We start from the raw sequence: 144,179 nt of genomic DNA on the forward strand, positions 1-144,179 counted from the left end.
TAAATTTGGCTCTCTCTTGTATTTTGTTTTTTTCTTGGAAGGAACAACAATTGCTGGCTCGAGGCCTTTGGTTCCTTCTTCCTCACATTAAATATATATATATATATATATATATATATATATATATATATATATATATATATATATATATATATATATATATCAGTAAAGTAGTGGATCTTCCCTTGTCGAAGGTATTGCCTATTATTGTTCCATAGAGAGATCGATTTGATTATGAGGCTATATAGTTATGTGACAGAATAAACATTCACAAATTTTGTTCTTTCCCATAGTAAAAAGTCACTATTTCCTCTAGGTTCACAGTTAAGTGCCTTTAACCCCTTAACCTCGGGGCGTCACTTTCGTGACGCTTGGGAGCAAGGGATCATACCTCGGGGCGTCGCTTTTGTGATTCTGTGTTATTTTGAATTCACCCGGGCTTCCAAGTGGGGGCTTGTATCATCTCTCAGTACTGCCAATGTCCAACACTAGTCAGCACTCCTAATCTCATCTGTACTCCCATCCATTATTGACAATTTAGCCATTTCTCTCCGTTCTTGACTCCCCTCCCTACCCCCCCTCCATTACCCTATCCTCTCGCCTGCCCGGCCGTGCTACGCTAAGTAAATCTTCCCTGGAATTTTTCACTGATTTCATCCATTGAAATAAGCCCTATGCCCTATTCTTATACCAAATAATATATACAAGAAAGAAATAAGGTAAGTGAGAGTGCCATACACCTGGAATTGGCTAATTATCACCTGACAACACCTCATGTGCACTCGTTCGGTAATTTTCGCTGTTTTTTTCCTCTTGAAATATGCCGTATAATCTATTTTCATAATAAATATACATATAAGGAGGGAAGGGAGAAGCCTAAGTGATATTTACATTCTCCTGGAACTACCTAATTTATAATGTATTGTCTAGATTTCCTGCCAATCATTTCAGTGAAATACATAGTTGTTTCAAGAGCTAACATTGGTAGTACTGAATATCCCCTAAGTAGGCCTCCACCCGGCCCTCCCTTATCAGTTCTCTCTCATCTTCCGAAGAGGAGGTACGTCTGTTCCTCTTGCTGACTTCAGGGCCTTTTTCACCCCCATGCAAAGGGCCCTGTGACCATTACCCCCTACTGAACCTCGTGTGGAAAGAGGTAAAGGGCTGACAATTGATAAAAGAGTGACTACGATCATTCTATTGAGTAAAAGAGTGCAAGTGGAATTGTAAATAATGTGTAAATAACGTGTAAACAGCAAGTGAAAGTAATGAATGTAAATATACGTGAACAATGGAAAATAGTTTTATAAGTTACTTCAAGTGACAGTGCATAACACAGTGTAAATAAAATAGAAATGTTAATAACGTAAATAAAATAGAGAACGTGAATAGAAATGTAAATGAGTAGTATTATAAAAATACGAGTATATACCCTAGGAGTAATGAAAGTGAAAGTTTCACTCTAGCATGTCTGAATACTATGAGTTATGAGAGTGAAGATGAAAGTGGCATTCACTCTCAGTGCTAGTATACAGGACAAGAAAGTGAATGCTACGTATTTTACTGAAAGAAATTGAATCCCTACATTGACAATAAACTAATACTACTGAAGGAAACTTATGGATAAAGACTGTAGATATATATAAGTGTTATATAGTAATAGAAATATAAAGTGTGAGGGGTTTTATGAATAATAAATGACAGAGTACCAAGAGCGAACTAGCGCAAGTGCGGCGGTCAGACGCGCTCATAATTTTCATTGCTTTCACAGTGGGGTTTTTTTTTTGGAGTATGAATCCCAAACTACTTGAAAATCATAGAGTAGTGTTTATAGTGTTAATATCTGGCTGTTGTAATCATATTACGGGTTGTCGGGAAGTGTAAAGTGGAGACTTCGTTACCCAACTTCAGAGGTCTCCACAAGTCCTACGGTAAAGACGAAAGCTCAACAAACATTCCAGGAGAAAGCTGAAGGTATGTGCCATAAGCATATTTAATTTTAATATTCTAGGACTAATAACTGATTTTTGGCAAATATTTTTTGAGAGTCTGTTGGAGCCTGAATAACCCCGCGGCACACGCAAAACATCTTTAAACATGCCCGCGGTGTAGGGGTTAAGAAATATAAGAAATAACTCACTGGATCTTTGATGTCTTTCTTTATTGTCATTAATCATGTTCAGTCTTTTCGTTTCTTGACACAGGTTGTGATGTTTGGTGCATTCGTTTAACACAATTTGTCACCTGTGTATTAAGACGAGGTACATGGAAGCTACGTGTGCCTAATTTTTGTTGTTAGTGTGCTGCACCCTGTTTCACCAACACCATCATCCCAGCTCGTCGTCCATAGATTTTTCCACTCATGCTACTTTTTACCACCCACGTTGCAAAGCGAGTGGAGTGGTAATGTTTTCAGTTGTGAGGCTGAGTGACTGGCTTTGTTTGTGTGTGGATGAACAAGATATATCATGAACGGCTTGAGCTATGAACATTAAACATTCAGGATATCAAAATATGGCCAAAATCTTGGACGAGATCGACAATGGGCACTCGGGGTCAAGGTCACCAAAAAAGATGCCAAAGGTCAACTAGTTCACCTTTGGTGACCGAAAAGGATCCCCTGATTGCCCATTTTCCATCTCGTCCAAGATGTTGGCCATATCTTGATACCCGGAAAGTTTCATGTTGACAGCTCAAACTGTTCATGAGATATCTAATTTACCCATACACAAAGGCAGCCAGCCAGTATTACCACTCCACGTGCTAACCACCCACGTTGTGAAGGGACCGGAGTGGTAATGTTATCAGTTGTGAGGTTGGCTGGCTGCCTGTATTTTACAGCCTGAAATTACGCCAAATAAGAAATGGAGATGCCAACTTATGTGCCGAGGAAAAACTTTCTGACTGCTTGTGTGCTGAGATCCCATCGTGAGATGTCTTCAAGTTTCCTACTCAAACACAAGTCTTAACATCAATGGTGTAAGAGAAACTGTAACTTTAACATTCTCAACATTTGTCTATATCTTCATATCATTCCCGTCTTTAACCTTCCATGTCCCGACTACTCTGGCACAAATAAATCACCTCAATCCCTGCAACTTTTCGACCTTTTTTTTTTTTTTTTGTCCAAAAGCTCGGTTTTGATGAGAAACCATGGAAAACAACCATTAAAGTGCACACCTGGCACTAGAAATGTCATTTGGGGGGATCCTCCTTATCGCCGTGTTCTCTCTTGTGGTCCACAGAACGCCCTCATTCTCGTCCTCTATGCAAGGGCTAACTGTACTAGATTTGGCCAAAACATTCAGGGAAGGTACAAAGTTGTTCATTACATAGGAATTGGTAGGTCATACAAGAATATAATGGTTTTAACACACTAATATAGAGCATATAAGTGTAGTTTTATTCACAGAACACATCGAAATCTCCACATTCTTGCACACTGGACTCACTATGTGTCTTTTCCATTAACACTATACATTTCTTACCTTACACTACTGTTCTAACATATTTACAAGGCTTTACAATAATATATAGCATCATATACCGCAAGTACACACATTCTTAGTAGGTCTGTAGGGTATATTCTTTGAAACATCAATGTAAGCACAATCCCATGTTGCACTCGATACACTGATATCTTGTGTCCATCCTCTGAGATTTTGGCCTGACTTTTGAGTACTTGCATTCTTGGCACTTGCACAGGTCGGTGTTGGAGGGATGGGTTCGGGGAAGTGGTGTGCATGGAGCCACAGAGGAATTTGTGCGGTGCTGGCAGAGCAGGGGGGGATGGTGGGGCCGGTCCTCTGCATACTTTCTGATCTTCTCCCAGACCATTTCCCTCACAAACCAATCGAAGGTCTCCAACGTATCCATGGTCAGTCCGGGGTGATAGTGAGCACTGAGTATGGTGATACCGAGGAGGTGAAAGAAGAGTTTTTTGTACCACTTCATTGTGGTCCTGGCACAATCCACACTTGAAATCATGGAGTCAGATTGGTCTACCTGACGCATGTTTATGTTGTATGCCATGACTGACTCCGTTTTCCAAACCTGGTGCCTCACCTTGCTAAAGTAGTCCACAGACCCTGTGCGGTGCACCAGGTGGCGGTGTACCGTCAAGAGGGGGAAGACTTCTCAGTTGTGATACTAGGCGGTGACGAGGATGTAGCTTGCCTTGAAAAACACCACCTCGTTCTTATCAAGCTTCCTTTCTAACTTTGGCATGTGCCCACGGTTTCTCTTGAAAGTGCCACAGAGTCCCGTCTCCTGAAGGTGGAGGTACCGAGCTAGTTGTCCAGGTACAAGATGTGACCTCGATGAAGATACTCCTCAATCACGGTTTTCACCACGGCCCCAGAGAGTCCTATACTCCTATCTTCTGTGATGTCTGTCTGTGCACCTGTGTACAAAACTATGTCTTGCATATAACAAGTCTTACAGTCACACATCACGAAGATCTTGAACCTGAAACGGTGTCTTTTGCTGGGTATATATTGTTTGAAGGAAATGTTGCCTTTCTACAACACGAGACTCTCCTCTATGACAAGGTCTATGCATGGATAGAATGAGGAGCAGAACTTTTCCCACAGATGATCAAATGGTATCCGTATCTTCCTCATTTTATCAGTGTTATCTATGTTAGCAGGGTCCTCGGGATCGTAAAAGTGGAGGCGCTCATAATTTGTTGACACCAGTTATGACCCATTATCTCTCCAAAGTAAGATGTGTTGAATGATGGGTCCATAGACCAGTATGCTGGGATTTTTTTTTACGATACGCATCAAAAAGACGAGGCCCAAAAATAGGTACATCTCACCTGTGATTACAGCATGATCACACTGCTGTGCTTGCTCTGGGTCCCTTCACGCTGGTTGGCTTGACACTGACTTCTTACAAAGGTGTTTGTCTACTGAACAATCTGCACCACATACTCTGGGCTGAAAAAAGTCTGGAAAAAATCCAGCCTAGAGGAGCCTGCATTCAGCCAGGATACAGTGCAGTCAGACTGCCACTCCTCTGTGAAGGGGTGAATGATGGGAGTGAAGTCACTTCCATCTTTCCAGACACAGGACACAGCGCTGTCTCCATCGTCGCTGTCATTGGTGGGGAGAAGGTTGGGGAGGAGAGGAGATTGGGGGGGTTGGGGAGGTGGAGAGCAGTGCCTTCCCCATTGGAGCTCCTCTTCCCTCTCCCTTTTCCCTTCCCCTTCCCTTTGCTTTCCTTCCCCACCACACGGGGCTGTGGGGAGGAAGTGCGGGAAGAAAGCAACGAGATAAAGGGGCTTGGCTGAGTGCAGGATGTGCTGGGCTCAGCGTATGAGGTGCTGGGCTGTGGTTCCTACCCACATGGTCGCTCTGGTGCGGTCTGCCTGCCACCACCACTCTTGCATTCACTTGCCTTCCTGCCCTCAACACTCTCACTTTTACTACCCTGCCTGCCCCCAATGCTTTCACTTGCCCCAAACAACGGAATAAGGCCTGACCTTAGTTTCTCCCTCACTGCCCCTTCGGCTCCCCATGGAAAATACTTGCCTTCCCCAACCATGAAGACAGATGAAGACCTTTGGCTCTATCCTCATCCTCATCCTCATTGTCGCTTGATCCTTTGTCTTCAGGCAGGAGAAAGGCTCGTGCACGTGTATGGGGTGTGGGTGGTGCTTCCCCAGCCATGCAATACCTCATATATTTCACCATCCTTGGGGACAGCACCTCCTCATCAGTACTAGGCTACTGTTAACGTGCTCAGGCAATGTCTAGTCTTTGTCTACAACATCGTCATCAATGGGGAAATGACTGCTACCAGTAAAGGTATTCAATAGGTCTTGAATTGCTTTGCTAAGTTGACTGCGGTGTGACATGTCTGTCTTAGGTCAGTGCTGGCAACAGAATGGACAAGCGTGAGGTAACCGCGGGTCACGTGGGGTCAGAGTGTGTCGCCACCTGGCGGCTACTAGAGAAAGGTCTGCCCCACAGGCCTACCAAATATCAACCGCGACACTTCTAAAATGTGGCGCTGATGGAGTTTGCAATTGCAGAGCATTTATATATGTCTCCGGGACTGGGCATGACAACGTTTGGGTGTATATATATGTCTGCGGGATGGCGCAGGTTAAATAGCATACTCGTGCCATTCTAACCACTGCCACCAAACTCATGCTATATTAACCACACCTTTCCATCCAACTCACCCACTTTTCAACCCTAATCATTGATCTGCACTTTTCTAGCTAACCTAGAGCACACATCTTCACATGATGGCCAATATATAACTTGTATTTAATTGTTGTGTTTGTGACCCAAGGTGGTAACACAGGTAGAGCTTTCATCAAGTCATATATAATACTTTCTGCTATAATATTCATTCATTTCTGAGCCTGCTGCAATTACTGATCAGCAATTTGAGAACATGCAAAATAGAATGTATGACACAAGACTTACCTTAGAGAGGGTTTATTGTTTATGATGATAAGCATGGAGCTGGTCTTTGCCAGGGTGCTGCGCAAATGTAGGAGACGGTTGAGAGGGAGGCGGGTGAGGACGAGGAACCTTGTGGACCACACCAAGAGTCTGCCATTAAAAGACCACTCGGCAAAGGCGGCAAGGAAGGCTGGGTCATCACTCACCACCACCACCATTAAGGATCTTGAGCTTTTCCTTATCTGCAGAAGGACAACATATTCATGTGCAAGTGTGTATACAGATATATATTTACTTAAACTCAGAGAGAGAGGGAGAAAGAGAGAACATTATTTTACAAGAATGAGACTATTAATGTATGAATACTGACGTCAAGTCCAGTTATGCAGAAAAAATGTCAGAAACCTATGATCAGGACACATTGCTAAACCATGATGCAGACTAAACAGTTGTGTAAAATGGGAAACATATGAAAGACTAACAAAAGACTATGTAAAAGTAGAAAAATTTTAAGGAGATTTGGAATCTATGGTGTGATGGTGTTGCAGTAATATAACCTGATAGGTAGTGTAGGGATGACTGGGCAGCTCTGGCCTTCACAAAACCAAGTATGAGTATCCATGGAGAAAGTCAACTCTCTTGAGGAGGCAATTGTCTATGAATCAGGAATTGAGAAAAAATATCAGCTATTAACCCGCCCCGTCCCGATCACTTTCTCACCAATGGTACCCCGCAATCCTGACCATTTTTGGGCCCAAATTTTTTTTGCTAAAACTTTCACTTTTGGTCAGAAACAATGGTCAGTCACAAAGAAATTGTTCCCCGGGGTCCATAATTGCCCTAAACAGGTATGCCTTGGTCACACCTGGCACCGTGTTCTCTGTAGGTGGTCTGAGCCTCTAACGTTTTCTGTGGTATTATAAGTCTGGGAAACCAATGAAAGTAAGTAGATATGTATTTATTACAAACATAAAAACATGTGATAAAACAGTAAATTGGATTTTATACAAAAATAGAGCTGAAATAAGCATTGTACCATCGTGCAAAATGAGCAAAATCAGGCAGACTGGTCACAATGAATTGCTAACATTCGAAAATCATGATACATATCATTTTTTTTACTTACATAATACTTCTACAATAACATTATACCATTTTACATTTTATTGAACTGTTTTTACGTATTCACAGGCCTTTCGATAACATTTAGCGTAATGTTAGCGCTTATTTACGTAGTGAGTGAACTCGCTGTGACTGTTGTTTCAACTCGTATTGTGTTTTTTCTACTTACATAATACTTTCCCAATAACATTATACACTTTTCAACTTTATAGAACTGTTTTGAGATAATTTCAGGCCTTACGTAAATATTTAGCGTAATAATAGCGCATAATAACACACACGGTGAAGTCGCTATCACTACTATTTCAACTTACAACCTATTTTTGTACTTATATAATAATTCTCCACTAACATTGCACATGTTTACACTTGATATAATTGATATCACATAATTTCAGACCTTACGATTCAACTGAGCGTCATATTAGAGCGTACTTACACAGTGAGTGTTATCGCGATATCATTTGTTTCATCTTACACTAGTATTCAACTTATAAATTACCTTTCTACTAACATTACAACAAATTCCACTTTATATAATTCCTATCACATACTTACTGACCAGAATGTTCTACTGAGCGTAATATTTTCGCAGATTTACACAGTGGGTGTACTCGTGACATCAATTATTACAACTTACACTATTTTTCAACTTATACCTTTTTTTCATGCTAACATTACACCCGTTTCCACTTTATATTCTTGCTATCACATATTTACTGACCAGAGTGTTATACTGAGCGTCATATTTTCGCAGATTTACACAGTGTGTGTAGTTTTGATATCACTTCTTTCAACTTACACTAATTCCCAACTTATACATTACTTTCCTGAAAACATTACACCCGTTTCAACTTTATATATGACTTAGCACCTACTGACTGGCCTTACCATTATAATGAACGTCATATCGCCATCCCACACAGTTTCAGTAGTGTAGGAAATTATGGTACTCTTTGAAACAAGGCTGAAGGCACAACGCAACATTGCACTCGACACACTCGTACCTTGTGTCTTTTCTCTGAGTGGATGGTCTGACTGTCGAGTGCTTACATACATGGCAGCGGCGCTGGGGTTTACAACGGTTTGGGTCGGAAGGGATTGTGCTAGGATAGTGGTGTCCTGCAAGACGTAGGGGAGTCTGGGCAGCCATGGGGGTGCGGGTGCGGTGTGTGGGTCTGTCCTGGGCATGCTTGGCGATTATTTCGCGTGCCAGCTCCCTCACAAACCCCTCAAAGGTCTCGGATAATCAGGTGGTCATGGCGTGCAGGTAGTGGGCGTTCAGGACCGTGATGTCGAGCAAGTGGAAAAAGAGTTTCTTGCACCACTTCATCGTGGTCCTGGCACAGTCAACACTTGAAATCATCGAGTCTGACTGATCCACTTGCCTCATGTTCAGATTATAGTCCAGTACAGACTCGGGTTTCCATACGTTGCGCCTCCTCTCGCTTCAGCGATCCACGGAGTCTGTGCGGTGCATCAGGGGGCTGTGAACAGTTGATAGGAGGCAAACTTCCCTGTTGTGGTTCCACAGGGTGGCAAGGATGTTATTGGCCTGGAAGAAAACCACCTCGTTCTTGTCAAGTTTCCTCCCTATCTTGACCATATGGCGACGGTTTCTCTTGACTGTACCACAGACTCCGGTGTCGTGTTGGTGGAGGAACCTAGCGAGAAGAGGGCTATTGTGCCAGTTGTCCAGGTACAACACATGACCACGATGAAGGTACTCCTCTATCATTGTCTTCACCACAGCCCCAGAGAGTCCTATACTCCAATCTTCTGTTATATCTGTCTGTGCGCCCGTGTACAAGACTATGTTTTGCACATAACCAGTCTTACAGTCACACATAACAAAGATCTTGAACCCGAAACGGTGTCTCTTGCTGGGTATTTACTGCCTAAAGGAAATATTGCCTCTCCACAACACAAGACTCTCGTCTATGACGAGGTCTCTGTAAGGATAAAATGAGGAGCGGAACATTTCCCGTAAATGATCAAATACCAGCCTAATTCTCCTCATTTTATCTGTGTTATTTGCATTGGCTGGATCTTCTGCATCAAAAAAGTGGAGGCGGCCGAGAATATACTGAAATCTGTTACGGCTCATCACCTTTCCAAAGAAAGGTGTGAGGATCATTGGGTCAGTTGTCCAGTAGGCAGGAATTTGGTTTTTCCTTACCACACCCATCAAGAGAACCAGGGCAAAAAATAAGAACATCTCTGAAATTGTATCGGGATAGTCATATTGTTTGGAATGCCTGCTCGTGGTTCCCAAACGTTCACTTTCACGGCGCTGTGTTCGTGAAAATATATTAGTCTGTTCAACTATGCATCCCACAAACGCCTCCCCAAAGAACAAGTGGAAAAAATCCACCCTAGACGAACCCGCATGCACACCTGGAGCCGTGCAACCAGACTGCCACTCCTCAGTGAAAGGGTGAATGATGGGAGTAAAATTACTCCCATCTTCCCAGTTCCACGAGACACCACCGTCTCCAGCCACGTCCCCATCGTCCCCTTCGTCAGGGTGGGGAGGTGAGGGTGGTGGGGGAGGTTGGGGAGGTGGAGAGCGGCACCTCTCATCACTCGCACTTCTCTTCCCTCTCCCTTTTCCTTTACCCTTTCCCTTCCCTTTCCTTCCTTTCCCCACATCCTGGGGCTGTGGGGAGGAAGTTTGGGAATATTGTGGGGCGAAAGACATGCTGGGGAGTGGCTCCACCTCCTCTCCCCTAGGCCTACGTGCACCATGTGCTCGTGCTGCCTCCCTTACACCACTTGCCCCTTCACCCTGCACTCCCGCCACACCACTTTCCCTTTCACCCCGCGCTGCCGCCACACCACTTTCCCTTTCACCCAGCAATCCCACCACACCACTTTCCACTTCCCCAGACAAAAGACTTTCACCATACCTTATATGTCTTCTCGCCCCACCTTCTGATCCTCGGGGTGATATTTTTTCTTTTCCCAACCACGAGGCGATATCACGTCCTAAGCCGCCGTCATCCTCATCGTCCTCATCCTCGTCCTCATCAGATTCGGGATGGAGAGATAGCCGTGCACGTGGTTGGGGAGCAGGCTGGCCTTCCCTTGCCTTACTGTATGTCACATACCGCTTTTTCTGGGGCGAAGGGACCTCTTCATCACTGCTTGTTATTTCTTCCTCTGGCTGGACATAATTGTGATCCACCACATCATCGTCAAGTGGAGAATCACTATCTCCAGTGAAGGCTTCCAGGGCGGATGCAATTTCGTCGTCTGAGACCTTTCCGCGCCATGTCTGACCTGGGTCACTGCTAGCAGGTGAGTGACCGAGACAAGGGCGAGCGCAGGTCACGCAGGGTTTAGGACGCTGCCCGCCTGGCGGCAGGTAGGGGAGGCTTGGGTATGTGGGCGAATCGAAAATCTTGCGCGAATTTTGAAATTTGTGGAAATTATGAACCTTGCAATTGCAGGACGTTGAAGTACGTCAACGGGATTGGCAGTGACATAACGTGAGGACGTGGAAGTACGTCGACGGGACGCCGAGGGTTAAGGACAGTTTTTAGCCTCAGATGATAAGGTCTTTATAAAAAATATCTGCACTTATTGACACTTTTAACCCTTTCCCGCACGGTAAGTTTCAGTAAGTTTTCTGGTGCAGGAATTTTCACTACGAAGCCGCCCGGCCGGGGAGCACGCGCACTGCAAATTTGAGCAAATTTGAGCGAATGAAACACATTCTTGCCTTATTTTCGCCACCCAAAAATCCATGTATTCCCATGAAACCTATCTCCAGGTATGCATGGATGTTTGTTCTATCTGATAAACATGACCAAAACACAGGAAAACACCAGCAAAAAAAGTTATTAGCCCTGGAAGCATGGTCGAGTAAACTTTTCACTTCCCAACATCGCCGTTTGAAGGCTTTCCATCATACAGGAAAATGATCTAATAAGTTTTTATTGAGAATTACATCAGCTTTCTAACGAAACCAATCCGGTTGAGATACGATGTATACTTTTCGAGAAAATGGCCAAAAACTGAGAGCCATTTTTGGAAAAATTTCACTGACCTCTCAGAGCAAAGTTTTCCCAGGCACCTTATGTTTTTATTAGATAGTAATATGCCCCAATTATCCAGCTTTCCCACTGTGACGGGAAAACCCCATACGCCTCATAGTTCTCGAGCAAATCGAAAAAAAGTACTAGGCACTCCGTGCGTGATTGACTTTCGTGATGCGCGCAAGGCGTACGCAATGTTCCCGTCTACGTAACAACGAATTCTTATCAGAAATATTACATATTTATGTATTGTACATATGTAGAATTTCCTGCTCTTCATCAAGGTTCAAACGTGAAATCGATACGTCCAATAGTTTCCGAGTAATTAGCAGAGAAACAGAGTATTACTACGAGCATTTTTCAATGGTAACAGCCGGGAAGAGACACTCATTTCCACCGCCTTTTCTCGCACAAAACGTAACATAATGCTTACATTTTGGTATTGACCATACGTAGAATTTAGTGGTATAGATCATGGTTGTTACAGAAAATCGATAAGCCTAATAGTTTTCGAGTAATTGGCCGACAAAGTGAGGTTAGTACTCCGAGCGCTTGTCACTGATAACAAACGCGAGGAAAAAGAAAAAAAAAACTCGCCTTTTACCCCCCAAAACGCTACCAAAGGCTTACATTCGGGTATTGATTATACGTAGAATTTAGTGGTATTGATGATGGTTGTAACAGAAAATCGATAAGTGTAATAGTTTTCGAGTAATTGGCCGACAAAGTGAGGTTATTACTCAGAGCGAATGTCACTGATAACAAACGCGAGGAAAAAAAACATTTCCCTCGCCTTTTATCCCCAAAAACGCTACAAAAGGCTTACATTTTGGTATTGATCATTCATAGAATTTAGTGGTATTGATGATGGTTGTAACAGAAAATCGATAAGTCTAATAGTTTTCGAGTAACTGGCCGACAAAATGATGTTATTACTCCGAGCGCTTGTCATGTCACACAACAACCGCTAGGAACAAAAACATTTCTCTCGCCTTTTACCCCCAAAACGCTACCAAAGGCTTACATTCTGGTATTGATCTTACGTAGAATTTAGTGGTATTGATGATGGTTGTAACAGGAAATCGATAAGTCTAATAGTTTTCGAGTAATTGGCCGACAAAGTGAGGTTACTCTTCCGATCGCTACCAACTTTTACACACACTGTTTCTTCCTCGCACACCGGCCTGAAGACTATGCTACTAACTTTTTTTTTCCCCCTATCTGTACAGACTGTTACATCTTCCATGGATGTTTTTCTATTGTTATAATCTACTACACATAAACATAACTCTTCTATAGTTACTGCTGTGGAGATTTACTTTCTTTCATATGTGTAATCTGTAGGAGAAAATGGTTATTTGTCTGAAAGTGTGAGAGGTAATGGTAATAGATTATTACATATATCAAAAAAATTTGCAGAACTCACTTCCTCCAGGGGTGTTGATCCAGTTAGACCAGGAATTTGAAGATGAGGAGTTATGTAGTGTGTGTGTGTGAGTCAGCTTCTCCCTGAGAGTATGAGGCAACGCTATTTTTAGCACACACCACACTCGTTCACGGAAACTCGCAGCTTGTTTGACGTATATTTCATACAATTCCATACGCATTTACACTATCAGAATCACAGTAATTCCAGCCCTAAAACACCAGTAATTCTCCCCTCCCAACTTCAGGTTTGCCCCTTCACAACACTCTGTTTCATGCCACACGTAACGCTTGCTGGCTCCATAATTTCACCAAGCCATCCACAGTATGTTTCACACAATATATATTTATGCCTTGGCTTCATTTATATACGTATTTCCACTCACGCCATACGGCCTACGGGGGGGGGGGCGGAGTGGCGAAACCCCGCTACACTGACCATGCGTCTGGCTCCAAGGCCCAACGATTGCTAACAGCCAGAATTGCTTTTCAATACATATATGTATGTTCCATCGACAATATCACGTCACTATATGTTCACATACAATGTATTATCTCACTGAGTCAATAGGGCCTTTGCCTTGGGCAAGAGGGGGAGAATTATGGACGATTTAAAGGGAACCACGAGCTGTCAAACACCACCGCCTGACTGCTCAACAAACACTGAGGTTGGAGGGAGCGGGCTGAGGTAGATAAGGCAAAGCAGCATTGCCAATGACTTACCTCAAGAAAGCCTTGGCTACCCTATGATGTGCCCAAAAATCACACAAATCGGCCTATAAGTTTTTTTCTGATGAATATTTTTGTGCCTAAACCACGCGATTCGCGTGACTGTGCCTGGCAGAGTGCAGGCCGACGTCACGCGAATCGCGTGACTGTGCCTGGTAGGGTTAACTTGAAGTGATTGAATCAGATGAGTGCCTTTTACAGTATATTATCAAGGACATAAATAGAATTGGAATGCTCAAGCACTGATGTAAGGGGCGACTTTTGTATGCCTAAGGAAATGCTGTTGAACTCTTTCTGAAAAACTAAAATAATGTACATAAATAGTTGTAATTTAAGCACAAACTTGCACAGTGGTGACCTAGCTGGAAGAACAGTTAGACATTATAATCTAGCCTTAATTGTAGTTATACAGTATATATATATATATATATATATATATATATATATACACACACACAGTATAAGATGCCATCACGACGGATGTGGCAAGTTAGTTTTACGCCTGTACTTAAGCCATTCCCAGTTCATTCATTCGTTCGTTTATTAAGGCTCCAACATTCTTGCATGCGTTGGCCTTGGTCACCTAATGGCAACTCTCCATGCCACTCGATCTCTAGTAGTCATGCCCAATAAAAGTTAATTGCAGCAAGTTAACCCACGGCCTGGCTCGTTTGCCCATAAGTACATATCTGAGTTGACTTGGGGATACATTCTTAGAATTTCTCATCATCATCCATTGCTATCCCAGGGAAGCACTGTGGCTGTGACAAAGGCAACTGTTATCTGGATGCTGGAGTCTTGATGCCAGACAGTGCTATTATGCACTAGTGACTTTGGGAGTGGGGAGTCTGGCTGGTCAGTCTAGACTCTAGGCAATGGGGAGTGCAGTGGGTTTTCTAGCAGTGAAAAGGGGCTCGACAGCTTTATCCCCCTCATGAGGCAACATGTTGTCAGTGCCAGTGAAGTCACTGGGTCTGAAGGGACTTTGATTACCAGTAACTCTGTCTAACACCTCTTTCAGGAAGTGTGTTAGTGTACTGAATGATATCTTGAGGTGGTGATACTCAGAGAGCTCAGTTAAACTTATCCATGCGGTTAACTTAGATAGTGGTCTGCTCTGGGCCAAAATGCTATTGAAAGAGAAGAAGCAGGGAAGCCTCTGAGAATCACCGGTGGGTCTGTTAACTGTGCCTCCTGTTTCTTCTTGGGTTAATTTTGTTCCTCCCCCCTTCTTCCACCGTCATGGACTCCCGTTTCACAGACGTCGGTATTGCTTTGAGCAAGTGAACCCAGGTGACAAGGCAACATTAGCACAAAGTTCTTTGTGTCAATGTTTCGAATTTTTTTATCCTTCACTGTCATTTATGAGGTCCCACATCTGATTCGAAATCTGCAGCGAGATTTTATTACCTTACTGATGATGGAAGAGTGACCCACCCTACTCGGCAGTAAAATTTGAACGTTAACTCACAAAGCCCGTCTGGCCAACCACTTGGGAGAGCTGTGCGTGCGTCACGTTAGTGTCCTGACCACTTGCCGCCACTTTGAACACACCCACACCCAATGGCGCTGCCACCTCACTTACACCACTGAACTGTAAATCATTAGAACACAGCAATTTCTCATCCTCTAGCTTATATCATAATGGATTGCAAATTGGTACTGAAACATTAAAATATAGTAGATTATTATCAAATGACCTACAGTAAAATAAGAAAATTCGTACCGAGTAATTCTCTATAATGAAGACAGTGCAATGATCCCGTTCCTTTGCAGCTCCAAGTATCGCATTCAGAACTTCGATTACTAGTCCTTCCTCCTCGGTCGCATCTGGATAAGGTTAACATGAATTACAGAAGTAGTACTGGAAGGCATAAGAATCTAGTAACTGAAAATAAATGCAATTAAAAAAAAGCAGTTATTTATATTACAGTACAGCAAATAATGCACATTCTGTAAACAATGCTACACAAAGAAGCAGGAACGTCAGGTCACCGTCCTGTGCCAACCCAAAGCACAATATTTTTAGTATTGTGCTCTGAGTGGATGGTTAGTAATTACTTTAAGATAATTTGGCACACAGGCCACAATCACGTTATAGTCCAATATGGTGGTAAAACATTAATAATATAAAGAGAACTAAATGACATACAGTAAATATAACAGCATGAAGACTCTTCTTTAACCATAAATAGCCTAGCCATTAGCGATACAGGAGGAAAATACCCGAGATAACTTGCATGGCTAAGGTAAAACAAAAAATAAAAGTATTTTCCTGCTGTCTTAACATTCAGGGAACTTCATACAATGAGCATGACTTAAATGTGTATTTATTTTCTCGTGCATCTTTTTTTTTTCTTTAGTAAATTAAAGCAGAAATAATGTGGTTCATATATCATTCCTCCATTATATTACTCTGGTCAGTTTTATTGAAGGACATTATCTACATTAAGATTGTGATGAACAAGATATACAATAGCATCAGCATACAAACGGTTAATTGACCAGCCATTTAACAGATTAACCTGCCTTTAAATTGACTAATATCAGTAGTATAGGTGTGCGTATTATTATTTAATTTTAGGCCGTTACCTATAATGGGATGCTCAGGAGATATTGGGGACAATATATAAGTTTCAACATTGTTAAATCCTTTTACAAATATGAAAATCAGTTTATTTCTTAGCTCACTTTCTATAAGAAAGATAATTACAGTTCCCTTAGCTATTCCCATAGTTTTATGTTTTTAATGAAAGAATTAATTGAATAATCTGTCCTTGAACAAATTGTGAATCGACCAATTCAGTTATTAATTACGAATTCTAAAACTTGTCTCATTAACGTTCTGTAACGAGGAATAACGGTTTCTTTACCGATATATGAGCATCTTATGTTTTCTGAAACATAAATCTCATAGTATTTGACAAGAATCGTGAGTGTGTGTGTGTGTGTGTGTGTGTGTGTGTGTGTGTGTGTGTGTGTGTGTGTGTTTCCCAGTCTACAATTCACTATTAGTGTAAGGTATAAGTGCTCATATTGGAAGAAATGTGCATTTAATGAAAGTATGGCTTTGCTACCAGTGGCAGTATATACCCTAAGATTTTATTTGAGATGTGGAGGTAAGCTGAATTCGACCTGTGAGGACCGTAACAGGTCAATGACCTCAAGTAATCAAAAATGACATTTCGTGCCGTCTCCTCACAGGAAATGATATCATCAGTGTGCAAATATTGTTTTTTCAATGATAATAAAGGGTCTGCACTTCACACAACGTGTTGGCAATTATTACGTTTGTCCAAATATAGTTTTCAGGTCGTTTTTGATGATGCATTTTTATTTTCAGAATGGAACACCCTAAATGAAGTACGCAGAGCATGTTTATGATGTAAAATGTTGTGGCTGGGTACTTACAATGTTGTGTTTTGTGTACTGCAGGATCCCCTTTCCATGCATGACTCAAGCCCTTTGCATCCAAGACCTGCTACTGTTGTTTATGGCAACTACTCTTCTGTCAAGGTGCTTTTCTTGTAACCATGGCAAAACGTCACATTCAGGTAGACCCTACCAAGCCTTCCACATCCGAACATCTATAGCCAACCCCAGGAACTAACTGGGGGATATGTGTCTTTTGCCAGGAAGAAACAGATGAACCATTGCAGTGTCCATTGAGGTCAACCAAATCACCCCTTAGTAGCGGCTTTGCATCCTCGACAGAGGACCTTCGTATGTTTCAAAGCCTTCAGCACATGCCACTAAACTTCAGCTTGGAGACACTAAATGATGGTGATGGTGTTAAAGCAACCCTCAGAACACCCAGTGCTCAATGGCACAAGAAATGCCTACTCAGATTCAACAAAAAAATGTTTGATCAGCAAAGCCAAGCAGAAGCTGCTACAGTATGGTAAAGTAGCACATCTGTCCACACACATTCAGCTTATAAACATCCGGAGTCCATGGAAACAACATGTTTCTTCTGTGACAAGCCTGCCGGCTCTGTAGGCCTGCATGAAGCAGCAACCTACCAGATAGACAAGAAGGTATGGGAGTGTGCTTATGAACTGGAAGACATTGCTCTGGTGGCCAAGCTTTCAGCAGGGGTCATGACTGCCATTGAGGCCAAATAGCACAAGAAGTGCCTGACCACACAGTATAACAAAGCCAGACAAACTACTTCCCTGGGGGATGCTGGAGATGAGGAACGCCGCTTACATGGCATAGCCTTAGATGAACTGGTAGCATTCATTGAGGTGTCCAGTGATGACGACAGTGCTCCAGTCTTCAAGCTGGCAGACCTGGCTCAGCTGTACAAGGTCAGACTGCAACACCATGGTGTTGTGGTGGAAAACCGCCTGCACACAACCAGACTCAAGAATAGGCTGCTTTCTGAAGTTCCTGAACTCCAAGCACTCTCAAAACCAAGGGACACACTTCTAACTTTCGAGAAAGACATTGGTCCGGGACTCAGGAAGGCCTGTGATCACGATGGTGATGCCATGCATTTAGTGCAAGCAGCACAAGTGGTGCACCAGATGTTTGACACAACATTCTCATTTGATGGGTCATTCCAGGCAAACTGCCAGCAAGATGCTGTTCCACCATCTCTGTTGGCTCTCGTGAACATGATCATGGATGGGGAAATATCAAACACTAGACTACCACACAAGCTGCCCTTACAGTCTCGCAGCTCTTGGTTTTCAACAGTGTGAACATTCACGGAATATGGAGTTATCAAGCTCAGTGTATCACAACTGCAGCTGAGAGACCCCACTGCCACTCTACTTGGCTTTGAAGATCCACACTGTCAACCTAATTAGAGAGTTGGTGGACACCCTCTACAGTCTGGGAATGTGTGTTTCCTATGACAGGATGTTACACCTCTCACCAGACATTGCCAATGGTGTCTGTCACCTTTTCAGGAGTGAAGATTTTTTGTGTCCATAAAAGTTGCGCCAGGAGCTCTTAACAACAGGAGCAGTGGACAATATTGAGCATAACTCAAGCTCTGCAACAGCCAAACATTCTTTCCACGGCACTGGCATTTCTCTTTTCCAGCACCCATCACATGATGATGGTGGCATCGACCGCAGTGTACCAGTAATCGGTCAGAGCATGCAGCTCTTCCACCAAGTCAGTTGAAGCTCTGCCGTCATCCTAAACGAGTGTCCCACCAGCTACTCTGAATACAGAAAATTTCACTGCACTGGTCATACAAGGTCCAGTGAGACCTACCAACCTTGCGATTGCTGCCACTGCTGCAGAAGATGATTATGGATGGCTGAAGGCAAGCTTGGAGGAGTGCACACAAGTGAACTGGGTTTCTTGGTCTGTCTATCAGGCTGACAGTGGCTGCACACAGTGAAGGTAAGCCTGGAGGAGTGCACACAAGTGAACTGGATTTCTTGGTCTGTCTATCAGGCTGATATTCAGCAGACAACTGCAATTCCACCTGCGGCAATCAATGCATTGTTGCCCCTGTTTCATAACAGTGTGCACTCAGTAGCAATGATACGTCACTCCATGGATGTCATCAAGGCTCCAGTTCAGCACCTGAACCCTGGTCAGGTGCCTGCCATTACTGCTGACCAATCACCATTTGCTCTCGGGAAGGAAATCCAATGGACTTGGTCAGCCACTCATGGAGACGATCATTTTGTATTCATATTTGGTGGACTTCAAATCGAGAGTGGTATAGAGAAGGTAAGATGTATTGTATGTTTAACTGGTTTTATTTTGAAAATTGTATGACCTTTTTTGTGAGTAGTAAAGAATTATCTACAAATTGCATACAACTGTTAAACGACTTCGTGTTCGTACGCTCAAACATATATACTATAATACGTTTAAGCAAATATTTTAATTATGATAAAAGACCTTGCATGTATTTGTAAAAATAATATTCTGTTATCTTTATTAATCGATATATGTGTTCTTTGGGCTGAACTTTACAATTTTTTTTTTTTTCGCCTTGCAGACCCATGTGTACAGTTGAGGAAGTAGAAAGTGCAAAAAAATATTTAGGTATATGGAAACATCTGGCAGTTCCCTGTAGTAAGCTCACGTATTTTTATGAATGGACTGCTCAGAACCTAGAGCCTGTGTAAGGTGGACCGTGATTGGCTGAACTTTCGAGTGTTGGTGAAGCAAATATTCTCATCATATTATACGTAAATCAAGGTTAATAAGTAATAATTGGTACGAAATAATGTATAGAGAATACTTCAGTATTTCATGGTCGAACGTGGAGTATAATGGAGTAATAAGCGTCAAAAATCTGTAAAAAGTAACTGGCAACATAGGACAGAAGAGCAGCATGTCAGCTGGTAGTTTCGTTTATTCATAATACTCGAAGCAGTGGAAACGAAGTCTAGTGAATCACATTAAAAAATGTTGACCTCTAACGAAGAGAACCGGCAATGCTTTCTTTAACGAATGTAATATTGGTATTACATTTCATCAGAGTGAAGGGTTATTATGCTCGATAACACATGATATCTGTTAATATGCATAGGCAGTAAATTATTACTAAACTATTTGTTGTCTTACTACCTTCTATATTTCACCAAATATATTGAAATAAGAAGAGAGCAGACTGTACTAAGCCAGTAAGACCTTGTAGCACAATGGAGGAGGAAATAGAGAGGGACAACAAGCACGAGGAAAAAAGAAAGCAACGAGGGACAGTTGACGAGCTGAAAAGGATTGATTCGGGACCAAAGGGGTGCCAAAACCCTTTCGCCCACGTCTCTGCAGACAATACCCCCTCTAGGGGCTATCTATCTATCTATCTATTTATAGCCCGACGCCCTAATCCCGCAGAGGGTGGCCGCACACAAACGCCTCCAGGTCGCTCTGTCACCCACCATTTGACTACCCTCCCCCCAACTCACCCCCCCCTCCCTCATATACCTCTCTACTCCATCCCTCCACCTCATCCTCGGTCTACCCCTCCCTCTCCCTCCCTCCACCTCACCTACATACACCCTCTTAGTCAGTCTTTCATTCTCCATTCTCTTCACATATCCAAACCACCTCAGTGTATTTTTCCTAATCTTCTCAACCACATCCACATTCACCCCACAACGTTCCTTCACTTCTTCATTCGTCAACCTGTCCCTCCACGTCACTCCACATGCTCCTCTCAAGTAACTCATTTCCACTGCTCTCACTCTTGACTTGTTCCCCTCTTGCAAGGTCCATGCCTCGCTTCCATACGTCAGGGTAGGGATCACAATACTATCATGCAGTGACTTCTTAACTTCCATACTCACCTCCCTATTTCTCATCACTGCTTTCAGTGAACCAACAACCTTCCTTCCCTGCTGTACCCTTTCACACACTTCATCCCCCAAAGTTCCATCCTTACTCATCACACTACCCAAGTACTTGAATGCACTCTCATTCTCCATATCCTCACCATCCAACCTCACTGCACACTCCGTGACTTCATTCCTCTCAAACACCATAACTTTACTTTTGTTTACATTAACTTTCAGATTCCTCCTCCTACACACTGTCCCAAATTCATTCACCAAACCTTGCAACTCCCATTCATCTTCACTCAACAATACTGTATCATCAGCAAACAGCGGCACCGGAATCTTCCAAATCTCACCCTCATTCATTAGAGCCATCCCCACATCCACAGCCCTACCTTGCACCTCCTTTACAACCCCATCCATGTATATCTTAAACAGCCATGGAGACATCACACAACCCTGTTTCAGTTCCACATTGAGATCAAAGAACTCACTCAGCTCACCATCCACTCGCACCGTAGCCCTAGCTCCTTCGTACATACTCTTCACAGCACTCAACAATTTCCCCTCCACTCCATATATTCTTAATACCTTCCATATACCTTGCCTATCTGTTCTGTCATAAGCTTTCTTCATGTCCATGAAGGCAGCATACATTTTCCTTCCCTTCTCTAGGATCTTCTCCACTAAACATCTTAGAACAAATATCTGATCTACACACCCTTTTCCCTTCCTAAATCCCCCGTTTTCTTCTCCAACTGGCTCCTCTGTCATATGCCTAACCCTATCAATAAGTATTCTACTATATATTTTACCAGTCACACTAAGAAGGCAAATACCCCTATGGTTACCACATACTTCCCTCTCCCCTTTTCCTTTGTATAAAGGAACAATTATACCTGATTTCCAGTCCTCTTGAACCCTTCCCTCTTCCCAAGCCAATCTACACAACTTCCATATCCACTCCACAACAATCTCACCCCCATACCTAAGCATTTCACCACACACTCCATCAATTCCTGGGGCCTTTCCCAACTTAATCTTCTTTATTGCATCCACTACTTCCGCCCTACTGATCTCTTCCTCCCTCATCTCATCTCTTCTTCTCCCAGCCATTCCCCAACCACTTATACTCGCACTGCTTTCACTCTCTACATTCAGCAAATCCTCAAAGTGCTCCTTCCATCTCCTCAACTTTTCTCTCTTCTCCACCAACAATCTATTATTCCTATCTTTCACTCCCCTACTATTTCCCCTTTCACACTGCCTTACTTTCTTTACCTCCTTCCAAAACAATTTCTTACTCTCCCTCCATTTCACACTCAGATTCCTCCCAAACTCTTCATGCACTTTCTTCTTACTCTCCTCCACCAGTCTCTTAACCTCCCTTCTGCTCACATATACCTCTCTCTTCTCCCCTACCTCTACTCGCTAACCATTCACTATATGTCTTCTTCTTTTGTTCCACAGCTCGTTTCACCTCATCATTCCACCATGCTGTCCCTTGCACACCCTTGCATCTCCTCCTCACTCCACAAACCGCCTCACACGCTGTGCCTATCTCTTCCGTGAATATCTTGCATATGTCTTCCATCCCTTCCATCTGCTCTAGCTCATACCTTCCCAATCTTTCTTCCACAATTCTCTTATACCCTGTCATTTTCTCACTATCTAGCAATTTCTCCACTCTACTCACAGGAGCTGCTTCCTCCTGTCTTCCCCTTCGTCTCCTCAACCACTTTCTTTGCAGCTCTACCTTGGCCATCACTAAGTGATGGTCCGAGACTCCATTCCCCCACCCTCCCCACACTCTTGCATCCAACACTTGTCTTCTCATTCATTCATCCACACACATGTAGTCTATCATTGCCTTTCATTCAACAAGTTCACCATCCATCCTCCTCATTACTCTCCATGTATACCGGTGGATCATCTTATAACGAAAGTAGGTGTTGGCTATTGCCAACCCCTTACAAGCACAGATGTCCACCAAAGCACTACCATTCCCATCTACTTCAGCTGGCACACCCCACTGACCAACCACTCCATCCACTCGTACATTCCCAACTTTGCCATTCATGTCTCCAGTCAACAGCACTCTCTCGCTTCTCTCAAACTTGTCCATGCATGCTTCTACTCTCGCCCAAAACTCATCTTTCACTCTTGCCACTCGATACTCTGTCGGGGCATACACACATACAATCGCCCATGCTTGTATACCTACTTTCATTCTTTCCCATACAATCCTTGCACCCACTGTTCCATACTCTCTTATATTCCCCTTCCACTTCTTGCTTATCATCAGACATACTCCCTTTCTTGCCCTCTCATTCTTATTGACTCCCGCACATATACCTAAACCATATTCCCATTCTCTCACCCTTTCACATTTTCATTTAGTTTCAGTCAATCCACATATATCCACTTTTGCATCCTCAAACACCTGAACAGTCTCTCTCTCTTTCACTTCATCATTCACTCCTCTCACATTCCATGTTCCCACCCTAAGAATGTCCTTTGTCCGTTCCTTAGTCGTCAATGTATGGTCTGTTCGGGTCCGCTTTATTCGCTTGTTTAGTTAGTTCTTTTTACGGGGTGGTGCACTAACCCACCACCAACCCTTTTAGTCACCTTGTACGACAAGCAGGGATACTGGGGGAGTATTCTTGAAACCCCCCTGCCCCCAGGGGGGGGGTTTGCTAGACAGTAGATAGGGACAGTGGGAATCTCGTTAATCCATTCATGCGCGTCACTAATTAGATGACGAGCATTTGGCTACCTTAAGAGAATCTCGGGGCTCATTCTCAATATAAGTGCATTGCATTAGAAACGCAAAAATATAATAAGATAATCAGCAACAATCATTTTTATGAGATGGTTACCTTAAAATTCTTCCTAGCACCTCTACATAATTACTTTCACGTCCATGAGGTGCATAAGACATCGTTCTGTAACATCAAACAGAGACTAGGTAACCATATATTCAGTTTAATTTGTAGCACCTAACCAACACCGATTACTCTTCCAAAGTGTTTGGAGGAGATGGTAGGAAAGCGACAACGATGAAGACAGTGGAATGAAGAGGCTACCAAATGGGTAACTAGCGTCAATTAACACTGGCAGGCATGGGGTTGTTCCCTCATTTTAATACATAATTATGTTGCTTGACGTTAGTCAGTCCCCGGATGTAGGCTAAGTTGTTAAGTCCCGTCCACACTCTCGCCTATCGGGCAGTAACTGGAGGACTGTGCCCTCATCAGTCACAGTCTGTCAGGCATGACTGTGATATTGTCCAAACTGCTGAGTAGCTGGTCAGGCAGTAAAGTCGACCAGTAGTCAGTAGGTGGTCGGAAGCGATTGAGTGCGATATGACCATGTGCAACGCAGTTGAAAAGATAAAGAAATAACTCCGTATAGCATATAAATTGTTGCAATTGTAAACAAAGAAAACAATGAAAAGTGCAGGAAAACAATATGGTTAAAAAGGCAACTTTTTGAGGATGGCAGGGTCCTTGGCTCACGGCCCGCGCCATACCACGGGGAAATGTCTGATGATTTCCCTCCACTATGGGCACTGGCTGTCCGCTGGTTTGCCCATCAAAGTTGCCACAAAGTATTCGATACGAGCTTTGAGATCATATGATTGCTTTGACTATTTGTGTATCGCTTACCGGCATCACTATTGATTGCCAGGATGTTTACCGTGTGCGATATACTGTAGCTGCGAGATGAGCACGGTGCTGATTTCAACACATATCACAACGATTTTATCTCCTTTTAACTTTCCAAGAAAATTCATCACAATCATTAAATAGGATATGTTTTCTCAGGTGGTGGAAATGAATACAGGGGCGGCATGGTAATCAATTATGAGGGCTTGTGTTTGCTTAACATATATATGTCACTAATGTTGACAATGTTTCAACTCTACTATCCTATATCTCATCATCAGTAAGCATAGAATAAAATGATAATAATTTTCAGTACCCGTAAGTTTATTCTACTATATCTCATCATTGTCATCATAGGTAGGTATAGAAGAAAATCATAATAATTTACAGTAAGTTTATTCTACTATATCTCATCATTGTCATCATAGGTAGGTATAGAAGAAAATCATAATATTTTACAGTAAGTTTATTCTACTATAGTTTAAGTACTTGGGTAGTGTGATGAGCAGGGATGGAAGTTTAGAGGGTGAAGTGCTTGAAAGGGTGCAATAGGGAAGGAAGGTTGCTGGTTCCATGAAACTAGTGGTAAGAAATAGGGAAGTGAGCACGGAAGTGAAAAAGCTTCTACATGACAGTATTGTGATACGGAAGTGAAGCTTGGACCTTGGTGGAGGGACAGAAGTCAAGAGTGAGAGCAGTGGAAATGAGTGATTTGAGAGGAACATGTGGAGTCACATGAACAGACAGACAGACAAATGAGGAAGTGAAGGAGCGTTGTGGTGTGGATGTGAATGTGATAGGAAGCGTTAGGAGAAACACACTGAGGTGGTTTGGACATGTGGAGAGGATGGAGAGCGAGAGACTGACGAGGAGAGTGTACGTGAGTGAGGTGGAGGCGGGGGGAAGAGGAAGGGGGAGGCCAAGGGTGAGATGGAGGGATGGAGTGGAGAGGTAAACGAGAGAGGGGGGTGTGAGCTGGGAGCAGGGCAATGAAATGGCGGGGGACAGGGCGACATGGAGGCTAATCGTTTGTGGCCACCCCTTAGGGGATTAAGGCGTCTGGCAATAGATAGCTAATTTCCTGACAAAATATTCGTTCCTCATAGCGTAAAATTTTGTTCTCTCCAAAATAACGCGTGATCTATACCTGACAAATACATAATATTCCTGTTTTATTCGGAAAACTGCCCAAACGAATATAATATAATGAAAACATCATTGGATGAAATTATCAACTCAAAATAAATCTGCCACCTTAATTACACTCAGTATTTTGTCCAGAAACCATTGCTGGTAATCACATCGTGAAGGCGGTCAGGTAGTGACGCCACATGATTGTGAATGATGTGAGGCTTTCTCCTGAGGACCTCCCACTCCCTCATCATGTGACGCAACAGTTGCTGTGGCGTCCTTTCCTCGTTGAGCTCTCAAACATTTACAATATTGGCCCAAACGTACTCAATGGGATTTAGGTCAAGCAAAAGTGGCGCTGATCCTCAAATCATGTTCGCACAACTCTCGCTGTGTGCACGGGACAATTATCGTGCATGAAAATGATGTTCTCGGGATAAGGAAGCGTGTATGCGCGACCAGTAGGCAGCATCACCTCCTCTAGTATCTCCACATACTGCACAGCCCTGAACCTTGTCTGTATCTCAGTGACCTTACCAGCACAATGGAATCCAATCCACCCCCACACGTTACATGTTACAAGACCACTCCTTGCCTATGCATAAATGTGTCCCCGAAATAACCATAAAACATCATGGACGTGAAAGTAATTAAGTGGAGGTGCTAGGCAGAATTTTAAGGTAACCATCTCATAATATATGAATGTTGCTGATTATCTTATTATATTTTTCCGTTTATAATGCAATGCATTTATATTGAGAATGAGCCCCGAGAGGGGGTATTGTCTGCAGAAACGTGGGGGAAAGGGTTTTGGCACCCGTTTGGTCCCGAATCAATCCATTTCAGCTCGTCAACTGTCCCTCGTTTCTTTCTTTTTTTCCTCGTGCTTGTTGTCCCTCTCTATTTCCTCCTCCCTTGTGCTACAAGGTCTTACTGGCTTAGTACAGTCTGCTCTCTTCTTATATCAATATATTTAGTGAAATATAGAAGGTTGTAAGACAACAAATAGTTTAGCATTAATTTACTGCCTATGATGTACATTATTTATATTGTACATTAAAACCAATAACTAAAATAACTATAATAAATGAAACATTTCAGAAAGGCACCAGTTCAAAATGTCTGAATAATGTTGTAATTTAATGGATTTCAGTTGCTTGGAGACTGGCTCCAGGACAGCGGTATGACGAATGATCTGGTGCAGGCCGACATTGCAAGCTCTGGAAACGCAGATTCCTTCTTATGAGCCACCCATATATCCAAGAGCCGTCACGGTCACCAAGTCACAGCTGCAAGCCTCTATATTCTTCTCTTCCGTGCATACAGTCAAGATGTTGCCACACAATCTGATGATTCACCAGTTCAGGAATGGTGCCCACAGCAAGCCAAGGAGAGTGTTCAGTTTGACTACTGGTTCAAAACCCTATCACTTGAGCTCCTCTTGCTTAGGTACATCAGGTCACTTCGTGAAAGAAACTTTGAGCTCTATGTGGAATCCATGACAGATCATGCCCTGGATGTTTTCCTTAGATCACACACACTACTCCAGATGGCTTTCCATGCACATCCAAGTCATGATGACCCTTGTTGACAAAAACCCAGATGTCCTGGCAGAATTCAAGTCTGGCAACTTTGTGGTGCATAAAACCAGCAACAGGTTCTCAGCCATGGCAACTGATCAGTGCCATGAGCAGAACAATATGATCAAAGGCTCAGGCGGGGCTATCGGACTGACAACTGATCCCAGGGCGCTTCGATGCTGGATAGTGGCAGGACTTGCAAGGATCACTACAGAGTTTGAGGAGCAGGCAAGCCTACATGGCCAGACACAGGACACTGGAGACTATCATCATGACCAGAAACTTGAAGTGCAAACAGCCTTCCTGAAGGATGTCGGGTCACTTGTGGCAGTAATGGAGATGGGAAATTCATTCCTTGAAGATAGTCAAGATCTTTCAGTCCTCAACACAAGGGATGTCATGGACACAGCAGTAGCAGAGACTATTAGGAAGATAGAATCCCTTGGTGAGGAACAGTACACTAAACTCGTGGAAGAAAGGCTAGAACTATGCACAAAGGCAGTTACAGAACCAGTTCCCAAGAACAAACTGCCACTGTTCAACCGTCAACCAGTCAAGACACAGTCAAAACAGATAACACACCTTGCTGCTCTGAAGAGTGACACTTATATGTTTTCTAGGCTGCACATATCTTGCCAGACACGAGATAGGGATCTTGACCAATTCTTTTGCCACGAGAAGCAAGCAGCAGCACCAGCTTTATCAACAGGAGGCAAACTTTGGCATGGAGTGAAAGAAGATCTACTACATTGCCTGGAAAAAGACATGCACAAAGACACTGGCGTCCCTGTGGTTGTTGCAGCAGTCCTCGATGGGGCAGCTGTGGTTCAGATGTTGAATCCTGGAACATGAACAACCTTCCAAGAGTATGCAGACACTGTGTACCTTATATCTTTGCTCAGCTGGAGATAACCAACCGTGTCGACATAGTCTGGGATGTCTACCTAGTTAACTGTCTGAAAGGCACAGCCAGAGAGAAGCTAGGGAAGGGCTTCAGGAAAAGAGTGGCTTCTTCTACTTTGGTGCAAAAGAACTGGAAGAACTTCCTTCATGTGGATGACAACAAAACTGAATTGTTCAGTTTCTTGTCACAAGTAACTTTCGCCTTCCCTTAGCAGATGGCATGGAAGTTTATGCAACACATGAAAGAGAAGTCATCTGCTCTCCTGAGGAGTCTGACTTGACTTATTTTCCACCGTGTTCATAGGAGGAGGCTGATACTCGTATTCTTCTTCATGTGGCAGATGCTCTACAGAAGGGGAGCAAGAAGGTAACCATACACACTCTTGATACTGATCTGATTTTTTTTTTTTTATGCGAGGAAGAAGGAACCAAAGGCCATGAACCCGCAGTAACAGTTCCCTCCAAGAGAAAAACAAAATACAATAGAGAGCCAAATTCAAGATCCGATCATTTTGAGATGCCTGGACACACTGCGTTTGAAAGACTGGAGATCATAGGCAGCAGGAAATACAGACAGAGGGAGACAGTTCCAGAGCTGACCTGTTGCATAAATGAAAGACTGGGAGTAACGGTTAACTCTTGCATTAGAGAGTTGGACAGAAAAGGGATGAGAGTTTGCTGCCAGACGGGTGCTACGCGCCCGTCGTAGAGGTGGAGGAATGCAAGCAGACAGTTCAGAGGAGCAGTGACCATTAAAGTAGCGATAGAAAAAAGATAAAGATGCAACAGAGCGGCGAAGAGACAGAGGTTGAAGGGAGTCAGTAAGAGGAGGAGAGTTAATGAGACGAAAAGCCTTTGACTCCACCCTATTGAGAAGAGCTGTATGTGGGGAGCCTCCCCACACATGATGGTAATGGCTGTGTCTTCATACAGCAAGATAAATCCCGATGAACTCTGGCAGTGTGGGTAGCACTTGGTACTGGGTCCAGGTTCAGGTACTTACTTATTCATGAACTGGTTGTCACAATGAACCCAAGACTGTGTTCTGCTCTACCCGTCTTTCACGTTTTCACGGGATTTGACACTGGGTATGCGTTTGCTGGCAGAGGAAAGAAGACTGCCTGGGAAACATGGAAAGCATTCCCAGAGGTAACAGAGGCCTTTGAGGAACATCTTCACATACAAGCTGATATCTGTGAGGAGACTATGGCACTGGTGGAGCGTTCTGTGGTACTCGTGTATGACAGAACAATGACAGCCTGCGGGTGAATGATGCCAGGAAGCAGCTTTTCACACAGAAGTTGCGAGCCTTAGAGAACACTCCACCAACACAGGCAGCACTGAAGTGGCACATCAAGCGTGCTTGCTACCAGGCCAACATCTGGTGCCAGACACTGGTGTTGCTTCCAGATGTGTTGGACCCATCAGACTGGGGGTTGGACGAAGCAAACAACTGGATGACAGGCTCTTAGGAGCACTCTACCTGAAGCACTGAAATCGTGCCATGATCTAATCCAGTGTAGCTGCAAGAAGGGCTGCAGTGGACATGGCAAATGCAGGAAGATTGCCCTCGAGTGCACGGCACTGTGCTTCTGTTCAGGAGATTGCTAGACATGGGCACCAACTGCTACAGTTCACGAACATACATGTTCTCCAAACTGCGTGCTCCATTCTCATGATTCAGACATAATTATAAGCACTAAAAACCTCATGACTTGAAAAATTCTGTATTAGTACAAATCTAAAAAAATCAGCAAAATATAATGTGACATTATGTGATGTGTAGACCCATTATTCTAATTGAAAACACATAATTTCTTTTAATTCGATGGTGCGAAATGTCATTTTTGATGACCTGAGGTCATTGACCTCGCACGGTCCTCACAGGTCGAATCCAGCATCTCAAACATCTCAAATTAAACTTTATGGTGTGTACTAACATTGGTACACTGAAAGCAGTGATGAGAAATAGGGAGGTGAGTATGGAAGTTAAGAAGTCACTGCATGATGGTATTGTGATCCCTACCCTGACGTATGGAAGCGAGGCGTGGACCTTGCAAGAGGGGAACAAGTCAAGAGTGAGAGCAGTGGAAATGAGTTACTTGAAAGGAGCATGTGGAGTGACGTGGAGGGACAGGTTGACGAATGAAGAAGTGAAGGAACGTTGTGGGGTAGATGTGGATGTGGTTGAAAAGATTAGGAGAAATACACTGAGGTGGTTTGGACATGCGGAGAGAATGGAGAATGAAAGACTGACTAAGAGGGTGTATGTAGGTGAGGTGGAGGGAGGGAGAGGGAGGGGTAGACCGAGGATGAGGTGGAGGGATGGAGTTGAGAGGTATATGAGGGAGGGGGGGGTGAGTTGGGGGGAGGGGAGTCAAATGGTGGGTGACAGAGTGACTTGGAGGCGTTTTGTCTGCGGCCACCCTTTGCGGGATTAGGGCGTCGGGCTATAGGTAGATAGATAGATAAACTAACATTGGTAGCAAAGCCATGCTTTCATCATTAAATGTACAATTCTTCTGGTTATCCACATCATTATATCGGTGAGAAAAGCGCAGCTTGGCCCCAGAGAGATGATGTCGATGATGTCAAAGGAAAAGTGTTACAGCAAACAGTTTTAACGCTAACTATGGTATTAGTAAAGTCACGTTTCTTAGAGATAACTGTGGTATTATGTACGTTTACTGTGAGCCTCTGGGTTTCACTGCCTCCTGCTGTGCGTGGGAATGCACATTTATCTTGTTTTTTTAATCATCATCGCATATTCAGAAATACTTTTAAGATTCCAGCATGTAACATTTAACACTCAAGTTAGAAAGTGATTATTATTTCAGAGACCACTCTTTGTTTTTGTTATTATTAATTTACTATTAATATGCCATCATTTCAGAAGACTGCATTTCCAGTTTACTGAAATATTCAAAATTGGATACTGTATTGCTTAACCCTAAGCCTATATCACTTCCTCTATTCAAATAATATACAATAGAATTACATGCTGAGCCCTATTGCTGAAGGTCATCCAGGCGGATGGTAAAACATCAAGCGATTTTCAGTCTCCTCTCTGTTAGCCAGTTTGTTAACCAGTTATGTAATTTACCGGTAGTTTACAAGCTCTTTCCTCAGCCTGTTATTATTTTAATATGTTAGCAAATAACTTGGAAACTTAAGTATCATTCGTTATGAACACAAGATATTCAAGCAGATCAGTGAGACATTATTTCCCGTTCTGAGGCTATGTTAGGTACCCTTAATTAGTCTCAGGGATTCTAGGTGTGACATCCTTGTATCTCTCAATAATTGACTAAGCATTTCTCATATAACTAACGTTAAACTACCCGGCTTGTGCTTTTCAGTTTAAACTTTCCTGTCCTTCCTGAAAACCAATAAAACAAATCCCAGTTTTCAGTCCTGTGGCACCACCACTTGGTGAAGTGATTGCTCAATTTCTGAATGTCATGTTTCACTACATGTCCACAACAAATAGTTACAACTACAACATTGGCGTAAATTTGTTTGGCCTTGAAGTTTGATAAAAGAAAATAATAATCTGCTATATTTCCCCGTCTGTCATGATTTAATTTCCATCTGTGTTCATTCTGTGGTTCTTTCTCAGTGATATAATGACTAGCCAAGACAGTTAATCATATAAAAAATGACGCACAGAGACTATGAATAATATATTCACTAATATCTACCGGATAGTCAGTATCTTTAATTAGAGGTCAAATTTCACTCTCACGGTGTTCACAGTCGTAGCTTATGTTTATTTGTGAGTTAACGTTCTGTTATTAAGCCTTAATAAAAAAACTTCAAAGACCATACGTGTTATAGGTCAGCATTGGCAAAAATGTCATTGTTTTCTGTGGCCAGTATGTATCGATGGAAAAAACTATACCCATTTATTGAGATTTATTCTTAGAGATATTACTTCAGTGTGTAGATGGACAAGGCACCCCCCCACCAAGACATAATGTAACTTGGTGGTGGCATGAGGGTGTAGAAGCTACAGCTAAAGAGAAAAGAGGGCTTTTCTGGGGATGGAAATAAAGAGGAAAATTTGGCTGCCAAGCGTAAGGCTAGAAAATAGGTAAAAAATGCAAAATCTAAGTCTCAGATACTTTTACTGGATTACCTAATTAGTGTGGGAAGGAGGAGTATTATATTTAAGGAGGCAAATCAGATGAAGAAGGAAAACAGGGATATCATAGATATGCAGTGTTTGAAAAATGATGAAGGATAGGTAATGGTGAACAGTGGAGAAAAATAAATATAACCGGTTGTTCAATGAGGAGTTTGACTGGAATAGGGAAGGTAATGGAATCAGCATATCCAGTGTTTGGCCCTTGGCCATCAATTGATTGATGTTGTTACTGTGAGCGGGGCAATTAGAAGGATGCGGGTGGGAAGGTGGCTGGTGTGTCTGAGTTGACTACTGAAATTCTTAAGGCTTCAGGAAGTATAGGAATGAGGATATTACAGACTCAATATATACGATTGTATATTAGTGGTGTTGTCCCAGATGACTGGCTGAAGGGTGTGATTGTAAATGTGTACAAGAGGAAGGGTGATGCCCCAGAAAGAGGAAATTATAGAGCCGTAAAACTTTTGCATCAGATAATGAAGTTAATGGAGAGAGTTCTACAAAGTATGATTATAGAAAGAGTGAATACTCATGGGATGCAGTTTGGATTTTTGCCATGAAAAGGGTCCACTAAAGTCATATTCATTGTTTGACAGCTTCAGCAAAAATATAGCCTATAGGAAAGAAAAAGGATCTGTCCTTCGTTTTTGTTGATGTCCAGGAGGCCTTTGACAGAGTCCATAGGGTGGTGGCGAAGAGGACAATGAGAAAACTTGGGTTTGTTGAGTAGCTGGTTAGAATGATAATAGCTTGTATGCAGGTGCCCGCTCCCAGGTAGGAGTGAAAGGAGATTTTAGTGATGAGTTTCTGTGAATGATGATGTGCATCAGGGGTCAGTCTTTTGGTCTGCTTTGTTTATCATGGTGCTTGAAGTCCTTTCACATGACTTACGAAATGGATTCGTGTGGGAGATGTTGTATGCCGGTGATTTAGTGTTGACTGCAGAGAATGAAAGCGAAACAGAGGAACGCTTTAGGAAGTGGAGAGACGGTATGGGGCACATGGGCTTGAAAATTAATGCAGATAAAACTAGATAGTATTAAGAGAGCCCATACCTCAGCCAATCCCATTGCTATTAAAATGAATCTGGATCCGTGAAGATGGGATCTGGATCCGTTTCACCCCTTCCCCCAAATTTAACAAATTCTACGTTTGTCCATGACCCACCTTCGACAAAATTTCATTGAAATTCATTGAGGACTTTTGGAGATCTTGCCTAGACAAACAGACAAAAAGACAGACAGACAGACAGAAAACATAGGAGAATACATAACTTCCTCCAACTTCGTTGACACAGGTAACAAAGGTGATGGAATTTAGGTTAGGGGGCAGTACTGTCAAATAAGTTGGAGGGTGGCTATGTGCGGTTTGCCACAAGGGCATGGGGAGTAATTCCATCTTGTGCACTGGATTGTGATAAGTGGGTGCATAAGAGGTGTAGTGGTTTTAGTGGCGGAGAACGAGATAATATTGATTTCATGTGTGCGGTCTGTCAGGGAGAGCATGTGGAGATTGTAAGGAGTGAAGGGGTTGATCATGCTGATGAGTCTCTCATGTAGACGGACCTTTATTATTTGGGAGACATATGTGCTGAAGGCAGGGCCGGAACTAGGTCTGTGGCTAGATTGAGGAGTGGTTGGAAGAAATTCAGGAAGCTCTTCCCTCTCTTGACAGTAAGAGGGCTCTCCCTTCTTGCTAAGTTATCTTTGTTTGTGGCATGTGTTATGAGTGTAATGGCCCATGGTAGTGAGGCCTGGGCAGGAAAGGAAGAGGATATTCAAAGGCTCAGACGTATGGAAATAACAATGATTTGGTGAATGTGCAGTTCGTCCTTGAATGCGAGACCTGGCGTGGCTAGGTTTACAATGTAAGAGTTAAGATGGAGGATAGGACTGGAATGTGCTGATGTTGTGATGAAGGGAGATAGACTGAGATGGTTTGGACATTTGAAGATGATAGGTGAAGACAACTGAATGGATAGAGTGAGAAGTGTTAACATTAGGGGTACGGTTGTGAGAATTAGACTGAAAAAAGACCTGGGAAGAAGTCACTGAGTGAGACCTCAGGGATAAAGAACTTAGTAGGGAGGCTGCCAGAGATTGTGCAGCATGGAAATCCGCCATTAGGTGACAATGGCCGATGCATGCAAGCGTGTTGGAACCTTCATCAGCGAAACAAAATAAAATAAACTCATTGAATTAGAGCTGAACATAAAAAACTTTTGAAATTGTGTTCAATAGTTCCAAACCAACTTGGGCCCTCTACCTGATAAGGAATAAAACCAGGCAGAAACTTTGGTATCTTCATCATATGACAATATAAATATGTGGGTAACGTTTTTCAGTTGTGTTCACAGCAATTTCAAAACACAACCTAAACCCGCCCCGTCCTCACCAATTTTCCACCACTGACTCCACCCAATCCCAACCAATTTTGGAAAAAAAAATTTCGCTCAAACCTCTGCTTTTAGTGAGAAACATCAAAAATTCATAGAGAAATCACTCACCTGAGGTTTAAAATACTTGATAGAGGTAGCAGTACTCCTTACCTTACTAGGTTTTCTATCAGGCTGGCTCCAAAGAAAACGAGTTCAGTGGGAGGGTAACTATTCCACACTACTCATAAATGGTATTTATTTATTTATTTGATACGAATTTATATGTCGTGCGAGAGTATATTCGTTTTCACACAGTAATATAGGCAGTATAAGCAACATTTCACTCACCAAACACATCAACATACCTGACCTTTTTTGGCGACATTACCTGATCATCACTTCTGTCTGTTTCTTCCTCTGATGCTACAAAAACTTTGTCCTCCACACTGTCATCAAATGGGGAATCACTTTGGCCCTGAATTTCGTACTAAGGCACGACATGTCTTTACTCTGGTAACAGGTGAAATGTCAAGACAATGGCAAGTTAGGCAGGGGGAGGTCATGCAGGGCAAGACATTGTCCCTTCCTGGCATCTTGTAGAGGAAGGTGTCCCGTATATACATACCAAAAATCACGCACGAAAATTGAAAATTCTCCACAATAAGGGACCTTGCAATTGATTCGCATTTATATACGTCAACGGGACTGACAGTGACAAAACGTGTGGACGTATATATACGTCAGCAGGACGTGGTGGGTTAATGCAACGTTGTCATGCAGTATTCAGTCCTCTGCATGAGAATGTAGCTGAATATGAAACAGTAGTTTTTGATTGTCATATTATATGCATTACCATGAATGACAATTTAACCGAAAGTGAAGTAGATTTTTATGAGATTTGTGATATTGGAATTGATTAGAATAAAACTCATCTCATGTACTGGAATGTGTACTCTTCCTAACCTGGATTCAGCTGATCACCATCCACAGTCTTTAACGCCACCATAACAAAAATAAACCAAAGATCAACTGCTGCTGCCACGATCCTCTGCATTTGCATACTGGTTTCTGGAATAAATGAATATGGGACGTGAGAAGGGTTACTGTTTTCACTACTGGGACTTTTATTATTATTATTATTATTATTATTTTTATTATTATTTATCAATGTTAGGTAGCTCCAGCTACCTCTGTATAGCTCTTTAGAAACCCTTCAGAATTATATGGATCAGACTCTTCCTTCATTAACTTTATTAAGGATTAGTATCACACATTAACTTGAGCAATCTTCAAAGATGACCTCTACCTAAATGAATGGCTGGAGATACTCATGAGAGGAAATTTTCTCTTAATGAACCATCCATTTACTATCTATCTATTACCAGACTCCTTAATCTCGGAAAGGGTGGCCACAAACAAATCGTCTCCAAGTCACCCTATCCTCTGTTATTTCACTGCCTGCTCCCAGCTCTCACTCCCTTCTCTGATATACCTCTTAACTCCATCCCTCCATCTAATCCTAGGCCTCCCCCTCCCTCTCCCTCCTCAATCTCACTCACATACACTCTCAATGTCAGTCTCTTACTCTCCATCTTCCACACATGGCCAAACCACCTCAGTGTGTTTCTCCTAACGGTTCCTATCACATCCACATCCACACCACAATGCTCCTTCATATCCTCATTTGTCAGTCTGTCTCTCCATGTGACTCTACATGCTACTTTCAAATAACTCATTTCCCCTGCTCTTACTCTTGACTTGTGTCCCTCCAACAAGGTCCAAGCTTCACTTCCATTCGTTAGAGCTGGTATCACAATACTGTTATGTGGTAACGTTTTTACTTCTATGCTCAATTCCCCGTTTCTTATCATTGCTTTCATGAAACCAGCAACCTTTCTTCCTTGTTGTACCCTTTCGAGCACTTCACCCTCCAGACTTCCATCCCTACTCATCACACAACCCAAATATTTAAATGCACTCACATTTTCCATTCCCTCCTCATCGAACCTCACTGTAAATTCACTGACTTCACTTCTCTCGAAGACCAAAACTTTACTCTTCTCTACATTCACCTTTAGATTCCGTTTCTTACACACTCTTCCAGACTCATCCACCAAGCCTTGCAGCTTCCCTTCGTCATCTCCTAGCAACACAGTATCATCTGCAAACAACAACATTGGGAGTTTCCAAACACTGCTCTCTCATTAGGGTCACTCCAACATCCACTGCCCTACCTTGTGTCTTTTTTATAACCCCATCCAAATACAGATTGAACAACCATGGAGACATGACACATCCCTGTTTCAATCCAATCTTCAAATAGAAAAATTCACTCAGTTCACTATCCACACACACTGCAGCCTTAGCACCCTCATACATACTCTTCACACCATTCAGCAACTTATCATCTACTCCATATATTCTTAATACATTCCACAATCCTTGTCTATCCACCCTGTCATATGCTTTCTCCAAATCCATGAAGGCCACATACAACTTCTTTCCCTTCTTTAGAAACTTTTCCACTAAAGATCTAAGAATGAATATCTGATTTACACAACCTCTTCCCATCATAAAACATCCCCGTTCTTCTCCAACTAATTCCTCCGTTATTGCCCTAACTCTGTCAGTAAGGATCCTACCACATACTTTTCCTATTGCACCAAGAAGTCAAATGCCCTTATGATTACCACACACTTCTTTCTTCCCCTTTTCCTTTGTACAAGGGAATAATATTTCGTGACTTCCCATCCTCCGGGACTTTGCCTTCCTCCCAGGCCAATCTGCACATCTTCCACATCCATTCTACTACTATCTCTCCCACATGCTTCAGCATTTCACCACACACTCCATTAATTCCTGAGTTTTTCTCCATTTTGACTTTCTTCATTGTTTCCACAACTTCCATCCTACTGATTTCTTCCTCTCCTCTCACATCCCTCCTTCTCCTAGCAATTCCCCAGCCACTTATACTCGCATTACGATCATTCTCTATGTTAAACAATTCCTTAAAGTGTTCTCTCCATATGTTCACTTTTTCTCCTTTCCGCACTAGTAATCTACCATTTTTATCTTTTACTCCCCGACTAACTTCACTGCCACCCTCTCTAACTCTCTTTACCTCTTTCCAAAACATTTTCTTAAATTCCCTCCACTTTTCACTCAACTTCTCTCCAAATTCCCCATCCACTCTGTTCTTACTCTCTCTTACTGATCTTTTCACCTCTCCCTTCCTCTTTACATATAACTCTGTTTTCAGTCTCTTAACTTCTTCCACCCCCTCGTTTCTCATCCATACATTATATGCTTTCCACTTTTGTGTCACAGTCTGTCTCATCTCTTCATTCCACCATGTTGTTCCTTGCACCCTCCATTCGTCTTCTCTTCACCCCACACACCACCTCACATGCTGCACAGACTTCTTCTGTGAATATCTTGTACACATCTTCCATATCCACCATCTGCTCCAATACATATTTACCCAATCACTCCTCCACTTCTGTCTTATATTCTGCCTCTTTATCATCCTCTTGTAATCTTTCCACTCTCTTTGCATATATTACTTCCTCCCATCCTTCCTTTCCTCTATTTCTCCATTTCTGTTGGACACTGATTTTTACCACAACCAAGTGGTGGTTGGAAAGTCAACCCCCCCAACCTTTATAAGCTCTTGCATCCATTACACACTTTCGCATCCTTTCATCCACACACACATAATTAATCATTGCCTTCCTCTCATTCAGTTCACCACCCACCCTTGTCAACGCTCCCTATGTATACCTGTGGATCATTTTGTGGCTGAAGAGGGTATTGGTTATCACCAACACTATCCTGGGACAAATGTCCAGTAAAGCACTGCCATTCTCATCTGTCTCAGCAGGCACATCCCACTCGCCAACTACTCCATCCACTTTCACACTCCCTACTTTACCATGCATATCTCCAATAAAAAACACTCTCTAGTTCCTTTCAAACTTTTCCATGCACATTTCCACATTTATCCAAAACTCTTCTCTCACTCTGCTTGCACGATCTTGCGTTGGTGCATACACACACACAGTCGCCCACATTTGTAGTCCAATTTTCAATCTTACCCACACAATCCTTGAGTCAACCGATCCATATTCTCTCTTATATTCTCCTTCCATCTGTTACTCACCACAATGCACACTCCTTCTTTTGCCCTCTCATTTTCACCTACTCCCGTGCATATACCCCATCCATACTCCCATTCCCTCACACTCTTACCTCTCAATTTAGTTTCAGTTAATCCACATACATCCACTTTCGCACCGTCAAGCACCTGGACAATCTCTCTCTCTTTCACTTCATCATTTGCACCCCTTACATTCCAAGTCGCCAACCATATCATGTCCTTTGTTCGATCCTTAGTCATCTTTGGTTAGTCCTGGTCTGGGGCTTCTTGTGCGTATTTTTAGTTAGTTGTTTTCCGGGGAGAGGCACTAACCCTCCGCCAACCCATTTGTCACGTAGGGAACACGTGTTTACACAGCTAAAAAATAGCTAAAAAATAGCCAAATAAGCGTTGAAGAAATGTGAATATCTACTTTGCGCTCCAAATATGTATTCCTTATTGAAGTAGGAGTACATAAAAAACTGAGAACCTGCAAAATATTTCCATTCATAGAAAACTGAACAAAAGAAAGCCAGAATCAATATCCGTTCACATCCAGAGTCTTGGATATACTGAGCTGAAAAGTCACGAGTCCATAGGGAGTGGTAACGGGGGAATGAAGACAACTGCAGATTTGACTAATTTTTTTTATGAGAGAGACGATCTAAATCACCAACATTACTTCCATTGTATGTGTACCTTTCCCAAATCTAAAGGACACCCCCCCCCCCCACACACACAATATTCTCTTTACACCCTGTCTCAAACATCCACATATCACATGCTTTCAGTAACTCTGAGCCAAAGGATTTTTTTTTTTTCAAACTTTTCTCTGGCTAAAAACACACGATTTTTTATTTACACTTTCATCGACCCAATTATTTGTTTATGACAGTTGCATAGACCTATTGAAGTGAAGGAATTCGGTTGTCTTCACTACCCCTGTAAACAGGTGTTCAAGAGGGGTGCCTTCACGTGGTGGCAACTTCCCTATCCTCTGAAGAAAAATGATAACCTTGGTCTCCTTCCCCTATTAATATTACTGTTAGGGTAAGGTGGGGTAAGACGACACCTCTAAGGGAAAAAGTTCATATTGTCTAAACTAGTAGTGTTATCGATGTGTGACGGTTATGTTTAGAAGCCTTACTGTACTGGCTATCTGTGCTGCGTGTTATATATGCATGCCATTTTTCATCCATGGAGAAAATGTAATTAAAAAAATGTAGAATTTATAAAATGGGCCTTTTACCCCATGGATATGGCAAAACGCTCTTGGAGAAGGCCTTTTATCTTGCCATATAAATTCTATGTTTTAATTCAATGAGAGGTGTCAAAAGAAAGTCACCTAAAGAAAATTAAATTTTACTGACTTTGTTAACAAAAACATGTCTCAGTTTGAGCCGAAAATGAAAACAATGCAACTGAAGAACTTACCTCCCGGTTGAACTTAAGATTATTCTCAAGACAGTCGTATGTACAAAGAAAGCTTTTCGTACCCCTTTTAACGAAAATATATTCTGTTTTAGACGAATTCAGTGCTTACTACAAAATGAACAGAAAAGACAATTGAACTTCAATAAATCATAATATAAAACATCAATGTATTTGGCTACTCTTAAGTAGCTTGTATATAAGCTATAATAGAAATTTGAATGTACCATAGGTGTCTTTTCCCTGTAAACAGCTAAGAATCCTGTAGTTAGTGTGCAAATAATCAAATGTAGACCTACTTAGTCATCGCCAGGTTCACAGTTTTGACATATGTACCAATCATATCCAGGTGTGCATTCTTCATATGCCCATTTTCTGCAGGAGATGCACTGTACCCATGTCTCAGAAGGTCTGCTCTCAGTAAATGGTGCTCCACACACTAAATAAGGACATTCCTCTTCATCAGATGAACCTCGAGGAGCTAGTTTCTGCTTATTCTTTGCTGTTTTCTTTTTTTGGTGCACTAGTTACAACCGTTTGTTTTGGAAGTATTTGCATTTTGTAGAGTGATGATGTTAATACCTCAGCATTTTATAGTTTTCTTTCCTATTTCACTTATGAGCTGGTTTTAGGGAGGCTGCCAGTTGTGTATGTATAACTTTTGCTTCACTCTCTACTGATGTTCCAGGCTGTGGACTCTGGGACTGAAGGACTGAGGTTTCATGTGGTGCTGAGATTGCATTAATGCTGACATTTAATGTACATTATCTCTTGAATTGTGTCCACTCTATGCTCATTTGAACCAGAAATTTTGTGACTGTTGCTTCTGTGTGTGTTTTTTTTTTTTTTTTTTTTTTTTTTACAGCTGTGGGTTTCTCTTCATAGAAGCTCCCAGCCAGCCTTTTCTTGCTATGTTAGTCGTCTTTCAGAATCAGTGAGAAATTATCATTTTCTCAGCAAAATCAAAGGTAAGGCAACATGCATCAATAGTTGTAAGGCCAAACAGGGCTTTTTCCATTTTTGAATATTGTTCCCTAAGAAGGGCTCATATTTGTTTATCAAACTTCGGTCTGAAATAGCCAAGTTTTGCAGCTCTTGGAGTTTGTACTTTTCCATCTCGATGTCGTCGTAGTATCTTGCAAGGAATGCCGAAGGTTCTTGATACTGCTTTCAATGGATCACCGGCTTGAAATGCTTGAAGAGCATCTCTCAGAGCAGTTTTCTAGTAGGAAGCATGTTTAGTTCTCCTGTTGTATACATGTGGCATCTCGCATCAGAAATAACAAAAAAAAAAAAAAGTACGAATGAATAAGTTTATCAAAGAGGGGTAAAACGTCCACCAGTGGGCTATTTACCCCTCGACACAGGGGGGTCTTTTTTCCTTAACGCCATATTTGTATAAACAAACCCCAACTCTCCCACCACATCAGACTGATGGCTAACTTCTTGTGCATTGTGGTCTTCAGTTCTCATGACAGTTATTCCAGACTACAAAGTTGTTTTTATACACATTTGTAATTTACAAGAGATCACGGAAATAGTCGAATACTTATATGATATGTGGCAAAATCTGAAAAACGTGAGTAGGATGTCGAAGCCTGTATCCTGCTTGCCACCATTAGTGTCAGTGTCTGTCGACACATGGCACCGATACTCTGATCATCTGACTGGGTCTCGTCGTTTGCAAATGGACTTAAAACATGCTAGTAGGTTTCTTACCCTTGGGAGCATCTTACTCCACTCTACCCTACTAGTACTATCATTACTGTAACAACTACAACAACAGCAATAACAACAGCAACTACCACTACCACTGCTACTACTACTACTACTACTACTACTATTATTACCGCTACTGCTACTACTACTACTACTACTACTACTACTACAACTACTACTGCTACCACTACTTCTACTACTATTACTACTACTGCTGCTGCCACTACAACTACTACTACTACTACTACTGCTGCTACTATTACTATTACTAAATATATACTACTACTACTACTACTATTACTGCTGCTGCCACTGCTGCAACTACTACTATTACTATTACTACTACTACTAACATACTACTACTACTACTACTATACTACAACAACTACTACTACTACTAACATACTACTACTACTACTACTATTACTACTACTATTACTACTACTACTACTATTACTACTACTACAACTATTGCTACTACAATTACTACTACTGCTGCTGTCACTACTACTACTACTACTACTACTATTATTACTACTACTACTACTACTACTACTACTACTACTACTATTATTACTACTACTACTACTACTACTACTACTATTATTATTACTGCTGCTGCTACTGCTGCTACTACTATTACTACTACTAACATCTACAACTACTACTACTACTAACATCTACAACTACTACTACTACTGACATACTACTACTACTACTACTACAAACTACTGCTACTACTACTACTACTACTACTACACCCTCAACATCATGTCTTTTATTTATTCTTGTCACCTACAAGCGATTATCTTCACCATACAGAGGACGTACTTGGAGTGAAGGGGAGAATGACACTCAGCTGTTCATATTCTGACTGTGATGCCCCCTTCATGATTCAGAAATCTTGTCATTTTAGTTTCCGTTCTTTCCATATGATCTAATTCAGCTTGGGAGACACCCCTCGAACTTGATGATTTAGATTTATGAGTACATATTCTCGTCAGTTAAGGACGCTCCGTAGCACCTCTTCTTCCGTGATTTATTTTTGGATCAGGCTGGTTAATATAACTTTGTACCATACTCGTGCAGAGTATGGCGGTATGAAAACGATTTAAACAACAAAACATACGATAGTAACTTATCTAGCTTACTATACATTGTCAGACGCCTTAATCCCATTAGGGGTGGCCACAAACAAAACGCCTCCATGTCTCCCTGTCCATTTCATTGCCTTGCTCCCAGCTCACATCTCCCTCCCTCATATACCTGTCCACTTCATCCCTCCATCTCATCCTTGGCCTCCTCCTTCCTTTGCCCCCCTCCACCTCACTCACATACACTCTCCGTGTCAGTCTCTCACTCTCCATCCTCTCCACATGGCCAAACCACCTCAGTGCGTTTCTCCTAAAGCTCCCTATCACATCCACATCCACACCACAACGCTTCCTCACTTCCTCATTTGTCAGTCTGTCTCTCCACGCGACTCCACATGCTCCTCTCAAATAGCTCATTTCCACTGCTCTCACTCTCGACTTCTGTCCCTCCAACAAGATCCAAGCTTCACTTCCATATGTTAAAATTAGTATCACACTCTCATGTAGTCGCTTTTTCACTTCCCTGCTCACTTCCCTGTTTCTTATCACTGCTTTCAAGGAATCAACATTTCTTCCTTGCTGTACCCTTTCAAGCACTTCACCCTCTAAATTTCCGTACTTACTCATCACACTACCCAAGTACTTAAAAGCACTCACATTTTTCATTTCCTCCTCATCCAACCTCACTGTACATTCACTGACTTTACCTCTCTTGAAAACTATAACTTTCCTCCTCCCTACGTTCACCATTAGATTCCATTTCTTACCTAGTCTCCCAACTCATCCACCAAGCCTTGCAGCTCCCCGTCGTCTTCACTTGGCAACACAGTAGGCTATCATCTGCAAACAACAGTACAGGAAGTTTCCAGACACTTCCCCCTCTTACTAGGGCCGCTCCAACATCTACTGCCCTATCTTGTATCTCTTTTATAACCCCATCCATATATAGATTGAACAACCATGGAGACATGACTCATCACCCTTTTTTCAACCCAAGCTTCAGATAGAAAAATTCACTCAGTTCACTACCCACATGCACTGCAGCAGTAGCACCCTCATATATACTTCTACGGCATTCAGCAACTTCCCATCTACTCCATATATTCTTAATACTTTCCACAACCCTTGTCTATCCACCCTGCCATATGCTTTCTCCGAATCCATGAACGCCACATACAACTTCATTCCCTTCTCTAGACATTTTTCAACTAAAGATCTAAGAACGATTATCTGATCTACCCAACCTCTTCCCTTTCTAAAACCTCTCTGTTCTTCTCCAGCTAATTCTTCTGTTATTTCCCTAACTCTGTCAATAATTACCGTACCATATACTTTTCCCATTACACTAAAAAGTCAAATGCCCCTATAATTACCACACACTTCTGTTTCCCCCTTTCCTTTGAGCAGGGGAATAATTATGCCTGACTTCCAATCCTCCGGGACTTTGCATTCCTCCCATCCAATCTGCACATCTTCCACTTCCATTCTACTACTATCTCTCCCCCTTCCTTCAGCATTTCACCACACACTCCATCAATACCTAGGGTTTCCCATTTTAACTTTCTTCATTGCTTCCACAACTTCCATCCTACTGATTTCTTCCTCTCTTGTCACATACCTCATTCTCCCAGGTGTTCCCCAGCTACTTATACTCGCATTACTTTCATTCTCTATGTTCAGCAATTCCTTAAAATGTTCTCTCACTTTTTCTCCCTTCTCCACTAGTAATCTACCGTTTATATTTTTCACTCCCCAACTAACTTCTTTGGCATCCTGTATAACTCTCTTTACCTCTTTCCAGAACATTTTCTTACTTTCCCTCCACTTTACCCTCAAATTCCTTCCAAATTCCCCATCCACTCTCTTCTCCCTCTCGCTGACTAATCTTTTCACCTCTCTCTTCCTCTCGACATATACAGTAACTCTCTCTTTCGTCTCTCAACTACTTCCACACCCCTGTTTTTCGTCCAGTCACTATATGCTTTCTTCTTCTGTTCCATAGCCTTTCTCCCCTCTTCATTCCACCATGCTGTTCCCTGAACCCCCTTTCGTCTTCTCTTCACCCCACACACCATCTCACATTCTGCACAGAATTCTTCTGCAAATATCTTGCACACAACTTCCACGTCCCCCATCTTCTCCAATCCATATTAACTAATCGTTCCTGCTCTTACAATAAGCAAAGCAAATCGCGGGAAAAGGTGATATGGAGTTTCCTTAACCAGCCAGAATGTGGGTCTCATAACATACAATTAACAAAATAAATCGCATAGGGAGAGGTGTTATGTAGCTTCCTTAAGCAATAGGGATACGGGTCCTAGTCTTCCTTAACTCCCCCAACCCCATCTTGACATCTGAACATATTTCATTTCCACTGACCTAATAGCCACCACATTCTCTTACTCCAATGAAATTAATAATACACTACTCACAGACTTTACACCGGATCCGAGACAGTTTTTATCTCACACATATTTCTCCCTGTGTCATCCTGTTTCTTTTGACATAGCACACTAATATCATGTGCAGATGGCAACATATGAGCTTGGGAATGCGACAGTGTGTAATAGATGTTTGGCATTTGGTAAACCTGACAACCTTGACATAATCATATGTTTGGTGGTGGCACTGACATATCAAAAATTAGTCGAAATTACCAAATAACTGTGATGCATGAACCTCGGAAATTGTATCTACAGTAGACCTCCACTTCACAGAGAAACGGTCCAGGGTTCTTATGTGGCCAGCTGTACCTCTTTCCTATTGTGATAATTTCTGTTAAATGACGGGCAGGTGAGCTAAACAATCCTTTATTGAGGTCCACTGAGTTCTTGGCAAGGGAAGTCAGGGGCCACTACAGGAGCAATAGAATACTGAAATAGATAAATTGGGATTAAAAAGGGATTCACTAAAGATAAGCAGTATATGGGCCAAATTTAAGCACAGTATGGACTTTGAGTGAAATATCTTTCATATAAATATCCTCAGAGAGATGCCTTAGTGAATGACTTAATTGGTTTGCTTTAGAGTGCACCACCTTGCACATGAAAATCCAGTGTTCATACCATGTGTGTAAAAACCCTACATTAGCCTGCGACGTCCCGTCGACGTGAATTAACGTCCACACCTTTTGTCACTCCCAATCCCGTTTACGTACATAAATGTGAATCAATTGCAAGGTCTGTAATTTGCACAATTTTCAATTTTTGCGAGTGATTTTTGGTACGTATACATGGGACATCTTCCTCTACAAGATGCCAGGCAGGGACAATGCTTTACCTAGCATGACCTCCCCCCCCCTGCACATCATTGTCTCAGCAATTCACCTGTTACCAGTGACCTGGCCAGTAAAGCCATGGCATGCCATGGTACGAAATTCAGGGCCAGAGTGATTCCCCAATCAATGACAATGTGGAGGACAAACTTTACATAGCATTAGAGGAAGAAACAGTCAGAAATGATGATCAGGTAATGTCACCAAAAAAGGTCAGGTATGTTCATGTCTTTCATGAGTGAAACAATGCTTATATTGCTTATATTACTGTGTGAAAACCAATATTCTCTCATACTACATATAAATTCGTACCAAATAAATAAATAGATTCCGTTTATGAGTGGTGTGGAATTGTTACACTCCCATAGAACTCGTTTTCTCTGGAGCCAGCCTGATAGAAAACACAGTAAGGTGAGGAGGTACTGCTACCTGTGTCGAGTATTTTAAACCTCAGGTGAGCGATTTCTTTATGATTTTTCGATGTTTCTCACCAAAAGCGGAGGTTTGAGCAAAAAAAAAAAAAATTCTAAAAATGGTCGGGATTGGGGGGAGTCAGTGGTGGAAAAGTGGTTGGGATGGGGTGGGTTAGAGTACATCACCTTGTGTGTAATAATCCTGTGTTAGAGTGCACCACCTTGCGTGTGAAAATCCAGCATTCGTACCATGTGTGTGTAAAAATCCTACATTAGAGTACACCACCTTGTGTGTAAAAATCCTGCATTAGAGTACACCACCTTGTGTGTAAAAATCCTGCGTTATTGTGCACCATCTTCACTATCTTGTGTGTGAAAATCCGAAGGTACGACTGAAAAATCTTGTCGTCCTAGGAATGCTTTCACGACAAAAAATATTGAAAGAAAAAAATTATTACATTATCCTTATTATCGATCTACGTGTACTAGAGTCGATCATTCTATAACATTAGCCAGAAATTAATGTCTTTTGTTTAATCATTTAGCTGATCAATTATTACGACACGCGTTGTGAATCGAGTGGAGTGGTAATGCTTTAAGGTGTGAGGTTGGCCGGCTGGCTTTGTTTGTGTGCGGGTAAACAAGATATCTCATGAATGGCTTGAGCTATCATCATGAAACTTTCAGGTTATCAAGATATGGCCAAAATCTTGGACAGGTTCGAAAATGGGCAGCATCTGTCAAGGTCACCAAAATGGCTCCCAAAGGTCAAGTACTTGACCATTGGTGACCATGACATCCTGAGAGCCCATTTTCGAACTCGTCCAAGATTTTAGCAGTATCTTGATACCCTGAAAGTTTCATGTTGATAGCTCAAGCCGTTCATGAGGTATCTTGTTTACTCACAGACAAAGCCAGCCAGCCAGCCTTCCAACTGAAATGAAAACATTACCATTCTGCTCACTTTCCATCCGCGTTGCGAAGCGTGTGGAGCGATAGAATTTTCAATTGAGGTTGGCTGCCTGGCTTCGTTTGTGTGTGTTTTACATCTCGAATTGGGTCAAATCAGAAACTGAGGTGCAAACTTATGTGCCGAGGAATAACTTTCAGGCTACGCGGGTGGTGAGATCCCGTTGTGAGATGGCTTTAGTTTGAAAATCAGATCGTATCACTGAATCGAAAATTATTGGTAAGTGTTAGATTCCTCTTTTAAGTTTCTTTTTTTTCCATTAATGTAAGCCACACTCTCTTCGTCAGAAAAAAAATATATATATTACTCGGGAACGTGTTTATTTTCATTTCAATACAAACATTCCAAGATTGATAATTAGTGCAGGGTGATTACTTTGTGTAATATAGTCATTTGTCATTAACTGTTCCCGAATATTAGTTTAGTTACTGGTGAAACATTACAGACTTGTAAATGTGTGTGTGTGTGTGTGTGTGTGTGTGTGTGTGTGTGTGTGTGTGTGTGTGTGTGTGTGTGTGTGTGTGTGTGTGTGTGTGTATGTGTGTTGAAACTTGAAATCTAACTTATCCTCATATCGGTTGCATGATGTTTGTAACTGTAAGCGCAAAAATTAGAAGCATTTGCCATTGCACAGGACCATAAAGCAAATGCACATCCCTCGATATTCATATTACAGAAACAATACGGTGTTGCTGGAGACTGATAATGATACTGAGTAGAAGAAGTGTTGTTTGACATCGTTGCCAATGAAGATCGCAAATTCCCTTCCAGCTGCCAGTGCCTCACCCACCTCCGCACAGTGGTGGGGCTTGTTCGCATCCTCTTCGCTATCATTCGGAACGACAGCCCACTCAGCCACAGTAGTATAAACATCTCTCGTTCTGCAATCACAGTTTTTCTATAGGTGCGGCGGTGTAGCATCCCCGTCTGTGTAAACCAAACCACGTGCACTCGAAATCAATATGAAATAGATGACTCGGACGTAAAACTTATTTGCAGATGTGTATTATGTCAGAGTACCCCGTGGAAAGTGTAAGCCATCAAGCATAAGCCGGTTGTCATCGGTCAGTTCTGAGTGAACTATAATGGTACTGTAACAGGTCATATGAGATTTGCTTCAGGACCAAATCTGCTCAAAGAGAGAGTGGTAGCCAAAAATTTCTCATTCCAATGCAGGGCAAGTGAGAAGGGAGACTTGCTGTTCATACTGAGAATCATACATATGGAAATTGATGTATTGGAATGGCACTGTCTGTGTGTGTGTGTTTGTGTGATCAGTATGAAATAACAGAGTGCGATCGAATAATAGCTTAAGAAAACGCAAACTATCACTACACACTGTAAATGACAGTCACGGCTTCCGTTTCTATCCCTAGGGTCGATGTAGACGTAGAACGAAACACGCATCCACCCCGCTGTTGTAGCTACTAATTTCATATGCTAAAGCCTATACCAGGATGAATCACACAATGCTATTATAGAGCTACAGTTACTGATTGCCTTATAAGCAAAAATGTTTCTCATAACTGTAATTTTATAAAAGATTAATGTTCCTTTGTAAATGGCAAGGAAACCAACAGACAAACATCCCCTTCTACAACACTCAATCACTGGTTTGTAACCTAGATCCGCATTTTATTTGTGGGTTATAACAGGGTAAGGTAAAGAGACCCTGCCGAAGAGAATGTGTGTGTGTACAGGAATCACTGTGCAGGAATCACTCACCAAAATTATTCCCAGGCTTGCCGCTATGTCGGAGGGAAGGCCGGAGTTAGAGGAAGCGTTAGCTGGATAGGAAGTGAATTTCAGGGGAAAGGACGACTGTCAGACCTTAACTCAGTTGTGTTGACAGTATTTTGTGGGTAAGGAGCATTCACACACAGTTACATACTAGAGTCTGTGAATAGGAAAGCACTCAAAAACCATTCCTTCAGACTACGATACACAAACATTCCTTTACAAATCCATGCCTCTTTTTCAGGTATAAGTGCGAACAGCCAAGGGTAAGGACAGCCTGCCCACTGGTCTCTCGTGGCCAACAGCGAATTCGTACTGGGGACCACCGTGTTTTGGACCAAGGACCATATTCCCGTAGGACTGAGGAAGCACTTTAGCATCTTTAATAAGCGATGAATCTTTCGAATATTGCCATACTTTCTATACACAAAGTACCAAAAGCTGTTAACCAGCTCTAACCAAAACTAAATGGCAGAGGAAGAGGTATTTGGGAGCTTCCTTAACCGTCGACAGTAGGAACTCAGGTTTGCTTCCGATTACACCAACGTTGCTGTTTCTGAGAAGGATAGCCCCAGATGCCAAGAATGAAGGAAGGAATGAGGAGGCCAAGGGAAGAACTAGGTTTATTACCTTTATATATATGTCTGTGCAGTATTTTGTGGGTCAGTCACTAACACAACCACATAAGCAAGACTGGCATGGAGAGCAACAAAACCTTTCCCCACATTAAGACACACAACCGGTGCTTTATATCAAGGCCCCTAATTTAGTTACGGATAAAACAGGCTAGAATAAAGGCGACCCTGTCTAAAGGTCTCGTAGTTCTCCGGGAATCGAACCTGGAACCTCTTTCCAGCGACTGAGTAATGCTCTGATATCACAACCGCCACTCACCACAGTGTCCAAGATAATTCGGAATCATGGAGATGATTCAGGAGAAGAATTCTCTCCCATAATTCTTCCATAATGCCACGGTAAAAGTGGACCATCATGTGCTGATTGAATTTATTACTCAAAAGCAGCCCTAGAATAAGTTCCAAATGTTTTTACACGTTTTTTGAAGCACAATATATATTTTTCGATATTGATTACTAATTATCCAATTATTACTTAAAATTGCCCTCTCTCCATCCTGACTGCTGAGACGTAGTAAGAGATGAACAAAAGAAGTCTGCACGAGTCACAAAGAAGTATTTTCAAAAGAATGTCGAGCCGTAATATTCTCTTTCTCGTCTTCTGGGTTTAGTGAAATAAACTGCAAAGGAACGAAAATCTGGGCCAGAGTAAAAAGAGTATATTCACAGTCCTCTAAGGAATTGTCTGCAAGCTTTGATTTAGAAACAGTTGTTTCTTCTGAGGATTAAATATATCTATCCTGATACTTGTATTAATACGCAGCTGTTAGTGTATGAAAAATTTGTAACAAGAATAAATAACATTAAACTGCAATTCAGATGTGTTTATGCTTAATAATATATCTTGATCACAAACGTAATGCAACACTTAAATATTCGACAGATACTCCAAGCCATATCTCTATTACATAAATGCTTTTTCATACGAAATCCACAAGAGCACCACACTATCACCGTTAGCCACACCACCACCACACTATCACCGTTAGCCACACCACCACCACACTAACACCATCAGCCACACCACCACCACACTATCACCGTCAGCCACACCACCACCACACTAACACCGTCAGCCACACCACTATCACACTAACACCGTCAGCCACACCACAACCACACTATCATCGTCAGGCACACCAGCACCACACAAACACCGTCAGCCGCTCCAACACTAGACTAACACCTCAGCCACACCAGCACCACATTAGCACCGTCAGCCACACCACCACCACACTAGCACCGTCAGCCACACCAGCACGGTACCACACTCTCAATTCTTACTAGCAGAGAGACGATGGTCAGGCAGAGCCGAGTGAGGCAGTCGTTCGCACAGGGTCAGGCGGCCAGTGAGGGGGACAGGCCAGAGGCTCATTATTTATCTGTGTCAGCACACCCACACTCCCCTACCACACAGCCAACACGCAGCCGTCAACAATGCATCGCTGTGTATTGCAATTTTTTTCTTTCCGTAAGAATCATAACATTTAAAAAAAAAAATAATCTGTGGTTTTTACATGATTTTTATATTGATGTACTATGCATCAGTGACGTACAGGAGGTTAATGGGGTGTAAGGTGCGCAACAAACTTATTACGAAATCTACAATGTCACCTAGGCCAATAATCCCATTGCTTAAGGGAGCTTCCTAACACCTCTTCCTAAGCAATTTATTATTCCTGTTACACATTAAAGCCCTATTCTGTGTTGCGTAAATCCTTTCTAATATCGCCATACTTTGCATAAACTGTGTACAAAAGGATATTAACTAGTCATATCCAAAAATGAATAGTTAAGGAAGAGGTGTTACGAAGCCTCCTTACCTGACAACAATATGTGCCAAGGTGGCCCTGTTGGCTCAGAAGTTCCTTTATCATAGCGATTTATTCGTCACCTTACACCTCAGCATAATCTTGCACGTCACTGATGGAAAGCATGTTAGTTTAGAAAGCGATACAAACGACACAGCCTAGATTTTTGGGTGTAATAAGTAAAATAAATCGCTTAGGAACAGGCGTTACAATACCTCCGACTTACTACACGACCCTTAAACACCAACTCAAATGCTCTTTCCTCACAAATCCAAACAAGCCTTGTACAAGATTGCCTCAATAATATGTAGTCAGATAATATTACCTTGATGTATAATGATTAACATAACTCTTGTATGACTTAAAGATATATTGAATAGCCTAGGAAAACAGTCGGATCAAGCCGTGTATTCGGTTTTGCAATGTTTACTGAATATACAAAAAGCTCACATTTTTGCTAGACTACTTTATAAACAAACTGATGCTTGTTGAGAGGCTTATATTTGAAGTTATTGATTCCGTTTGAAGAAGTCATCTTGCTAAGACGTTTTGCCGCGATATTTGTGTTGCATAACTTGACGACTAATGTGAAATATCCTCTCTGGTAGTCCGAGTACAGTATATTACGAATGTTCGTATTTGTGTGTGTGTGTGTGTGTGTGTGTGTGTGTGTGTGTGTGTGTGTGTGTGTGTGTGTGTGTGTGTGTGTGTGTGTGTGTGTTTGTTTGTGTGTGTGTGTGTGTGTGTGTGTGTGTGTGTGTGTGTGTGTGTGTGTGTGTGTGTGTGTCAGCATTCTGAACCTATTAGTCATAAAAATAACGGTATATACAATGAATCAACGCAAGAAAACATACAAAATCCCTGAAAACATACAAAAGTAGTTCCAGTACAACTTTATTTTTCTCCAGAGCAAAGCAAGTAAAGGTACCAGAGTGCTTGGGTTTTCAGCCTGCGATTACCTTTCACAGTTTATTCTTTCCCTCTCCAGACGTTTTCATGCAGCTTAGCAAAGGCTTCATTTGCTGGAGAATAAAATGCTTTGAGTTTATTAGGAAATACAGTGACATGCCGATATTTTTCATTGTATCCTTAGTCTATGTGGAGAGAATGAAAATTGAGAGACCGACTAGAAGGGTGTATGCCAGTGAGGTGGTTTGGGAGAGGAGAAAGGGGAGATCAGGGATGAGATGGGGGACTGGAGTGTAGAGATATATGGGAGAGAGGGTTATGAACGGGAGAGAGGACAGCGTGATGGTAGATGACAAGGAAACTTGGAGGTGATTTGTCTGTGGTCACCCTTTACGGGTTTGAGGCGTCTGGTAATAGGTAGATAAGAAGATAAACAGACACATGCATAGATAGATCCTTGCTTTGGCGAGTCTGCTTCGTAAAGTTTATGGCAGTTCTCGCATGGAAGGGATTATAAAGAATCTCAAGTATCCTTCTCTTTCTTCAGGAATCTTTCATTAAATGTTTGTTATTTTTAGATGATTTTATTGAGCTTAGAATATACAACATTTCCTGTACTAAAGACGTTACAAACAACATCCATTAGCTGTTTAACCATTTCAGTCCGGTGACATTTTATTCTATTTTATTCCTGCTATCACTGGACGATTAAATCAGCTTCGGGTAGACGCCTGTCTATATACCTAGGCTGCTTCCTCCAAGGAAAGGGAAGTAGCCGAGACACGACGACACACTCCCAATGTACTCATCCACTCAAACATTCATTGACATCTTAGCCCCAAAGGGGAGAAGGAACAGATCCTCACTGCACCACACTGCACGAGGGTCAACTGCGCAGACGTGCCAATGATAAAGTGGTAAATGAAGGTCATATGTAACCCGCTTCATTTCCAAAAGTCTGTTGTAAGGTGAATAAATCGTCTGCAGCAAGGATGAAATATCTATATGTCTATCTATTGCCAGACGCCATAATCTCATAAACAGTGGCCACAAACAAATCGCCTCCATGTCGCCAAGTACCCCGCCATTTCACTGCCATGCTCCCAGCTCATACCCATCTCTCTCTCTCTCATATACCTCTCCACTCCATCAATCCATCTCATCCTTGGCCTCCTCCTCCCCCTCCCCCATCCATCTATTTTGTCTCTCCCATTTCTAGACGGTTTCCTTCAGCTTAGAAGAGTTTCAAAATGTACCCAATCCAACTCGAGATCATCTTTGTCTCTCAATAAAAGTTTTTTCAATAGCAAAAATGAAATAAATATTATGCTTGAGTTGAGGAAATTGAAGCTTTGTGTTCTTTTTTTCTTATAAACTCAATCTCCCATCATTAGTAATTTAGTCTGCAAAATATCTAGTACACAACCTGGTCAGTAACTTGCAATATGAAACCCCAAACGCCGGTGGATAACTGATTCGACTCTGCCACTCCAACAGCCTCACATCCTTCATCACGGACACATTACCGGAGGTGTGAGTAGATGAGCTCGAAGCAGAACACGTGAAAACTAATTGCCAGGCCAGCCACGTAAACCACTAGTGTTCCCTGCAATGTGAGAGAATATACTTTTAGCAAACTGCAACATATTTAGTACATGTATTACAGGTTCACTGAATATATATGAATACACACACACACACACACACACACACACACACACACACACACATATATATATATATATATATATATATATATATATATATATATATATATATATATATATATATATATATATATTGTTACGGAACAGAGAGAGATAATGAACACTTCAAGTGACAATACTAAAATCACTACTGTCCCGCAAAGTTCCAGGTTCAAAACAAAGGAGTTAGATAAAATTACAAATTAAAGTTTAATGCTCAAACTAACAACTAAAGATTCAGGACTCATAAGGATAATGTAATGGCAAAACAGGTTACATATATGGTTAACTGCAATAGCCTCTATTAACATGAATTTAGCAAGAGCAAATTTATCTAAATCAGCCCTGATAAATGAGAAAACCGGATAATGCTCAGTTAAAGCTAGATATATTATTAGAGAAACAAAATATTATTAATACTGGCTGACACCAAAACTCCACACGAATCACAAAAACCTTACCAGGCCCACGAACCAACACCTCAGGCCACACAGTACAAGAAAAAATGCAACACTCACACTCAAACTACACAGCAGCTAGATGGTTGGAGACTTCCTGAACACTCACAAAAATAATACACTATACAGGGGAGGACAGAGATGTGAACCAAATGAGGAGTAGATCTAAGTGGCAATAATGCAGATACTGAGCTCATTATATAGGGGCCGGCAGAACTTGATACAACTTATTAGAAGGACGCGCAAATGAAGCCATAGGGGACAAAGACTTGACAATCCTGCTCTGAACAACAGAAAGAACGACTTACTCTACTCTAAGGGGGAGAAGGGGGGAGTGAGGTAGAACACGCAAGCCTGGTCACTATGGAAGCCACGAGGCGAATCGTGATCAAACATGCAGCATACTGTACGTTAGAATTATACAAAGGATGATGAAATCATAGGCTATGTAACATCTCCCCACAAAGAAAAAGAAATTTAAAAAGGAATTTTCTTATTACTCTAAAACAATCTGACTAAAGTCTACATAAGCAATCTGCAATAACATTTTCTTTCCCCTTGACATGTTGTATGTCTAATGAATACTCCTGAAGAAGTAGACTCCATCTTGTCAATCTCTGATTTTTATCTTTAAACTTACTAAGGAATTTCAGTGGGTTATGATCGGTATAAATGACTATGGGGTCAAAACCAGAACACAAATAAAATGAAAAATGCTGTAAACCCAAAATCGAGGCCAAAAGCTCTTTCTCAATAGTGGAATAGTTTTTTTGAGGTGGAGTGAACTTCTTATTGTAATAAGATACAGGGTGTTCAATACCCTGATCATCCTCTTGCAGCAAAACAGCCCCAGCTCCTGTATCACTTGCGTCAACAGCCATCTTAAAAGGCTTAGCAAAATTTGGAGTAGCGAGCACTGGCTGACTTAATAGGATAGCTTTAAGTTTACTGAAAGAGGATTCACAGTTATCGGTCCAGACAAATTTAACTCCCTTTTTCAGTAGGTCTGTAAGTGGTGATACAAGAATTGAAAAGTTAAGAACAAATCTCCTGTAATAACCTACCATTCCCAAAAATCTTTGTAGCTCTTTCCTACTTTTAGGTCTGGGAAGATCACTTATAACCTAACCTTAGCTCCTGGTGGTAAACATGTCCATCACCAATTACGTACCCAAGGAACTGAACTTTAGCTTAACCAAACTCACACTTTGATAAATTAGCTACAAGATTAGCCTGAACCAAACGCTCAAGAAATTTACTGACATGGCATAGGTGATCTTTCCAGTTGTCACTGAAGATTAATACATCATCAATATAAACAACACACCCTGCCAAACCCTCTGTTACAACATTCATGAGCTTCTGAAAAGTGGCTGGTGCATTCTTCATACCATACGGCATTACAGAACATGCAAAAGTCTTTCCTACTGTTACAAAACATGATATCTCCCTAACACATTCAGTCATAGGTACTTGCCAGTATCCCTTTAACAAATCGAACTTACTTATGTACCTAGCCTTTCTGATCTTGTCTATGCAATCTTCCACGCGAGGGCGTGGGTAAGTGTCTGTTTTGGTTATCTGATTAACACGTCTGTAGTCGATGCAAAGCCGCTGTGACCCCCCTGGCTTAGGGACTAGAGTGACAGGAGAACTCCACTCGCTCTGACAGGGCTCAATTATCTTGTGGTCCAACAGGTAGCCAAGCTCCTTCTGGATGAGAGGAACTTTCACTGGGTTCACACGGTAAGGAGGCAGTTTAATTGGCTTTGCGTCTCCAACATCGACATCATGCATCAACACAGTGGTTCTTCCTGGAGTGGCACGGAACACTTGCGGGTACTTCTGCAGTAATACCAAAAACTCCTGCCTTTCCTCGGGAGCTAGATGAGCAAGCTTAGTCTGGAGATCATTCATGATATCAGGATTCTTCCCCAAACTATCACTCAGGCTCATACTGCATGGGAGACCTTCACTTGCAGACTCGGGTGGAACAGCTACAGTGCAGACTGAGTTATTTTTGTCCCGCCTGTGATATAACTTTAGCATGTTGATGTGACAAAGTTGCTTGTTCTTTCTATGATCTGGTGTGGCGATGACGTAGTTGACATCACTGAGTTTCTTCTCCACAAAAAAAGGACCACTAAACTTGGCTTGAAGAGGTTGCCCATGCACCGGTAGCAGAATCAAAACCTGATCTCCTGGCTGAAAGTGGTGATACCTGGACTTCTTATCATACCAAGTCTTCATCTTCTCCTGAGCAGCTCTTAAATTCTCTCTCGCCAGCTGTAAAGCAGTGGACAGCCGTTCTTTGAACGTCATCACATACTCCAGCAGGTTGACGTCATCTTCCTCCGACAGCCAGCATTCCTTGAGTAGCTTAAGAGGTCCTCTTACTTCATGGCCAAACAGTAGTTCAAAGGGTGAGAAGCCCAGTGATTCATTTGGAGATTCTCTTGCAGCAAATACAACGAATGGAAGACATTTATCCCAGTCTTTCTGATGTTCCAAACAGTATTTCCTGAGCATCAATTTGAGTGTTTGATGATATCTCTCCAACGCTCCTTGGGTCTGGGGATGGTAAGCTGAAGACGTGATCTGGGTGATGCCCAACTCTTTCAGAGACTGCTTGAAAACATTTGACATGATATTACTTCCCTGATCTGACTGTACCTCCTTGGGCAGACCAAACTTGGTGAAGAACCCTATCATTTCCTTAGCCACGTTCTTTGCTGAGATATTTCTAAGTGGAATGGCTTCAGGATAACGAGTAGCCATATCAATCAGGGTCAACACATAAGAAAATCCTGAAGAAGTCTTAGGAAGAGGGCCCACAATATCCACCAACACATGGGTGAATGGCGCCTCAAAAGGAGGAATGGGAACTAGAGGTGCAACCTTTTCGGTCTGATTACACTTTCCCACAACTTGACAGGTGTGACAAGACTTACAATACCAGGAAACATCTCTGAAGATACCTGGCCAGTAGAAGTGTTTCAAAATGTGTGCCACAGTCTTCGTCACTCCAAGGTGTCCTGCCAAACTGGAATCATGAGCCACTCTAATGATATCCTGCCTACAAACATAAGGGATGACAACTTGATGTACAATCTCCCATTCACAGTCGGCTGATGCTGTTGGGGGTCTCCACTTCCTCATAAATACTCCTGACTTTATATGATAACAAGTAGAAGCACCAGCTGACTCTTCCTCACTGCAAGCAGAGTTAGCTAGACCTTTCAACTCAGGGTCAGCAACCTGCAACTCAACCAACTCTTGACGAGACAAATTATCAACACTACGGGGTGCTGCCTCATCTGGTGAGTGGTCCAAATTAGCAAGAAAAGTGTCAGCTAGGATAACATCATCATCATCATTATCCTCTAAGTCACCAGTAACTTTAGACTTAGCCCTAGTGACAGCACATGCAGAGAACACCTCAGGGACATCACAATTCTGGGTCGCAGTCACTAGTTCACTAGACAACTGAGGAGCTGGACACACTTGACTTCCACCAATATCATTTCCAAGTAAGAAAGTTACACCTGACATTGGGAGTGTCTCAACCAACCCAACCATAACGGAACCATTAACAAAACCAGACTCTAAATTCACTCTGCACAAGAGGGACAGAGAAGTAATTATTCCCTACACCTTGTAAGATTACAGTTTCATCAGAGGAATTAACATTAGTGCCTAGAACACTGGTCAGCATAAGGGATTGGCAAGCACCTGTATCACGATATATTTTAACCGATTTCCTGTCATTACTGTCCAGAGGACTGACAAAACCATGAGACAGGAAATTAGCACATGAACTCTTGAGAGTGTCACCCACGTTACTGCTCAAAAGAGGAGCTTCATCATGAGAATTTAATTTACCCCTCAAAGCAGGTTCAGTTAACTCGGTTAAAGAATTCTGGGAACTCTCAAGGGTGGACACTAGACCTATTGACTAAATATTTAAAGACTCCTTTTTGTTCACATCACGCTGTCTCCTGAAACATTTCTCCGTAGTATGACCAAGCTTACTACAATAAGTACATTTACTTTTCTGAAATCTAGAGGTGGAGCTGGTATTTACTTCCTGAGAAACATCATCTTTATTCTCTTTCCTGTTACCTGTACTCAGAGTAGAGGCAACGTACTTACTCTCAGCTTTCCTTTTTTCTTTAGAATATCTCTTGTGAGTGAGAACATATTCATCAGCTAAAACTGCAGCATCAGACAAATTATCTATTCTTTTCTCATCAAGATATAGGCTTACATCTCTATCAATACACCTTTTGAAGTCCTCCAACAAAATCATCTGCTTAAATTTATCAAAATCAGAATTTACATTCTTAGAATTTAACCACTGCTCTAACAGATCTTCTTTGATTTTTTCCATACTCAACATGGGATTCCCTATCTTGCTTATAAGTTGTCCTAAATTTTACTCTATAGGCTTCAGGAACAAGCTCATAGGCCTTAAGAATCAAGATCTTAACTACATCATAATTATCAGATTGATCCTGAGGCAAAGATGCATAAGTTACTTGAGCTTTACCGGTGAGAACATTCTTGTAGGAGTACTGGCCAATACTTTTTGGGCCAATCAAAACCTGTATCTACCCTCTCAAACAACTGAAAATACTTTGTTAAATCAGATTCATTAAAAGGAGGGACAAGTTTAACATTTTTAGCCACATCAAAATCATTAGAGCTAGATGATCCAGTTCCACTTTGTTTCATGCGATACTCATGGTCTGCCTGAATCCTAGCAATTTCAATTTGTGCCTGTGCCTCCTGAATACGAGCCTGAGACTCAGTCTCCTTAGCACGAGCCTCCTGCAGGGCTAGCTGTAACTTAGCTATTTCAATCTGCGATTGCTCATCTGGAGGAGTTACATTAAACAAGCTTTTATTAATCATGTCAACAATTTGATCTTTAGATTGATGAGAGCGAACAGCAATTCCCAATTGTTGAGCAACAAGCTTAAGTTCATTCTTTGTTCTGTTTTCTACATCACACACTGTTTGCACATTTGACAAAAAATCTTTGGCTTCATCAAGAGTAGTAATAGTAGACATCATGAATAAATCACAGTCACAAAATATCAAGCAATATCTTTATGATAATATCCTGAATATCCTTGCGAGGTCGCCAAATTTATGTTACCGAACAGAGAGAGATAATGAACACTTCAAGTGAGAATACTAAAATCACTACTGTCCCGCAAAGTTCCAGGTTCAAAACAAAAGAGTTAGGTAAAATTACAAGTTAAAGTTTAATGCTCAGACTAACAACTAAACATTCAGGACTCATATGGATAATGTAATGACAAAACAGGTTACATATATGGTTAACTGCAATAGCCTCTATTAACATGAATTTAGCAAGAGCAAATTTACCTAAGTCAGCCCTGATAAAATGAAAAAACCGGATAATGGTCAGTTAAATCAAGATATATTATTAGAGAAACAAAATATTATTAATATTGGCTGACACCAAAACTCCACACGAATCACAAAAACCTTACCAGGCCCACGAACCAACACCTCAGGCCACACAGTACAAGAAAAAATGCAACAACATTCACACTCAAACTACACAGCAGCTAGATGGTTGGAGACTTCCTGAGCACTCACAAAGATAATACACTATACAGGGGAGGACAGAGATGTGAACCAAATGAGAAGTAGATCTAAGTGGCAATAATGCAGAGACTGAGCTCATTGTATAGGGGCCAGCAGAGCTTGATACAACTTGTAAGAAGGAAGCGCAAATGAAGCCATAGGGGACAAAGACTTGACAATCCTGCTCTGAACAACAGAAAGAACGACTTACTCTACTCTAAGGGGGAGAAGGGGGGAGTGAGGTAGAACACGCAAGCCTGGTCACTATGGAAGCGACGAGGCGAATCGTGATCAAACATGCAGCATACTGTACATTAGAATTATACAAAGGATGATGAAATCATAGGCTATGTAACAATATATATATATATATATATATATATATATATATATATATATATATATATATATACAGAGAGAGAGAGAGAGAGCGTGGATGGATGGATACGAGAATGGATAGATGGATGGAATGACAAATGGATAGACAGATGCATAGATAAGTAGAAAGTATGGCTCACGGAAGCACAGTGATGAAGTTACCCATATACTGGAGAGACTTATTGAGGATCTGACGGCCATGGTTGTGGGTGGGTTCAGGCAGGTGGTCATGTTCGGGGTGTAGCTGTTGGTCCAGTGGTCGTACATACCTGCTTCTCTCACTGTTATGATCCTGGAAACACGTGATTATGAATATGTTACCATAAACTTTTCACCTTAACTTGGCCCAGATTTTCGTCCTTTTGTAGCTTTGTTCACATAACTCCTCCCTCATGACCAGCACAATTCTAGTGATAAGCAACTATTACAATTCCGGATTCAGAATGCAGAGATGGCAATTTTAGGCCAAGTTAAGGTAAAAACAGAATAGCTAACTGATAACCTATTCATCCAAATAAACTTATTAAATATTAATCTTGATAAAGCCGAATGTTCTTAATCACCTCAGAAGTAACTTACCAGATCAAGCAGATACAACTTATTTATGACAGCTGACCTGCGGTTGACAGCGTTGATGAGTGGGCTGTCCTTGGGCCCCGCCATGGCACCCATCGCGGTTAGGAACTCCTCACGTGCTAGATAGAAGTCACACTTTCCTGTTGACACCAAGAAAATAGTTAACAACAGGCAAAATTAGTGCCATGAATACGCTATATGACCTTTCCAGTATATCTGCCAGCGATCTTACGATGTAGGAAGAAAAAATACCATAAATGTAATCATGGTCAACAAAAGACAAGCCGAATTGACGTTGAAACTACCAATCATTTTCTCGGAATAATTCTGACTACAGTTCTTTTCTTATGGGGTCCATTCTCTTAATCATAAATATCAAAGGATCACAAGTATATTTCCAGGTCAAGGTTAATCTAAAAACTGTCTGGCGTCTCCCAAAATAAAATTAAAAATAAGAAAATGCAATGGTTTTCTTCAACAGCAATTGGGTTAAGTAAGATGACCTTTTTTGTTCTTTACTGAGCCATTTTTTGAAGCTTAGGTGGGTCTCTAGATGATCACCTGTCATAGATATGTCATTGTAAGGGCAAATTCATGATGCACACACACACACACACACACACACACACACACACACACACACACACACAGTCTCACCTCTCTCTCTCTCTCTCTAACCCACCTGTCACTGAAAAGTCCCGTGCCATCATCATCTTGGTCACGTCGTCCACGTGTATTAGGGTGTGGTCCCCCCTCCTCACTTTGACATCCAGGTTCGTCGTCAACTCAGGGGAGTCGAAGGTCTGAAATCTACCTTCCTTCTGGAGATTATTTATGTCGTGGAAAACGCCACTCTCAGCCGTCTGAAAGTGGCACAATGACTGTCTTAAAGCCACGTTACCCGCGTGCTGAGCCACTGGTATACCATTTCATGTCTTCATTCCTAGCGTGTTGATACACTGATGGTGCAATAATGAGTAATAATTTGTTTTCACTTTGTCATGTACTGTATTTCACCTTCACGAATATTTGCTGGGCAGATTTTTTGTTGCTGCTTCTACAGTAGAAGACATGTTGAATAGGATTATGATATAAGATTAGAGAAATGCCTATTTATTTAGAGAATATATATCAGACTTCCAGTAGTGACTATTACATTTCATTTAGATGTCAAACAATGCTATTAATTACACAAAAGCATTGAAAAACAACTCCGTGTTGCAGAACTAGGGCCATGAGATGCAAATACACTCTTCTTGAACAGACAAACAAAGAGTAAATTTACTAATGATAAATATTTGTGATTTTATACTACAGTAGTGCACCAACTTTCGCTACAGCAGGATTCGCGGAATCCACTTTCGCGGCATGCACCAAATATTCCCTAACTTCCACTTTCTCTTGAAAAAAATCGATTTTCGCGCACAAATTTTGGGTTTGGGACAATATTTTGAACTTTGAATTTCCTGCACCGCCCGCTCGCAACCCACCGCCATCTTGAATGACGTCATGTCAACACTCTGTCCACCCATTCCCGCCATTGTGTACGAGCGTGCTAGCTCCATTGTGTTGGATTCTCACGGTTCAATGGCCTCTACTATACCTGGTAGTGTGGGGAAAGGGCCTGGTAGTGTGGGGGGAGAGCCTGGTGGTGTGGGGGGAGTGGTAGCGAGGCAGCAAGAGGTGGCGCCAATACGTCTGGCGTGGCTAAATAAACCCGCCACGCGCCTCAGATACTTACCCCCAGCATCCATTAAACACCTCAACCTGGTCTCTGTGGTATGTTTCTCCTCATATAATGTGTACTGTACAGTTTTTATTGTTTGTATCTCACATTGCAATGTACAATAGTGATTTGATGTACTGTATTGCAAGTGAAAATGAAAATCTGATGTTACTTTAGGATAACCGGGAACCAATTAGCCTTTTTGCCATAAAGACAATGCCCCAACTTTCGCTAATTCCACTTTCGCAGATTATTTTTGGACCCAATTAGGCGCAAAAATTGGTGTCCCACTGTAGAAGAAAAAATGGAGTAACCACTCTTGTTTCGAACAGTTCTACATTTACTTTGTTAGGAAACAACAAAAAAAGATAAGTACTGGATGTTTTTGGTTATTGAACTTTTTTTAATAATTATAAATGATTAATTGTTATGCTGAGTGTTTTTAGGCTGACTCCTCGTACTAAAAACACTAGCTACTGAACGGGGTCCTCTTTCCGGACCGGAAGTAAAGCACCAACAAAGGAACAGGACATAAAAACTAGGCAGTCCACCTTTAACACATCTATTACCTTAATTCTAACACCGTGACAATATTACATAGAATGATATTCTGGACAGGGGATACAGATATACAATGTTACGTTAAGATAGCACGGGATATTTACACACACTGTAATTACACTTTACAATGGGTTAAGGTTCTATAAGTGAATGTGACTGTCTTTCATTAAAGTCCAAAAGGTCTTAGTGCACTGGTACAATAGGGATGTATAGGCTTAATGGTCCAGGGGAGGAATATTACTATAAAAGAACAGGGGGAGCAGATCACCATAATTTACTGGCTGGGCTCAGCGCGGCGACTCTCGCCCAAGCGTGCACTGGTAAGGGGGAACTCCTCTGTTCTGGGCTGGGGGAACAACACTAGATTCACGGGCCCAGAATTTATAGTCTTTAATCAAGGGAAAGTAATCACGGGCACTTATAGATGGGATCCCTCTTATTCACTCAGTCACTGTATCACTGTCCCTGTCTCACTTCCCCTGGTGTAGGAGGGAATGTCACTAATCTTGCCCGATTTTCTGGGGCGATATCACTCTGTCACTTTAAGGGGACCTCCGGGTGCTCTACCCGTGGTGGGAATCACCGTACCCGCTGGGGGAAGACTCGACCCAGGTCTGATCCACTGAGGCGTTGCAGGGAGACCCTCTTGCCTGGGATCTCGACCTGTTGTAGACCCTCCTCTCTGGTCCCGTCGTCACGGTGCAGGAAGACCCTCTTGCCTGGGGTCTCGACCTGATGTAGACCCTCTTCTCAAGGTCCCGTCGTAGTGGTGCAGGGAGGCCCGTCTATGTGGGGCCTCGACCTGTTGTTGTGGCCCTCAGGACTGGAGCCAAACAGGTGGAGCAGTCGTGTCTGGCGTCGGAGGGTCTGCGACAAGAGGAGGACAGCATTGGTAGGCTGCTGGGCTCGCCTGGGGGCCCGGGGACTGTGGAGGTCTGTCAGGGGACGCGCCATCAGGTGTGGGCTGCGGCCTCGTCTCCTGCTGGTGCCTGGGGAAGACAAGAATCTCCCGGGAGTGGGAGGCAGGTCTCGACTGGGACTGGGTCTTTGCTCCGGGGACACCTTCGGGGCAACTCTCCCGGGTGGTGTCCAGCTACTCCTGCAGGAGTTGGCTGAATATAGAGGACACACGGAGGCCGTGTTCTCTCTCTTACACAGGGAGGGTAGCACAGAGGCGACTCTCTCTCTTGTCTCCGACACAGCGGTGGCGCCAGTTCGATTGGCCCTGGGACCCACTTTTGGCTTTATACAAGGGGCTCTTACCCTTGGGGTGGCTAGGGGTGTTGGCCCCTTATAGTTCACTATTGGGCCTCCTGCCCTGTTTGTGATAGAGGGTATTTCTCCCTCGTGTTCACTAACCCCTTAACCGCGGGGCGTCACTTTCGTGACGCTCGGCTACAATGGATCATACCGCGGGGCGTCACTTTTGTGATTCTGTGTTATTTTGAATTATCCCGGGCTCTCAAGTGGTGGCTTGTATCATATATCAGTACTACCAATGTCCAACACTAGTCAGCACTCCAAATCTCATCTGTACTCCCATCCATTGTTGACATTTTAGCTATTTTAACCCCTTCCTGACTCCCCTCCCTACCTGCCCTCCATTACCCTCTCCTCTCACCTCCCACGCCGCGCTGCGCTACGGAAATTTCCCCCTTCTCTTTCCACAGATTTCATCCATTGAAATCAGGCCTATGCCCTATATTTTTACCCAATAATATATACCAAAAAAAAAACAGGTAAGTGATAGTGTTATACTCCAGAAATTGCCTAATTATCACCTGACAACACCTCACGTGCATTCATTCGCTACATTACCACGGTAATTTCCCCTTTGATTTATGCCTTGTAATCGATGTCTGTAATAAAAATATATATCAGAAAGGAAGGGAGAATCCTAATTGACATTTACAGTCACCTGGAACTACCTATTTCTATATTTATTGCCGAGATTTTCTACCTATAAAAAATTAGCATGTAAGTTAGCAGCAGTAAGCCTAAAGTGTCATTGTCAACCCTTCCCTTCTCAGATAATTTACCCCCTTCTTGACTCCCCTCCCTACTTGCCCTCCATTACCCTCTCCTCTCACCTCTCACGCCGCGCTGCGCTACGTAAATTTCCCTCTTCTTTTTCCACAGATTTCATCCATTGAAATAAGCCCTATGCCCAATATTTTTACCCAATAATATATACCAAAAAAAAAAAACAGGTAAGTGATAGTGTTATACTCCTGAAATTGCCCAATTATCACCTGACAAAACCTCACGTGCATTCATTCGCTACATTACCATGGTAATTTCCCCTTTGATTTATGCCTTGTAATCGATGTCTGTAATAAAAATATATATCAGAAAGGAAGGGAGAATCCTAATTGACATTTACATTCACCTGGAAGTACCTATTTCTTTATTTATTGCCGAGATTTTCTACCTATAAAAAATTAGCCTGTAAGTTAGCAGCAGTCAGCCTAAAGTGTCATTGTCAACCCTTCCCTTCTCAGATAAGCCGTGGCATTTAGTTCCTTGTCCTCCACTGCAGAGACAACATGTCGCACTCGCGCCCCGCCATTCCTGCCGCTTCTGCGCCCATTGCAAAGGGCCCCGTGACCTCTACCCCCAAGAAAAGTGTTGAGGCAAGCAGGAAAGGCCTCAGTGACTCTGCAGTGGCACGAGAACTTGCTGAATTGTCGATGATAATAATGGACAGCGATTTTGACGATTCCGGTGAATCGTGTGATGAGCCGGGTGAACTTATTGCGCCAGAAATGGCGACAACAAGTGCTCCTACCAGTGAATCTGTGTGTAGCTCCAAGGGAAAGGAGCCTTTAGTGCAGGAAGGAAAAGAATTTGGGAAGGGAGTGAAAAGGCGGCGTGTTAGCCCCAGAACAATGCCCCCACGTGACCCAGCCCGCCATGAGTCACGAGATCATTCACCTCCCCGTTCCCCAAGCCCCGCTTTACTCATCTCATCATCATCGTCGGCTGAGTTATCTCCGGAGTCTTCGTCGTCGGAGTCACCACCAGCATCAACAGTGAAGGCCGGCCATAGAGGTAGAGGTAGATCTAAGAGAGTGAGAAGTAGTGTAGCTAGTAGGGTAAGGGCTGCTAGTGCTGTACGGCAACCTAGGGTCAGTGCGAGTGACCTTGACCGTGATAAGCCTCCCTCTCAGCCAACCTCCACCACCACCACCACCACCATCCCTCCACCGCCACGCCAGGGAATCCTGGACGCCTTCGCGTGGACGGAAGGGTCAGATTTTGTCCCCGAAAACCTGGTTTTCGATGAGAGCTCGTCAGGAGTTCAGCCTGCCTTCACTATGGACGAAAATGCTGAGTGTGTCGACTACCTTTTGGCCTTCCTAGATGACGAAGTCATGCAGCACATATGTGATGAGACTAACAGGTTCGAATCACAACGTGCTGCTAGTGGTACAGGTGCAGCCAAGATGCAACAGTGGACCATGCTGGGAGTGCAGGAGCTGTATGTGTTCTTTGCCCTCATGCTTCTTATGCCACACTCCAAGAAGCATGAGTTGGAAGAATACTGGTCCATGGACCCCTTACTACCCTCACCGACCTTCAACAAGTACATGGCCAGAGATCGCTTCCGGAACATCATGGGAAACCTGCACTTTGCCGATAATGATGTACCTTCCCAAACCGACCCACTCTGGAAGATCCGGGAGATTCTGAACAGAATGAAGGATAAGTTCATGTCATTCTTCCACCCATTTCAGAAGGTTGTCATTGATGAGTCCTTGGTTCTGTTCAGAGGACGTCTTCGGTTTGTCCAGTACATTCCAAGCAAACGCCATCGCTTTGGAATTAAGTTCTTTGTACTGTGCGACTGTAAGACGGGGTACATCCTTGACTTCGTCATATATTCAGCCAGCACTGTCGATCTCGATAAAACACACCCCCTTGGCTTCTCAGGCTGTGTAGTGAAAGTGCTCCTAGAAAAGTATTTTGGTGGGAATCATGTGCTGTATACAGACAACTACTATACAGCACCGAAACTTGCCAAATACCTTTCTGAGCACGGCATTGGCTCCTGCGGCACTGTCAAAAGTAATCGTGCCAACTTCCCCAAATTCCCAGAGGCAGGAAACTCGCAGCGAGGAGACGTGCACCTACGCAAGTCTGAGAAGATGCTGGCAATACGGTGGCATGACAAGAGAGTCGTGCACATGCTCATCACCGTACATAAGGGGGAGATGAGACACAGTGGGAAGGTCGACCGTAGGACAGGCGAACCTGTGATGAAACCTGATGCTGTGTTGGACTATAATATAAACATGCGGCTGGTGGACAAGTCCGACATGATGATTGGTGAGATCGACTGCCTCAGGAAGAATATTAGGTGGTACAGGAAAGTTTTTCTGCATCTCATAGATATGACGATGCTGAACGCCTTCATCCTGTACAAGATGAAGGTAAAGCCACCCAAGTCCTTCTCCCTGAGGTTGTTCGCCAGGACTTGTATCCAGCAGCTGCTGGAAAAATATGGTAAGGTGCAAGCAGCAACTCCAAGGCGCCATCCAGTTACACTTCCCGACCGACTTGAGCAGAGGGCGTATATGGATCGGCACAGACTTGAGCTAATGCCTGCCACAGGGAAAAGGAAGGCTGCGATTCGCAGGTGTCAGGTATGTGCGCATACCACACGCCGCACACCTGAGCATAAACGCACCTCTTGGCAGTGCGCTGAATGCCAGGTTCCCCTCTGTGTAACCTGCTTCTTCGATTATCACAGCCAGAAGCAGTTCTAACAGTGCAAGTGTGGAAGCAGAATTATTTGGAAATAATGTGTAAATAATGTGTAAATAGCAGGTGAAAGCAATGGATGTTCAGTTCATATGATTGAACAGTGTACTATAGTTTCATCTTACTGAAAGTGACAGTGAATAACATATTGTAAGTAAAATAGAAGGGTAAATATTGAAAATAGAATAGAAAATGTAAATAGTAATGTAAGTAATTAGTAATATAAGAATATGAGTACAAATAATTTATGTTATAACAGTGAGAGTGAATCCGTGGCTCTCTACGTATTTTACTGACTGAAAAATAGAATGACTTCAGTGACAATAAAATAATACGACTGAATGAAACTTATGGAGAAAGACTCCAGATATATATAAGTGTGATATAGTAATAGAAATATAAAGTGTGAGGGGTTTTATGAATGATAAATGACAGAGTGCCTAGAGCGAACTAGGGCAAGTGCGGCGATCAGACGCGCTCGTAATTTCCATTGCTTTCACACTGTTTTTTTTTAGTATGGATCCCAAACTACTTGAAAATGGTAGAATAGTGTTTATAGTGTTTGTATCTGGCTGTGGTAATCATATAACGGGTTGTCGGGAAGTGTAAAGTGGAGACTTAGTTACCCTACTTCAGAGGTCTCCACAAGTCCTACGGAAACTGACGAAGGCTCAACAATCATTCCAGGAGAAAGCTGAAGGTATGTGCTATAAGCATATATAATTTTATTATTCTAGGACTAATAACTGATTTTTAGCAAATATTTTTTGAGAGTCTGTCGGAGCCCAAATAACCCCGCGGGACACGCAAGTAATTGGTAAACAAGCCCGCGGTGTAGGGGCTAAAGGACCTATCCTGGTAGTGGCAGAGGGTATTTCTCCCTTGTGGCTCACTGTGGCAGAGGGTACTGGACCCTCATGGCTCACCAGAATAGTGGCAGAGGGTGGTGTTCACTCGTGGCTCACTGTGGCAGCAGGTGCGAACACCTCGTGGCTCACCAAGGGACCTCCTGCCCTTCTGGGGTGAAGCTGTGGTCGTCACCACAATACTACTAGGGACTGATGTTAGATCAGTCCCACCCCACTGCTGTCGATGGTCAACCCGCCGTTGAAGTTGTTGCGGATCTAGGCTCACCTGGCGTTGGGGCAGTTGCGGGGAGAAGGGGAACAGGTCAGTGATGGTTGGGTGACCCTTTTGCTCTGGGTCATTAACCTCCCCGTTATCCCTTCCTAGGGTGGTGGGGTGGTGGTGGCCCGGTGGTGGGGTGGGGGGTGGCAGGGTGGATGGTCCGGCGGCGGGCATTTTACCACCGTCGTCTTTGAAAAAGTCACGACCCTATGACTGCAGGTGGTAGGTGGTGGAAGTGAACGTCTTGTGGACCAGGGTGAGGTGTTGCAGGAGGTTCGTCTAGTGGTTGGTCATGGTGTTTGGCTCTCGGTGGGGGTTGAAAGAGAGACGGATGGAGGATGGGCGGTTTGTCTGGCGTAGGAGGCGGAGAAGCTGGGGTGTCCGTCGGATCCTGATGGGTGGGCGGTTGTGGAGGTGCCATAGCACGCTCTCAATTTTTCTCGTTGGTAGTTTCCACGATGCCTGATGAAGGGGGAGGGTAATGGGGGTGGTGTTTGGGGTGTGGGTGGCATGTGTTGGGAAATGGGGAGCAGGATGGGGGGGAGATGGAGGTGTGGGGGTGTATGTAGGTGGTGGGCGGAAGATGCGTCGTGATCTGATGGTCGTGGTGGTGAGGGTGGGCGTCGGCGGTGATGGTGGTTGGGCACGTGGGGAGTTGGTGGGTGATGTGTTGCGTGGGGCGGTGCGTGGTGGGGTGCGGGTGGGGTGTGGTGGGAGTTGTGGTGGCACGGTGGTGGTGGTTGTTTCCGCAGCGGTGAAGGTGGGAGTTGATGATGGGTGGTGTGGTGCGGTGTTGGTGGTGGGAGTAGCGGGCGGTGATTGGGAGTGGTGGGTTGGAGGAGGTGGGGTAGCCAGAGGAGATGCAGGCGGAGGTGAGGCTGAGGGGGAGGATGGTGTGATAGGGAAGGCGAATGAATTGGCTGTGTTGGCGGGGAAAATGAGAGGCGAAGTGATGGTGGTGGGTGGTGCGGGGTCGTAGGTGGAAGGGAGTAGACAGGAGGAGGCGGTTTTGGGAAGTAGGTTAGGGGAAGATGAGGTAAAGGTTCTAGGAGGTCTGTGTAGGGGGAGGCAGGCTTTGTGTTGGGGAGGAATAGGAAGGGGGGAGGCGGTAGTAGTGGAGAAAGTGGTGTGTGAGGTGGGAAGGTTAGGAATAGGGGTAGGAATAGGGGAGGGCAAAATAGAAGAGGCAGTGAGAGGAGAGGAAAAGGAAAGATGGTGTTTTTCCCTGTCGCAGACTGGGAGAGATGTGAGGTGGCCCCCGTCATTACAGCGGGACGCGGGGGCAGTGAGGGGGCGCCTTCTGTGCTTTCCTCGTCCCGCTTTCCTGCTTTGAGGCTTGGGACAATCAGCGCATGGTGGGGAGCCCTGTAGGCGCTCTTGCGTTGCTCTGCTGTGCCGGGCAGCTTTTAGCTGTTCACGAATGTCGTGGATTGGGCACTCCAGGCAGGAAGGAGAAAATTCCCACGGATTTACGGGGATGAGGTCCGTGGGAAATTGTTTGATGTCGCTGATGAGTTTGGGGGAGGAGTGGACGGCTAGAAGGCGCCTTATTTGGTTGATATCTTTATCCAGGTCTCCCATCGGTTCATGTATTGTGAAGTGGTCTTTAATGAAACCGGGGAGGGTCCTGAGGAGTTTGTGGAATATGAGTTGTTCCCGGGTTTTTGCGTCTGTGCCCGGGTACGCAGCGGTGACGAGCCGCCTAGCCTGGATGAAGGTGTCATCGAGGCTTCCGTCGTATGTGAGGGCGTCTAGTGATAAAGCTACAACTGTGCCCAGAGATGGCGTCACTGCCTGTTTCACAATTTAACCCTCCTACACCTCCCCATTCCGAACCTGTCAGGGTGACCCGATGGCACTTTGACAGGGCAGACTGGGATGGATTTAGAAATTATCTTGCTGATGTTCCATGGCAGTCTTTCTTCTCTAGTGATCCCAATTCTACCCAGTCCCACATTTGTGACTTAATACTAGCTGGTATGGATTTATTCATACCAAGTCAACAATTCACTAAAAGATCAAACTCTCCAAAATGGTTTGATGGCAATTGTGCCAGAGCAACAGCCCAAAAGTCATTAGCATATAACTCTTACTTAAAATCAAAAACACCTGAATCACTCTCCCAATTTAAAATTGCTAGAAATCATGCAAAAGCTGTATTAAATCTATCTAAATCAAACTTTCTTCAAAAGCAAGCATCAAAACTACTTAACAACCCTAATGACAATAGATTATTCTGGTCAACTCTTAATTCTTTCAATAATAACTTTAACAAGTCATCTTCCATTCCCCCACTAAAATCTTCAGATGGCAATATTACAAATGACCCACGTGGGAAAGCAGATATCTTTGCTAGTACCTTTGCAAGAAACTCTACAATAGATGATACCAGCCAGAATGTCTCAGTACTGGAACTTGATTCTCCCGAAATTGCCCCACTTAAAATACAGACAAGATTTGTAAAATCCATCCTAGACAATTTACCTACCAACAAAGCTCCAGGTCCAGATGGAATTCCGCCAATTGTTTTGAAAAAGTGTTCCCCTGAACTTGCCTCTGTCCTAGCTAAATTATTCAGACTATGCATACGTACTTCTTTATTCCCAAATTCATGGAAAGAAGCCAATATCCACCCAGTTCCGAAGAAAGGAAGTTCGTCTGACCCCTCCAATTACAGACCAATAGCTATCACATCTTCTCTTGGTAAGGTATTTGAAACTTTAATTAATAAGCATATTGTTAAACATCTTGAATCCAACAACTTAATTAATGATAGACAATACGGTTTTCGCCACGAAAGATCCACCATTGACATACTCAATCTCTTAACTCATACCATCCATCAATCAATTGATCTTTTGGAGAAACTCATGCAGTAGCTCTTGATATCTCTAAAGCTTTCGACAGAGTATGGCACCGTTCCCTGCTGTCCAAACTCCCTTGCTATGGACTAACGTCTTTTGTTCCTTTGATTTCTTCTTATCTTAGTGACAGGAAAATAAGAGTAAAAGTAGATGATGTATATTCGAATTTCCACTCAATTAACGCCGGCGTGCCGCAGGGATCAGTTCTGGCGCCAACCCTATTTCTGGTTCATATTAATGATCTCTTATCTGTCACTCACAATCCCATTCACTCATATGCAGATGACTCAACACTACATAGTTCATTCACACTCAGACATCCATTTACAAAGTCTAATATCTCTACCTCTCAGCTCAATACAGCCATCTCCATAAATCAAGATCTATCTACAATCAGTGAATGGGGACAAAACAACCTTGTCTCTTTTAATGCTAGTAAAACTAAATATATACAGTTTACTAATAGACAGATATTGCCAGATTCGTACATTACCTTCAGTGCTACTAATGTTCCCATCTCCAAAAGTATTGAAATTCTTGGTGTCTCACTTAACAGTGCCCTCAGCTGGACCTCTCATGTCAGATCACTTGCTAAAACCGCCTCAAAGAAACTTGGATTATTGTACAGAGTCCGTAACTTCTTCGCCGATGAGCAGTTAGCTATAATTTATAAGAGTCATGTGCGCTCTCAGCTTGAATATTGCTCACCCTTGTGGAATGGTTGTGGAGAGGTTGCATTAAGACAACTAGACAAAATTCAGAATAAAGCTGTTAGAATCATTAACAACCCTGCCATTACATATAAACTACCTCCCCTGCAAGTAAGAAGGAATGTTGCCTCCCTTGCATTATTTTACAGATATTTTTTGGCAAATGCTCAGATGAAGTTGCGTCCATGGTGCCACCTCTCCATGCCTTCCCTCGTGCTACACGGGCATCTGGTAGCGCTCATGACTGGAATGTCACTCAACCATATTGCAGAACTTCTGCCTATCAGAATTCTTTCATTCCCCGAACTGCATCTCTCTGGAACTCGCTTCCCCAGAGTTGTTTTCCTCCAAATTTCAACCTACAGCTGTTCAAGTCTAACTGTTACAGACATTTTATGAACAGAGGACACCATTAATCTGGTGTATGGATTATTTTTTTTCTCCATTTGTTTTTCCTTCCTCCGTTCTGTTATTAAAAAAAAAAAAAAAAAAAAAAAAAAACTGGTCCCATGACAGTTCTGGGACTACTTTTGGTATGACATTGGTGATAATTTTCCCCAGATTAGGTAGTGTGACTGCAATTTTCTCCTTATCCGAGTCAAACCCTATGTCTAAAAGGGGTTTGATCATATCCAAATAAACATCCATGTCACATTGGTCCGGGTTGAATTTTGGTAACTGATTGTGCGGTTTAGCTGCCATTGTGCAAGTTTCCTTTTATGTTCCTCCATGCTTTTACTCGGATCCAGAACCACCGCTTGCCACCAGTGTTATGCTGAGTGTTTTTAGGGCAACTCCTCGTACTAAAAACACTAGCTACTGAGCGGGGTTCTCTTTCCGGACGGAAAGTAAAGCACCAACAAAGGAACTGGACATAAAAACTAGGCAGTCCACCTTTAACACATCAATTACCTTAATTCTAACATCGTGACAATATTACATAGAATGATATTCTGGACAGGGGATACAGATATACAAAGTTAAGTTAAGATAGCACGGGATATTCACACACACTATAATTACACTTTACAATGGGTTAAGGTTCTATAAGTGAATGTGACTGTCTTTCATGAAAGTCCAAAAGGTCTTAGTGCACTGGCACAATAGGGATGTATAGGCTTAATGGTCCAGGGGAGGAATATTACTATAAAAGAACAGGGGGAGCAGATCACCATAATTTACTGGCTGGGCTCGGCGGGCGTTCTCGCCCACGCGTGCACTGGTAAGGGGGAACTCCTCTGTTCTGGGCTGGGGGAACAACACTAGATTCACGGGCCCAGAATTTATAGTCTTTAATCAAGGGAAAGTAATCACGGGCACTTATAGATGGGATCCCTCTTATTCACTCAGTCACTGTATCACTGTCCCTGTCTCACTTCCCCTGGTGTAGGAGGGAATGTCACTAATCTTGCCCGATTTTCTGGGGCGATATCACTCTGTCACTTTAAGGGGACCTCCGGGGTCTCTACCCGTGGCGGGAATCACCGTACCCGCTGGGGGGAGACTCGACCCGGGTCCGATCCACTGAGGCGTTGCAGGGAGACCCTCTTGCCTGGGGTCTCGACCTGTTGTAGACTCTCCTCTCTGGTCCCGTTGTCATGGTGCAGGGAGACCCTCTTGCCTGGGGTCTCGACCTGATGTAGACCCTCTTCTCAGGGTCCCGTCGTAGTGGTGCAGGGAGGCCCGTCTATGTGGGGCCTTGACATGTTGTTGTGTCCCTCAGGACTGGAGCCAAACAGGTGGAGCAGTCGTGTCTGGCGTCGGAGGGTCTGCGGCAGGAGGAGGACAGTGTTGGTAGGCTGCTGGGCTCACCTGGGGGTCCAGGGACTGTGGAGGTCTGTCAGGGGACGCGCCGTCAGGTGTGGGCTGCGGCCTCGTCTCCTGCTGGTGCCTGGGAAAGACAAGAATCTCCCGGGAGTGGGAGGTAGGTCCCGACTGGGACTGGGTCTTTGCTCGGGGGACACCTTCAGGGCAACTCTCCCAGGTGGTGTCCAGCTACTCCTGCAGGAGTTGGCTGAATATAGAGGACACACGGAGGCCATGTTCTCTCTCTTACACAGGGAGGGTAGCACAGAGGCGACTCTCCCTCTTGTCTCCGACACAGCGGTGGCGCCAGGTCGATCGGCCCTGGGACCCACTTTTGGCTTTATACAAGGGGCTCTTACCCTTGGGGTGGCTAGGGGTGTTGGCCCCTTATAGTTCACTATTGGGCCTCCTGCCCTGTGTGTGATAGAGGGTATTTCTCCCTCGTGTTCACTAAAGGACCTCCTGTCCTGGTAGTGGCAGAGGGTCTTTCTCCCTTGTGGCTCACTGTGGCAGAGGGTACTGGACCCTCGTGGCTCACCAGAATAGTGGCAGAGGGTGGTGTTCACTCGTGGCTCACTGTGGCAGCAGGTGCGAACACCTCGTGGCTCACCAAGGGACCTCCTGCCCTTCTGGGGTGAAGCTGTGGTCGTCACCACAATACTACTAGGGACTGATGTTAGATCAGTCCCACCCCACTGCTGTCGATGGTCAACCCGCCGATGAAGTTGTGGATCTAGGCTCACCTGGCGTTGGGACAGTTGTGGGGAGAAGGGGCACCAGGTCAGTGATGGTTGGGTGACCCTTTTGCCCTGGGTCATTAACCTCCCCGTTATTCCTTCCTAGGGTGGTGGGGTGGTGGTGGCCCGGTGGTGGGGTGGGGGGTGGCAGGGTGGATGGTCCGGCGGCGGGCATTTTATTAATTATAACCAATACTTGTAATAATCCCTGGCTGGATACTGATGATTACTATTGCGGCATTCAACGTACGCAGCTATTATTATGCTTGGTTGCAAGAAACTTTGTCTTCAGTGATGAAAAAAAAAACTTTAGAAGGCTCGTGAAGAGATTAGAAGGAGGAAAAATGAACAAGAAACAAGATAATAATAAAAAAGGTAGTGTTGGACCTTTGGTTTGACTTCCTTCAATTACCTAAATAGCTAAGTTCCACCTGGAACTTCACGACAGAGAATGAGATGGTAACAAACCAAAGAAAACGGAAGTGCCAGGTAAGGGTGAGCGAAGACTGCGCTACCTGGGGCAAATTAGTGCACTACCTCAGTGATCCACTGGTGGTGCATCATGCAACATGAGAAGAAAATGTCAGGATACCAGGTGTTGGGCCACCTGTGACGCACTACTTTTATGAAGGCATATCCCTCATTGGTACTCAGTAAAGCCACATAAGTCCTTTCACTGTGATAGCTCCATGCAGACTGCTGGGAGAGAGTTCTGAAGTGAAACGCGGCATGGGAGAGAACTCATATTGCCGAAACGCGGGTAACGTGTTAACGTAATGTGCTCGATCATGTATTAATTTCGTGGAAAGCACCAATCTTAACCGTCTGGAAGTAACGGAATGAATGTCTTAAAGTGTTATATATATAGCTTCTCTACAGTTATCCCAGAACCAGACATACCGGTACTGTGACATAAATTCCCGAACAGTGTTAGTTTATATTAGAAGTGGAACAATAACCCGTATACTTCGTTCGGGTTGTTGGCATATGGCTTCTCATTGTCTCCTTCAGTAAGTCTGATACGAAATATGTTTAATTTTCTCTATCTTGGCCTGCATAATTAAACAATTTACCTCGGAATATGTCTGTGTCTTGCCACAATCGCAGTAGGTACTTTGACTGAGCCAAGAAATACATCAATGCCAATGACGTTATATGCTACTCTGTTACCCTTCATGGGGTAACTACTAACCTGAATAGTGTCAGCCTGACTAGATCCCTTCTGCACTAGAAATGTAATAGGGTTATCGACCACGTCCCTGAGAGACTGAATGGGCATTGGGATGTATCTGACGGCCAGGAGGGACACCAGGTTGCCTGCATAGCTACGTGTCAGCACCACAGTTGTCAGCATCCACACACCCAACACCACACGCTCCCATACCCACCATGTCCTGACAGGGCTGACGTCTGAAATAAGCACATGAACTTATTCCAGATTAAGGTATAACTGAGTTATTACTTCATTCTGATAGTTCTCTTTTGTGGTACTGTATTGTGTTTCCTTACTGTCTTTGTAATCACACATATTAAGATTATTTTTGCCGCATATATGCATTAAAATATATTTTTTTGCTCTCATGTACCCTCAGTACATAACGACAACATTCCTTAGAGTGCTGGGGTTTGTCATGAATGGTAAATAAAGAACATAATAAAAATTGGCAATATTTGTATGTATATTCATTGTGATGTATTCAACTGTTAACCATCGGCATCAGACAAACCAACGTGATATGTCATTATTATTTAAGCAAATGATATCTCATATTCGGAAGTGCTATTGGAATTTTTTTCTTTTGGATGTTTTACTACAAATTTTATCACAAGTTTTGTCCCACTACACTGCTGAGTAGTAACCAGTAATCAGGGCTGGCTTACAACTCAGTAAGGATCTTTACAGCACAACGAGAAATTTCTTTGTAATTTAGATCTTAGGACTCCATACAGTGTGAATAACAGCTAGCAATATCACCTACGAAGCCATACCGAGAGTGTTTTCATGAGGGATTTCTCTCACTCTCAGTAATTTAATTCGGTTATAGAAACAGTGTTTTTTTTTTTTTTTTTTTAGAATTCACTACTGCATACATATGTGATAATTATTATAGGTATTCATGATATCTACTATTATCCCTGAAACCACATGATATCAAAACAAAACAAAAAGCTGGGAATGAGATGTTATAATTAAGACACGGAAGTAGAAAACCCTGATGCAACAGTGCAAGTAATGAGTTATTGTTGTTAAAACTTTGTTGGAAGGGACCGAGCGAATGCATTTAGATGCCTTGATCAACAGTCCAATATATCTGTATGAACACATATGGTTGTAGGATGGCAACTCTACCCTAAAACTGACAACTTCCACCATAACATATAGGAGAAGCTGGAGGTCTTACCTTGTTGTAACAGCACTCGAACGCAGGTGGATGCCTTCATCATTCGCCCTGTACAATGACAAGGCAGAGTTTGTAGACAGGAGGGAAATATTGTCATTACTGCAAGGACCCCCAACAAAACCGTAAGAAGTGCTGACCAAACACGAAGACCCAAGGGCTGTAGGAAGCTCCAGGGGTTCACCTCAGGCTTGCCACGACCCACGATCATCCTGTTGTACATGATGACAACGGGGAAGGTTAAGTCCACTACCTTGACTCTCGCAGCAGTGATAATAAAGATGCCAAGGCTGATCTCCACTTCCTGAAATAAAGAGTTAATTAGTATCTGAAGTGCAGTACTGTCAAGTACCTCAAAATCACACATATCTTCTTATTGACATTTTATAAAATCAGTCTCTGATGACTTTTTGTCGGTTTTCTGTCTGGTTTTATCTCTTCATTTATCCACCTTTCAGTCTGTATGCATCCTTAATACCAGTTTAGTCAGCATGATCTTCAGTTGTTTTATTAAATGGCAAAATATAAGGGAAATAAAGTGATTTAATCCACATCCGATACAGAGTGATTCAAGGCCGTAAATGGACCTACTTCCCGCACTGACATTCCTATCATGCCGGTCCAGGACCCGTCAGGCTGTTCCACTCCCCACGCTCTGTCAGCGGGAGTCACATAGACGCACCTGCAAAGTCAGTGACAGGGAACGATTCCAGCACCACATCCACATTAATATCATATATATATATATATATATATATATATATATATATATATATATATATATATATATATATATACACACACACACGGATATAGATAGGTAACAATGATGAGTGTCGAAGATCACGTGCGTGCATGTGTGTGTGTGTGTGTGTGTGTGTGTGTGTGTGTGTCCCCGCACAGCTAATGTTAGACAGTAAGGACACTGATTAGCAATTCATGATTTTAAGTTCGACACTGGTATTCTTACACAATAGCCCCTTAGGCGATAGGTCGAGGCGCTCACCATTCACACACATGATAAGATCATAGGAAAAGTGATGACAAGAAGGTCAATGAATATGGTAAATGTGTGCCCAGATACCCAGGCTCGATACATGTGCATGGAATATGTACAACACATTGACATGATTATGATTGCATGCTTGTTAGATGCACCATTGTCATGAACACGTTCATAACATCATTTGGAGCATGTTGGTAACTCTGGCGTGGATGTTTCCTGCACTGGACATGAATGTACCTAGCTAGATAGCTCACTAAATACCACAGATGGTGAGTGGAGATTCCCACAACATTATGAAGTGGGCCAGGGAGCAGGTGTTGTGATGAATAGAACTTTATCAGGCACACTGTGTTGTCTGAGATCTGACAGACTCAGAATACAAACACGAGATTAAGAAACTAGACACATCGAACGACATTAGTGACGCACTGTTGGTGGATCGTGCCGATGTCATAAAGAAGATCGATATTATGATCAGACAGTTCTGGTAAAAGAGTAAATAACAGATAATCATGGCTGGATTCACTGGACGTATATAGAGGCCTATTGTAAGCTTCAATAGCCAGAACTTCCTGCTGAACAAAAATAAACCATACACTACACTGGATGCTGAAATTCCATTTAAAAAAAAAAAAAAAATCCTGAATAAACCACTCTCACTTACCTGTGCAACACAAATCCAGTATCGTCAGTTATTATATCACTGATTACATTATGTTTGCTCACTACTACCACTTCATGATGGGCATACTTAATATTCGCCCAGACGTGTTGCTTGACGTCCACAAATCACCACTGAGGCAGCTGCAGCAAGCAACAGAATTTCTCCTGCCGATATTGTGGAAACACTGCTACAGACATGTATCTGTGTGGGCTGCATGTCAGCTTCGAACATGCTGAAGCTGTTGCCACGAAATTTGTCATGGAACATTGCTACGGACATGTTTGCAGCATATTCAGCATCAAAATTCAAAAACGTTGATCAATGTTTGTTTCAGCGTTTCAAGTAATTTAGACGGAGCGCGTGTCCAAGCACGAAAACGACGTAAGGAAGCTGAGAAAAACGAAGAAACTGATAAAGGATCAAATTGGATGAAGGAAGTATGTGAGAAGAAACACTTGCCAAAGGTGTGGCATCACATTTTCAATTTGGTTGTCATGGGAAGGCTTATTTCATAGGGGTATCTGAAACTCGTTTACGAATAAACATTCAAAAATATATGTGTATTTTTAAATTCACAGGTTTCAGAATGTCAGTATTAGTGTTCTTCATTTCATTGCCCAAGTTATGTGATAATTCTACTTTTGTGGTTTCTCTTTAATAGTTTCTGAATACTATTTCGCCCCAACTCTTTGGTGCGAATTATGGACAGCATGATAATGATCATGATTATGATGATTATTTTACCTGATTCCATGTCAACATTTAAATAAAAGAAGAGACATGTGCACGCAAAATGAAAGACACATTAAATTTATTTGTTGAAGTTGAAGGTTTCTGACACAGTTCGACCTGCTTACTTCCGTAATAAGGGTGGCACCTGTTGTTATATCAAATCCCAATATGCAGTTGACACCATTATAAGCTTCACTTCACGCAGTTTTGATTACTCGTTGTATAAACTAAACTGTCAAAATATTACCAAATATATCTGTGTAGTTTATCACTCCCCCCAATGCTTCTTCTGAACCCAGTGCATTTGATTCCATTTCAGTTGAGTACCCTTAATCTTGCCCTTAACACCGAAATTACCGTCTTGGGTGATTTTTACATACATAATGTTGAATGGTTATTGCACTCTGCCAGGACTAACGATGCTGGTCTAGAGTGCGAGCTGTTTGCAGAATCGTTTAATCTCACGCAACTGGTAAAGCAACCAACCAGAATACCAGATGATCCTGACCATAATGCCCATCTTTTGGATCTGTTCCCAACAAATAATCCAGATCAGTACAGAATAGAAGTATTGTCTCCACTTGGATCCTCTGACCACAATCTCATCAAAGCCTCATTAGTTAGCCCCCCCAAACCTCCCCGTTCTGAGCCTGTCAGGATGACCCGATGGCACTTTGATAGGGCAAACTGGGATGAATTTAGAAATTATCTTGATGACATTCCATGGCAGTCTATCTTCTTTAGTGATACAAATTCTACCCAGTCCCACATTTGCGATTTAATACTAGCTGGTACGGATTTATTCATACCAAGTCAAGAATTCACTAAAAGATCAAACTTTCCAAAATGATTTGATAGCAACTGTGCCAGAGCAACAGCCCAGAAGTCATCAGCATATAACTATTACTTGAAATCAAAAACATCTGAATGACTCTCTCAATTTAAAATTGCTAGAAACCATGCAAAAGCTGTAATAAATCTTGTTAATTCAAACTTTCTTCAAAACCAAGCATTAAAACTACTTAACAACCCTACTGACTATAGAATATTCTGGTCAACTCTCAATTCTTTCAATAATAACTTTAACAAGTCATCATCCATTCCCCCACTAAAATCTCCAAATGGCAACATTACAAATGACCCACATGGGAAAGCAGATATTTGTGCCAGTACATTTGCCAGAAATTCTACCTTAGAGGAAGCCATCCAGAACGTCCCAGCACTAGAACTTGACTCTCCCGACGTTGTTCCACTTAAAATACAGACAAGCTTCGTGAAATCGATCCTAGACAATTTACCTACCAACAAAGCTTTAGGCCCGGATGGAATTTTCAAAGAGTGTTCCCCAGAACTTGCCTCTGTTCTTGCAAAATTATTCAGACTATGCATACATACTTCTTCATTCCCTAATTCATGGAAAAAAGCCAATATCCAGCCAATTCCAAAGAAAGGAAGTGCCTCTGACCCCTCTGATTACAGACCAATAGCTGTCACATCTCTTGGTAAGGTTTTTGAAACTGTAATTAATAAGCACATAGTTAAACATCTTGAATCCAACAACTTAATTAGTGATAGACAATATGGTTTTCACCAAGAAAGATCCACCATTGACATACTCAATCTCCTGACTCATATCATCCATCAATCAGTTGACCTACATGGTGAAACTCATGCAGCAGCCTTGGATATTTCTAAAGCTTTCGACAGAGTGTGGCACCGTTCCCTGCTGTCCAAACTCCCTTGCTATGGACTAAACTCTTTTGTTCCTTTGATTTCCTCATATCTCAGCAATAGAAAAATAAAAGTAGATGATGTATATTCCACTTTCCACTCAGTTAATGCCGGTGTGCCACAGGGATCAGTTCTGGCACCAACCCTATTCCTCATTGATATTAATGATCTCTTATCTGTCACCCACAATCCCATCCATTCATATGCAGATGACTCAACACTATATAGTTCATTTACACTCAGACATCTATTTACAAAGTCCGATATCTCTAACTCTCAACTCAGTACAGGCACCTCCATAAATCAAGACCTATCTACTATCAGTGAATGGGGACAAAATAACCTTGTCTCAGTTAATGCTAGTAAAACTAAATATATACAGTTTACTAATAGACAGGTATTGCCAGAACCGTATATAACCTTCAGTGCTACAAATATTCCCATTTCCAAAAGTATTGAAATTCTCGGCGTCTCGATTAACAATGCCCCCAGCTGGACCTCTCATGTTAGATCACTTGGTAAAACTGCCTCAAAGAAACTTGGATTATTGTACAGAGTCCGTAACTTCTTCACTGACAAGCAGTTAGTTATAATTTATAAGAGTCATGTGCACTCTCAGCTTGAATACTGCTCACCCTTGTGGAGTGGATGTGGAGAGGTTGCATTAAAACAAGTAGACGAAATTCAGAACAAAGCTGTTAGAATTATTAATAACCCTGCTATTACTAATAAACTATCTCCCCTGCAAGTAAGAAGGAATGTTGCCTCCCTTCTATTATTTTACAGATATTTCTATAGCAAATGCTCAGACGAAGTTGCGTCCATGGTGCCACCTCTCCATTCCTTCCCTCATGCTACACGGGCAGCTGGCAGTGCTCATGACTGGAATGTCACTCAGCCATACTGCAGAACTTCTGCCTATTAGAATGCTTTCATTCCCCGAACTGCATCTCTCTGTAACTCGCTTCCCCAGAGTTGTTTCCCTCCAAACTTCAACCTACTGCTCTTCAAGTCTACCTGTTACAGATATTTTATGAACAAAGGACACCAGTAATCTGGTAATCTGGTGCATGGATTTTTTTTTTATTCATTTGTTTTTCCTTCCTCTGTTCTGATATTTAAAAAAAAAAAGGGTGTGTTCATGTGCATCCATATATAATATTTATGTATTTCTATAGGAAAGAAACAATGGATTCATGCCACTTTTTTAACACACACACACACACACACACACACACACACACACACACACACACACACACCATGCACGCATGTTCCGGCCACGGAGGTTTGGGCCACGGACGTTTGAGCCATGGTGCACCACGCTACGACGTTTGGGGCATAGGTTGGTTAGGTTAGGTTAGGTAAGGTTCACAACACTTCACACTTCAAAACATCATAGGTTGGTGGCCTATGGCCCAAGCGTCCGTGGCTGAAATGTCCTACACTCCTCACACACAGTCTTTTGCTCACGCCCACACTCACGCTCATACACTCAAACACACAGCACAGTCACCGGCCCCGTCACACTCACAGTCACTCACACACACTTGATTGCATGTCAGATCTCCTACGTGAAGTTCATAGCCTCTGACACAGTTTCGAGCAGTGTGGTTGCGGGGCTCAAGATGATGACCCGCCTCCCCCCAGGCGCGTCAGGGTCGTGGACCTCCTTTGTTTTATACACCGAATTTGGAACATGAGCCACCAGCAGACGCGGGCCCATTGCTAATCTGAAGGGGAAAACTTAGTTTTATGGCTTTGCTCTGCAACGGACATTAAGGAAAAGGATCAGAATTTGTCATGTCCAACCAAATGTTTCCAAGTCCTTATCTACCTTTAAAATCTTGTTACTAGTTTGATATTTATGTGTTTCAGATGTATGGCTATCTGTTACAAGAGTTATTATGGAAGTCTGTGTTTAATATCAGTATATTCCCCTTAGAACAGCTTACCAATTTCTCACTTATAATCTGAAGTAAAGGCCTCCGGCAGCACAAATAATTTCCTAAAAATTGAACTTATATTATTATACACAAGAGTTCTCTCCTATTCTACCTTTTCCACCCCTTTGCCTTCAAACCTGTTAAACGCAGTACCAAGACATCTCAAAGGTCTTAAAGAAGAAAAAGCTTGCTAAGCTGAAAGAATACGTCTTTAGTGACAAGAGTGTGTATAATGGTTATTCCTTAATAATTTTAAGTTTATCTGAATAAAGCTGGACACTTCGTTAGAACACGTTCACACTGATGACGTCTGTTTGTATTTTTTTTATTGTCATTTCCACACGGCTCAAAGCACAGAGTGGGTGAGAGATTGTACCGTCTTTCGTAGATGCTTGGAGATTATGCCTGTGCTATGACAGATGGAACGTTCTTCTTTGTGGAGGCACCCAAAATCCTTAGTAAGAGTTAATGTTTAGTGGATTAAGTGTCTTACTTTTACCCTTTATCTTATTGTATTATCTGGTTTTGTTCTTTATATTGTCGCCTTTTTCACAGTTATCCGCTACACAAGACCCTGGTGGTATTGCCACCAGTTTTTATTTTAGGTTATTCACTTACTCATTCCCATGCAATTTACTCTTGTTTAGGAGAAATTTACTGAGTTCCTCGTAGAAGGGACAGTAATAACTTTTTTATTGGCCTCTTTACTCCAAAATGGAACCCCTAAGGTGAATAAATTTGCCTGAAGGTATAAAAAAATAAAGACATCAGTGTATTGAAAAGGTAAATTTGTTACTGAAATCAGCTGATGCTAATTTCTTCTCTAATTTAGGTAAAAGCCTAGTAATGAAGAGAACGCAGTCAGTACGCTTACCTGTAAAACTTGTCAGGAAAAAGAGGGAGGAGGAAGGTGGGAGCCAGACCACGTGAGGGAGTCCACCAGGCAACCTTCTGCGGAGGTGAGTCTCCCGAGCTGTAGGGCAACTCCACAAACACGCTGCACCTTCGAAAGTAAATACAAATAATTAATTCTTGGTATATGGTGAAGTTCCGTAAGCTGAACAGAACTTTATCATCTTAGTTGGAGAGGGGAAGGTGATGGAATGGATAGTCATATGAGAGAGGTGTGTGAATTAGTGGGATGGCAGTTAAACGGCAAGGGAAAGGGCTAGGTGGAGGTGATTTGCTTCTGTTCATCCTTTGCGAGATTAAGGTGTCTGGTAATAGACAAGCCAAAGCTGCAAAAATTAATATATTTTTCATGCTTTATCATAAGACTCTTGATAGTTTTTTTACGTTTTGTGTGTGTATATCTTTCCTTGAGTATTGTTAAATCCTCTGACACTTTGCAGTTAAAGGGTAAACTGGAGACTGTATCCTTTACGCATATCGAATCTATCTTATTATTTCCCTCCATCCCACTCAAGATATCCATTTAGTATACAGAGTATACTAGACTGTAGCCTAGTGTGAGTATACTACTATAAATACGTCACCGGCTTTAAGAGGTTAATAAAGGAATGCCCAGTGGCATTTTTCTTCATGTTGGGAACACCTCCAATATGATGTGTATCTTCTAAACTACCGTCTGTAGGTGGTGTGAATATGCTATTATAATACATCACGGGATTCAAGAGGTTAACATCGGAATGCCCAGTAATGTCCATAACTTCTCATAACAGCTTAGGAACGATTTAGTATCACTGAAAGAATAACTCACTTTGCAAAGCTACTTCCTGCACATTTTCCAAATCGTCTTAGCACCGAAGACTCTGTTTAACTCTTCTCATTTTAGCTCTCATAGTCCACATGTTTCACATGCATCACCGTTATGAATCACGTGTATACTAATCATATAAAATGTAAAGGAGTGGATCATCCCTTGTCGTAGGTATTTGCCTATTATTGTTCCATAGAGAGATCGATTGGTTTATGAGGCTCTACGGTTATGTGACAAAATAAACATTCACAAAATTTGTCCTTTCTCATAGTAAGAAGTCACTATTTCCTCTAGGTTCACAGTTAAGTGCCTTTAAGAAATATAAGAAATAACTCACTGGATCCTTGATGTCTTTCTTTATTGTCATTAATCATGTTCAGTCTTTTCGTTTCTTGACACAGGTTGTGATGTTTGGTGCATTCGTTTATCACGATTTGTCACCTGTGTATTAAGACATGAGGTACATGGAAGCTTCTTGTGCCTAATTTTTGTTGTTAGTGTGCCGCACCCTATTTCACCAACACCGTCATCCCAGCTCCTCGTACATAGTTTTTCCCACTCATGCTACTTTTTACCACCCACGTTGCAAAGCGAGTGGAGTGGTAATGTTTTCAGTTGTGAGGATGAGTGACTGGTTTTGTCTGTGTGTGGCTAAACAAGATAACACTGCGTTTTCTCTTTTATGTAAGCACGATGAGCTCATCCTCAAATAGTTCTTTTAGAATTTTAAACTCCTTACAGATCTTTTATTTTTTATCTTTTTAGATCCAGTGAAGATGACATAGATGAACATGTCGAAACGTCTGGACATAAGAAATATGCTGTTCGTTGCAACACTGGTATTGCTTTTCCTGTGTAAGTTGCGGTTCACTCAGATCAAGCCTGTCTCAGTAACAAGATATCTCATGAACGGTTTGAGCTATGAACATTAAACATACAGGACATCAAGATATGGCCAAAATCTTGGACGAGATCGAAAATGGGCACTCGGGGTCAAGTTCAAGGTCACCAAAAAGGATGCCAAAGGTCAACTAGTTCACCTTTGGTGACAGAGAAGGATGCCCCAAGTGCCCATTTTCCATCTCGTCCAAGATGTTGAACATATATTGATACCGTGAAAGTTTCATGCTGACAGCTCAAGCCGTTCTTGAGATATCTAATTTACCCACACACAAAGCCAGCCAGCCAACCTCACAACTGAAAAGAAAACATTACCACTCTGCATGCTTACCACCTGCATTGTGAAGGGCCCGGAGTGGTAATGTTTTCAGTTGTGAGGTTGGCTGGCTGTCTTTTTATTTTACATTCTGAAATTGCATCAAATAAGAAATGGAGGTGCAAACTTATGCAGAGGAAAAACTTTTTGGCTGCGCAGGGGTTGAGATCTCATCGTGAGATCTCTTCAAGTTTCCAACTCAAACACCACTCTTAACATCAATGGTGTAAGAGAAAACTTAACTTTAACACTCCCAACATTTGTCTATACCTTCATATCATTCCCGTCTTTAACCTGCAGTGTCCCGACTACTCTGACACAAATAAATCACCTCAATCTCAGCAACTTTTCGACCTTGTTTTTTTTTTTTTTGGCTAAAAAGGTCGGTTTTCACGAGAAACCATGGAAAACAACCATTACAGTGCTCAACTGGCACTAGAAATGTCATTTTGGGGGGTCCTCCCTATTGCCGCTTACTCTCTTGCGGTCCACAGCGTGCCCTTATTCTTGTCTTTTATGCAAGGGCCAATTGTACCAGATTTGGTCAAAACACTCAGGGAAGGTACCAAGTAGTTCAGTATGTAGGAATTGGTAAGTCATACAGAGAATATAGTGGTTTTCGCACTCTAATTTAGAGCATATAAGTGTCGTTTTACACACAGAATACATCGAAATCTCCAAATTCTTGCACAGTGTACTCAATGAGTGTGTCTGTTCCATTTACAGTATACCATTTCGTACATTACGCTACTATTCTAACATATTTACAAGGCCTTACAGTTATATATAGTGTCATATACTGCAAGTACACACATTCTTACAGTAGTAGTTCAGTAGGGTGTGATATTCTTTGAAACATGGATGTAAGCACAATCCTACGTTGCATTCAACACGCTGTTATCTCGTGTCCTTCTTCTGAGTTTTTGGCCTGGCTTTCGAGTACTTGCATACTTGGCACTTGTGCTGGGGATTAGCACGGGTTGGTGTTGGAGGGATGGGTTCGGGGAAGTGGTGTGCAGAGAGCCACAGGGGAATTTGTGCGGTGCTGGCAGAGCGGGGGCAATGGTAGGGCCGGTCCGCTGCATACTTTCTGATCTTCTCCCAGACCATTTCCCTCACAAACCCCTCAAAGGTCGCCAATGTATCCATTGTCAGTCCCGGATGATAGTGAGCACTGAGTATGGTGATACTGAGGAGGTGAAAGACGAGTTTTTTGTACCACTTTATTGTGGTCCAGGCACAATCCACACTTGAAATCATGGAGTCAGATTGGTCTACCTGACGCATGTTTATGTTGTATGCCATGACTGACTCCGTTTTCCAAACCTGGTGCCTCACCTTGCTACAGTAGTCCACAGACCCTGTGCAGTGCACCAGGGGGCGGTACTTCTCAGTTGTGGTACCAGGTGGTGACGAGGATGTAGTTTGCCTTGAAAAACATCACCTCGTTCTTATCAAGTTACCTTTCTAACTTTAGCATGTGCCCACGGTTTCTCTTCACAGTGCTGCTGAGTCCCGTCTCCTGAAAGTGGAGGTACCGAGCTAGTTATCCAGGTACATGACGTGACCATGATGAAGATACTCCTCAATCACGGTTTTCACCACGGCCCCAGAGAGTCCTATACTCCTATCTTCTGTGATGTCTGTCTGTGCACCTGTGTACAAAACTATGTCTTGCTCATAACAAGTCTTACAGTCACACATCACGAAGACCTTGAGCCTGAAACGGTGTCTTTTGCTGGGTATATATTGTATGAAGGAAATGTTGCCTTTCCACAACACGAGACTCTCCTCTATGACAAGGTCTCTGAATGGATAGAATGAGAAGCGAAACTTTTCCCACAGATGATCAAATGCTATCCGTATCCTCCTCATTTTATCAGTGTTATGTACATTAGCAGGGCCCTCGGCATCGTAAAAATGGAGGCGCTAATTATTTGTTGAAATCGGTTATGACCCATTACCTCTCCAAAGTAAGATGTGTTGAGTAATGGGTCCATAAACCAGTATGGTGGGATTTTTTTTTTTTCCACGATACCCATCAAAAAAGGACAAGGCCCAAAAATAGGTACATCTCACCTGTGGTTATAGCATGATCATACTGATTGCTGTGCTTGCTCTGGGTCCCTTCATGCTGGCTGGCTTGACACTGACTTCCTGTGAAGGTGTTTGTCTATTGAACAATCTGCACCACAAACTCTGGGCTGAAAAGTGTCTGGAAAAAATCCAGCCTAGAGGAACCTGCATGCAGCCAGGGTATGGTGCAGTCAGACTGCCACTCCTCTGTGAAGGGGTGAATGATGGGAGTGAAGTCACTCCCATCTTTCCAGACCCAGGACACAGCACTGTCTCCATTGTCGCCATCATTGGTGGGGAGAAGGTTGGGGAGGAGAGGAGGTTGGGGGAGTTGGGGAGGTGGAGAGCAGCGCCCTTCCCCAATTGCGCTCCATTTCCCTCTCACTTTTCCCTTCTCCTTCCCTTTCCCCTTCCCTTTGCTTCCCTTCCCCACCACACGGGGCTGTGGGGAGGAAGTGCGGGAAGAAAGCAACTAGATAAAGGGGCTTGGCTGACTGTGGGATGTGCTGGGCTCAGTGCATTAGGTGCTGGGCTGTGGTTCCTCCCCACATGGTCACCCTGGTGCAGTCTGCCTGCCCTCAACACTCTCACTTTCACTACCCTACATGCCACCAATGCTTTCACTTTCCCCAAACAACGGAATAAGGCCTGACCTTAGTTTTTCCCTTGCCGCCCCTTCGGCTCCCCATGGCAAAATACTTGCCTTCCCCAACCACAAAGACAAACGAAGACCTTCGGCTCCGTCCTTGCCCTCGTATTGTCGCTCGATCCTTTGTCTTCAGGCAGGAGAGAGGCTCATGCACGTGCATGGGATGCGGATGGTGCTTCCCCAGCCATGCACTACCTCACACATTTCACCGTCCATGGGAACGGCACCTCCTAATCAGTACTAGACTACTGCTCATGTGCTCAGGCAACATGTAGTCTTTGTCTACGACATTGTCATCGGTGGGGAAACGTATTCAATAGGTCTTGAATTGCTTTGCTGGGTAGACAGGCGTGACATGTCTGTCTCAGGTCAGTGCTGACAACAGAGTGGATGAGTGCGAGGTGATCGCGGGTCATGCGGGGTCAGGATGTGTTGTCACCTGGCGGCTACTAGAGGAAGGTCTGCCCCACATGCCTACCAAAAATCAACGACAAAACTTCTAAAATGTGGCTCTGACGGGTTTTCCAGTTGCAGAGCATTTATATTATGTCAATGGGACTGGGTGTGACAAAAGGTTTGGCCGTATATATACGTCTGCACGACAGCACGGGTTAAATAGCATACTCGTTCCACGCTAACCACCACCACCACACTCGTGCTATGTCAACCACACCTTTCCATCCAACTCACCCACTTTTCAACCCTAATCATTGGTCTGCACTTTTCTAGCTAAGCTACAGCACACATCTTCACATGATGGCCAATATATAACTTGTATTTAATTGTTGTGTTTGTGACCCAAGGTGGTGACACAGGCAGAGCTCTCATCAAGTCATATATAATGCTTTCTGCTTTAATATTAATTCATTTCTAAGCCTGCTGCAATTACTGATCAGCAATTTGAGAACCATGCATAAGTATTACATGCAAAATAGAATGTACAACAAAAGACTTACTTTGGAGAGGGTTCGTTGTTTATGATGATAAGCATGGAGTTGGTCTTTGCCAGGATGCTGCGCAAATGTAGGAGGCGGTTGAGAGGGAGGTGGGTCAGGACAAGTAACCTTGTCGACCACACCAGAAGTCTGCCTTTAAGAGACCACTTGGCGAAGGTGGCAAGGAAGGCTGAGTCATCACTCACCACCACCACCGTTAAGGATCTTGAGCTTTTCCTTATCTGCAGAAGGACAACATATTCATGTGGAAGTGTGTGTACAGATATATTTACTCACACACTTCATTCTTTCCTCGTCCTTCTGCCTACGGGTGACTTTACATTCCCTCTTCTGTCTTTCTTTCCTTCATTCTGTCCGCTTCCTTCAGCCTGTGGGTAACTCTACTCTGAGTCACAAGCCAAATGGTTTCCTGTGCACCAGAAAACCATTTACTATGCTGGGTGATAACCATATAACCAGATTTTGGCGCCTGGTGGTTTAGTGGGTAATTATTGCACTGCAATCGGATTGAGCCAATGAAGGTTTATATCCAAGGGATGGTTGGGGTTGATTGCTCATGTAATGCCACTCAGGGATGACTGAGGCTGGTCACTCTCATCTTAAATGTCGGGACCAACTGCCTAGCCCCGGGCTCCTACGCTCCTCATGGGGCAATGCAGGATTGGATGATGATGGGTGGATACTCACACTCGCAGAGAGAGAGAACATTACAAGAATGGGAATACAAATATATGAATACTTACGTCAAGTCCAGTTATGCAGAAAAAATGTCAGAGATCTATGATCAGGACACATTGCCAAATCACGACGCAGTCCAAACAGTTGTGTAAAATGGGAAACACATGAAAGAATAACAAAAGAATATGTAAAAACGGAAAAACTTGAAGAACATTTGGAATGTATGGTGTGATGGTGTTGCAGTAATATAACCTGACAGGTGGTGAAGGGATGACTGAGCAGCTCTGGCATTCACAAAATCAGGTATGAGTATCCATGGAGAGAGTAAACTCTCTTAGGGAGGCAGTTGCCTATGAATCAGGAATTGAGAAGAAATATCAGCTATTAAGGACAGTTTTTAGCCTCAGATGATAAGGTCCTTATAAAAATTATCTGCACTTGTTGACACTTTTAACTTGAAGTGACTGAATGAGATGAGTGCCTTTTACAGTATGTGATCAAGGACGTAAATAGAATTGGAATGCTCAAGCACTGATGTAAGGGGCGGCTTTTGTTTGCCTAAGGAAATGCCGTTGGACTCTTTCTGAAAAATTAAGAAATGTACAGTGGTGACCTAGCCGGAAGAACTGTACGACATTATAATCTAGCCTTATTTGTATTTATACAATATATATATATATATATATATATATAAAGATAAACTACCATCAGTTACCAAAAAGATACAGTATATGATGCCATCACGACGGATGTGGCAAGTCAGTTTTATGTCTGTTCTTAAGCTATTCCCAGTTCACTCACTCGTTCATTTATTAAGACTCCAACACGCTTGCATGCGTCGGCCTTGGTCACCTAATGGCTGCTCTTCATGCCGTTCGATCTCTAGCAGTCATTCCCAATAAAAGTTGATAGCAGCAAGTTAACCAACGACCTGTCTATTTGCCCATAAGTACATATCTGAGTTGACTCGGGGATACACTCTAAGAATTTCTCGCATCATCCATTGCTATCCCAGGGAGGCATTGTGGCTGTCACAAAGGCAACTGTTATCTGGATGCTGGAGTCTTGATGAGGTTTGCTAGACAGTGCTATAAGGCACTAATGATATAGGGAGTGGAGAGTCTGGTCAGTCTAGGGCTAGACTATAGGCAATGGGGAGTGCAGTGGGGTTTTTAACGGTGAAAAGGGGGCCGGCAGCTTTATCCCCCTCATGAGTCCCCATGTTGTCAGTGCCATTGAAGTCAGTGGGTCTGAAGGGGCTTTGTTTGATGTTACCAGTAACTCTGTCTAACACCTCTTTCAGGAAGTGTGTTAGTGTACTGAATGATACCTTGTGGTGGTGATTCCCAGAGAGCTCAGTTAAACTTATCCATGCAGTTAACTTAGATAGTGGTCTTCTCTCGGCCAAATGCTATTGAAAGAGAAGAAGCAGGGAAGCCTCTGAGAATGGCCGGTGGGTCTATTTATCATTCCTCCTGTACTTCTTGTGTTAATTTTGTTCCTTCCCCCTCCTTCCACCATCATGGACTCTCATCTCACAGACGTCGGTATTGCTTTGCGCAAGTGAACCCAGGTGACAAAGCAACATTAACACAAAGCTGTGTGTGTCAATGTTTCGAATTTTTTATCCTTCACTGTCATTTGTGGGGTCCCATATCTGATTCCATGTCTGCAGCGAGATTTTATTACCTTACTGATGACGGAAGAGTGACCCACCCTACTCAGCAGTAAAATTTGAACGTTAACTCACAAAACCCGTCTGGCCAACCACTTGGGAGAGCTGTGCGTGCGTCACGTTAGCGTCCTGACCACTTGCCGCCATTTTGAACACACCCACACCCAATGGCGCTGCCACCTCACTTACACCACTGAACTGTAAATCATTAGAACACAGCAATTTCTCATCCTCCAGCTTATATCATAATGGATTGCAAATTGGTACTGAAGCATTAAAATATAGTAGATCATTATCCATTACACCTACAGTAAAATTAGAAAATTCGTACCGAGTAATTCTCTATAATGAAGACAGTGCAATGATCCCGTTCCTTTGCAGCTCCAAGTATCGCATTCAGAACTTCGATTACTAGTCCTTCCTCCTCGGTCGCATCTGGATATGGTTAACATGAATTACAGAAGTAGTACTGGAAGGCATAAGAATCTAGTGATTGATAATAAAAGCAATGAAAAAAAAGCAATTATTTACATTAAACTACCGCAAATAATGCACATTCTGTAAACAGTGTTACACAAAGAAACAGGAACATCAGGTCACCGTCCTGTGCCAATCCAAAGCACAATAATTTTAGTTTTGTGCTCTGAGTGGATGGTTAGTAATTACTTTTGGATAATTTGTACCATAGGCCACACACACTTTATAGTTAAATATGGTGGTTAAAGAATAATATATAGAGTACTAAATGACATACAGTAAATATAACAGCATGAAGACGCTTCTTTAACCATAAATAGCCTAGCCATTAGAGATACAGGGAGAAAATACCCGAGAAAACTTGCATGGCAAAGGTAAAACAAAAAATAAAAGTATTTTCCTGCTGTCTTAACATTCAGAGAACTTCATACAATGAGCATGACTTAAATGTGTATTTATTTTCTGGTGCATCTTTTTCTTTAGTAAATTAAAACAGAAATAATGTGGTTCATATATAATTTCTTCATTATATTTTTCTGGTCAGTTTTCTTGAAGGACAACGTACATTAAGACTGTGATGAAAAAAAATATATATACAATTATATCAGCATAAAAATGGTTAATTACTCTGCCTTTTAACAGATTAACCTCCCTTTAAATTGACTGATGTCAGTAGTATAGATGTGCGTATTATTATTTAACTTTAGGCCATTACCTATAATGGGATGCTCAGGTGATATTGGGGACAATATATATATTTCAAAATTGTTAAATCCTTTTACAAATATGAAAATCAGTTTATTTCTTAGCTCACTTTCTAAAAGAAAGATAATTATAGTTCCCTTAGCCATTCTTCATTGTTTTATGTTTTTAATGAAGGAATTAATTGAATAATCTGTCCTTGAACAAATTGTGAATCGACCAATTCAGTTATTAATTGTGAATTCTAAAATTTGTCTGATTAACCTTCTATGTAAATGAAAAACGGTTTCTTTACCGATATATGAGCATTTTATGTTTTCCGAAAAATGAATCTCACAGTATTTGACATGAATTGTGTGTGTGTGTGTGTGTGTGATTTCCCAGTCTACAACTCACTATCAGTGTAGCGTATAAGTGCTCATATTGGAAGAATTGTGCATTTAATGATGAAAGCATGGCTTTGCTACCAGTGGCAGTATATACCATAAGATTTAATTTGAGATGTGGAGGTAAGCTGAATTCGACCTATTAGGACCGTAACAGGTCAATGACCTCAGGTCATCAAAAAATGACATTTGTGCCGTCTCCTCACAGGAAATGATATCATCAGTGTGCAAATATTGTTTTTTCAATGATAATAAAGGGTTTGCACATCACACGATGTGTTGGCAATTATTACGTTTGTCCAAATATAGTTTTCAGGTCCTTTTTTGATGATGCATTTTTTTATTTTCAGAATGGAGCACCCTAAATGAAGTATGCAGAGCATGTTTAAGATGTAAAATGTTGTGACTGGGTACTAACAATGTTGTGTTTTGTGTACTGCAGGATCCCTTTTCCATGCATGACTCAAGCCCTCTGCATCCTAGACCTGCTACTGTTGTTTATGGCAACTCCTCTCCTGTCAAACTGCTTTTGTTGTAACCATGGCAAAACGTCATATTCAGATAGACCCTACCCAGCCACCCACATCCAAACAGCTATAGCCAACCCCAAGAACTAACTGGGAGATATGTGTCCTTTGCCAGGACGAAACATACACACCATTGCAGTGTCCACTGAGGTCAACCAAATTACCCCTTGGTAGCGGCTATGCATCCCTGTCAGAGAACCTACGTATGTTTCAAAGCCTTCAGCACATGCCACTACACTTCAGCTTCGAGAGACTAAATGATGGTGATGGTGTCGAAGCAACCTTCAGGCAAACAGTGGTCAGTGGCACAAGAAATGCCTACTGAGATTCAACAAAAATATGTTTGATCAGCAAAGCCAAGCAGAAGCTGCTACAGTATGGTAAAGTAGCACATCTGTCCACACACGGTCAGCCTACAAACGTCCGGAGTCCATGGAAACAACATGTTTCTTCTGTGACAAGCCTGCCGGCTCTGTAGGCCTGCATGAAGCAGCAACCTACCAGATAGACAAGAAGGTATGGGAGTGTGCTTATAAACTGGAAGACACTGCTCTGGTGGCCAAGCTTGCAGCAGGGGTCATGACTGCCAATGACGCCAAATAGCACAAGAAGTGCTTGACCACACAATATAACAAAGCCAGACAAACTACTTCCCTGGGCGATGCTGGAGATGAGGAACGCCGCTTACATGGCATAGCCTTAGATGAACTGGTGGCATTCATTGAGGTGTCCAGTGATGAAGACAGTGCTCCAGTCTTCAGGCTGGCAGACCTGGCTCAGCTGGACAAGGTCAGACTGCAGCACCAAGGTGTTGTGGTGGAAAACCGCCTGCACACAACCAGATTCAAGAACAGACTGCTTTCTGAAGTTCCTGATCTCCAAGCACACTCTAAAAGGAAGGAACACACTTCTAACTTTCGAGAAAGACATTGGTCCAGGACTCAGGAAGGCCTGTGATCACGATGGTGATGCCATGCATTTAGTATGGGCAGCACAGGTGGTGCGCCAGATGTTTGACACAACATTCTCATTTGATAGGACTTTCCAGGCAAACTGCCAGCAAGATGCTGTTCCACCATCTCTGTTGGCTCTTGTGAACATGATCCTTGATGGGGAAATATCAGACACTAGACTACCACACAAGCTGCCCTTACAGTCTCACAGCTCTTGGTTTTCAACAGTGTGAACATTCATGGAATATGGAGTCATCAAGCTCAGTGTATCACAACTGCAGCTGAGAGACCCCACTGCCACTCTACTTGGCTTTGAAGATCCACACTGTCACCTGAAGTAGAGGGTTGGTGGACACCCTCTACAGTCTGGGAATGTGTGTTTCCTATGACAGGATGTTACACCTCTCATCAGACATTGCGAATGGTGTCTGTCAGCTTTTCAGGAGTGAAGATTTTTTGTGTCCATAAAAGTTGCACCAGGGACTCTTAACAACAGGAGCAGTGGACAATATTGATCATAACCCAAGCTCTGCAACAGCCAAGGATTCTTTCCACGGCACTGGCGTTTCTCTTTTCCAGTACCCATCACACGATGATGGTGGCATTGACCGCAGTGTACCAGTAATCGGTCAGAACAGCTCTTCCACCAAGTCAGTAGAACCTCTGCTTTCATCCTACACGGGTGTCTCACCAGCTTCTCTGAATACAAAGAATTTCACTGCACCGGCCTTACAAGGTCCAGTGAGACCTACCAACCTTGTGATTGCTGCCACTGCTGCAGAAGATTATGGATGGCTGAAGGCAAGCCTAGAGGAGTCCACACAAGTGAACTGGGTTTCTTGGTCTGTCTGTCAGGCTGACAGTGGCTGCACACAGTAAAGGTAAGCCTGGAGGAGTGCACACAAGTGACCTGGGTTTCTTGGTCTGTCTATCAGGCTGATATTCAGCAGACAACCGCGATTCCACCTGCGGCAATCAATGCATTGTTGCCCCTGTTTCATAACAGTGTGCAATCAGTAACAATGATACGTCATTCCATGGATGTCATCAAGGCTCCAGTTCAGCACCTGAACCCTGGTCAGGTGCCTGCCATTACTGCTGACCAACCACCATTGCTCTCGGGAAGGAAATCCAATGAACTTGGTCAGCCACTCATGGAGACGATCATTTTGTATTCATATTCGGTGGACTTCAAATCGAGAGTGGTATAGAGAAGGTAAGATGTATTGTATGTTTAACTGGTTTTATTTTCAAATCTGTATGGGCTTTTTTGTGAAAGAATTTGGGACAGTGTGTAGGAAGAGGAATATGAGAGTTAATGTAAACAAGAGTAAAGTTATGGTGTTTGAGAGGAATGAAGTCACAGAATGCACGGTGAGGTTGGATGGCGAGGATGTGGAGAATGTGAGTGCATTCAAGTACTTGGGTAGTGTGATGAGTAAGGATGGAACGTTGGTGGATGAAGTGCGTGGAAGGGTACAGCAGGGAAGGAAGGTTGTTGGTTCACTGAAAGCAGTGATGAGAAATAGAGAGGTAAGTATGGAAGTTAAGAAGTCACTGCATGATAGTATTGTGATCCCTACCCTGACATATGGAAGTGAGGCATGGACCTTGCAAGAGGGGAACAAGTCTAGAGTGAGAGCAGTGGAAATGAGCTACTTGAGAGGAGCATGTGGAGTGACATGGAGGGACTGGTTGACGAATGAAGAAATGAAAGAACATTGTGGGGTGGATGTGGATGTGGTTGAGAAGATTAGGAGAAATACACTGAAGTGGTTTGGACATGTGGAGAGAATGGAGAATGAAAGACTGACTAAGAGGGTGTATGTATGTAAAGTGGAGGGAGGGAGAGGGAGGGGAAGACCGAGGATGAGGTGGAGGGATGGAGTAGAGAGGTATATGAGGGAGGGTAGAGTGAGTTGGGGGGAGGGTAGTCAAATGGTGGGTGACAGAGCGACTTGGAGGCATTTTGGGTGCGGTCACCCTTTGCGGGATTAGGGCGTCGGGTTACAGATAGATAGATTTTTTGTGAGTAGTAAGGATTTATCTACATATTGCGTACAAATGTCAAATGAGCTTGTGTTTATACGATCAAACATATATTCGATTATACGTTTAACCCTTACACCGCAGGCTTGATTTGCTCCGTTTTGCGTGTCCCGCAGGCATATTCGGGCTCCGACAGACTCTCAAAAAATATTTGCCAAAAATCAGTTGTTAGTCCTAGAATATTAAAATTAAATATGCCTATGGCACATACCTTCTGCTTTCTCCTGGAATGTTTGGTGAGCCTTCGTCGATTACCGAGACCTCTGAAGTTGGGTAACGAAGTCTCCACTTTACACTTCCCAACAACCCGTAATATGATTACCACAGCCAGATATTATCACTAGAAACACTATTCTATGATTATCAAGTAGTTTGGGATCCATACTCCAAAAAAAAACCCACTGTGAAAGAAATGAAAATTACTAGCGTGTATGACCTTCCCACTTGCGCTAGTTTGCTGCTGGTATTCTGTCATTTATTATTCAAACAAACACTCACCCTTTATATTCCTATTATTATATAACACTTTTATATATCTGCAGTCTTTATCCATAAGTTTCCTTCAGTAGTATTAGTTTATTGTCACTGAAGTCATTCAATTTTTCATTCAGTAAAATACGTAGAGAGCCACGGATTCACTTTCACTGTTATAACCTCAAGTATTTGTACTCATATTCTTATATTACTAATTATTTACATTTCTATTTATATTTTCTAATGTATTTTCAATATTTACACTTCTATTTTAATTACACTATGTTATTCACTGTCACTTGCAGTAACATAAAACTATATTACACTGTTCAATCATATGTTCATCCATTGCTTTCACTTGCTATTAACACATTATTTACACATTATTTTCATTTCCCACTTGCACTTTTAGAACTGCTTCTGGCTGTGGTAATCAAAGAAGCAGGTAATGCAGAGATGCGTTTGTGCTCAGGTGTGCATCAGGTGGTATGTGCACACACCTGGCACCTGCAGATCGCAGCCTTCCTCTTGGTTGTGGCAGGCATTTGCACCAGTCTGTGCCGATCCATGTACGCCCTCTGCTCAAGTCTGTTGGGAAGTCTTACTGCATGGCTACTTGGAGCTGCAGCTGTCACCTTACCATATCTTTCAAACAGCTGCTGAACACAAGTCCTGGCAAACAACCTCAGGGAGAAGGACTTGGGTGGCTTGACCTTCATCTTGTACAGGATGAAGGCATTCAGCATCGTCATGTCTATGAGATGCAGAAAAACTTTCCTGTACCACCTAGTATTCTTCCTGAGGCAGTCGATCTCTCCAATCATCATGTCGGACTTGTCCACCAGCCGCATGTTGATATTGTAGTCTAAGACAGCATCAGGTTTCCTCACAAGTTCGCCTGTCCTATGGTCGACCTTCCCACTGTCTTTCATTTCCCCTTTGTGTACGGTGGTGAGCATGTGCACGACCCTCTTGTCATGCCACTGTATTGCCAGCATCTTCTCAGACTTGCGTAGGTGCACATCTCCTCGCTGTGAAGTTCCTGCCTCTGGGAATTTAGGGAAGTGGGCACAATTACTCTTGACAGTGCCATAGGAGCCGATGCCGTGCTCTGAAAGGTATTTGGCAAGTTTCGGTGCTGTATAATAGTTCTCTGTATACAGCACATGATTCCCATCAAAATACCTTTCAAGGAGCACTTTCACTACACAGCCTGAGAAGCCAAGGGGGTGTGTTTTATCAAGATCAACAGTGCTGGCTGAATAAATGACGAAGTCAAGGATGTACCCCGTCTTCCAGTCTCACAGTACAAAGAACTTGATTCCAAAGCGATGGCATTTGCTTGGAATGTACTGCACAAACCTAAGACGTCCTCTGAACAAAACCAAGGATTCGTCAATGACAACCTTCTGAAAGGGGTGGATGAATGTCATAAACTTATCCTTCATTCTGCTCAGAATCTCCCGGATCTTCCAGAGTGGGTCGGTTTGGGAAGGTACATCGTTGTTGGCAAAGTGCAGGTTTCCCATGATGTTCCGGAAGCGATCTCTGGCCATGTACTTATTGAAGGTGGGTAAGGGTGTAAGGGATCCATGGACCAGTATTCTTCCAACTCATGCTTCTTTGAATGTGGCATATAAAGCATGAGAGTGAAGAACACATACAGCTCCTGCACTCCCATGATGGACCACTGTAGCATCTTGGCTGCACCTGTAACACTTGCAGTATGTTGTGATTCATACCTGTTGATCTCATCACATATGTGCTGCATGACTTCGTCATCGAGGAAGGCCAAAAGAAAGTCAACACACTCAGCATCCTCGTCAACACTGAAGGCAGTTTGTATCCCTGAGGAACTCTCATTGAAAACAAGATGTTCTGGGTCAAAATCGGACCCTTCTGTCCACGCGAAGGCGTCCAGGATTCCCTGTCATGGCGGTGTAGGGTGGGTGAGGGTGGGGGGTGGCTGTGAGGCAGATTTATCTGGTTCAAGGTCACTCGCACTGACCCTGGGTTGCCGTACAGCACTAGCAGCCCTTACTCTACTGGCAACTCTACTTTTACGGGTCAGGGATTTACCTCTTTCTCTACGGCCTGCCTTCACTGTTGATGCTGGTGGTGACTCCGGAGAAAATTCAGCAGAAGAAGAGGAAGAAATGAGTGAAGTGGGGCTTGAGGAACAGGGAGGTGATTCACCTCGGGACTCATGGCGGGTTGGGTCAAGCGGGGCCATTGTTCCGGGGCTAACCCGCCGCCTTTTCATTCCCTTCCCAAATTCCTTCCCTTGCTGCATTAACGGCTCCTTTCCCTTGCAGCTAGGGATGACTTGGGACCCTGAAGCACTCGTACTAGTAGTTTCTGGCATGATTTCCTCACCCAGCTCATCACACGAATCCCTTGAAGGGTCATAGTCACTATCCATCATTATCATTGATAATTCGGCTAGTTCACATTCCACTGCAGAGTCACTTAGGCCTTTCCTGCTTCCCCCACGAGTCTTTCTGGGTGTAGAGGTCACGGGGCCCTTTGCAATGGGCGCAGAAGCGGCAGAAATGGCGGGGCGCGAGTGAGACATGCTTTGACCACAGAGGAGGACAAGGAACTAAATGGCGCGGCTTATCTGAGAAGCCAAGGGTTGACAGCGACAATGGGGCTGACAGCTGCTAATTTACATGCTAAGAAATTATTGGTAGGAAATCTCGGCAATACATAAAGAAATAGGTAGTTCCAGGTGAATGTAAATGTCACTTAGGCTTCTCCTTTCCTTTCTGATATATATTTTTATTACAGAAATAGATTACAAGGCATAATTCAAAGGGGAAATTACCGTGGGAATATAGCGAGTGAATGCATGTGAGGTGTTGTCAGTTGATAGTTAGCCAATTCCTGGTGTATACCACTATCACTTACCTTATTTTTTTTGGTATATATTATTTTGTATAAGTATAGGGCATAGGGCTTATTTCAATGGATGAAATCTGTGGAAAAATCCGGGGGAGATTTGCTTAGCGCAGCACGGCAGGGCAGGCAATAGGAAAGGGTAAAGGAGGTGAGGTAGAGAGGGGTGAAAGGGTATTGAAGGGGAGGTAGGGAGGGGAATCAAGAATGGGGGAAAATGGCTAAATTGTCAACAATGGATGGGAGCACAGAAGAGATTAGGAGTGCGGACTATTGGTGGACAGTAGCAGTACATGCTAAATATTGATTTGTAGGAAATCTCGAAAATACAGAAAAAAGTAGGTAGTTCCAGGTGAATGTAAATGTCACTTTGGCTTCTCCCTTCCTTTCTTATATAATTTTTTTTTTACGAGAATAGATTATACGGCATATTTCAAAGGGGAAATTTCCGTGGGAAAATTTCGAACGACTGCACGTGAGGTGTTGTCAGATGATAATTAGCCAAATCAAGGTGTTTAGCACTATCACTTACCTTATTTCTTTTTGGTATATATTATTTTGTATAAGAATAGGGCATAGGACTTATTTCAATGGATGAAATCAGTGGATAATTCTGGGGGAAATTTGCTTTAGCGCAGCGCGGCTGGGGAGGCGAGAGGAAAGGGTAATGGAGGGGAAGTAGGGAGAGGATTCAGGAACGGAGAAAAATGGCTACATTGTCAACAATGGATGAGAGTACAGATGAGATTTGGAGTGCTGACTAGTGTTGGACATTGGCAGTACTGATAGATGATACAAGCCACCACTTGTAAGCCCGGGATAATTCAAAATAACACAGAATCACAAAAGTGACACCCTGCAGTATGATCCATTGCGCCCGAGCGTCACGAAAGTGACACCCCGCGGTTAAGGGGTTAAGCAAATATTTTAATTATAAAAAAAGACCTTGCATGTATTTGTAAATATAATATTCTGTTATCTTTATTAATCGATATGTGTGTTGTTTGGCCTGAACTTTACAAAAAAAATTTTTTGTGTGTTGCAGACCCACATGTACATTATGTATACTGTACATTAAAACCAATGACTAAAATAAATAAAATAAATGAATCATTTGAAAAAGGCACCAGTTCAAAATGTCTGATTAATGTTGTAATGTAATGGATTTCAGTTGCTTGGAGACTGGCTTGAGGACAGCAGTTGGATGAATGCCCTGGTGCAGGCTGACATCGCAAGCTCTGGAACGGCAGATTCCTTCTTGTGAGCCACCCATATAACCAAGAGCCGTCACGGTCACCAAGTCACAGCTGCAAGCCTCTATATTCTTCTCTTCCGTGCATACAGTCAAGATGTTGCCACACAATCTGATGATTCACCAGTTCAGGAATGGTGCCCACAGCAAGCCAAGGAGAGTGATCAGTTTGACTACTGGTTCAAAACCCTGTCACTTGAGCTCCTCTTGCTGAGGTACATCAGGCTACTTCGTGAAAGAAACTTTGAGCTCTATGTAGAATCCATGACAGATCATGCCCTGGATGTTTTCCCTAGATAACACACACTACTCCAGATGGCTTTCCATACACATCAGAGTCATGATGACCCTTGCTGACAAACACCCAGATGTCCTGGCAGAATTCAAGTCTGCCAACTTTGTGGTGCAAAAAACCAGTAACAATTTCTCAGCCATGGCAATTGATCAGTGCCATGGGCAGAATAAAAAGACGGTCAAAGGCTCAGGCGAGGCTATCGGACTGACAACTGATCCCGGGGCACTTCAGTGCTGGATGGTGGCAGGACCTGAAATTGCCAGGATCACTACTGAGTTTGAGGAGCAGGCAAGCCTACATGGCCAGGCACAGGACACTGGAGACTATCATCATGACCAGAAACTTGAAATGCAAACAGCCTTCCTGAAGGATGTCGGGTCACTTGTGGCAGTAATGCAGGAGATGGGAAATCCATTCCTTGAAGACAGTCAAGATCTTCCAGTCCTCAGCACAATGGATGTCATGGACACAGCAGTAGCAGAGACTGTGAGGAAGATAGAATCCCTTGGTGAGGAACAGTACGCTAAGTTCATGGAAGAAAGGGTAGAACTACGAACAATGGCAGTCTCAGAACCAGTTCCCAAGAGCAAACTGTCACTGTTCAGCCGTCAACCAGTTAAGACACAGTCAAAACAGAAGACACACCTCGCTGCTCTGAAGAGTGACACTTATATGTTTTCTAGGCTGCGCATATCTTACCAAACACGAGATGGGGATCTTGACCAATTCTTCTGCCACTAGAATCAAGCAGCAGCACCAGCTTTATCAACAGGAGGCAAACTCTGGCATGGAGTCAAAGCAGATCTACTACACTTCCTGGAAAAAGACATGCACGAAGACACTGGGGTCCCCGTGGTTGTTCCACCAGTCCTTGATGGGGCAGCTGTGGTTCATATGTTGAACCCTGGAACATGAACAACCTTTCAAGAGTATCCAGACACAGTGTACCTTATAACTTTGCTCAACTGGAGAAAACCAACCGTGTCGACATAGTCTGGGGTGTCTACCTAGTTGACAGTCAGAAAGGCACAGCCAGAGAGAAGCAAGGGAAGGACATCAGGAAAGGAGTGGCTTCTTCTACTTTGGTGCAAAAGAATTGGAAGGACTTCCTTCATGTGGATGACAACAAAATTGAGTTGTTCAGTTTCTTGTCACAAGTAGCTATTCACCTTACCTTAGCAGATGGCAAGGAAGTTTATGCAACACATGGAAGAGAAGTCCTCTGCTCTCCTGAGGAGTCTGACTTGACTTACTTTGCACCATGTTCATAGGAGGAGGCTGATACTCGTATTCTTCTTCATGTGGCAGATGCTTTACAGAAGGGGAGCAAGAAGGTAACCATACGCACTGTTGATACTGATGTGGTGGTAATGGCTGTGTCTTCATACAGCAAGATAAATCCCGATGAACCCTGGGAGTGTGGGTAGCACTTGGTACTGGGTCCAGGTTCACGTACTTACTTATTCATGAACTGGTTGTCACAGTGAACCCAAGACAGTGTTCTGCTCTACCTGTCTTTCACATTTTCACAGGATGTGGCACTATGTCTGCGTTTGCTGGCAGAGGAAAGAAGACTGCCTGGGAAACTTGGAAAGCATTCCCAGAGGTAACAGAAGCCTTTGAGGAATTTCTTCACAAACAAGCTGATATCTGTGAGAAGACTATGGCACTGGTGGAGGGTTTTGTGGTACTCATGTATGACAGAACCAGCGACAGCATGCGGGTGAACGATGCTAGGAAGCAGCTTTTCACACAGAAGTTGCGAGCTTTAGATAACATTCCAGCAACACAGGCAGCACTGAAGTGGCACATCAAGCGTGCTTGCTACCGGGCCAACATCTGGTTTCAGACACTGGTGTTGCTTCCAAGCGTGTTGGACCCATCAGACTGGGAGGTGGACGAAGTAAACAACTGGATGACAGCCTCTTAGGAGCGCTCTACCTGAAGCACTGAAATCGTGCCATGATCTAATCCAGTGTAGCTGCAAGAAGGGCTGCTGTGGACATGGCAAATGCAGGAAGGTTGCCCTCGAGTGTACGGCACTGTGCTTCTGTTCAGGAGATTGCTAGAGATGCAAACCGACTGCTACAGTTCACAAACTTACATGTTCTCCAAACTGCGTGCCCCTTTCTCGTGATTCAGACATAATTATAAGCACTAAAAACCCCATGACTTTAAAAATTCTGTACTGGTACAAGTCTTAATAATCAGCAAAATATAATGTGACGTTATGTGATGTGTAGACCCATTATTCTTATTGAAAACACATAATTTCTTCTAATTCGATGGTGCGAAATGTCATTTTTGATGACCTGAGGTCACTGACCTCGCACGGTCCTCACAGGTCGAATCCAGTATCTCATACATCTCAATTTAAACTTTATGGTGTGTAGTAACAGTAGTAGCAAAGCCATGCTTTCATTATTAAATGCACAATTCTTCTGGTTATCCAGATCACTATATCGGTGAGCAAAGCACAGCTTGGCCCCAGAGAGATGATGATGTCGATGATGGCAAAGGAAAAGTGTTACAGCAAACAGTTTTAAAGCTAACTATGGTATTAGTAAAGTCACTTTTCTTAGAGATAACTGTGGTATTATGTGCGTTTACTGTGAGCCTCTGGGTTTCACTGCCTCCTGCTGTGGGTGGGAATGCACATTTATGCTGTGTTTTTATCATCGCATATTCAGAAATATTTTTAAGGTTCCACCATCTAACATTTAACACTCAAGTTAAAAAGTGATTAGTATTTGGGAGACCACTCTTTTTTTTATTATTATTATTATTAATTTACTATTAATATGCCATCATTTTAGAAGACTGCATTTCCAGTTTACCAAAATATGCAAATTTGGATACTGTATTGCTTAACCCTAAGCCTATATCACTTCCTCTATTCAAATAATATACAATAGAATTACATGCTGAGCCCTATTGCTGAAGGTCATCCAGGCGGATGATAAAACATCAACCGATTTTGAGTTTCCTCTGTGTTAGCCAGTTTGTTAACCAGTTATGTAATTTACCGGTAGTTTCCAAGCTTATTCCTCAGTCCGTTATTACTTTAATACCTTAGGAAATAACTTGGAAACTTAAGTAATAGTCGTTATGAACACATGATATTCAAGCAGATCACTGAGACATTATTTCCCCTTCTGAGCCTATGTTAGGTACCCTTAATTAGTCTCAGGGATTCCAGGTGTGACATCCTTGTATCTCTCAATAATGAACTAAGCATTTCTCATATAACTAACGTTAAACTACCCGGCTTGTGCTTTAAAGTTTATACTTTCCTACCCTTTCTGAAAAGCAATGAGACATTTCCCAGTTTTCAGTCCTCTGGCACCACCACTTGATTGCTCAACTTTTGAACCACATGTTTCACTACATGTCCACAACAAATAGTTACAAATACAACATTGGCGTAAATTGTTTGGTCTGGAAGTTTGATTTAAAAAAAATAATCTGCTATATTTCCCCGTCTGTCATTATTTAAATTCCACCTGTGTTCATTCTGTGGTTCGTTCTCAATGGTATAATTACTACCCATGACAGTTAATCATATCAGAAATGGCTCACACAGACTATGAATAATATATTCACTAATATCTACCGGTTAGTCAGTATCTTTAATTAGAGGTCAAATTTCACTCATATGGTGTTCACAGTCGTAGTTTATGTTTATTTGTGACTTAACGTTCTGTTATTAAGCCTTAATAAGAAAACTTCAAAGACCATATGTGTTGTAGGTCAGCATTGGCAAGAATATCATTGTTCTGTGCAGCCAGTATGTAACGATGGAAAAAACTATACCCATTTATTGAGAGTTATTCTTAGAGATATTACTTCAGTGTGTGGATGGCCAAGGCACCCTCCCCCCCTCAAGACATAATGTATTTTGATGGTGGCATGAGGGTGTAAAAGCTGCAGTTAAGGAGAAAAGAAGGCTTTTCTGGGAATGGAAATAGGATGGAAATAAAGAAGAATACTTGGCTGACAAACGTAAGGCTAGAAAATAGGTAAAAAATGCAAAATCTGAGTCACGGATACTTTTACTGGATTACCTAATTAGTGTGGGAAGGAGGAGTATTATATTTAAGGAGGCAAATCAGATGAAGAAGGAAAACAGGGATATCATTGATATGCAGTGTTTGAAAAATGATGAAGGATAGATAATGGTGAACAGTGGAGAAAAATAAATATAACCGGTTGTTCAATGAGGAGTTTGACTGAAATAGGGAAGGTAATGGAATCAGCATATCCAGTGTTTGGCCCTTGGCCATCAATTGATTGATGTTGTTACTGTGAGCGGGGCAATTGGAAGGATGCGGATGGGAAGGCGGCTGGTGTGTTTGAGTTGACTACTTAAATGCTTAAGGCCTCAGGAGGTATAGGAGTGAGGTTATTACAGACTCAATATATGCGTTTATATATTAGTGGTGTTGTCCCAGATGACTGGCTGAAGAGTGTGATTGTAAATGTGTACAAGAGGAAGGGTGATGCCCCAGAAAGAGGATACTATAGAGTCGTAAAACTTTTGCACCAGATAATGAAGGTAATGGAGAGAGTTCTACAAAGTATGATTATAGAAAGAGTGAATATTGATGGGATGCAGTTTGGATTTTTGCTATGAAAAGGGTCCACTAAAGTCACATTCATTGTTTGACAGCTTCAGCAAAAATATAGCCTATAGGAAAGAAAAGGGATCTGTCCTTTGTTTTTGCTGATGTCCAAAAGGCCTTTGACAGAGTCCTTAGGGAGATGGTGAAGTGAACAATGAGAAAACATGGGATCGATGAGTAGCTGGTTAGAATGGTAAAAGCTTGTATGCGGGTGCTCGCCCCCAGGTAGGAGTGAATGGAGATTTTAGTGATGAGTTTCCGTGAATGATGATGTGCTTCAGGGGTCAGTCTTTTGGCCTGCTTTGTTTATCATGGTGCTTGAAGTCCATTCACATGACTTACGAAATGGATTCCCGTGGGAGATGTTGTATGCCGATGATTTGGTGTTGACTGCAGAGAATGAAAAAGAAACAGAGGAAAGTTTTAGCAAGTGGAAAGACGGTATGGGGCACATGGGCTTTAAAATATATGGAGATAAAACTAGATAGTATTAAGAGAGTGCATACCTCAGCCAATGCCATTGCTATTAAAATGAATCCGGATCCGTGAAGATGGGATCCGGATCCGGTTCACCCTTCCCTCAAAATTTAACAAATTCTACATTTGTCCATGGCTCACCCTTCGACAAAATTTCATTGAAATTCATTGAGGACTTTTGGAGATATCGCCTAGACAAACAGACAGACAGACAGACAGAAAACATAGAATACATAATTTCCTTCATCTTCGTTGACGCAGGTAACAAAGGTGATGGAATTTAGGTTAGGGGGCAGTACTGTCAAATAAGTTGGAGGGTGGCTATGTGCGGTTTGCCACAAGGGCGTGGGGAGTAATTCCATCTTGTGCACTGGATTGTGATAAGTGGGTGCATAAAGGTGTAGTGGTTTTAGTGGCGGAGAACAAGATAATGTTAATTTCATGTGTGTGGTCTGTCAGGGAGAGCATGTGGAGATTGTCAGGCGTGAAGGGATTGATCATGCTGGTGAGTCTCTCATGTAGACGGAAGAGTTTTATTATTTGGGAGACATATGTGCTGGAGGTAGGGCTGGAACCAGCTCTGTGACTAGATTGAGGAGTGGTTGGAAGAAATTCAGGAAGATCTTCCCTTTCCTAACATTAAGAGAGTTCTCCCTTCTTACTAAGCTACCTTTGTTTGTGGCATGTGTTATGAGTGTAATGGCCCATGGTAGTGAGAACTGGGCAGGAAAGGAAGAGGATATTCTTAGCCTCAAACGTGCGGAAATAACAATGATTAGGTGAATGTGCAGTACGTGTTTGAATGCGAAACCTGGCGAGGCTAGGTTTACGATGTATTGATGTTGTGATGAAGGAGGGTAGACTGAGATGGTTTGGGCATGTGGAGATAATGGAGGAAGACAACTGAGTGGAGAAAGTGAGAAGTGTTTAACGTTAGGGGTACGGTTGTGAGAGTTAGACTGAAAAAAGACTTGAGATGAAGTCACTGAGTGAGACCTCAGGGATAAAGGACTTAACAGGGAGGCTGCCAGAGATTGTGCAGCGTGGAAAGCCGCCATTAGGTGACCATGGCCGACGCATGCAAGCATGTTGGAACCTTTATCAGCGAAACGAAACAAAACGAAGTCATTGAATTAGAGTTGAACATAAAACACTTCTGAAATTGTGTTCAGTAGTTCCGAACCAACTTGGGCCCTCTACCTGATAAGGAATAAAGCCAGGCAGAAACTTTTGTATCGTCATCGTATGACAATATAAATATGTGGGTAACGTTTTTCAGTTAAAGTGTTCACGACAGTTTGAAAACACGACCTTAATGCACACTTGTCATGCAGTATTCAGTGCTGTGCCTGAGAATGTAGGCGAAAATGAAATACAGTAGTTTTTGATTGTCATGTTATATGCATTATCATGCATGACAATTTAGCCGAAAGTGAAGTAGATTTTTACGAGATTTGTGATATTGGAATTAATTAAAATAAAACTCGTCTCATGTACTGCAATGTGTACTCTTGCTAACCTGGATACAGCTGATCACCATCCACAGTCTTTAACGCCGCCATAACAATAATAAACCAAAGAGCAACTGCTGCTGCCACGATCCTCTGCATTTGCATTCCGGTTTCTGGAATAAGTGAACATGGGACGCGAGAAGGGTTACTGTTTTCACTACTGGGACTTTTATTATTATTATTATTATTATTATTTATCAATGTTAGGTACCTCCAGCTACCTCTGTATAGCTCTTTAGAAACTCTTCAGAATTATACAGATCAGACTCTTCCTTCATTAACTTTATTAAGAATTAGTATCACACATTAACTTGAGCAAACTTCAAAGATGACCTCTGCCTAAATGAATGGCTGGAGATACTCATGAGAGGAGATTTTCTCTTAATGAACCATCCATTTACTAACTCTCTATCTATCTATTACCAGACGCCTTAATCCCGGAAAGGGTGGCCACAAACAAAACGCCTCCATGTCGCCCTGTCCCCCTCCATTTTATTCCCTTGCTCCCAGCTCACATCTCCCTCCCTCATATAACTCTCACTCCATCCCTCCATCTCATCCTTGGCCTCCTCCTCCCTCTCCCCCTTCCATCTCACTCACATACACTCTCTGTGTCAGTCTTTCACTCTCCATCTTCCACACATGGCCAAACCACCTCAGTGTGTTTCTCCTAACGGTTCCTATCACATCCACACCACAATGCTCCTTCATATCCTCATTTGTCAGTCTGTCTCTCCATGTGACTCCTCATGCTCCTTTCAAATAACTCATTTCCACTGTTCTTACACTTTACTTGTGTCCCTCCAACAAGGTCCAAGCTTCACTTCCATACGTTAGAGTTGGTATCACAATACTGTCATGTAGTAACTTTTTTACTTCCATGCTCACACTCCTGTTTCTTATCACTGCTTTCAAAGAACCAGCAACCTTTCTTCCCTGCTGTACCCTTTCAAGCACTTCACCCTCCAAACCTCCATCCTTACTCATCACACTACCCAAGTACTTAAACGTACTCACATTTTCCAATTCCTCACCATCCAACCTCGCTGTACATTCACTGACTTCACCTCTCTCAAAGACCACCACTTTACTCTTCCCTACATTCACCTTTAGATTCCGTTTCTTACACACTCTCTCAAACTCATCCACCAAGCCTTGCAGCTCCCCTTCGTCTTCACTCAACAACACAGTATCATCTGCAAACAACAGTACAGGGTGTTTCCAAACACTATCCTCTCTCACCAGGGCCACTCCAACATCCACTACCCTACCTTGTACCTCTTTTATTACCCCATCCATGTACAGATTGAACAACCATGGAGACATGACACATCCCTGTTTCAAATCAACTTTCAAAGAGAAAAATTCACTAAGTTCACCATCCACACGCACTGTAGCCTTCACACCATCGTACATACTCTTCACAGCATTCAACAACTTCCCATCTACTCCATATATTCTTAACACTTTCCACAATCCTTGTCTATCCACCCTGTCTTATGCTTTCTCCAAATCCATGAAAGCCGCATACAACTTCTTTCCCTTCTCTAGAAACTTTTCCACTAAAGATCTAAGAATGAATATCTGATCTACACAACCTTTTCCCTTCCTAAAGCCTCCCCGTTCTTCTCCAACTAATTTCTCTGTTCTTTCTCTAACTCTGTCAATCAGTATCCTACCATACACTTTTCCTATTATACTAAGAAGAGAAATGTCCCTATGATTACCACACACTTCTTTTTCCCCTTTCCCTTTGTACAAGGGAATAATTATACCAGACTTCCAATCCTCCGGGACTCTACCTTCCTCCCAGGCCAATCTGCACATCTTCCACATCCATTCTACTACTATCTCTCCCCCATGCTTCAGCACTTCACCACACACTCCATCAATTCCTGGGGCTTTCCCCAATTTAACTTTCTTCATTGCTTCCACAACTTCTATCCTACTAATTTCTTCCTGTCTTCTCACCTCCCTCCTTCTCCCAGCCATTCCCCAGCCACTTATACTCGCATTACTTCCATCCTCTACGTTCAACAATTCCTTAAAGTGTTCTCTCCATCTGCTCACTTTTCTCCCTTCTCCACTAGTAATCTACCATTTTTATCTTTCACTCCCCTGCTAACTTCACTTCCAACCTGTCTTACTCTTTTCAACTCTCTCCAGAACATTTTCTTACAGTCCCTCCACTTTACACTCAAATTCCTTCCAAATTCCTCATCCACTCTCTTCTTACTCTCTCTTACTAATCTTTTCACCTCTCTCTTTCTTTCTACATATAACTCTCTCTTCCGCCTCTCAACTTCTTCCATGCCCCTATTTCTCATCCATTCATTGTATGCTTTCTTCTTTTGTGCCACAGCCTGTTTCACCTCTTCAGTCCACCACGCTGTTCCTTGCACCCCTCTCCGTCTTCTCTTCCTTCCACACACCACATCACATGCTGCACATATTTCTTCTGTAAATATGCTACACACACCTTCCACGTCTCCCATCTGCTCCAATTCATATTTGCCCAATCGTTCCTCCACTTCTCTCTTATACTCTCCCTTTTTCTCATCCTCTTGTACCTTTCCACTCTCCTTGCAACTACTCCTTCCTCTCGTCTTTCCCTTCTTCTATTCCTCCATCTTACTTGAATTCTAATTCTGGCCACCACCAAGTAGTGATCAGAAAGTCCACTCCCCCAACCTCTATACACTCTTGCATCCTTTACACATCTTCGCATCCTTTCATCCACACACACATAATCAATCATTGCCTTCCTTTCATTCAGTTCACCACCCACCCTTCTCATCACTCCCCATGTATACCTGTGGATCATTTTATGCCTGAAGAGGGTATTGGCTATCACCAACCCCCTCCCAGCACAAATGTCCACTAACGCACTCCCATTCTCATCTATCTCAGCAGGCACACCCCACTCACCAACTATTTCATCCACCTTCACATTCCCAACTTTACCATTCATATCACCAATCAAAAACACTCTCCCATTCCTTCCAAACTTTTCCATGCACATTTCTACATTTGTCCAGAACTCTTCTCTCACTCTTCTAGCACGATCTTACGTTGGTGCATAAACACACACAATCGACCACAGTTGTATTCCAACTTTCAACTTTACCCACACAATCCTTGACCCAACTGATCCATACTGTCTTATGCTTCTCTTCCATCTTTTACTCACAACTATACATACTCCTTCCTTTGCCCTCTCATTCTCACCTACTCCTGCACATATACCCCATCCATACTGCCATTCTCTCACACTTTCTCCTCTCCATTTTGTTTCATTATTCCACATACATCCACTTTCGCACCCTCAAGCACCTGGACAATCTCTCTCTCTTTCACCTCATCATTCGCTCCCCTTACATTCCAAGTTCCAATTACCATGTCCTTTGTCCGGTTATTGGTCGTCATCTACCCAAATATTTAAACGTACTCACATTTTCCATTTCCTCCCCATCGAACCTCACTGTAAATTCACTGACTTCACTTCTCTCGAAGACCATCACTTTACTCTTCCCTACATTCACCTTTAGATTCCGTTTCATACACACTCTCCCAAACTCATCCACCAGGCCTTGCAGCTCCTCTTCGTCTTCACTTAGCAACACAGTATCATCTGCAAACAACAACACGGGGAGTTTCCAAACACTGCCCTCTCTCATTAGGGTCACTCCAACATCCACTGCCCTACCTTGTGTCTCTTTTATAACCCCATCTATGTACAGATGGAACAGCCATGGAGACTTGACACATCCCTGTTTCAATCCATCCTTCAAATAGAAAAATTCACTCACTTCACTACACACACTGCAGCCTTAGCACCCTCACACATACTCTTCACAGTATTCAACAACTTCCCATCTACTTCATATATTCTTAATACTTTCCACAACCCTTGTCTATCCACCCGGTCATATGCTTTCTCCAAATCCATGATGGCCGCATACAACTTTTTTCCCTTCTTTAGAAACTTTTCCGCTAAAGATCAAAGGATGAATATCTGATCTACACAACCTCTTCCCATCCTAAAACCTCCCGTTCTTCTCCAACTAATTCCTCCGTTATTGCCCTAACTCTGTCAATAACGATCCTACCATATATTTTTCCTATTGCACTAAGAAGACAAATGCCCTTATGATTACCACACACTTCTTTTTGTCCATTTCTTTTGTACAAGGGAATAATTTTCCGTGACTTCCAATCCTCCGGGACTTTGCCTTCCTCCCAGGCCAATCTGCACATCTTTCCCATCCATTCTACTACTATCTCTCCCCCATGCTTCAGCATTTCACCACACACTCCATTATTTCTTGGGTTTTTCTCCATTTTGACTTTCCTCATTGCTTCCACAACTTCCATCCTACTGATTTCTTCCTCTCCTTTCACATCCTTCCTTCTCCCAGCCACTCCCCAGCCATTTATATTAACATTACGTTCATTCTCTATGTTCAACAATTCCTTAAAGTGTTCTCTCCATCTGCTCACTTTTTCTCCCTTCCCCACTAGTAATCTACCATTTTTATCTTTCACTCCCCGACTAACTTCACTGCCACCCTGTCTAACTCTCTTTACTCTTTCCAAAACATTTTCTTACATTCCCTCCACTTTACACTCAACCTCCTTCCAAATACCCCATCCACTCTGTTCTTACTCTCTCTTACTAATCTTTTCACCTCTCCCTTCCTCTCTACATATAACTCTGTTTTCAGTCTCTCAACTTCTTCCAGGCCCCTGTTTCTCATCAATGCATTATACGTTTTCTACTTTTGTGTCACTGTCTCACCTCCTCATTCCACCATGCTGTTACTTGCACCCCCCCCCCCTTCACCTTCTCTTCATCCCACACACCACCTCACATGCTGCACAGACTTCTGTGAATTTCTTGCACACATCTTCCATATCCTCCATCTGCTCCAATACATATTTACCCAATCTTTCCTCCACTTCTCTCTTATATTCTGCCTCTTTGTTAACCTCTTTTAACCCGCGCCGTCCCGAGGACATACTTCCACGTCCTCACGTTTTGTCACAGCCAGTCCCGAGGACGTACTTCAACGTCCTGCAATTGCAAGGTTCATAATTTCCACAATTTTCAAAATTCGCGGGAGATTTTCGTTTCGCCCGGGTACCCAAGCCTCCCCTACCTGCCGCCAGGCGGGCAGCGTCCTAGACCCCGCGTGACCCGCGCTCGCCCTTGTCTCGGTCACTCACCTGCCAGCAGTGACCCAGGTCAGACATGACGCGGAAAGGTCTCTCAGATGAGCAAATTGCATCCGTCCTGGAAGCCTTCACTGGAGACAGTGATTCTGCACTCAATGATGATGTGGTGGATCGCGATTACATCCAGCCAGAGGAAGAAATAAGTAGCAATGATGAGGAGGTCCCTTCGCCCCGAAAAACGCGGTATGTGACATACCGTAAGGCAAGGGAAGGCCAGCCTGCTCCCCAACCACGTGCACAGCTATCTCTCCATCACGATTCTGATCAGGACGAGGATGAGGACGATGAGGATGACGGAGGCCTAGGACGTGATATCGCCGAGTGGTTGGGAAAGGAGAAAATATCACCACGTGGATCAGAAGGTGGGGCGAGACGACACCTAAGGTATGGTTCAAGTACTTTGTCTGGGGAAGTAGCAAGTGGTGTGGTGGGATTGCTGGGAGAAAGGGAAAGTGTTGTGGCGGCAGCGCGGGGTGAAAGTGAGAGTGGTGTGGGGGTAGTGCGGGGTGAAGGGGCCAGTGGTGTGAGGGAGGCAGCACGAGCACGTGGTGCTCGTAGGCCTAGGGAAGAGGAGGTTGAGTCACTCCCCAGCACTTCTTTCACCCCTGAATATTCACAAACTTCCTCCCCACAGCCCCAGGATGTGGGGAAAGGAAAGAAAGGGAAGGGAAAGGGCAAAGGAAAAGGAAGAGGGAAGAGAAGTGCGAGTGATGAGAGGCGCCGCTCTCCACCTCCCCAACCTCCCCCACCACCTTCACCTCCCCACCCTGACGAAGGGGACGATGGTGACATGGCTGGAGACGGTGGTGTCACGTGGAACTGGGAGAATGGGAGTAATTTTACTCCCATCATTCACCAGTTCACTGAGGAGTGGCGGTCAGGTTGCACGGCTCCAGGTGTAAATGCTGGGGCGTCACGTTTAGATTTTTTCAACTTGTTTTTTGATGAGGCGTTTGTTGGGCGCATAGTAGAACAGACAAATATATTTTCACAATCCCAGCGCCTTGAAAGTGAACGCCTAGGAACCACAAGCAAGCATGCAGAACAGTATGACTTTCCCGTGACTATATCAGAGATGTTCCTATTTTTTGCCCTGGTAATCTTGATGGGTGTGGTGAGGAAAAATCAAATTCCTGCCTACTGGACAACGGACCCAATCATCCTAACACCTTTCTTTGGAAAGGTGATGGGTCGTAATAGATTTCAGTTTATTCTCGGCCGCCTCCACTTTTTTGATGCAGATGATCCAGCCAATGCAAATAACACCGATAAAATGAGGAGAATTAGGCTGGTATTTGATCATTTACGGGAAATGTTCCGCTCCTCATTTTATCCCTACAGAGACCTCGTCATAGACGAGAGTCTTGTGTTGTGGAGAGGCAATATTTCCTTTAGGCAGTATATACCCAGCAAGAGACACCGTTTCGGGTTCAAGATCTTTGTTATGTGTGACTGTAAGACTGGTTATGTGCAAGACATAGTCTTGTACACGGGCGCACAGAACAGATATAATAGAAGATCGGAGTATAGGACTCTCTGGGGCCGTGGTGAAGACAATGATAGAAGAGTACCTTCATCGTGGTCATGTTTTGTACCTGGACAACTGGTACACTAGCCCTCTTCTCGCTAGGTTCCTCCACCAACACGACACCGGAGTCTGTGGTACAGTCAAGAGAAACCGTCGCCATATGGTCAAGATAGGGAGGAAACTTGACAAGAATGAGGTGGTTTTCTTCCAGGCCAATAACATCCTTGCAACCCTGTGGAACCACAACAGGGAAGTTTGCCTCCTATCAACTGTTCACAGCCCCCTGATGCACCGCACAGACTCCGTGGATCACCGTAGCGAGAGGAGGCGCAACGTATGGAAACCAGAGTCTGTACTTGCCTATAATCTGAACATGAGGCAAGTTGATCAGTCAGACTCGATGATTTCAAGTGTTGACTGTGCCAGGACAACGATGAAGTGGTACAAGAAACTCTTTTTCCACTTGCTCGACATCACGGTCCTGAACGCCCACTACCTGCACGCAATGACCACCAGAGTATCCGAGACCTTTGAGGGGTTTGTGAGGGAGCTGGCACGTGAAATAATCGCCAAGCATGCCCAGGAAAGACCCCCACACCGCCCCCGCGCCCCCCCGTGCTGCTCAGACTCCCCTACGTCTTGCAGCCCGCCACTACCCCAGCGCAATCCCTTCCGAACCAAACCGTCGTAAACCCCAGCGTCGCTGCCATGTATGTAAGCACTCGACAGTCAGACCATCAACGCAGAGAAAAGACACAAGATACGAGTGTGTCGAGTGCAATGTTGCGTTGTGCCTTCAGCCTTGTTTCAAGGAATATCATAATTTCCTACACTTCTGAAACTGTGTGGGAAGGCGAAATGACGCTCATGATAATGGTAAGGCCAGTCAGTAGGTGCTAAGTCAAATATAAAGTTGAAACGGGTGTTATTTTTCAGAAAAGTAATGTATAAGATGAGAATTAGTGTAAGTGGAAAGAATTGTTATCAAAACTACACCCACTGTGTAAATCTGGTCAGTAAATATGTGATAGCAAGGAAATAAAGTGGAAACGGGTGTAATGTTAGCATGAATAAAACGTATAAGTTGAACATTACTGTAAGTTGTCATAATTGATGTCACGAGTACACCCACATTCTGGTCAGTAAGTATGTGATAGGAATTATATACAGTGGATGATGTTGTAATGTTGGTAGTAAGGTATTTTATAAGTTGATTACTTGTGTAAGATGAAACAAATGATATCGTGATAACACTCCCTGTGTAAGTACGCGCAAATATGACGCTAAGTTCCATCGTACGTTCAGAAATGATGTAATATCAATTATATCAAGTGTTTACATGTGCAATGTTAGTGTAGAATAATTATATAAGTAAAAAAATAGGTTGTAAGTTGAATTAGTTGTCATAGCGACTTCACCGTGTGTGTTATTATGCGCTATTATTACGCTATATATTTACGTAAGGCCTGAAATAATCTCAAAACAGTTCTATAAAGTTGAAAAGTGTATAATAATATTAGAAAGGTATTATGTTAGTAGAAAAAGCACAATACGAGTTGAAACATCAGTCACAGCGAGTTCACTCACTACGTAAATTAGCGCTAGCATTACGCTAAATGTTATCAAAAGGCCTGTGAATACGTAAAAACAGTTCAGTATAATGTAAAATGGTATAATGTTATTGTAGAAGTATTATGTAAGTAAAAAAAATTATATGTATCATGATTTTAGAATGTTAGCGATTCATGGGAACCAAGTTGGCCGATTTTGCTCGTTTCTCACGATGGTACAATGGTTATTTCTGCTCTATTTTTGTATAAAATCCAATATACTCTTTTATCACATGTTTTTATGTTTGTAATAAATTCATTTCTACTTACTTTCATTGGTTTCCCAAACTTATAATACCATAGAAAACGTTTGATGCTCACACCGCATAGGGAGAACACTGGGCCAGGTGGGACCAAGGCATACCTGGTTAAGCTAATTAGGGACCCCAGGGACCACTTTCTTTGCCACCGGCCATTGTTTCTGACCAAAAGCGAAAGTTTAAGCAAAAAAAAAAAGGGTCGAAAAATGCCCGGGATTGGGGGGTACCAGTGGTCGAAAAGTGGCCGGGACGGGGCGGGTTAATCTTTCCACTCCCTTTGCATATACTACTTCCTCCTGTCCTTCCCTTCCTCTTTAGCTCCATTTCTGTTGGACACTGCTTTTTATCACCACCAAATGGTGGTTGGAAAGTCAACTCCCCCAACCTTTATAAACTCTTGCATCCATTACACACTTTCGCATCCTTTTATCCACACACACATAATTAATCACTACCTCCCATTCATTCATTTCACCACCCACCCTTGTCAACACTCGCCATGTATACCTGTGGATCATTTTGTGCCTGAAGAGGGTATTGGTTATCACCAACCCTCTCCCGGCACAAATGTCCAGCAAAGCACTGCCATTCTCATCTATCTCAGCAGGCACACCCCACTCGCCAACTACTCCATCCACCTTCACATTCCCTACTTTACCATTCATATCTCCAGTAAAAAACACTCTCTCATTCCTTTCAAACTTTTCCATCCACACTTCCACATTTATCCAAAACTCTTCTCTCACTCTGCTTGCACGATCTTGCGTTGGTGCATACACGCACACAGTCGCCCACATTTGTAGTCCAGTTTTAAATCTTACCCACACAATCCTTGAGTCAACCCATCCATATTCTCTCTTATATTCTCCTTCCATCTGTTACTCACCACAATGGACACTCCTTCTTTTGCCCTCTCATTCTCACCTACTCCCATGCATATACCCCATCCATACTCCCATTCCCTCACACTCTCACCTCACCATTTGGTTTCAATTTATCCACATACATCCACTTTTGCACCTTCAAGCACCTGGACAATCTCTCTCTCTCTTTCACTTCATCATTTGCACCCCTTACATTCCAAGTCGCCAACCGTATCATGTCCTTTGTTCGGTCCTTAGTCGTCATCTTTGGTTAGTCCTGGTCTGGGGCTTCTTGTGCGTATTTTTAGTTAGTTGTTTTCCGAGGAGGGGCATTAACCCTCCGCCAACCCACTTGTCACGTAGGGAACACGTGTTTACACAGCTAAAAAATAGCTAAAAAATAGCCATATAAAAGTTGAAAACATTTGAATATCTACTTTGCGCTCAAAATTTGTATTCCTTATTGAAGTAGGAGTACATAAAAAACTAAGAACCTGCAAAATATTTCCATTCTGAAAAGTCACGAGTCTATAGGGAGTGGAAACGGGGGAATGAAGACAACTGCAGATTTGACTAATTTTTTTATATGAGAGAGACCATCTGAATCATCAACACTACTTCCATTGTATGTGTACCTTTCCCAAATCCAAAAGACCCACCCCCCAACACACACAATATTCTCTCTACACCCTGTCTCAAACATCCACATATTACATGCTTTCAATAATCCTCAACCAAAGGATTTTTTTTTTTTTTTCAAACTTCTCTCTGGCTAAAAACACACGATTTTTTATTTACACTTTAATCGACCCAAATTTTTTTAATGACATTTGCATAGACCTATTGAAGTGAAGGAATTCGTTTGTATTCACTACCCCTGTCAACAATTGTTGAAGAGGGGTGCCTTCACATGGTGGCACTGATATTGCTGGGTGATGGAGCTCCTCTGTTATACAAACGTCCAATAGCAACTTCCCTATCCTCCGAAAGAAAATGGTAAGCTGCGGGACGAGGGTAATTTCCGTCTCCAGTCTACCAGCTTCACGTTTTAGATGAACCTTGGTCTCCTTCCACTATTAATACTACTGTTGGCGTAAGGTGGGGTAAGACGACACCTCTAAGGGAAAAGTTCTTATTATCTAAACTATTAGTGTCATCGATGTGTGACGGTTATGTTTAGAAGCCTTACTGTACTGGCTATCTGTGCTGCATGTTAGATATGCATGACATTTTTCATCCACGGAGAAAATGTAATTTAAAAAAAAATTATAATATATAAAATGGGCCTTTTACCCCATGGGTATAGCAAAACGCTCTTGGAGAAGGCCTTTTATCTTGCCATATAAATTCTATGTTTTAATTCAACGAGAGGTGTCAAAAGAAAGTAACTTAAACAAAATTAAATTTTACTGACTTTGTTAACAAAAACATGTCTCAGTTTGAGCCGAAAATGAAAACAATGCAACTGAAGAACTTACATCCTGGTTGAAATTAAGATTATTGTCAAGACAGTCATATGTACAAAGAAAGCTTTTCGTGCCCCTTTTAACGAAAATATATTCTGTTTTAGACGAATTCAGTGCTTACTTCAAAATGAACAGAAAAGACAATTGAACTTCAATAAATCATAATATAAAACATCAATGTATTTGGCTACTCTTAAGTAGCTTGTATATAAGCTATAACAGAAATTTGAATGTACCATAGGTGTCTTTTCCCTGTAAACAGCTAAGAATACTGTAGTTAGTGTGCAAATAATCAAATGTAGGCCTACTTAGTCATTGCCAAGTTCACAGTTTTGACATATGTACCAATCATATCCGGGTGTGCATTCTTCATATGCCCATTTTCTACAGGAGGTGCACTGTACCCATGTTTTAGAAGGTCTGCTCTCAGTAAATGGTGCTCCACACACTAGGTAAGGACATTCCTCTTCATCGGATGAACCTGGAGGATCTAGTTTCTGCTTATTCTTTGCTGTTTTCTTTTTTTGGTGCACTAGTTACAACCGTTTGTTTTGGAAGTATTTGCATTTTGTAGAGTGATAATGTTAATACCTCAGCGTTTTATAGTTTTCTTTCCTACTTCACTTATGAGCTGGTTTTAGGGAGGCTGCACAGTTGTGTGTGTGTATAACTTTTGCTTCACTCTCTACTGATGTTCCAGGCTGTGGACTCTGGGACTGAAGGACTGAGGTTTCATATGGTGCTGAGATTGCATTAATGCTGACATTTAATGTACATTATCTTGAGTTGTGTCCACTCTATTCTTATTTGAACCAGAACATTTATGTGACTGTTGCCTCTGTTTTTTTTTTTTTTTTTTTTTTTTATTGACAGCTGTGAGTTTCTCTTCATAGAAGCTCTCAGCCAGCCTTTTCTTGCTATGTTAGTCGTCTTTCAGAATCAGCGAGGAATTATCATTTTCTCAGCAAAATCAAAGGTAAGGCAACATGCATCAATAGTTGTAAGGCCAAACAGGGCTTTTTCCATTTTTGAATATTGTTCACTAATAAGGGCTCATATTTGTTTATCAAACTTCGGTCTGAAACAGCCAAGTTTTGCACCTCTTGGAGTTTGTACTTTTCCATCTCGATGTCGTTGTAGTATCTTGCAAGGAATGCCGAGGGTTCTTGATACTGCTTTCAATGGATCACCGGCTTGAAATGCTTGAAGAGGATCTCTCAGAACAGTTTTCTAGTAGGAAACATGTTTAGTTCTCCTGTTGTATACATGTGGCATCTCGCATCAGAAATAACAGAATAAAAAAAGTACGAATGAATAAGTTTATCAAAGAGGGGTAAAACGCCCACCAGTGGGCTATTTGCCCCTCGACACAGGGGGGTCTTTTTTCCTTAACGCCATATTTGTATAAACAAACCCCAACCCTCCCACCACATCAGACTGATGGCTAACTTCTTGTGCATTGTGGTCTTCAGTTCTCATGACAGTTATTCCAGACTACAAAGTTGTTTTTATACACATTTGTAATTTACAAGAGATCACGGAAATAGTCGAATACTTATATGATATGTGGCAAAATCTGAAAAAACGTGAGTAGGATGTCGAAGCCTGTATCCTGCTTGCCACCATTAGTGTCAGTGTCTGTCGACACATGGCACCGATACTCTGATCATCTGACTGGGTCTCGTCGTTTGCAAATGGACTCAAAACATGCTAGTAGGCTTCTTACCCTTGGGGGCATCTTACTCCACTCTGCCCTACTAGTACTATCACTACAATAACAACTACAACAACAACAATAACAACAGCAACTACCACTACCACTGCTACTACTACTACTACTACTACTGGTACTATTATTACCGCTACTGCTACTACTACTACTACTACTACTACTACTACTACTACTGATACTATTATTACCGCTACTGCTACTACTACTAGTACTACTACTACTGGTACTATTATTACCGCTACTGCTACTACTACTACTACTACTACTACTATTACTACTACTACTACTACTACTATTACTACTACTACTACTGGTACTATTATTACCGCTACTGTTACAACTACTATTACTACTACTACTACTATTACTACTACTGGAACTATTATTACCACTACTGCTACTACTACTACTACTTACTACGACTTCTTACTACTACTACTACTATTACTACTACTGGAACTATTATTACCACTACTGCTACTACTACTACTACTTACTACTACTTCTTACTACTACTACTACTACTACTACTGCTACTACTACTGCTGCTACTACATCTATTATTACTACAACTTCTACTACTGCCACTACTACTACTACTAACATACTACTACTACTACTACTACTACTATAGTAGTACTCGCGTAAATTTGCGGCTTTGGTGTGGCCCGCTCCTGTGTACAGTGATGCCACGTTTTCTATACCGTTATCTCTCTCTCTCTCTCTCTCTCTCTCTCTCTCTCTCTCTCTCTCTCTCTCTCCTGGCGGGAGACGTTAGCTACCCTGAGTACTTTTGATTCTTTTATAAGTTATTTATCATTGTGCTTTCATTTCTTAATTTGGTTTTGTTATATTTAGTGATATTTATCATATTTTGTATACGGCAACAGATGACCCGTTATTGCAGTACCATGATTGATTTTCATTCATTCATTCTCTTTCTCCTTCCTCCATCTCTCTCTCAGCCTGACAATGCCTCCACCACCACCACCTCCCATCATGCCGACAATGCATTCAACCTTGCCCCTCTTCCGCCTCTCTCTCTCTCTCTCTCTCTCTCTCTCTTATTGCAAGAGACATTTTGGATATTTTCTTTTACATAATATTGTACGGTATATATTGTAAATTTGACATCATTTCCACACCACCCTTGAGGTCAAGGCCACCGACTGGATGTGGAAGTGTTGCCGGTCGCGAGTGAATGTTTTTTTTTTTTTTTACTTCGGTATTGGCATATGCCTACTATTTTGTCTTACATATTAGCTCATAATTATAAATGTGATTATTCCTCGCCCTTAAAATTACGGTAAAAGCCAGTAAATGTGAGTATTTTTCCCTAGCAACACCTGTACAAGCTATGCTTGGGTCTATGGAGGGGTACGTACTTTACCTTAGGCCAGACTGGGTGCGTCAGTGTTGCCACTCACAAGAATTCTACGAATTACTTCCTTCACTTTGGATATTGGCATATTTCTCCTTTTTTCAGGCTCATTATCTTATATCCAGAACTGTGATATTATTACCAACCCTAAAACTACGCTAAAAACTAGTAAAAGTGACTACAACTTCTTTTAGCAACACTGTACAATATGCATGCCATGTTTCTGTGTTACTGTATAAATATTTTATGCATAATAAGATTACTGTTGATTCATCCATCAAAATACACAAATGTAAGTTTTATTCATCTGAATTTATCGTATTTGTGATTCCTTGTACATAAATAGCTTCCGTTTCACATCGCAAGTTGGGGAAACGTGGCACCGTTGTACACAGGTGCGGGCCACACCAAAGCCGCAATTTTACGCGAGTACTACTATACTACTACTACTACTACTACTATACGACAACTACTACTACTACTAACATACTTCTACTACTACTGCAAATACTACTACTGCAAATACTACTACTATTACTACTACTACTACTACTACTACTACTATTACTACTACTACTACACCCTCAACATCATGTCTTTTATTCATTCTTGTCACCTAACAGCGATTATCTTCACCATACAGAGGACGTACTTGGAGTGAAGGGGAGAATGACACTCAGCTGTTCATATTCTGACTGTGATGCCCCCTTCATGATACAGAAATCTTGTAATTTTATTTTCCGTTCTTTCCATATGATTTAATTCAGTTTGGGAGACACCCCTCGACCTTGATGATTTAGATTTAGGTACATATTCTCGTCAGTTAAGGACACTCCATAGCACCTCTTCTTCCGTGATTTATTTTTGGATCAGGCTGGTTAATATAACTTTGTACCATACTCGTGCAGAGTATGTCGGTATGAAAACGATTTAAACAACAAGACATACGATAGTAACTTATCTAGCTTACTATATATTGCCAGACGCCATAGTCCCGTTAGGGGTGGTCACAAACAAAACGCCTCCATGTCGCCCTGTCCCCCGCCATTTTACTGCCCTGCTCCCAGCTCACATCTCCCTCCCTCATATACCTGTCCACTCCATCCCTCCATCTCATCCTTGGCCTCCTCCTCCCTTTGCCCCCTCTCCATCTCACTCACATACACTCTCCATATCAGTCTCTCACTCTCCATCTTCTACACATGGCCAAACCACCTCAGTGTGTTTCTCCAAATGCTTCCTATCACATCCACATCCACACCACAACGCTCCTTCACGTCCTCATTTGTCAGTCTGTCTCTCCATGTGACTCCACATGCTCCTCTCAAATGACTCATTTCCACTGCTCTCACTCTCGACTTCTGTCCCTCCAACAAGGTCCAAGCTTTGTTTCCACACGTTAAAATTGGTATCACACTCTCATGTAGTAGCTTTTTCGCTTCCATGCTCACTTCCCTGTTTCTTATCACTGTTTTCAAGGAACCAACAACCTTTCTTCCTTGTTGTATCCTTTCAAGCATTACACCCTCTAAACTTCCATCTTTACTCATCACACTACCCAAATACTTAAATGCGCTCACATTTTTCATTTCCTCCTCACCCAACCTCACTGTACGTTCACTGACTTCACCTCTTTCGAAAACTATAACTTTCCTCATCCCTACGTTCACCCTTAGCTTCCGATTCTTACACAGTCTCCCAAACCCATCCACCAAGCCTTGCAGTTCCTCTTCGTCTTCACTTAACAACACAGTATCATCTCCAAACAACAGTACAGGAAGTTTGCAAACACTGCCCTCTCTCACTATGGCCACTCCAACATCCACTGCCCTACCTTGTGTCTCTTTTATAACCCCATCCATGTACAGATTGAACAACCATGAAGACATGACGCATCCCTGTTTCGACCCAACTTTCAGATAGAAAAATTCACTCAGTTCACTACCCACACGCACTGCAGCCGTAGCACCCTCATATATACTTTTACGGTATTCAGCAACTTCCCATCTATTCCATATATTCTTAATACTTTCCACAACCCTTGTCTATCCACCCTGTCGTATGCTTTCTCCAAATCCATGAAGGCCGCATACGACTTCATTCCCTTCTCTAGCAATTTTTCCACTAAAGATCTAAGAACGATTATTTGATTTACAGAACCTCTTCCCTTCCTAAAACCTCCCTGTTCTTCTCCAACTAATTTCTCTGTTATTTCCCTAACTCTGTCAATAATATTATTATCGTACCATATAATTTTCCTATTATGCTAAGAAGACGAATGCCCCTATAATTACCACACACTTCTGTTTCCCCCTTTCCTTTGTACAGGGGAATAATTATACCTGACTTCCAATCCTCCGGGACTTTGCCTTCCTCCCAGGCCAATCTGCACATCTTCCATTCTACTACTGTCTCTCCCCCTTCCTTCAGCATTTCACCACACACTCCATCAATACCTAGGGTTTCACCCATTTTAACTTTTTTCGTTGTTTTCACAACTTCCATCCTACTGATTTCTTCCTCTCTTCTCACATACATCCTTCTCCCAGCCATTCCCCAGCCACTTTTGCTCGCATTATTCTCATTCTTTATGTTCAACAGTTCCTTAAAGAGTTCTCTCCATCTGCTCACTTTTTCTCTCTTCTCCACTAGTAATCTACCATTTATATTTTTCACTTCCCAACTAACTTCTTTGGCATCCTGTCTAACTCTCTTTACCTCTTTCCAAAACATTATCTTACTTTCCCTTCACTTTACTCTCAAATTCCTTCCAAATTCCCCATCCACTCTCTTCTTCCTCTCGCTTACTAATCATTTCACCTCTCTCTTCCTCTCGTCATATACAGTAACTCTCTCTTTCGTCTCTCAGCTACTTCCACGCCCCTGTTTTTCGTCCACTCACTATATGTTTTCTTCTTCTGTGGCATAGCCTTTCTCCCCTCTTCATTCCACCATGCTGTTCCCTGCAACTCCTTTCGCCTTCTCTTCACCCCACACACCATCTCACATTCTCTACAGATTTCTTCTGCATGTATCTTGCACACAACTTCCACGTCCCCCATCTGCTCCAATCCATATTTAACTAATCGTTCCTCCACTTACAATAAGCAAAGAAAATCGCTTGGGAAAAGGTGATATGGAGCTTCCTTAACTGGCCAGAATGTGGGCCTCATCACGTACAATAAACAAAATAAATCCCGTAGGGAGAGGTGTTATGTAGCTTCCTTAACCATCAGGTATACGGGTCTTAGTCTTCCTTAACACCCCGAACCCTATCTTGACTTCTGAACATATTTTCTATCCACTGAGGTAATAGCCACCACAGTCTCTTACTCTAGTTGAAACTAATAATACACTACTCACAGACTTTACACCAAAGACAGTTTTTATCCCACACATAATTCTCCCCGTGTCATCCTGTTTCTTTTAACATAACACACTAATATCATGGACAGATGGCAACATATGAGTTTCGGACTACGACAGTGTGTAATAGAGATCTGGCATTTGGTAAACCTGACAACCTTGACATAATCATATGTTTGTTGATGGCACTGACATCTCAAATATTAGTCGAAATTACCAAATAACTGTGATGCATGAACATCGGAAACTGTAGTTAGACCTCCACTTCACACAGAAACTGTCCAGTGTACTTATGTGGCCAGCTGTATCTCTTTCCTATTACAATAGTTTCTGTTAAATGACGGGAAGACCAACTAAACAATCCTTTATTGAGGTCCATTGTGTTCCTGGCTAGGGAAGTCAGGGGCCGCTACAGGAGCAATATGTACTGAAATATTAGATAAATATGGGATTTAAAAGGGATTCACTAATGATAAGCAGTGTATGGGCTAAATTTAAGCACCATATGGACTTAGAGTGAAATATCTTTCATATAAAAATCCTCAGAGAGATGCCGTAGTGAATGACTTAATTGGGTTGCGTTAGAATGCACCACCTTGCACGTGAAAATTCAGCGTTCGTACCATGTGTGTAAAAATCCTACATTAGGGTACATCACCTTGTGTGTAAAAATCCTGCGTTAGAGTGCATCATCTTCAGTATCTTGCGTGTGAAAACCCGTAGGTACGACTGAATAATCGCGTCGTCCTAGGAATGTTTTCACGAAAAAAAATATAGGAAAAACAATATTATTACTTTACATTATCATTATTAACGATCTAAGTGTACTAAGAGTCGATCATTCTTAAACGTTAGCCAGAAATTAATGTTTTTTATTTGATCGTTTAGCTGATCAATTATTACTACCCGCGTTGCGAATTTAGCGGAGTAGTAATGCTGTCAGTTGTTAGGTTAGCCGGTTGGCTTTGTGTCTGTGCGGGTAAACAAGATATCTCTTGAATGGCTTGAGCTATCAACATGAAACCTTCAGATTATCAAGATATGGCCAAAATCTTGGACAAATTCGAAAATGGGCAGTATCTGTCAAGGTCACCAAAATGGCTGCCAAAGGTCAGCTGCTTGACCACTGGTGACCATGACCTTGACCATGAGTGCCCATTTTCGAACTCGTCTAAGATTGGCCATATCTTGATACCCTGAAAGTTTCATGTTGTTAGTTCAAGCCGTTCATATCTTGTTTAACTACAAACAAAGCCAGCAGGCCAACCTCACAACTAAAATGAAAACATTACCACTCTCCTTGCTTATTAGCCGCGTTGCGAACCGTGCGGAGTGGTAATGTTTTCAGTTGTGAGGTTGGCTGGCTGGCTTTGTTTGTGTGTGTTTTACATCCTGAATTTACGTCAGATCAGAAATTGAGGTGCAAACTTATGTGTCGAGGAATAACTTTCAGGCTATGCGGGTGGTGAGATCCCATCGTGAGATGGCTTTAGTCTGAAAATCAGATCGTATTACTGAATCGAAAATTACTTGTAAGTGTTTGATTCCTCTTTTAAGTTTCTTTTTTCCCGTAACGTAAGCCACACTCTCTAGGTCAGAAAAAAATTAATATGCTCGGGAACGTGTTTATTTTCATTTCAGTACAAACCTTCCAAGATTAGTAATTAGTGCAAGCTGATTATTTTGTGTAATATAGTCATTTGTCATTAACTGTCGCCGAATATTAGTTTAGTTACTGAAACAGACTTGCGAATGTGTGTGTGTGTGTGTGTGTGTGTGTGTGTGTGTGTGTGTGTGTTGAAACTTGAAACCTACCTTAAATCGGTTGCATGATGTTTGTAACTGTAAGCGCATAAATTAGAAGCATTTGCCATTGCACAGGAACATAAAGCAAACGCATATCTCTCGATATTCGTATAACAGAAATAATACGGTGTTGCTGGAGACTGATAATGATACTGAGTAGAAGGCTTTTTGTTTAACATCGTTGCCAGCGAAGATCGCAAATTCCCTTCCAGCTGCCAGTGCCTCACCCACCTCCGCACAGTGGTGGGGCTTGTTCTCATCCTTTTCCCTATCTTTCGGAATGACAGCCCGCTCAGCCACAGCAGTATAAACATCTCTCGTTCAACAATCATAGTTTTTCTATAGGTGCGGCGGTGTAGCATCCCCGTCTGTGTAAACCAAAACACATGCACTCGAAATCAATATGAAACAGATGACTCGGACGTATAACTTATTTGCAGATGTGTATTATGTCAGGGTACCCTGTGGAAAGTGTAAGCCATCAAGCATAAGCCGGATGTCATCGGTCAGTTCTGAGTGAACTATAGTGGTACTGCAACAGGTCATATGAGATTTGCTTCAGGACCAATTCTGCGCGACGGGAGAGTGGTAGCTAATAATTTCTCATTCCAATGCAGGACTAGTGAGGAGGGAGACTTGGTGTCTATACTGAGAATCATACATATGGAAATTCATGTATTGGAATGGCACTGTGTGTGTGTGTGTGTGTGTGTGTGTGTGTGTGTGTGTGTGTGTGTGTGTGTGTGTGTGTGTGTGTGTGTGTGTGTGTGTGTGTGTGTGTGTGTGTGTGTGATCAATATGAAACAACAGAGTGCGAACGAATAATAGCTTAAAGAAAACGCAAACTATCACTACACACTGTTGATGACAGTCGCGGCTTCCGTTTCTATCCCTAGGGTAGATGTAGACGTAGAACGAAACACGCATCCACCCGGCTGTTGTAGCTACTAATTTCATATGCTAAAGGCTATACCAGGATGAATCACACAATGCTATTATGGAGCTACAGTTACTGATTGCCTTATGAGCAAAAATGTTCCATAACTGTAATTTTATAAAAGATTAACGTTACTGTGTAAATGGCAAGGAAACCAACACACAAACATCCCCTTCTACAACACTCAATCACTGGTTTATAAACTAGATTCGCATTTTAACTGTAGGTTCTAACAGGGTAAGGTAGAGACCCTGCCGAAGAGAATGTTACTGTGCAGGAATCACCCACCAAAATTATTGCCAGGCTTGCCGCTATGTCGGAAGGAAGGCCGGTATTAGAGGAAGCGTTACCTGGGTAGGTAGTGAGTGTCAGACCTTAACTCAGTTGTGTTGACAGTATTTTGTGGGTAAGGAGCATTCACACTCAGTTACATTCTAGCGTGTGTGAAGAGGAAAGCTCCCAAAAACCATTCCCTCAGTCCACGATACACAAACATTCCTTTACATATCCATGCCTCTTTTTAGGTATAAGTGCGAACAGCCAAGGGTAAGGACAGCCTGCCCACTGATCTCTCGTGACCAATCGCGAAATCGTACTGGAGACCATCGTGTTTCGGACCAACGCTCATATATCCGTAGGATTGAGGAAGCACTTTAGCATCTTTAATATAGCGATCAATCTTTCGAATATTACCATACTCTCTATACACAAAGTACCAAAGGCTGTTAACCAGCCTTAACCAAAACTAAATGACAGAGGAAGAGGTATTTGGGAGCTTCCTTAACAGTCGACAGTAGTAACCCAGGTTTGCTTCCGATTACACCACCGTTGCTGTTTCTGAGAAGGATTGCCCCAGAAGCCAAGAATGTAGGAAGAAATGAGAAGGCCAGGGGAAGAACTAGGTTTATTACATTCATATATATATATATATATATATATATATATATATATATATATACATATATATATATATATATATATATATGTGCAGTATTTTGTGCGTCAGTCACTAACACAACCACATAAGCAAGACTGGCAAGGAGAGCACCAAAGCCTTTCCCCATATTAAGACACGTAACCGGCGCTTTACATCCAGGTCCCTAATTCAACTACAGATACAACAGGCTAGAATAAAGGCAACCCTGTCTAATGGTCTCGTGGTTCTCCGGTAATCAAACCTGGAACCTCTTTCCAGCGACTGAGTAATGCTCTGATATCACAACCACCACTCATCACAGTGTCCATGATAATTCGGAATCATGGAGATGATTCAGGAGAAGAATTCTCTCCCATAATTCTTCCATAATGCCACGGTAAAAGTGGACCATCATGTGCTGATTGAATTTATTACTCAAAAGCAGCCCTAGAATAAGTTCCAAATGTTTTTACACGTTTTTTGAAGCACAATATATATTTTTCGATATTGATTACTAATTATCCAATTATTACTTAAAATTTCCCTCTCTCCATCCTGACTGCTGAGACGTAGTAAGAGATGAACACAAGAAATCGGCACGAGTCACAAAGAAGTATTTTGAAAAGAATGTCGAGCCGTAATATTCTCTTTCTCGTCTTCTGGGTTTAGTGAAATAAACTGCAAAGGAACGAAAATCTGGGCCAGAGTAAAAAGAGTATATTCACAGTCCTCTAAGGAATTGTCTGCGAACTTTGATTTAGAAACAGTTGTTTCTTCTGAGGATTAAATATATCTGTTTTGATATTTGTATTAATACGCAGCTGTTAGTATATGAAAAATTAATAACAAAAATAAATAACATTAAAGTGCGATTCGGACGTGCTTATGCTAAATAATGTACCTTGCCCACAAACGTAATGCAGCAATGAAATATTCGACAGATACTCCAAGCCATATCTCTATTACATAAATGCTTATTCATACGAAATCCACAAGAGCACCACACTATCACCGTTAGCCACACCACCACCACACTAACACCGTCAGCCACACCACCACCACACTAACACCGTCAGTCACACCACCACCACACTAACACCGTCAGCCACACCACAACCACACTAACATCGTCAGCTACACCACCACCACACTAACACGGTCAGCCACACCACAACCACACTAATATCGTCAGCCACACCACCACCACTTTAGTACCTTCAGCCACACCACCACCACTTTAGTACCTTCAGCCACACCACCACCACACTAGCACCGTCAGCCACACCACCACCACACTAACACCGTCAGCCATACCAGCACGGCACCACATTCTTAAGACTTACCAGCAGAGAGGCGATGGTCAGGCAGAGGCGGGTGAGGCAGTCGGCCGCGCAGGGTCAGGCGGCCAGTGAGGGGGACAGGCCAGAGGCTCATTATTTAGCTTTGTCAGCACACCCACACTCCCCTACCACACAGCCAACACGCAGCCGTCAACAATGGATCACTGTGTATTGCAAAATTTTCTCTTTTCCTAAAAATCATGCCATTTCAAAAAAAAAAAAAAAAAAAAAATTGTGCTTGTTACATGGTTTTTCTATTGATATACTAAGCACCAGTGACGTACAGGAGGATAATGGCGTGTAAGGTGCGGAACAAATCGCTGAGTATAATTTATTACGAAACCAACAATGTCATCTAGCCCATTAATCTCGTCTAATAAGGGAGCTTCCTAACACCTCTTCCAAAGCAATTTGTTTTTCCTGTTACACATTAAAGCCCTATTCTGTGTTACATAAATCCTTCTAATATCGCAATACTCTGCATAAACTGCGTACAAAAGGATATTAACCAGCCATATTCAAAAATGAATAGTTAAGGGAGAGGTGTTACGAAGCCTCCTTACCTGACGAGAATATGGGCCCAGGTGACCCTGTTGGCTCAGTAGTTCCTTTTCCATAGCGACTTGTTCCTCACCTTACACCTCAGCATATTCTTGAACGTCATTGACGAAAAGCATGTTGGTTTAGAAAGCGATATAACCGACGCAGACTACAATTTTTGAGTGTAATGAGTAAAATAAATCGCTTAAGAAGAGGCGTTACGATACCTCTGACTTACTACACGACCCTTAAACACCAACACAAATACTCTTTCCTCATAAATTCAAACAACCCTTGTACAAAATTGGCCTCAATATAATATAGTCAGGCAGTAATATTATCTTTATGTCTAATGGTTAACATAACTCTTGTATGACTTAAAGATATATTGAATAGCCTAGGAAAACAGTGGGATCAAGCCGTGTATTCGGTTTTGCATCGTTTACTGAATATACAAAAAGCTCACATCTTTGCTAGACTACTTTATAAACAAACTGATGCTTGTTGAGAGGCTTATATTTGAAGTTACTGATTCTGTTTGAAGAAGTCATCTTGCTAAGACGTTTTGCCGTGATATTTGTGTTGCATAACTTGACTACTAATGAAAAATATCCTCTCTCGTAGTCCGAGTACAGTATATTACGAATGTTCGTATTTGTGTGAGTGTGTGTATGTGTGTGTGTGTGTGTGTGTGTGTGTGTGTGTGTGTGTGTGTGTGTGTGTGTGTGTCAGCATTCTGAACCTATTAGTCATAAAAATAACAGTATATACAATGAATCAACGCAAGAAAACATACAAAATCCATAAAAACATACAAAAGTAGTTCCAGCACAACTTTATTTTTCTCCAGAGCAAAGCAAGTAAAGGTACCAGAGTGCTTGGGTTTTCAGCCTACGATTACCTTTCACAGTTTATTCTTTCCCTCTGCAGACGTTTTCATGCAGCTTAGCAAAGGCTTCATTTGCTGGAGAATAAAATGCTTTGAGTTTATTAGGAAATGCAGTGACATGCCGATATTTTTCATTGTATCCTTAGTCTATGTGGAGAGAAAGAAAATTGAGAGACCGACTTGAAGGGTGTATGCCAGTGAGGTGGTTTGGGAGAGGAGAAAGGAGAGATCAGGGATGAGATGGGGGACTGGAGTGTAGAGATATATGGGAGAGGGGGTTATGAACTAGAGGGAAGACAGCGCGATGGTTGAGAACAAGGGAACTTGGGGGTGATTTGTTTGTGGTCACCCTTCACGGGTTTCAGACGTCTGGTAATAGGTAGATAAGCAGATAAACAGACACATGGATAGATAGATCCTTGCTCTGGCGAGTCTGCTTTGTAAAGTTTAAGACAGTTCTCGCATGGAAGGGATTATAAAGAATCTCAAGTATCCTTGTCCTTTAGGCATAGAAAGCCAACCGAAACGAAAGGAAAAATCCATGTAACTGTGTTGAGCACCTCATTTCTCCACCTAATTCCTCTAAAATTCACTGGCACCCACTCTCTCTTTCTCTCTCTCTCTCTCTCTCTCTCTCTCTCTCTCTCTCTCTCTCTCTCTCTCTCTCTGTCTGTCTGTCTGTCTCTCTCTCTGTCTGTCTGTCTCTCTCTCTCTCTCTCTCTCTCTCTCTCTCTCTCTCTCTCTTGGTAACAAATGAATGCATCTAACTTGTTTACTGTGTGTTCGCTGGTTCAAACTTACAGGAAGGCGTAGAGTGGAGCCAAATATACATATTTGTCACTTGTTTGGCTGTATATGAGAAACAAGTTATTAAATAATGAGTATGATATATTCGTGTTATCAGAGTTAACCCTTCAAAGTAAATATTGCTATTGTTTTATGCATTAGTACAAGCCCAAAGCTGAAGGGTTATTATTCGACAGAAACGCATCGAAGGCAACTTATGTGCTCGTGAATGCGACGCTGCCACATTCACGGGTTGGCTGGACGAGGGTGGCCAAGAACTCCTGGCCGCAATAGTACGTACTTTACCTTAGGCCAGACTGGGTGTGTCAGTGACTCACGAGAATTATATGAATTATTTCTTTTACTTTGGATATTGGCATATTTCTTCTTTTTTCAGGCTCATTATCTTATATCCATAACTGTGATATTATTACCCACCCTAAAACTACGCTAAAAACCATTAAAAGTGACTACAACTTCTTTTAGCAACACTGTACAATATGTATGTCATGTTTCTGTGTTACTGTATAAATATTTTATACATAATAAGATTACTGTTGATTCATCCATCAAAATACACAAGTGTAAGTTTTATTCATCTGAATTTATCGTATTTGTGATTCCTTGTACATAAATAGCTTCCGTTTCACATCGAAAGTTGGGGAAACGTGGCACCGTTGTACACAGGTGCGGGCCACACCAAAGTCGCAAATTTACGCGACTACTACTACTACTACTATACTACAACTACTACTACTACTAACATACTACTACTACTACTGCAACTACTACTACTATTACTACTACTACTACTACTACTACACCCTCAACATCATGTCTTTTATTTATTCTTGTCACCTAACAGCGATTATCTTCACCATACAGATGACGTACTTGGAGTGAAGGGGAGAATGACACTCAGCTGTTCATATTCTGACTGTGATGCCCCCTTCATGATACAGAAATCTTGTAATTTTATTTTCCGTTCTTTCCATATGATTTAATTCAGCTTGGGAGACACCCCTCGAACTTGATGATTTAGATTTAGGTACATATTCTTGTCAGTTAAGGACACTCCGTAGCACCTCTTCTTCCATGATATATTTTTGGATCAGGCTGGTTAATATAACTTTGTACCATACTCGTGCAGAGTATGGTGGTATGAAAACGATTTAAGCAACAAGACATACGATAGTAACTTATCTAGCTTACTATATATTGCCAGACGCCATAGTCCCGTTAGGGGTGGCCACAAACAAAACGCCTCCATGTCGCCCTGTCCCCCGCCATTTTACTGCCCTGCTCCCAGCTCACATCTCCCTCCCTCATATACCTGTCCACTCCATCCCTCCATCTCTTCCATGGCCTCCTCCTCCCTTTGCCCCCCTCCATCTCTCTCACATACACTCTCCATCTCAGTCTCTCACTCTCCATCTTCTACACATGGCCAAACTACCTCAGTGTGTTTCTCCTAACGCTTCCTATCACATCCACATTCACACCACAACGCTCCTTCACTTCCTCATTTGTCAGTCTGTCTCTTCATGTGACTCCACATGCTCCTCTCAAATGACTCATTTCCACTGCTCTGACTCTCGACCTCTGTCCCTCCAACAAGGTCCAAGCTTCGCTTCCACACGTTAAAATTGGTATCACACTCTCATGTAGTAGCTTTTTCGCTTCCATGCTCACTTCCCTGTTTCTTATCACTGTTTTCAAGGAACCAACAAACTTTCTTCCTTGTTGTATCCTTTCAAGCATGTCACCCTCTAAACTTCCATCCTTACTCATCACACTACCCAAATACTTAAACGCGCTCACATTTTTCATTTCCTCCTCACCCAACCTCACTGACTTCACCTTTCTCGAAAACTATAACTTTCCTCATCCCTACGTTCACCCTTAGCTTTCGATTCTTACACAGTCTCCCAAACCCATCCACCAAGCCTTGCAGTTCCCCTTCGTCTTCACTTAACAACACAGTATCATCTCCAAACAACAGTACAGGAAGTTTCCAAACACTGCCCTCACTCATTACGGCCACTCCAACATCCACTGCCCTACCTTGTATCTCTTTTATAACCCCATCCATATACAGATTGAACAACCATGGAGATATGACGCATCCCTGTTTCGACCCAACTTTCAGATAGAAAAATTCACTCAGTTCACTACCCACATGCACTGCAGCCGTAGCACCCTCATATATACTTTTACGGTATTCAGCAACTTCCCATCTATTCCATATATTCTTAATACTTTCCACAACCCTTGTCTATCCACCCTGTCGTATGCTTTCTTCAAATCCATGAAGGCCGCATACGACTTCATTCCCTTCTCTAGCAATTTTTCCACTAAAGATCTAAGAACGATTATTTGATTTACACAACCTCTTCCCTTGCTAAAACCTCCCTGTTCTTCTCCAACTAATTTCTCTGTTATTTCCCTAACTGTCAATAATATTATTATCGTACCATATAATTTTCCTATTATGCTAAGAAGACGAATGCCCCTATAATTACCACACACTTCTGTTTCTCCCTTTTATTTGTACAGGGGAATAATTATACCTGATTTCCAATCCTCCGGGACTTTGCCTTCCTCCCAGGCCAATCTGCACATCTTCCATTCTACTACTGTCTCTTCCCCTTCCTTCAGCATTTCACCACACACTCCATCAACACCAGGGTTTCACCCATTTTAACTTTTTTCGTTGTTTTCACAACTTCCATCCTACTGATTTCTTCCTCTCTTCTCACATACATCCTTCTCCCAGCCATTCCCCAGCCACTTTTACTCGCATTATTCTCATTCTCTATGTTCAATAGTTCCTTAAAAAGTTCTCTCCATCTGTTCACCTTTTCTCTCTTCTCCACTAGTAATCTACCATTTATATTTTTCACTTCCCAACTAACTTCTTTGGCAGCCTGTCTAACTCTTTTTACCTCTTTCCAGAACATCATCTTACTTTCCCTCCACTTTACCCTCAAATTCCTTCCAAATTCCCCATCCACTCTCTTCTTCCTCTCGCTGACTAATCTTTTCACCTCTCTCTTCCTCTCGTCATTTACAGTAACTCTCTCTTTCGTCTCTCAACTACTGCAGCGTCCTTGTTTTTCGTCCACTCACTATATGCTTTCTTCTTCTGTGCCATAGCCTTTCTCCCCTCTTCATTCCACCATACAGTTCCCTGCATCCCCTTTCGCCTTCTCTTCACCCCACACACCATCTCACATTCTCCACAGATTTCTTCCGCATGTATCTTGCACACAACTTCCACGTCCCCCATCTGCTCCAATCCATATATCAGTAATCGTTCCTCCACTTACAATAAGCAAAGAAAATCGCTTGGGAAAAGGTGATATGGAGCTTCCTTACCTGGCAAGAATGTGGGCCTCATCACTTACAATAAACAAAATAAATCCCGTAGGGAGAGGTGTTATGTAGCTTCCTTAACCATCAGGTATACGGGTCCTAGTCTTCCTTAACTCCCCAAACCCTATCTTGACTTCTGAACATATTTCCTTTCCACTGAGGTAATAGCCACCACAGTCTCTTACTCTAGTTGAAATAAATAATACACTACTCACAGACTTTACGCCAGAGACAGTTTTTATCCCACACATAATTCTCCCCGTGTCATCCCGTTTCTTTTAACATAACACACTAATATCATGGACAGATGGCAACATATGAGTTTCGGACTACGACAGTGTGTAATAGAGATCTGGCATTTGGTAAACCTGACAATCTTGACATAATCATATGTTTGTTGATGGCACTGACATGTCAAATATTAGTCGAAATTACCAAATAACTGTGATGCATGAACATCGGAAACTGTAGTTAGACCTCCACTTCACACAGAAACTGTCCAGGGTACTTATGTGGCCAGCTGTATCTCTTTCCTATTACAATAGTTTCTGTTAAATGACGGGAAGATCAACTAAACAATCCTTTATTGAGGGCCATTGGGTTCCTGGCTAGGGAAGTCAGGGGCCGCTACAGGAGCAATATGTACTGAAATATTAGATAAATATGGGATTTAAAAGGGATTCACTAATGATAAGCAGTATATGGGCTAAATTTAAGCACCATATGGACTTAGAGTGAAACATCTTTCATATAAAAATCCTCAGAGAGATGCCGTAGTGAATGACTTAATTGGGTTGCGTTAGAATGCATCACCTTGCACGTGAAAATCCAGCGTTCGTACCATGTGTGTAAAAATCCTTCATTAGTGTACATCATCTTGTGTGTAAAAATCCTGCGTTAGAGTGCATCATCTTCAGTATCTTGCGTGTGAAAACCCGTAGGTACGACTGAATAATCGCGTCGTCCTAGGAATGCTTTCACGAAAAAAAATATAGGAAAAACAATATTATGACTTTACATCATCATTATTAACGATCTAAGTGTACTAAGAGTCGATCATTCTAAAACATTAGCCAGAAATTAATGTCTTTTATTTGATCGTTTAGCTGATCAATTATTACTACCCGCGTTGCGAATTTAGCGGAGTAGTAATGCTTTCAGTTGTTAGGTTACCCGGCTGGCTTTGTGTGTGTGCGGGTAAACAAGATATCTCATGAATGGCTTGAGCTATCAACATGAAACCTTCATGTTATCAAGATATGGCCAAAATCTTGGACAGGTTCGAAAATGGGCAGTATCTGTCAAAGTAACCAAAATGGCTGCCAAAGGTCAGCTGCTTGACCACTGGTGACCATGACCTTGACCCTGAGTGCCCATTTTCGAACTCGTCTAAGATTTTGGGCATATCTTGATCCCCTGAAAGTTTCATGTTGTTAGCTCAAGCCGTTCATATCTTGTTTAGCTACAAACAAAGCCAGCCGGCCAACAACCTTATTACATTAACCTGTTCTATTATTCCGTGCGGCCTGTGGACCCTCCAGGGAGGCGTCGTCTGTGGCATTTTGGAGCCGCGGATGGGAGGCCCTCAGGCAATACTTCTTTGATTTTCCCTGGAATGATTATTGCTTCCATGGCTGGGAGCCATCTGAGTGTGCCTTGCGCATTACGAAGGTTATTTTCTCGGGCATGGAAGCATACATTCCTTTCTCATATCCTTTCACTAACGCAAGAAAGCCTTGGTTTAATCACGCTTGTTCTAATGCTGTCCGCAACAAGGAGAGGGCCTACAAAAGGTACCAGAGCCAACCCACCCCTGAATCACATCATCTTTACGTTTCTGCCCGGAATTGTGCTAAGTCTGTTCTTTGCTCTACTAAAAATAATTTCATCCATACTAAATGCTCTCAACTCTGCAACTCGAATTCTTCCCTCTCCTTCTGGCACCTTTCCAAAAATCTTTCTAACAACTTTACCTCATCATCCTTAACTCCTCTTTTCTACTCTGATGGTTCTGTAGCTATTTCTTCTACTGATAAAACAGTTCTCTTCGCACAGACTTTCTCCTCCAATTCCACCTTAGACGATTCCGGTGTTGTTCCCCCATCACTTCCCCCCTCTGACTTCCTCATGGCTGACATTAAAATTTCTTCAGCTGATGTATTTTCTGCCATCACTGGCCTCAGTACTAACATTGCATATGGGCCTGATGGGGTCCCTCCTGTTGTTCTCAAGAACTGTGCTTCTGTGCTTACACCCTGCCTAGGCAAACTCTTTCGCCTTTGTCTGTCAACTTGTATCTTTCCTTCTTGCTGGAAGTTTGCTCTCAATCAGCCAGTCCCAAAGAAGGGTAACCACTCCCAACCCTCCAACTATAGTCCAATTGCTTTAACGTCCTGTATTTCAAAAGTTTTCGAGTCAATTCTCAATAGAAAAATTTTAAGGCATCTTTCCTATCACAACCTTCTTTCCAATTGTCAGTATGGGTTCCGTCAGGGACGCTCCACTGGCGATCTTCTCACCTACCTTTCAGACTCCTGGTCATCCTCCTTTCGGGACTTTGGTGAAAGCTTTGCCATTGCACTTGACATCTCAAAGGGTTTCGATCGAGTCTGGCATAAATCTTTAATTTCCAAACTGCCCTCCTACGGTTTCTATCAGTCTATCTGTACCTTCATCACTAGCTTCCTTTCTGGTCGTTCTATAGCCACTGTTGTAGACGGCCATCGTTCTTCTCCTAGATCTATCAACAGTGGTGTTCCTCAGGGCTCTGTCCTATCACCAACTCTCTTCCTTATATTCATCAATGATCTTCTAAGCTGTACATCTAACCCTATCCACTTATACGCTGATGACTCCACCCTTCACCTTTCCATTCGGTTCCCGCAACGCCCATCTCAACAGTTACTTCAACAAACAAGGGATGAGGCTATGGCACACCTAATGTCTGACTTGGCTCGTATCTCTGACTGGGGTAAAAATAATATGGCTGTTTTTAATGCATGTAAGACTCAGTTCTTACACCTATCAACACGACAAAATCTTCCACAGGTATACCCACTAATGTTTAATAATATTCAGCTTAATCCTGCATCATCCTTGAACATGCTTGGGGTTTCATTTACTCGGGACTTATCTTGGAAAGATTATATTACATCTCTTGTAAAATCTGCTTCCAAGAGATTGGGTGTGCTAAGCTGACTCCGCTCTTTCTTTACCCCTGCGCAGTTGTTGACTCTATACAGGGGTTTTATCCGCCCCTGTGTGGAGTACAACTCTCATGTGTGGGAGGCTCCCCACATACAGCTCTTCTCAATAGGGTGGAGTCAAAGACTTTTCGTCTTATTAACTCTCCTCCTCTTACTGACTCCCTTCAACCTCTGTCTCTTCGCCTCCCTGTTGCATCTTTATCTCTTTTCTATCGCTACTTTAATGGTCACTGTTCCTCTGAACTGTCTGCTTGCATTCTTCCACCTCTACGACGGGCGCGTAGCACCCGTCTGGCAGCAAACTCTCATCCCTTTTCTGTCCAACTCTCTAGTGCAAGAGTTAACCGTTACTCCCAGTGTTTCATTTATGCAACAGGTCAGCTCTGGAACTGTCTCCTTCTGTCTGTATTTCCTGCTGCCTATGATCACCAGTCTTTCAAACGCAGTGTCCAGGCATCTCAAAATGATCGGATCTTGAATTTGGCTCTCTATTGTATTTTGTTTTTCTCTTGGAGGGAACTGTTACTGCGGGCTCATGGCCTTTGGTTCCTTCTTCCTCGCATAAAAAAAAAAATCACAACTAAAATGAAAACATTACCACTCTGCTTGCTCATCAGCCGCATTGCGAAGCGTGCGGAGTGGTAATGTTTTCAGTTGTGAGGTTGGCTGGCTGGCTTTGTTTGTGTGTGTTTTACATCCTGAATTTACGTCAGATCAGAAATTGAGGTGCAAACTTATGTGTCGAGGAATAACTTTCAGGCTATGCGGGTGGTGAGATCCCGTCGTGAGATGGCTTTAGTCTGAAAATCAGATCGTATCACTGAATCGAAAATTACTTGTAAGTGTTAGATTCCTCTTTTAAGTTTCTTTTTCCCGTAACGTAAGCCACACTCTCTAGGTCAGAAAAATATAAAATGCTCGGGAACGTGTTTATTTTCATTTCAGTACAAACCTTCCAAGATTAGTAATTAGTGCAAGCTGATTATTTTGTGTAATATAGTCATTTGCCATTAACTGTTGCCGAATATTAGTTTAGTTACTGGTGAAACATTACAGACTTGCGAATGTGTGTGTGTGTGTGTGTGTGTGTGTGTGTGTGTGTGTGTGTGTGTGTGTGTGTGTGTGTGTGTGTGTGTGTGTGTTGAAACTTGAAACCTACCTTAAATCGGTTGCATGATGTTTGTAATTGTAAGCGCAAAAATTAGAAGCATTTGCCATTGCACAGGAACATAAAGCAAACGCATATCTCTCGATATTCGTATAACAGAAATAATACGGTGTTGCTGGAGACTGATAATGATACTGAGTAGAAGGCTTTTTGTTTAACATCGTTGCCAGTGAAGATCGCAAATTCCCTTCCAGCTGCCAGTGCCTCACCCACCTCCGGACAGTGGTGGGGCTTGTCCTCATCCTTTTCCCTATCTTTCGGAATGACAGCCCGCTCAGCCACAGCAGTATAAACATCTCTCGTTCAGCAATCATAGTTTTTCTATACGTGCGGCGGTGTAGCATCCCCGTCTGTGTAAACAAAGACACATGCACTCGAAATCAATATGAAACAGATGACTCGGACGTATAACTTATTTGCAGATGTGTATTATGTCAGGGTACCCCGTGGAAAGTGTAAGCCATCAAGCATAAGCCGGTTGTCATCGGTCAGTTCTGAGTGAACTATAATGGTACTGCAACAGGTCATATGAGATTTGCTTCAGGACCAATTCTGCGCGACGGGAGAGTGGTAGCTATAAATTTCTCATTCCAATGCAGGACTAGTGAGAAGGGAGACTTGGTGTCTATACTGAGAATCATATATATGGAAATTCATGTATTGGAATGGCACTGTGTGTGTGTGTGTGTGTGTGTGTGTGTGTGTGTGTGTGTGTGTGTGTGTGTGTGTGTGTGATCAATATGAAACAACAGAGTGCGAACGAATAATAGCTTAAAGAAAACGCAAACTATCACTACACACTGTTGATGACAGTCGCGGCTTCCGTTTCTATCTCTAGGGTCGATGTAGACGTAGAACGAAACACGCATCCACCCGGCTGTTGTAGCTACTAATTTCATATGCTAAAGGCTATACCAGGATGAATCACACAATGCTATTATGGAGCTACAGTTACTGATTGCCTTATGAGCAAAAATGTTCCTCATAACTGTAATTTTATAAAAGATTAACGTTACTGTGTAAATGGCAAGGAAACCAACAGACAAACATCCCCTTCTACAACACTCAATCACTGGTTTATAAACTAGATCCGCATTTTAACTGTAGGTTCTAACAGGGTAAGGTAGAGACCCTGCCGAAGAGAATGTTACTGTGCAGGAATCACGCACCAAAATTATTGCCAGGCTTGCCGCTATGTCGGAAGGAAGGCCGGTGTTAGAGGAAGCGTTAGCTGGGTAGGTAGTGAGTGTCAGACCTTAACTCAGTTGTGTTGACAGTATTTTGTGGGTAAGGAGCATTCACACTCAGTTACATACTAGCGTGTGTGAAGAGGAAAGCTCCCAAAAACCATTCCCTCAGTCCACGATACACAAACATTCCTTTACAAATCCATGCCTCTTTTTAGGTATAAGTGCGAACAGCCAAGGGTAAGGACAGCCTGCCCACTGGTCTCTCGTGACCAATCGCGAAATCGTACTGGAGACCATCGTGTTTCGGACCAACGCTCATATATCCGTAGGATTGAGGAAGCACTTTAGCATCTTTAATATAGCGATGAATCTTTCGAATATTGCCATACTCTCTATACACAAAGTACCAAAGGCTGTTAACCAGCCTTAACCAAAACTAAATGACAGAGGAAGAGGTATTTGGGAGCTTCCTTAGCCGTCGACAGTAGGAACCCAGGTTTGCTTCCGATTACACCACCGATGCTGTTTCTGAGAAGGATAGCCCCAGAAGCTA

At 42.6% G+C, this 144,179-nt stretch overlaps 1 protein-coding gene across 1 annotated transcript; it reads right to left on the bottom strand.

Annotated features, from left to right (window-relative positions):
* Positions 1 to 29,785: 29,785 nt before the first annotated feature.
* Positions 29,786 to 110,137, bottom strand: LOC145397011 (uncharacterized). Its single transcript, XM_080270232.1, has 16 exons — positions 110,041 to 110,137; positions 93,741 to 93,844; positions 93,485 to 93,607; positions 91,057 to 91,277; positions 89,494 to 89,560; positions 88,839 to 88,897; positions 85,314 to 85,442; positions 84,068 to 84,226; positions 78,952 to 79,042; positions 78,508 to 78,664; positions 77,154 to 77,371; positions 62,348 to 62,528; positions 61,669 to 61,805; positions 61,252 to 61,381; positions 35,764 to 35,868; positions 29,786 to 29,868 (listed from the first exon to the last, which is right to left on the bottom strand). Exons 1-16 carry the CDS (start codon positions 110,135 to 110,137, stop codon positions 29,786 to 29,788), a joined length of 2,061 nt encoding a protein of 686 aa, XP_080126358.1.
* Between the last annotated feature and the right edge of the window lie 34,042 nt (positions 110,138 to 144,179).

Source organism: Coenobita brevimanus, chromosome 40 (genome assembly GCF_032717465.1).
Source record: "Coenobita brevimanus isolate Jiangsu-jjx chromosome 40, ASM3271746v2, whole genome shotgun sequence".
Taxonomy (NCBI): Eukaryota; Metazoa; Arthropoda; class Malacostraca; order Decapoda; family Coenobitidae; genus Coenobita; species Coenobita brevimanus.

What these genes read in the sequence shown, in the direction of transcription:
- LOC145397011 (XM_080270232.1), bottom strand. Translation starts at nt 110,137, where the DNA reads ATGCAAATGCAGAGGATCGTGGCAGCAGCAGTTGCTCTTTGGTTTATT. An exon ending in TGGTGATCAGCTGTATCCAG is followed by an intron (nt 93,845 to 110,040) that starts GTTAGCAAGAGT and finishes AACCATATCCAG; the next exon opens with ATGCGACCGAGGAGGAAGGA. An exon ending in GTCAGGCTGACACTATTCAG is followed by an intron (nt 62,529 to 77,153) that starts GTTAGTAGTTAC and finishes TGCCACTTTCAG; the next exon opens with ACGGCTGAGAGTGGCGTTTT.